We start from the raw sequence: 143,224 nt of genomic DNA on the forward strand, positions 1-143,224 counted from the left end.
AATATATAATAATTGGAACACTAAAAGTGTTTGATTCGTAATAGGAAATTACTTTCTACACATCACCTATTTTTTTAGCAATTTTTTTTGTATTTGATCAAATATATAAGAATTGAAAATACACTCAAACTTTCTAAATACAAGAATTAGAAATACACTCAAACTGTCTAAAGAGATTCAATGTAGGTGGGATTATAGGTTATTAGAAAATATTATCTTTCATACTAAAGTGCCACATAGGATAGAGAAAAAGCTAACTCTCATATTAGAGTGCCACATAGGAGAGTGAAAATCCTCTTTTAAAGGTCTCTGCTTTAGTATATAGTTTGATGCATTTGCATCCAGTTTTGAGTTCCCCATTAATTGTTTTTTTTACATTAGTTTCAATCAATATTATATATATTTTAAAATATTTGTCATTATTGTTTTGCCGTTTTTTTTTTTTTCATTTTCTATTATATATTTTGTGATGTTATTTTTTGTATAATTGTTTTTAACTATGTTAAGGATATAGTTGAAATAAGTCGGTGTTTTATCATAGACACTAAAATTGTATGATTTGTAATAGGGAATTAGTTTTTATAAATCACCTATTTTTTTGCAATTTTTTTATTTGATCAAATATATAATAATTGGAACACTAAAAGTGTTTGATTCGTAATAGGAAATTACTTTCTACACATCACCTATTTTTTTAGCAATTTTTTTTTTATTTGATCAAATATATAAGAATTGGAAATACACTCAAACTTTCTAAATACAAGAATTAGAAATACACTCAAACCTGCCTAAAAGATTTCAATGTAGGTGGGATTATAGGCTATTAGAAAATATTATCTTTCATACTAAAGTGCCACATAGGATAGAGAAAAAAGCTAACTCTCATATTAGAGTGCCACATAGGAGAGAGAAAATCCTCTTTAAAAGTCTCTTTTTAAGTATATAGTTCGATGCATTTGCATCCAGTTTTGAGTTCCCATTAATTGTTTTTTTTACATTAGTTTCAATCAATATTATATATATTTTAAAATATTTGTCATTATTGTTTTGCCATTTTTTTTTTCATTTTCTATTATATATTTTGTGATGTTATTTTTTGTATAATTGTTTTTAACTATGTTAAGGATATAGTTGAAATAAGTTAGGTGTTTTATCATAGACACTAAAATTGTATGATTTGTAATAGGGAATTAGTTTTTATAAATCACCTATTTTTTTTGCAATTTTTTATTTGATCAAATATATAATAATTGGAACACTAAAAGTGTTTGATTAAGTAATAGGAAATTACTTTCTACACATCACCTATTTTTTTTAGCAATTTTTTTTTTTTGATCAAATATATAAGAATTGGAAATACACTCAAACTTTCTAAATACAAGAATTAGAAATACACTCAAACTGTCTAAAAGAGATTCAATGTAGGTGGGATTATAGGCTATTAGAAAATATTATCTTTCATACTAAAGTGCCACATAGGATAGAGAAAAAGCTAACTCTCATATTAGAGTGCCACATAGGAGAGAGAAAATCCTCTTTTAAAGGTCTATTTTTTAGTATATAGTTCGATGCATTTGCATCCAGGTTTTGAAGTTCCCATTAATTGTTTTTTACATTAGTTTCAATCAATATTATATATATTTTAAAATATTTGTCATTATTGTTTTGCCATTTTTTTTTTCATTTTCTATTATATATTTTGTGATGTTATTTTTTGTATAATTGTTTTTAACTATGTTAAGGATATAGTTGAAATAAGTTGGTGTTTTATCATAGACACTAAAATTGTATGATTTGTAATAGGGAATTAGTTTTTATAAATCACCTATTTTTTTTTTTCTTTTTTTTTTTATTTGATCAAATATATAATAATTGGAACACTAAAAGTGTTTGATTAAGTAATAGGAAATTACTTTCTACACATCACCTATTTTTTTTTAGCAATTTTTTTTTATTTGATCAAATATATATAAGAATTGGAAATACACTCAAACTTTTAAATACAAGAATTAGAAATACACTCAAACCTGCCTAAAAGAGATTCAATGTAGGTGGGATTATAGGTATTTTATTTAGAAAATATTATCTTTTTTTGTATATACTTAAAGTCTATAGTTGAAATAAGCATAGGATAGAGAAAAAGCTAACTCTCATATTAGAGTGCCACATAGGAGAGAGAAAATCCTCTTTTAAAGGTCTCTGCTTTAGTATATAGATAGTAGATGTGTTACCGAGTTATCATTGGATTTTACGTGTTAACATTGTTTTCAGTTCACTTTCTGAGTTCAAAGACTTGTGGATATTATAAAAACAACAAAGGGATTAAAGGAATCAGGTAGTGAAGCTTCAGAATATACTTCCTGGCCCAGCTTCTTCCTGTAAATAGTTCAGCAGCACGCCTGCTGGAACCATGTTATGTGTTGTGGGGTAGCATTGTCTACAACTATTACAGAAGGAATTTGTAGGTTTTCTACTTCGCCTGGTATATATACCATTAAAGAGTCATGAGGTACTTATGACTCACTGGTCAAGCCTTGAGGGTTGGCCCCAAAGGTCTCGGGACTGCTGATTACCACCTCCACCCGGGAGAAGAGGGGTTCCTGTTGATCGTTTATCATCTCGCTTACTTGAACATTGTTATGTGTTTTAGGGCAGCCTTGTCTAGAACTATCACAGAAGGAACTTGTAAGTTTTTTTCTACTTCCCCTGATACCATTAAAGAGTTGTAAATTATTTTAACGGTGAGACAATTCACTGGTCAAGCCTATAGCTTGAGGGTTGGCCCTGAAGGTCGCGGGACTGACTTCCACCTCCACCAGGGTGAAGGAGGGGGAGGGCCTAGGTGCTAATAGAAATGAAGTTGTAAATACCAAATAAAGGAAAGTGAAACAGCAATAGCTCTAAATGTTGGGCACTCTGCCAATGAGTTTTGTTGGTCAATTATGCAGTCAATATAATTGGTAGACACTAGAGAGTCATGGTGGGTTATGTATGTATAATCTGTTTGGCACCTATATTGCTATTCTGAACTCCCAGTAATTTCACATTATAGTTTGTTGTAATAGTAGTTATTTGAGATGCCATTTCTGTCATCGGAATACTTGGGATTAATTCTGTTCAAGGGTAGTCCAACGTCGTTAAAAACTATTGCAGAAGGCACAGGTCTAAGATTTCAGAATAAAGCAAGAAAGTTCGTTGGTTGAGTGAATATAACAAACAAGATGAATAGGAACCATTTCTGTACCTTGAAAATCAGCAATGATTCCTCATTGTCATGGAGAATATTTTTTTTCAGAAAAAGAGATTGCGGATAAGAAAGTTCGCTACTGGGGGTCGACTGAAATTGCACCTCTATTCTGACATAATAGATATGGCTTAGTGATGCTACATGATAAAATAGCTAAAATAGGTTGTGAAAGGAGGCCTTAACTAAGTACTCACTCAAGGATCATGTAACATCTCAAATATGAACTTGCGTGAGAACTGGAAACAGAAAATACAGGATAATGAATTACATGTGGTCAATAAGATTGTGTTAAGAGCAGTGCAACAGGGAAATACACTGTCCAGGTCAGAGATTACAAGGCTTTTGTGGCATAGCAAGTTTGTTCTCTGGGGCCTGCAGCTTGTTGACATCAATTTGTTATAACAAACTCTAGTTGTATCTTGTCCAATAACTCCACAGAAAACACAAACCATCTACTGTTTAACTGTCAATTCTTCAAGAAGGTTTGGGTAGAGATTCTGCAACAGATGGATTTCACCTTCTATTTAGTAGAGAATGGTAGGAAGCGAATGAGAAACTTAATGGAAGTTGACCACGATCAGTGCTCAAAACGTTGTTCATATGCATTGCTTCTCATGCCAGTGCGGCAGTGCCTGTGGAAGTGTGGATACACGTCGACCGCCTAACATTCAAAAATTCCGATCCATAACCACTTTCTAATTACTTGGAAAATGTATAGCAATACTCGAAATTCCAGAAAAAGCAGTGGTAGGATGGAGGAAACTTTGGGTTAAATCTGACTCTGGCCTGTGCAGTAGTCCAAGCACTGAATTCAAACACATTACCCTGGCACATTAAACAGAAATGAAGACAGTCCAGCCAGAAAATACAAGAACTGGAGATTGTACTACGTGGACAAATAGTGAAAACTTCAGCAGGCCCTCTGCACAGTAGCGAACTTTGCTTCTTCTGTGCCTCGTAATAGCCTATTCTTTTGTTTGAAGGGAGGCCCAACTGATCACCAGAAGAGAAGCACACCTAATGATTTAAATATCTCAGGCAATGTTATAGATTTGTAAAATAATTTTGGGGCATTGTGCACGTGATTGGTAAAAGTATATAGTAGTGCCTACGTAGTAGGAGCATATCCTATACGATGATGGTAGTCCTTCCCTTGTACACATAATGTGTAAAAATGGGTATAGTACATTGTATACTTTTCCAGCATTTCAGACTCTCAGTAGAATTTGCTCGCTTGGCAGCCAAAAACGAAAACTAGTTAGGAATAAGGGCACCCTGAAATCTAATACTCCACGGCAATTATAATCTACCATAAGCTGCTCTAAGATATGTCTAATGACTCCAAATGCCTGTGAAATACTAATTCTACGGCGTATTCAAATCTATGTGAGTTTTTTTATTTTTTTATTTTTTTTAACTTCAAAATAATCAAGGTGGATGCTCCACACCTGAAAATTTTCCTGTCCACTGGGTTACAAGATGAGCCTCATCATTTTCATTCCTATTAATCCACTTACAAGTAAAGGGGTAATTAAAACCAGAAAGATGTTAGATTTGAGACTGTACCGGCACTAGACAACTTGGTCAGTAAAGTTTCAATGTTGGGCGGGAAACTTCTCTCCTAAGCCCACTGTTCTAAAAATCGGTCTAGGCGGCCGCCTAGGCGGTGCCCAACCGACTCGCCTAGGCCCTAGTCGTTTAAAAAATCGGTGAACCGACTAGGCGGGTCTAGGCGGCCTCTAGGCGGTCCAGTCAAGTTTTTTTTTTTTTTTTTTTTTTTTTGAATGATTAAATGTCGAAAAATAAAGGCTCGTGTAGGCTTAAGATTTAAATGAGTTTAAAATACTTAAGTCTAATGTAAATTATGTCATTGTAACAAAGAGTATGTTTTTATATGAAGTTAATATTCTTAAACTATTATACATTTTTGTAATAAGTATTTTTGTTTGTGTTTATTTTTTGAATTATGGTAAATGATTTTCTTTATTTCTTGTAGTATGTGTATATTACTATATATATTGGGGAAAAAAAACCGCCTAGCGCCTAGCCCGTCTAGGCACTGCCTAGAAGGCCTAGGCACTAGGCGCTCTCCCACTGCCCGACTACCGCCTAGCGTTTTTTAGAACACTGCCTAAGCCTTGTGAGCAATCGCCATCCTATACACCTATCCAGCACACGAACTCTCTTAGAAATTTGAGAAATTTGGATAGTTTACTATTTATGTGGTACAAAAGATGATTTCAGAAACAACGCTAAGTTCTATGTCTTGCTGGGTGAACCATTGGTTTGGAACAATTTTATTAATGAGATGAGTGACTGAGATGGTGTTTTCACTGTAGAAGACCCAAGTATGTAAACTTGGAACTGAAAATATTTAAAGTAGGGGAAGAAATAGGAATAGATGTCAAAATATTTAAAGTAGGGGAAGAAATAGAAATAGAAATATGCCAACTTGGCCATGCTTTTGGATACGGTGGAGATAACTGATCAGGAAGACAGGTGTTTGTGGCACTCAACGAAGGATGGTATCTTCTCGGTGAGCACTTTCTATGGTATTCTAACTGCTAAAGGTAGAGACCAAGAGAGTACCAACCCCCCCCTCTTTTCCCACTAAACTGGTGTGGCAGGTTCCCATCTCTTTGAAGGTGAAAATTTTATTTTGGTAGGCCGTTTCGGGTTGCATTCTCACTGTTGATGTACTCAGACACAGGGGAACTATGGTGTCTCAAGTATGTACAATGTGTGACACATTTGATAAGAATATTTGTCATCTTTCCTTACACTGTTCTTTTTCTTTAGAGGTGTGGGCAGAGCTGACACAACCAAGGGTAATAGCTTTCCCACTACTTGCTCAAGCTGAGTCTTTACAAAATTTTCTATAACTATGGCCAAGGAGAAGATACGGACAAGATATGCCGTCTATTACAGTATGCAACTATTTGGATGCCGTGGAAAACAAGAAACAACCATATCTTCAGGGGCAAAGGGTTATCAGTTCAGATGGGCTGTTGTGGCATTGGATGTCCACTACATATCAAAGAAGGAATTATAGATTCAAAGACCTTGTTTTCGATTGGTCGAATGTCTTAGCAGGAGAGTGATGCTGGTGGTCTTTGTTGGGTAGTTTGTTTGTCTATTTTAGTTTTTTCTATGTAACCAAGTGAGGTCCTCACTCACTATTTTACGCTTTAATTTTTACTGTAATTTTGTATTGTGCACTACCCTCTTAATAAAAATCACTTATAAAAAAAATATGCATTTAAAAAGGTAAAACAACTAGAGCAGAAACACAGATAATAAGAAGGAACCAAATTTCACTTTTTGAAACGTAATATACAAATACATACATATAGAAACTTCAAGTTCAATTATCTAAGAGAACTCGAAACTTGACTCGGGTTTTGATACTATGCCATCTGTCATAGCCTATTCCTATCTTACTATGCATTAATTTGATGGCCAAGTTAATATTACCTGATTTTCTCAAGGCATTGATGAAAACCGTGCGAACTCTTCCAGGTATCTCACGCCCCCTATCGACAATTCGATCAGCCAACTTGCAAGCCTGCTCTATGCGACCTGCTTTGCACAAGACATGGATCATATCTTCATATGCCGCCTCCGGAATTACAAGCCCTTGCAACTTTGCCTGAAAGGCAAAGCCCAGTGGAAAGAGCTCTGAAAGAAGCAGGTGTAGGTGTGATACCTTTATCAATCATCATCTCCCAAAACTTCAATGCTTCTTCATTTCTGTGTTCTTTGAACAATCCACTAATGAGTATGGTGTATGTGTAAACAGTCTGATCACAACCCTCCTCCTCCATTCTCTTAAACAGCATTAATGCTTCATCCATCTTTCCACACTTAGCAAAAGTGTCGATAAGTGCATTGTAGCAATAAGAATCTCGTGTGCATCCTTTGTCAACCATCTCATCAAAAAGCTTCTCCGCTTCATCCACTCTCCCAGCTTTACCAAGACCATCAATTAAACTAGAATAAAACATGGCATTAATCGGCACACTGCTCTCTTTACAGAAATTTAGATACTCCTCTTAATCTCCTCAACTAGTCCTCTAATCCTGTCTACATCCTTTTCCAACACTAATATCTGAATTAAAACAACATAAGTATCAAGTCTATGTAAATAATCTCTTTGTCTACCACACCAACTAAAGAATGTATAAGCTAGTTGAGGCTTGTGCTTAATACTATCTAACTTGAGTACATAAGGGCATCTCCAATGAGGGGTGTAAAATTACACCTCCACCTAGGCTCCACGTAGGTGCCATTAGGATTTTACACTTCTAATTGTATAGTATTGTATAGCTCATAAATATCCACACTCTATACTCTCCAATGGAAGAGTGTAAAAAAAATAGATTTTAAACTCGGACTTCACTCCAAAAATAAAGCTTCAAACGTGTGTTGAAGTGACGTCCGAGTTTTTAAGTTAAACAGACGTTATTTTAAGTGACGTCCGGGCTTTTTATTAACTAATAGCGAGAGGGGGAATTCCCCACCCTCTCTATTAGCTAATACACTATTACCTACGGTTTAACACCCCCATTGGAGAGTTTTTTGATATTTGGAGTGTAAAATTTTCACTCTATACGGTTTACACCCCCCATTGGAGATGCCCTAAGTAACAAAAGTAGGAGATAACTTAATAAAAAACTTACTAGAATATTCATCGAGATTTGATTCAATGGTATTCGTTGTAGAGTTGAGTAGTATAGTGACTATACGTATTACCCAAGGTGAAGGTTTAAGGTCTTTAGTGTTTATTATTATAAGGTCTGATATGTGGTTCTATCCATTCTGGTGCTGGAACTGGGGATGTACAAAAGGAGATGGCGTGTTTTGAGAGTTGGGAGAAAGGATTTTGAGGATGCCCATTGGTGGAGAGGTTTTTCAGGAGGTATTTTTCTGCACTTTTTCTCATTTTCTTTTTTCAGAGAGTGATATTGAGGTTTGGGCTATTTTTACCAAGGGCCACGTCAGCGTTTTGGAGGGCAATAAAGAGGAGCTAAAATTCTATATCGATGGGTTGATATTAGTGAAATGGTGATGACCTGATAAGTGATAAAAAGCTAATTAGTGCAACTTTGCAAGTAGTTAATTAGAATGCATTATGCTAACAACCAAAAGTCTGTCTAGAGATGCAGAAAACAAAACAAAACCCAAGTACAGTTTTTAAGGTTTTGGAAGAGAACAAGTGAAATGAAAATGAGCATCAAACTTTATGAAGGACATATTTCTCTAGTTGTATAATCAGGTATTAACTAATTCAATCAGTATTTTTCATATATATGCTAAACTAAGACCCTGTACATCATATTGTTGCCATCTCTCATGCTTTCTATGATTCTATATATATGTATACAAATATGAGGACTGTGTTACGCATCGGTTTTTTTCAAATCTTTAAATCTGTCGCTCTAACATCTTTAAAAGACAATATAAAAACATTAAAAAGGATTGATTATAATTTCAGTGACGTGAAGGAGGTTTTCTAAATTATTTTAAATAATATGAAAACTAATTCTAATTTCAGTGAGGTCAGAGAGTGTTTTTTTATAAATTACTTAAAACGGATGGAGCTGATTAGAATAATTGAGGGATGTGTTTTTAAATTGAAATGCATAAGAGATTAGAAATAGCCTATTCTGTTGAGAAGTGTGGTTTTTGATAACCAGACTATCATATAGTGTAGAGATACAGCCAATAGCCAATAGCCATGGCCACAATGTCTGTGATTGACTAAGGTGCGCCTAGCGCAGCTAGATGTAGTTTTCAGAACGCGGAAAATGCAAACAATCTCAACAACCACGAGTGTATGTTGAGGATATACACATATATAGCTACACAAGGATCCACAATACTCAAGAACCTGCTTCAGCATATGTCAAATCTTAAAGGACCGCTTAAACAGTGTAGATCCTCACAACCTTCTGTATCTTGGCACGACAAATTGGGCAACCCCAGGAGTTAACTTCAATATTGCTCAAACAAGACATGCATCCAGGCATATCCAGGCATATGACCACAAGGGATGCAAGCCCCCTCTTTTGGAGCATCTAAACATATCGCACATGATGAAAGTCTGCCCTGCTGAGTTGCACTGTTACTCGGCCCAGCTTCAGGCACACCCTCTTTATTCTGCTGAATGACCACAGTGCCTGCTTGAGCTTATCAACAATCAACAAAATGACAGCAAATCAAATAAAGTAAAACTTGACCAATTCACAAATTCAACTCTTCGATGAGAATATATTCATCGTTTTTGGCAATAGGCAGACTGCCACAAGTATTAGTTAACAAAACAAATGTGCATTGTCTCTATCATATCATTATACAACCATAGAGTGTATCTTTTACAATAAGCATTAATTTCAGACTACAACTACTTTGCAGCCTGTAATAGCTATTGAAAAAACGGCGGCAGTACTAAATTAACAATTTATTCTAACAAATATTCATTCACCAATTACATAATTATAGAAGGGTAAATATACCCGTACAGAGTTTTTTGGAAGAAAGAGATGAAGAGCAGGGGGAAAATTTCAAACCGTTTTGCACAGTGTATTTACTGTATACTTGATTAACCACTGACAAATTGAACTGGGCATTTCTACTCCAACCACAAGGCAAATCAGGTGCATGTGCTACTTCTAAGTACATTGACAAATAATCTACATTGCTCCCCTTAGGATAAATCAACAGTCGCCTATCAAAAACACACAATGGTCAGAGACTAAAAAGAGCTGATTATATCAAATAGCTCTAGGATTGCAAAAGAAATCAAACAAAGGAGAGCAGTTAGTATACCATTTATAACCGCCGACTTGAAAAGACCCAGAATAATGCTTCTTCATGTTCAACCTAGAGAAGTTTCTAATAGTCCAAGTGAATTTCGATGATGGAAGATCAACAGCAGGATGATTCTGCATAGTACCACAGCACTCTTGACCTATCAGTAATCAACAATCAACAATCAACAGCAAATCAAAACATTGAAAATGCATCTAGCTTCATACAAACTGAAGTCTTCCCAAAAGAATCAGATTTGAATTACAATGGCAATGAGAGATGCATATATGAATCAACATAAACTTACCTTCCCCAACCTTAGGGACGGTGACCTCTGCCTGAATAGCTAAAGTATCATTCATTGGAAATCTTTACCAATTTCACAACTTCAGTATTTTGGTTGGAATCAAAGTTCGATACGAATCAAGAAAAGCCTACCATCAGAAAAAGAAGCCTATGTCTCGACAATTAACGTGTCATTCAAAAGAAACCCTTTCCCAGGGTCCCTTGGCTCCCCGAGACACACAAATGACTTGTATCCCCAATCATATTTTTGTGCATTAAATTTGTTGATTTTGTATATTCTCGAACAAAATTTTCATCGCATTTCAATAATTTAATCACAGGATTAACATTCAACAGCAAAGACTAGAGCAATTGCAACTTGAGTCTATGAATACAACAAAATCGAACTTGATAATGGGGTGATATGATATGAAGTGCTTTCATCAGGGAACAATGCTCTCTACAAAGGGTTGAATGACGTACCAATTTTTTTCGGTTAATCTCCAAAGATCTTAGTTGCTGCAGCTGGACATCGTCAACATGGTACCCATTTCCAACCTTTAAGATCAAGATTCTGCCATTTTCAAGAGTTGCAGAGTTGCTACAACATAAATTTCTTACTGGAAAAATACCTGCAGGCAATACCAGTAGAATTAATGAATGTGATTCCAGTTGACAGAGTATATAAACCTTGACTCCTTTTCGTACGAGGCAGTTGGAGGCTTGGAGCAGCTGACCAATGACAGGATTACAAACGCACATTTTCCTCCATTTGGCAGAGGTCTAGTAGTACTAAACCATTACAACTAGTAATCACAAACTTTATGGTGTTATGATCAATACATAAATCCTTCACAGTAACCTCTTCATTCTTAATTTGTTTAATCTTAGGATCATAGATTCTTCGGAAATGCGATCAAACTAAGATTAGATTGACAGTGAAAATGAGCTGCTAATTAACTTGTACGGTTGTACTACAGTTTGCATTCATACCTCAAAGGCTCGAACTGATTAAGTTCACGCCCATGAAGTCTTGTAAATATGTTAAAGAAGAAATCTTCCCCATGATATGGCACAACCAACCAAATTGTTATAACCAACCAAATTGTTATTCTTGCCGCAGGTAGACAAATCTTCCCACTTATCTGGCACAACCAAATCACTTTTCTTCTCGTTCAAGATGTTCAAATCTTTTCTATTTAGTTTTGTAGGTTTGTGGGAGGCATTGTAGTTTTGGATTTGATACAACAAGCGAAAGTGGAATGAAACTTGAATGGAAGTGGAATGAAACTTGAATGGAAGAACATCAATTAATCTAGCCAGTTCCAAAATTTACAATCTAATCTCTACAAAAGCTAAAATCTATTGTCTCCAAAAGAAAACAATCAAACTCAACTACCACGGAAAAAAGAGGGTGCTAATTGTAAGGCCCTTAGCGTTTACATAAATAAATATAAGAGGATTGCTAATTCTAATTGGAATTCGAAAAGGAAACAACCAGGGAAGAGCACACTGCCACCTTGGCCCTCGTTCAAGCATTAGGGGACAAACACCCTTATCCTTGCTGAAATAGTGAAATCCCCAACTACACCCTCAACCTCGACAAGGAGCTCTGAATCTGCTTCCGCCATAGTTGGGAACTCCGTCTTATACTCTTATCCAATGATTTTCCATTACTCAAAACTTGCACCTTAAACTTTTTATGGATTGCATTCCCCACACCAGGTTCGTTTACCAACAAGTCTTACACTTTTCTGCTTCTTGTTCCATGGATCCAAGCTGTTGCAGTCTGACACTATCAACTTTGATGTCCTCCTCCAATCCTCCAGAGTCTTTGTGAGACAAGGCTCTTCATTTCTACAACCGCGCGCATTCCCAGCACCAGTGCAGAAATGGTGTTTTTTTGTCCTACCATATACCACCACCTTTAATTGTCTGAGATGATAATAACCGTGCAGCCATTTGATGCATATTCGTCCTTCCATCGCCTTTTGAATCTGCGTCAGTAAATGTCTGTAGCAAGACAGCAATGAGAATATATAACAAACAGATGTAAGGTAAGTGTACAATTCCAGAGAGAGCAGATGACCTTATCCACGATTGTTTCGACAACATCCTCAGTGAGGGCCAGATCAGACTCGATCAAAAGAGCCAACACCATCTCCTTTAACTGAAACATACAACAAAAGTTACATACAAACTGGTTTAAGAATCAGATTCTTACACATTGAAATGTTGTATGCCTTGTATAATTTGGTCTGAACGTCTGATGTCTTCTTATATTCAGTCATGTGGTATGCCCTTTGTGACTCATTATGAATGACCCTTTGTTGCACATACAAAATTGAAAAGTATTGGTCGAAGACTTCTCATCATTTCATTATAAGTTGAGACATTTGTTTAATCACGGACTTTTCTAAGCATATAAATTTGGTCTTGAACACCCGAAATGAAATGCATAAAATTTTCAATTGATTATTTACCAATCAGTCAGAATTATACTGTATGGCTCCCCAAAGTCAGTGGGATCAAAACTGTGTTAAACATAGTCGATAACATGATATGATATTTACTAGATTTTAAGATCACATATTCCCATCTCTAAATCCATATCTGATATCTCTAGTTCAATATTCTGCATGATAACATGTGTCTTGTGTACTATAACATGCTTCTTGATAAGTCAAGCACATACATACGGAATAAATGGAGAGAACCTGAATGATATATATACTAAATCACCTCCTCACGTTCAATTAAGCCAGTCTGCGTTAGATCATATAGTAGAAATGCAACTACACAAAGAATTTACCAAAGTGTGATCAGCAAATTAAAGGATACAGTGGAAAGGTGGGCAGTTTTTTGAGTAACTGATTACCAGTAGAATCTAATGCGTTAATATGAGATCATGAATATAAGTGTAAGTAATGAGAATCAATTCTTACATGCAACTTTCTCCTCCAGTGGAGCGTTGGGATGAAAAGATGCCCAATGACCTAATAAATTCCCAGATTCAATAACACCATTAAGCTTCACATCAAACAAATCCAAAACCTGTAATTTAAAACTTAAAACAACGACAGATATACAAAAAGGGGATCGAAAGTTAAAGACCTGATTCACGGTGTACATGGAAAATATAGGTCAAACACTTGTTCATTGAACCGCTCGGGTATAATAAATTTTCATAATTACAAAATGTGAGAAAGGAATTATTTACCCTATGGTTTGTGAATCAGTGGTGGAATCTCACCTGAAGTAGTTCACTTCTTGTCAGTGGTAATCTATCTCTAAGAGTTAAAAGGGAACTAGCAAAGCCCATCAATTAAACATGGCAAAGAACTTCACCATTAGTAAACCTATAGCCATTGATTCATTAGTTGAACAACAAATTATTTAAAAATCTTTAAAAACGCCATACTAGTGAGGAACATAAGATGCATTAGTTGTATAATGAGTACTAGAATATATAGATGTCCTTCCTACCCGGTTTCTTGTATTGATCTTCTGTCTAATAAAATGAATCTGCTTATTACGAAATGGCGAACTTCATGTTTTCTTTTCCCCTTTTTGGTAAGTGAACAACAAAAACACATGTATACAGGACTTGCTACTGATCAAACCACAAAAATATATCTAATCTATCTCCAACTAAGATGTAAATGACTCAGAGTTATATCACCATAAAAAAAAGTTGTAATGGTCACATGCAAAGAAGGGAACAAGTAAAAAGACATGATACCCCCACACACACACACACACACACAACCACAAACAAATCGAAAAAAACAAAAAGTAAAGATAAAAATAAAAAGCAATTTCAGTTGCAACTACAATATTTGGAAGTAACAAAAAAACTATGAAAGAAAGAAAGAAGAAGCCAATACAAACATGAGGGTATTTGAGCATACCAATACTGACGTCCATCTTCATCAAGTTTAATCCTTCTGATTCTAATGTTCATTTCCGCACGCTCAACCCTGTGATTTGGCTTTCACTTCTATCTCAGAATCTTGCTCCGAAACAACTTGTCGGAGGAGAGGAAACACTCCGTGTAGCAAGTAGAGGAGCTGCTGAAGTTTGTCATTTGGATTGGGTTCCTCGCAGACTGTACACAAATATTATGTTGGTATTCTACAAAAAAAAAATACAAGAAAGTAAAAAGTAACAGATCGAAACAAAAAAGCAAATGCCCATACCACCTGTTATATTCCATACAGAAACCAGAATTTACAAATAAACTCATTATATAGTTGTACACAAAATTATATTTAGCAATAAAATTCGGAAAAAGTGACAATCTTTATATACACTTTTGAACTGTGGAAATTCCCATTTCGAAACTCTTGATCTTCTAGGTCCTAACAAATTACATTTAGGGAGTTACAACTGAAACTGAAAAGAGTAACGATCGAGAACACAATTGTTATCAATTCATCAAAACAACACATCACGCAATTACGAAAATTTCAACTACTGTATATTAAAAATAGATTTCTAGTTAATAGATATCATTAATTATTTACAAGGATGGCAGTAACGTTTTGTGCAATTGGAACAAAAGATGACAGCACCGGGTGTTGTTGGTTACGCTGACATTGTTGACACATTAGACTCCCATCGCTGAGTTTTACCCTTACCAAAAGAAGTTCCAATACTATTTGTGACAATCCCTGCAAAAAACCAAAACAAACAAATTTAATATTTCAATCAATTGAAACCAAAACAAGACTAGAATTTCTGATTCTCCACTAAATCAATTTGAATTTATCGGTTGATAAATTAAACAACATCATCATGACCTATTATCTATCAAATTATTTGAAAATCTTTAAAAACGGCAACAAATCAAAGAAAATCCTAAAAAGAAAAAAAGTTTCTGATGAAAAGCTTGAAACTACGGATGAACATGACACATACCTTGATCGAAAGGGTTTTCAGTGTAGAATCAGGTTATCAAAGCAGAAAGGAAAACCGATTGAAGCCAAAAAGCGAAGATTTTCGAGAAAAATATCATTTCAATCCCTCCTTCGAAAGAGATGTTCAGGACGTGGATAATCTCCCCACTCCAGTGAATCCCACCATTTTCTGCTTCCAAGGATTGATTTGAGAGAAGGTGGGGCTGACTGATGTTCTCGGTTGAACAGAGGGAGCCTTTTCAATTCAGGACAATCCTTTACTCTAACTGATTCAAGAGAGTCACAAACCATCACGCCCTTCCAAATATTCTTCAGTTTCGGTAGATAGTAGAATTCCAATTCCTTCAAGCTTTGGAGTGCGACAGTTTCACATGCTTCTTCTTCTTCTACAATTAGTTCCTCCAATTCCGTACAATTCCACACTCTGATCTTTTCCAGGTATCGAAAGTGTTGTAATAACCTAGTTGAAAACAGGCGGTCCAGTTTGACTTCCCTAATATAAACATCCTGCCAAGAGTTGCTGTACATGAATAGCTGACTCCAATTGCTCTTCAGTTTTGGTAATCCTTGTAAATACAGATTATGTAACCTCGGGAGTACTGGAATGGCACCACTCTCATCTCCATCCGCTACCACTAGCTCCTCCAATTGTGAGCAATTCCACACCTTGATCTCTTCAAGGTTAAGAAGCTGTTGAAGCAACCCAGACGAAAATAAAACTTTGATATTGCCACACATGATGATCTCTAACCTCTTCAAACAAGGAAAAGCTCCGTGTGCGATACCCATGTTCTCGACCCGTTGTAGGAAGGGCAACTCTGATAACCTTGCGAAATGTTGAACTCTAAGAAATTGAATGCTTTTCGGAAGTCGGAGGGCATTGCAAGGAATACCCTTTCTGTTGGACAAACATAGAATTCTCTCGTCCTGACTTTCGAAATATATGTCTGATTCTGTTTCAATAACACCCTTTTTTAACTTTTCAAAGTTTGTAAATTCAGCATAGGAAATAAAGTCCGACAGGTCGTGAAATCTGATTGTAAGATTCTCCAAGTGTGTCAAGCTTGAGAGTTCCTGCACGAAATCTCCCCCTCTTTCTCGCGCATACACATATTCCACTTTTATTCCTCCCAATAGTAACTCTTCAAGTAAGGAAAACTTGGATATCAATCCTGAAGGGATCATTTCTTTCAATTTAGAATTGCCGCTGAGATCAAGGCATCTTAGGTGGACCAACATTTCCATCCCATGAGGCAGTTCTTCTATGGCCGAATATGTGAGCTTCAACACTCTCAGTGACTGAAGCTTGGATAGAGAAGGCACTCTAACTAATTTCTCACAATGAATTAAGAGTAAACCACGAAGATTCACCAAATCAGAAAGTGAATCTGGTAATGACTCAATACTAGTCCGAAATAAATCGAGAACCGTCAGACTTTTCATGTGCATAAAAAAACCAGGTGCAACGTGTTTCAGTGCAGTCTGAGCAAGGATCAATGTCAAGAGTTTTGGGCAGTTCGGAATAATTGGAATATCTCCTATACGACTTCCCATAAACGAAACCCTCTCAAGATCTTCCGACCAATCATCTTCATGCGGTACTTTTGTTGATGAAAGCCCAGTTCTGACCATGAATTTAGGATTTGATTCCGTGACGTAAAGCGCCATATCTCTGATCAAATCATGCATTTTCACATAACCCTTAGCTGATCCGTCTTCAAGCATGCAACAACCTTTTAGAGAATCCAATATGGCATCGCCTCGGAGAAACTCTTCTTCCTTGCTCCTTCCTTTGACCAACCCTTCCAAAACCCAATACTCAATCAACTCACTAGGGTTGATTTCAGAACCTTCCGGATATAATGCACAATATAAGAAACACTTCTGGTCATTTTCCTTCAATTGATCGTAACTGAACCTTAGAATCGGAATGACCTCTTCCCCCACGGCCATGTTCAAACTCCTCTCCTGCAAATCTATAAGTGCAAGTTGCCACTCTTTAACATTAGTCTTTCTTCTCATAGCTTTACCAACTGTGATGATTGCAAGGGGCAAACTACCACATTTTGCAACAATTGCTTTTGCAATCTCTTCCACTTCAGGACCAACCTCCTCAACATTTTTCTCGAACAATTCCCATGCTTCGTCCTCTAAAAGAAGTCCAACTTTGAACTCTTTCTGGCACATCCTTCTGCACACATCCAGTGACCTAGTAGTCAATACTATCTTGCACCCATTGTGTTTTGAAGGTTTGGGAACTCCAAGTTCCTGTAGATCAAATGCCTTCCATATGTCGTCTAGGATAAGCACAAACTTTCCCTTTCTATGTAATGCACTTAGCAATATTGATGACCGTCCAACTTCATCTTGTTTAGCAAAAGTTTCCGAAGTTTCCTGATTCAAATTATTGACTACTTCCGCAATCTGGTCTTGAAGTTTTCGAGCATTAACATCTTTGGATACAGTGACCCACAAAACACTTTCGAAGCTGCGGAGTTGTTGCAAGCGTAGTCGTTCATTAATGTTCTTCATTAAAGAGGTTTTGCCCGCGCCACCCATCCCATAGACACCAATATTCTGAAATTGATCACCCATTAACCATTCCCAAACCGTCTCAGAGTTCTTCTCAGCAGTTTTACCAATCAGTCTTGTTGTTGGGATCTCCCTTACCGTCTCTGGAACAGAAATCGCTAACTCCTCTTCTGGGACTTGACCAACATTTAAGAGATTAGTCATAAAATCAATCAACTTCAGCATTTGTTTTCCCAATTTCGCTCTTGAACAACAATTAGGCAACACTCCACATAGGCAACGCTTTGGTACTTCGGCTTTGGTTTGCACCACATCCACCTCGGATTTCACTCTATTGGCTCTAATCAACCAAGTTTCCACAGTTTTGCTGGGTGTCTTTCCTTCCCGCTCGGCAATCAACAGTTTTGCATTGACATCTTCTACTCGGGCAATCAAGTCTGTTCTTTTGTCTTTCAACGTCTGCAATTCTTCTTTCGAACTTTTCATATACTTATACTTCTCTTCCAGTGATGCGTTCATCTTTTTACACCCACAACTCAATAAGGTTCTAATAGCTGCTACGACATACTCCATTCCTGTCATTACATCACATTAATTAGTTGTTAAAGAGTGACCAAATAATACCTGAATAAATCATGGGAAAAGCAGAACTAGTAAACGATAAACAAAATATGCGTTTTTCCAACTCTCATGCCAATTTGCATATAGCAAGTATACCCAAGAACCACATAAACTATGGAGCTGGTTTTGACAGCATTACATTATAAGACGATGACCATCCATGGATGTTAATTATATATGAAGTGAAGAAGAGCACTAGTACTTGGATCTATAATAAGGTACGTAGAAGAGAATTTATATAGTATATGTAGAGCTGATGACCTTATAGTTGGTAGGAACTGATGTTATAGACTGGATGGAATAATAAGCTGATCTGATCAGGAACAAACACCGTACCAAGCAGAAAGCTTATACAAGCACACTCTTATTAGGCTCCACTCACTCTCGTTGAACAATGAAATTCAGGAAAGCACACTCGTGGATCTCTCTGTATTACAAAATGAATTGAAGAAGCCAACTCTGTTTCTTGACGAAAGTGTGAAGAAAGTCACTATGATTTTCTTGATAGTGTGAAGAAAGTCACCATGCTAAGCTTGCACACACTATGATTTTCGTCCAAGTCAAAAAAAGTATCTGGATTTACCGATAGGCGTGGGAAGGAATCTATTGTTATCCACGAGGAGCATAAAGTTGGGTGTACAGTGGAGATGCTAACGGTGTAGAAATTTTAACATGGTAACTTTCAGAATTATTGAAGATTTTATGAATTGAGGTTTGAGGGTGAACAATTGCTTTTATGGCATATTTTAAGCTCAAGGCCAGAAATGCAGGTTACTCATTGAAATGTGTATAATTACATTGGTGTTTCAGAGGGAGCCTTTCAGTTTCAACTACTGCTCCAGCAACTTCCATACTTGTCATTACAACAGATTGGTTGTTAATTAAAGTGACGAGACATGATAGAGTTACTCCAGTAGGATATATGTAAAATACATAACATCAAGTAAATAGAGAATGTGAATGAGTTAAAGAATCTCACTTGCTTGAGCAGTTGGTTGTTCTCTGAACCTCTAATAACAAGACCCAAAGGAAAATGTTCAAGTACGAATTGGATATCTGCAAATTTAAAATCATGTAAAGGTGGAGAATTAGTAGATAAAAACACAAATCAGTTTTAAGAGATAGTCATCATTGGACTTTATCAGTAGAATTGGTTAGCTCAAATTTCAAATAAGTGATGGATCAAGAGTTCAAGTTTGCAAAACATGGTTATGTTGTGAACATTTAACAATGAATGACGATTAAAAAAAAAAGAGAGTAATAATCAAGTGTATAATAACAACAGTAAACAAGGAAGAATAAATTTGTAATAACCTTTAACAATGAAAATTTGATGGAGTGATGTTAAGCTGAGTACTAGTCCAAGATCGACCAAGCTAAGCAGACCAGTACAAAGAAGTTATGGAAAACTCTCTCTGCTGTTTGTGATGAAATGAAAAAAACCAACAACTCTGTTTCTTCCTACAGTCAATAAAGAGAGAATGTGTGAACCACAAATATATTATCAGGTCTCCACTTTTCTTTCTAGTCTTCTTCCTTTGCGCGTGGTGGTGGGACTGGTGGGTCTTCCATTATTGAATGCTATGTTTGATATTTTGGTAAGACCACTTCTGTTGTTGACTTGCTTCCTACGTAACTTCATTTGAATTTTTGATCATCCGATTTTCTGTTTTTGCCGACATAAAAAATGCAAATTTCATTACACTTCCCTTTCAGCTACTTCTTTATCAGGAGAATATAAGCTACCCCGGCCCCAAGGTTGATTAGTTTTTCGGTTTCTTCCATTTTGCAAAATATTTGACTTAGCTGTGATTGTTATTTGCATTTTGTTAGTTAAAATAGTTAAGAGAACTTTGTTTTCTGATCATGTTGAACAATGAATGACAATTAAAAAACAATGAATGACAATTAAAAAACAAGAGTAATAATCAAGTGTATAATAGCAACTAACAATGAAGAAGAAAATTTGTAAGAAACTGACCTTATATATAATATAATTGATCGAGTGATGTTAAGCTGAATACTAGTCCAAGATCGACAAAGAAGTTATGGAAAACTCTCCCTGCTGTTTGTGATGAAATGAAAAAAACCAACAACTCTGTTTCTTCCTACAGTCAATAAAGAGAGAATGTGTGAACCACAAATATATTATCAGGTCTCTACTTTTCTTTCAAGTCTTCTTCCTTTGCGCGTGGTGGTGGGACTGGTGGGTCTTCCATTATTGAATGCTATGTTTGATATTTTGGTAAGAGCACTTCTGTTGTTGACTTGCTTCCTACGTAACTTCATTTGAATTTTTGATCATCCGATTTTCTGTTTTTGCCAACATAAAAAATGCAAATTTCATTACAAATGTGATCAGGGTGTAAATATTGTACAAAGTCTGGTCCGGAATTAACATCGGTTTAATTGTAAACTAAGTAGTAAAAAAATAAATGAATGAGTTAAACCAAACAAGAGCATTAGATTGGGAGACCTTTTCAGTAGAAAAGTTATGCTTCCACTTAAAAAGTCTGAGTACCTCATTGTTAGTATACTCAAGCGCCACAGGACACGCCATGGCGGCCATGGTCCCTTGCTCGACCTGGCAACTGTAACTAGATGTACTAATAGTCGTTGGTCCGCTTTGGTTATCATGTATTTTAGGTGTCTGACTAGATCTTGTGTAATACCAATTTAAAAGACCTCCAATATCTCGCTCCGGTATGTGCTGGGATGGAGTCATCATCTACTTCTTGAGTTTTACAATCATATCTACAACTCTTGGATGGAACCAGCTAAGTTTTCGACTTTTCGGGGTGCAAAGTTATGAAAAAATGTTTGGGGTGCAAACCCTTGTAGTTATTTACATTCTTCAAAAAATCATAACAAACAACTAGTATACTAGTGGAACTTATACACACATATAGACTTTTCAATCTGAGAAAAAGATAATGGCGAACTCATAACAAACATTTTCGCAGTGTCTCGACCATTCATTTGATTAACCACTGACAAATCGAACTCTGCTGCAAATCTACTCCAACCATAAGGTAGATTAGCTGAATCTGCACCATCTAGGTACACTGACAAAAATTTTACGTTGTTCCCCTTGGGGAAAATCAGCAGCCGCCTACCCAAAAACAACGATCAATAATCAGTGATAGTTTATACCAAAGGGTACTCAACAACAAACAAATATTAATAAGAGGATATTAACTGCAACAAATATCAAAAGAAGAAATTTAGAGAATTTAGTAGCATGATACCATTTATAACCACCAGCTGTAAAAACATCGGAGAAATGTTTAACAGTGTTCAAAGTAGAGAAGTTTTTTATAGTCCATGTGAATTTCGACGAAGTTTCTGATAATTGATCTGTCAAAACAAAATCAATAAATTGACAGAAAATGTCTAAATAAACTCGTTAAATTGATCAATTTTGTAAATTGAATTATTGAGGTTACCTTCCATAGTTTGATAAGTAAGTAAAAACCTAGATTATCATATGAACACTACAACTTCAAACAACTGCGCAATTTATAGAGTTTATGAGACAACAGTGTCGTGTGGGTACATGCATTTTGCATGCCATGGATATTTGGATATGGGTCCATTTAGGTAGTATCTAATTATCTTCTTTCTGCAGTTTTCGTGTGGCAATACAATACTGAAGTATATGAGTCGGGCACTTGTTTGAAGGAGCAACAAACAACTGGAACCAATTTCTGTGAAACGAAGCCATTTCCATACCGGCAAAACATCGTCCAATAGAACTTTACAAGTGGCAATACTATCGTAGAAAGAAGATAAATATGGCCACACGTAGCAGTAGTCTTTTAAACTTCATCTGGGAGAATGTTAACAATCACGAATGTATTTTGAGGACATGACAAACAATTACACAAGGCCATAAACGCAATAGAGCACCTTTCACTGACAGCATAGATCTTTACAACCTGCTTTATCTTGGCACGGCATACGGGGCACCCCCACTTTTTACCTTGGATCTCATTCAAGCATGACATGCAACCAGACAAATGACCACAAGGGATGCAAGCCCCCTCTATTGGAGCATCCAAACATATCACACATGTTGAAGGTATGCTCTGCTGAGTTTCACTGTTACTAGGCACATCCCATCCATTGTACCCAACTTGGGCTGGCTTGTACGACCACCTGCTGCTACTACCCTCTAGAGGAGATGCAGGTCCTCTCGTAGGGCCCCGATTGTTGGGAGTGGAGCTATTTTCTGACGAGTTGATCCAATCAACTGGTTTGCTGACTAGAACGCTCTTGTGTGCATTGGTATGCAGTGGTCTCTCGTCCATGGTAGAGGAATGGATAGAGGCAGCGATTGCCATGGATAATTCTAAATCTTCGTTTGTAGTCGGTGATGCAGTTGCCGGAATAAGTGGTGCCATTAAGGAGGTATTCATCACCTGCGGGGCAGAACGTCAGAGTTTTAGTACAGCAACATTTTGTTACCAGCAGAGTGAAACATTTGTACCACTTATTTTTATATTGCAGACTGATCACCGATATCAACCGCCAAAGCTTGTCAATGCGAAATTCATGTACATTAGTGACAGAAAACTACATGTGGCATTCACATCATCACACACTCAAACAATAAAATTGGGAATTACTCAATCACAGTACCCAAATTTGATCGTAAAATTTATTAAATCTGAACCATGTTCACAGTCAAGTGCTGTTAAGTTTACCAAGTGTGACCAAATAGAAACCTTCTAACGTAGCATCCCGAGCATATATGCAGAATAGAAAAGAAGCTATAGGGAAGATGTACAATACGGCGTTAGTCAAGAAGCATGCAATCATAAAAATGGACTTTTCCTGTTACATATACACATGAGACACCCTACGTTCTTGAATCTGTTGGGAAAAGGGGAAGTAGTAGGAACTCAAGATTTGTAGACTACAAGGAGTTATTAATCAAGCAACTGACCAACACATCCCTGACAAAAAATCTTCTAGTAGCAAACTCTTCGGACGAAGTCAAGTTGAAACAACTTAAGACCCACTTGTCAATGTTCGTCTTGTTCGACTGACAAAGAGAAACCTTTGCTGGGTATTTTGACTATTTTCTATACCCTTTTAGCAATATGGGATTTGGCAAAATTCCACGACGGGAAAAAACTCTTATCATATTTGGCAATTAAAAAAAATAAATCGTTTATATGATAAAAGGCACTAAACGGCAAATATCCGCATAATGGATCAAATTGGGTCTTAATCATCACACAAGAATAATGCGCTATGTACAAAGTCACAAAGCAAGATTCTCTGCTAAAACCTAATAGTTTAAAGTTTGAACCTGATTAGCTGCATGAAGCCTGTTTGGAGCAATATCAGAGTGCTCCAACCCAGATACTGCTCCCATGGAGCAAAAAGTTCTCTTCTCTGGGTGAAACAATGCAAACAGAAGCATTTGTCATTACATTCCAAAAAAATGTCAATTTATATGGAAAGAAAAGTAAAAATATTAAGTTCAGGTAGAGAGACCTGAAAACGGGTAGACACAATGTCTGTGTCCTGGAGGTACTCGGCCCGACCCAATGAGATATATACAAACTTCCACTGACCAAAAGAATTTGTTTTAAATTCAGAATAAATTGCATATACTCGTACACTGTAGAAGTTCATACCAATACCAATACCAATACCAATACCAATGCCAATATAAAAAAAGGGCAATAGAAAGCTGTGAATGTGCACGCATGTATGTTTAGTTTGTATTCATCAGAGTAGAACTTAGACTGAAATAAGGTCTCTAACTGTTTATAAATAGTATGCAGGAGAAAAATACCTTGCACAAGTCTGGAACTGGGACTTGCAATTTCTTTTGAATACGCACTTTAACATCAGCTAAAGTCTCGCCATCATGAATGACCAACAAAAATGGTTTGCCAAAATTCTGAACCAGCTGGTTGACACATTACAAGATTTCAAAACAAGAGCATCTAAAAGGTAGAAATTTTAAGTGTACAAGTACCTATCCGAACTCAAGTTGTGCTTGATATTTAAACTTACCATCTGATTCTGAGAGGTGTCTTTGGTGAAATGGTAAACATGAATTATGTGATCATGAGCACCACAGTTTTTCTCTTCCTCTGGAATCTGTGGCATGACATAAACGGGCAATCAAACAATTTCACTGGCAGAGCAATTCGTAAGCCCACTCCTTGTGACATTAATCGTATATCTCAATATGGGTTTGAAGACTCATATTGACTACTAACAAATATTGGTGTTCGACAGAGAAAATATAACTTACCTCCTCTGCACGTAATGTCCAGTTCTGGTCATTTATATTCTCAATCGATTCACTAGTTTGAAAAATCTGCAAGAATTCATTCAAGAAAATTGTGCTCTCAGATGACATGGGCAGTGTGCACATTACCAACAATAATTGAAATAAAAAAGTTTCCAAACCTTATAGATTTTATGATAGAAAACTTGAGCAATCTAAGCTCCACATTAGGATGAGACAACTCAACCTGTTACAAAATACCAACCAGGATACCTGACTTGTAATTCAACCAAGATGTTTCTAGGTAGCTCAGGAAATAAGGAGGGGAAATGATGAACAAACAGAAATTAAGCATAGTGTGTTTAACCATGGAACTTTCAAGTAAGAATCTAGTAGGATGAGAAGATAGCATAAAACATGCATTCAGGAAATCTCTCATCCCTACCACCTACAAGGACGAGAACATAGCATATATGATCCGACATAGGGAACTTTAAGCTTCAAGGAGAATACATATGAATATATGCTCCTCAGGCAGCTCCACTCATTGCCAATTGTTTTTGAGTTGGATGATCAAAAGTTAACAGTAGCAATAATTACCTTTCTTTTTAGGTCACTTATCAGGTCTGCCACAGTGCTATGTTCTGGAAGTGTAATACAGTGTTTCACAACCTGAAAATGTGCCAGGATCAGGCATCCTAAATGAACAATAAACGTAAACGAGCCAGATTCTGCCAATTGTGCGTTACACTTACTTCTTCTTTTTCGTCATGGTGAAAGGACACCTTCAGCGTTTTTAAGCATTCCAGTTCTGGTAGAGGAATGTCCAATACTTCATAGTACAATATATGAGCAGTCTGTGTGGATGGAGTGCATCAAGATTTGTTCAGTCGTGCACAACATAATTGTTCAAACAAAACAGTTATCCAGACAGCCTCAGAAATCCAGACTAATAGATGTATCACCTGGTTGTTCTGGACCAGCATATCAGACAAATGATCCAAGACCCTGTACCTAATAGGAATTGGTTCAGGTTGCTGAGAGTAACAATTGTGAGGTGTAAGCCTGATTTTTGATGAAACATCAACAAGAAGTTGGCGAGCAACACTTTCCACCACCTCATCATAATTGAAAATATTCGATCTGGAAAAGGACAATGGGTTTGAACACATTGAATAAAATATGTAACCAAAAACATTACATTTTCAGACCATAATAATGACAACAGTAGGAATGTAAGTTGCTTACAGCTGTAAACAAAAAGCATCCTCCTTTGGTTTCGCAAGTGATCGGAAATGGACAACCTAGGAAAGAAACATCAAGTGTATTATGCTTAAAATATGTATGGACAGCCTAAGAACACTTCTTTGAAAATAAATGAATGTGTTACGCTTATAAGTGACATTAAGTGCTTAACCAACATTGTGGAAGCTCAGAATCAACTCGTCATTGTGCCACTAATTATCATTTATGTAGTACAAAACAATATCTCATCAACGCACTAATCCTCTGCTTAATCAAACTTTAGGTCAACAGAACAAATCCTGCACTCTGAAACCCCAGTTACCAATTTCTTCAAAATCTCCTCAACAAAGACTAGAGAGTTACTTAATGTAACTTCAATAATGAAACGTCAAGAGAATACTGAATGAAACTTCAATAACAAAATCACAGTTCAGAACTACTGAGGGAAATTCAGCAAGCCGTTTCTTTTTCAATGACGTGTCACTGTTGCCCATGCCTATATTTCACAACCCATATATGATATATTCTACGAAAAATGTGAATATCATGTTTTTAGTAGTTATGTAAATAACCAGCATCGAGCACTACATAAAACAAAATTCACGAGGGAAGCCATGCAAATTTAATAGCTAACACCTATACCTTATCAACTTAAAAAACAAGTGATGCACTTATGTGCAATAAAGATATGAACGTGATGCCGAAGAATCACGAACTAATTACTTGTGAGCCACTACGGTTGTTGTGCGCGACAACCAGACTTGAAACCCACAAAATTGAGAAGGGAATCACAAAAGAAGCCCTGCAATTTATTAAACGAATACACACAGGAAGAGAGAAAACCTTTCTCACACAAACACAAAGTTTATTATCAATCAACCAAGTATGGCCAAAGGTATACAACTCAATATATATAGCTAAGGAACCAACGAATTTAGAAGCTAGGCTTCTAATTCAATTTTAGAAACTAAAATACGTAATTTTCGGAACTAAAAATAAACCTAAAAATAACCTATGCTAAAAACATCAAAATAGAAATCAAGAAATATTTAGGAAATCTCTAGTAATACATAAACCAATTAGGACTCAAAATAAGGGTTTGTAACAGTATTCACTAAAAACCACCACACAGTACATTGCCTTAATGAGAGAAGAGCATGATGCACCATATTTATATACTAATCTTAAAAATGAAATCTCAAAACAAACTCAACCATACCAGGCGATTATGCACATATTCAAAAAATGAAGGGACGTCTGGATAGCGGCACTGTTGCAGACACTGAACTGGAGGGGATTTCTGAAAACATAAAATGTCCCCATCTCCAAGCTGTAAAAAACAACCAGAAAGTAAAGGATAGCAAAAAAATTAACAATGACGGCAGATACCACCTGACTTTTTATGCAGCTCATACTTTTCCAACAAAATGCACATGCATACTACATACCTGGTTAGCTCGAAAAGTTAGCTTCTTGTGGATAGGTTCGCACATGACACTTGGCTCAAACTTTAATTCCTAAAAAACATATAAAGAAAGTTGGTTCAGAGAATTTCACATCTACTAAAAAAAAGAAAACTTTTACAATAGCAATAAAATGCACATTAACCCAAGTACCAAGATGGAAACTGACCTCGTAAAGTTCTATTTGTTGAGTAGACGAAAAACCAGCCATTTTATTGAGCTTTGTCAAGATTTCATATGGACTACCACTAACCTCTTCACGAAAAGCCTCCCAACGTAGCTGAGACAGATGGAAATCAATAGCTTTTTCTCTCTTTTTTTCCATCCAATCAGTCATAGGAAAAGTAGTCTAATAATATAATGTTGATACCGGGTGACAATGGGGAAAAGGGGTAAGTAAAAATAACTTACATCAGTTCTTCTTTTATAGGGTCATAAAGTTTAAAAAATATTAGAATATCTTCTTTGGTCGTTTCAGGGAGTTGAATAGGATGCAAATCCTGCAAGGCCATGAAGAAAATCAGTAAGGCAGGGCATGTAAAACAAGTTTAAGATCCACATAGTCCTAGAAAATGCATGAGGCGCAGACAATTAAATCCTTGATTACAACTTATAAACCCTGGGGCACTCCACTCATAACCAACTGGCTTTGAGTTGGATACTCAAAAATTAAGAATCGACTCCGTAACTGGTAATAACCATTACCGGTCCAACTTCTACTTCTAGGAACAGCTTTAAGTCCCCATTGTGAGCCTTATTTGATACTTCCTTCAATTGTCCAACCTGCAATGCAAGAAAATAAAATTACAATACTTGAGCTATAAAAGTCTTACCATATCTGAATCTAAGCATTAAAATGAAGGGAAGTTACAGATTGTGTCTCTTCCTCAGGCGTCAACTGCCGATGTGGATGATATGTAAGATTTTGGCGTTTTGTCCACAGCCAAAACCTCTGAAACTTTACTGGTATACCAAATTCCTTCGCCACGTTTCCCTACAAACCACTAGAAAATTAGTTACTCAGTCTAATATTATTATTCTTTTTCTTTTGTTTCAATATATTGTTATTACAACTAAATCTCTAATTAAAACCTAAAAGAAATAGATCCACAAAAGAAAAATCAGTGATTATATGGAGTGAACGGAACATCATCCTAAGTGTATCGGTTCCCCCTCTCTCGTGAATACCCACCAAACTACTCTATGTTACAAAAACTCTACTGTTCTTCATGTGTACTATTGCTGGGCACAGTGATTCCCCTGCACTCCACATATCTCTAACAGTAAGTTGATTTAGTCCCAGTTTAATTACCCTAGTGGGGACATGCACATGCATATCAGGTTCTTAAGAAGGTTATGGACTCAAAGTTGCACGCTGTGAGAGTGGTTGAATGTGGCAATTGGCCATTGAAAAACTAAACTGGTAGAAAATGTACGTTTTAACTAGGGAAATGTATGGTTTTATCAACACTGCACTATAATTGTTGTGAGCAACGATCAGACTTGATATTCACAATCTTGAAGAAGGGGATGACAAGGTCTTCTATGTAACTGGTAATCACACGGTTAATAATCTACACTCACAAAAGGAGAAACTCTTCCTTCTCACAAACACACAGTTTAATAAACCAACCAACAATTTGGCGAATGCCTACAAGTTTATTTATAGTCTTTAGTGGCCTGAAAAGCAAGGAAAACTTCAACTTCTTTTTAGAATCAAAACTTCTACTTGCAGTAAAGTCCTCCCTAGATTGCATCTCTAAAAATAAAAATAAAAAACAAAATAAAAAAACTTACTACAAACTGTGAAATAGTTAAGCACCATAGATTAAAAAATGTCAAACTCTCGAAAACAAATGCAGTACTTTGAAATTACTGAAAGGTGTCTGGTTCGGCATATGGAAACAATGGACTTTATCATGATCCACGAGATCAAAATAAATATCTCTTCCAACCTGTTCGACAAAGTCCTCATTCCGTGCAACCTGCAATAAAGTATCACGCCTAGTAATTGTCAAAATATTAACAAGTAATTCATTTCATATACACAATTCTTTTTCTACAAACTACAATTACTCCTGAAACCAAGGCAAGTCTAAACCTTTATAATAGTATGCATCTGAGCCTCCTTTTTCTTGTGTTCATTCTCTTCGTGTTCTTTCTTCAACCTTAACTGTAAGATGGCAATGCATGTACTCAGTTCAGCCTTCTAAAAGAAAATATAAATTTGAGATTTCAGTCAATGGTATGCAATATGAATCTTACCCGCACGGGTTTAACAATGTCTTGTACATCTGCATTACAGATTACTTTTTCTATGTCACTTTTGCGTATATAGACAAGCATGTATGCATTCGAGTATTTTGTAAGTTTAAATGGAGTGCTGTTGAACCCATTCGTCTGAGGTAGCTGTTGGACATAAAAAGAACGTATTTAGCTAGGGAAGAGTACAAAAAGTAATCGATGAACACAAGCATTAACAGTAGAAACCGATTAAAAAATATCAAATTTATTAGAAATACCTCCTCCTCCCCACCATATCGTTCCTCTAATGCTCTTATCATATCTTCTTTTGTTACCAATTCATCATCAAATTTTAACCTATAGCAGTGAATTCTCACTTAAGAGATCGTGAAAATACAAAAAAGAAACTGTACACATGCACTGGTATGTGATTGCATAAAAAGACAAGAAATCTATAAGATCAAAATAAAATGCAACAACATTTAAAAGTGAAGGAAAAATTTATTTAAACATGAACATAAATACACAACACAGAGAAGCAAAATGAGAATAATATTACTTATTATACCAAAAACATGAACATTCTAAGCCGCTGCCTATTTCATATAAGTAGTTGTACATCACCTCAAAGCTGGAAAGAATCTGCAAAGATGATTGAATAAGGTATCAGAAATATGCTACATACCACTGGTGAGAGAGATTTGGCCTGATAAAAGCATAATAGCGTCCACCATGCTCCCCGCCGTTGTGAACCAAAACACTGCGCCAACAAGAAGAAGAAAGTGCATAAAGAAAAATTGTGCACTCTACACGGAAGCGATATTAAGATATAGTTCGAGTCCCAACAGGAGAATCACCGCATATCTGTATCATTTAATATAACGAAAGCCATCTTAAAGGAATAACTACATTCTAAGCTTCACCGCTTCACATTCATTCATTCAAAGCCTCTAATATGTAAAGCTAATATAACGATAGTTTTTTATCTGTAAAATTGAATATCATGTAAGAAGCACCAAGACAGTACCACACTCGTTTCGCGGACCTATCACAAGGACGAGCTCTTCCTGATCCAGGGATAATGATGCAGCATCCTACTGCTCATGTGGTAGCCATATGACATGGACGTCAAACACCTACACTGGGCATCCCACCAATATATTTTATGCTAAGTGCTTTATTATTGTTTTGCCCTTCATGTACAAACTATTGCTGTTGTGATGATTTATTAGTGATGTTGCTCGAAGAGATGACATAACTTATAATAAACATAATAGTTAAGGAAATGACAACGAGCACAGACAATTTAGTAAACGATCACATATGTAACGTTACCTGTGCAGCGTATAAAAATTGCGGACTCTCCTATCACAATCTGGCGATAAATACTTGCCATTCTCTCTGTCAAGGTCAAGTTCTAAAGGGAACTCATATCCATCATTTATCTGCAACATGAATACCGGTCCGAGAACTCAATCATCATCATTTCAGATCGAATGCATTTGCACACATAGCAATCTTGGATATTTAGTTTCGCGCTCAATACACAAAGCAATACAGTTTGTCTGTGATATGGAACCACGCACAGGAGTTTGTGATATGGAATTACACACAGGAGTTATGACTTCATATCATGATAATATTAAGAAAAACACTGGAATGCAAATTGAGGCTGCAAACTCATTCTATGAACTAAAATATGCATGCATATATATAAGCACATGCACGCCGAAGGCAAAAGATCAACTTGTCAAAGTTCGGTTACTTCGGTATCAATTAACAACAGCCATCAATTTGATGAATCAAATACTGACCTTTACCACAGTATTCTGAGCGTAATCATATTCAAATCGTTTTAGCTGAAGTTGAAGGACAGGTGGGAAATCAAGGAAAAGGATACCCTTCATAGCATCCTGAAATGACCATATAACATATCATTGCAACGTCCCATTACTCTGGAAAAGAAAATTGTGTTGGCTATGACTTTAAGTGGTTAAGTAGAAGTGAAGTATCAAGAGGTGCTTATCAGTATCCTGTAATCCCCCTGAAAGTACAGAATAGTAAAAGGTCGCATTTGCTTCTCATAAACTTTAACACCCTAATAATCACTCAAGATAATTATTGGGACCAATCAAAGCTATTCTAGAATTTGGTTAACTTTGAAGTCGTGCGACGTCACAGGATACAGCTGGGACACGGCGTATTCAGTTAATCGTCTTGATACATGATGTACACAGCATATATATGCTCCACGTAGAGGGTAAGATAGCAGCCAACATATCCATACTTCACATAATAAGTAAATTCCAAGAGTATTATAATTTCATGTGGCAGCGAACCTGTAGACCATTTTGTCCAGTACGATACTTATTATCACCTTCAAGACATTCAACTTTGATATACTTGTCGAAAGAAGCATACACATCCTGACAATCTTTAACATCTAGCTGAAGGTCTGTCACACACACAAATATATATGGATATATTTCAGAATTATGTAACAACTAGAAAATACCATGCATTCTTAACTCAGAAAAGATCATCTTTAGCATAAATATATACCATAAAATGACTCCTTCCTCTGCGATTTGTTATTCACGTTAAAGCATTCGATAGAAGTCATGTGATGCCCCTCAAACAATTATTGTATGGTACCCTCTACAATAGTTCCCTGCATCAATAAAGGAATGCAAGAATAAAAAATCTTCACAACCCCCCCCCCCCAAAGCACACACACACACACGTCAAAGAAGTACCTTCATTTTGTCTTCAATCTTTTTACAAAGAACCCTATTGAGTTCTTGCACGTCGTGCTGCATGGAAGAATCATATATTTCACGTCCAAAAGATTGGATCAGCTCTTTAGTTGCAACACTCTCATCGCTGTACTGGAGCTTAAAGAACAAGTTCTGCAAAGCTAGAATGATGCTTCTTGATTGCATATCTTTCTCTTTCATTGGCATACGGTAAACAGCCTGTACTCAAGTTAATAAGAACATTAGCAACAAAATTTCTTGAAACAAATAGAAAAAACTAAAAAAGGAGAGGAAGAGAGGCGCAATAAAAAAAGGTACCGGCACCAACCTTCCTGAAGTAAGGTATATGATACAGAGTCTGAAGCAAAGAGTTTATGTAAGAGGTTGCTCCTTGGTTCTTTACTCCAACATAACCTGTTTTCATCTTCGAATCGTAGTCCACAACCATACCATCGGCAACCTCTGCCTCGATAATTAATGTACCATTCACGAGAAACCCTTCTTTAGGGTCATGAAGTTTACAGAGAGGAATGAATGATGTGAATCCCCAATCACTCTCTCGTCTATTAAACTTATGTTGCGCATCTGCAAGAAGACTAAGGACTCCATTTACTAAGTATAATTAACCATATACATGCATATATAAGCTTAGACTATTTACGTAGCATCATGGTGAGCCCCACTCTACTAAGAATGGTCTAATGTTAGGGATGGGTTGTTTTAGTTCCTCTCAGTTGCCATATATTTTCTTTATTGGTGTCTCAAATTCATTTACATCCACATCACGGGCTTCATCAATGAAATTTCGGACTACTTTTACCTCTGTTTCCGAAAACTATAATAAGATGCATAGAATCATCTGTTTCCCAAAAACCAATGAAATCCATTTAACAGAGTACCTTTTGGTATAGAATGTGATCTGTTATCAATTTAACACAAACAATAATCTCCAAACTTCCCAAACTCTTTGAGATTGTGTAAACAGCATTAAAAGCTGAAGCACCATTGGATAAACATCACTGTTATTAGTGTTATCCCGCTAATTCTCTAACTAATGACAAAAGAAGTACAAAATATATATATTTAACACAGAGTTTTCTCTGACAAAGAATTGTAGAACTAATAGAGTTCAAACCTTTTCGCAGAGTGGATTGTTGGTACATTTGATTAACGACTGAAAGACTGAACTCAGCATATCTACTCCAAATATGAGGCAAGTACTCTGGACTTGCAACAACTAGGTACACTGACAAATGATCTCCATTGCACACTCCATTGCACCCCTTAGGATAAATCAGCACCTGCCTACCCACGCAAATGATAAAAATAAGTGAGTACAACACATTTTTTGCAGTTTCATTTTAAAAAAAATCAATAAAGTGAGAGTAATCAATATACCATTTACAACCGGAAGTTTCAAACACATCGGAATAATGCTTCCTGGTGTACACCTTTGAGAAGTTTTTTATAGTCCAAGTAAATGTCTTCGTTGGATATCTCCATGCTGGACGCTTTGCTCGAGCTATTAATAAAAACCAACAAATAATGCTTCTGTTTTTCTACAAACTATACACACAAACAGACAGACACTAAAACATTCACATATAACAAGAGATTCAATGCTACTCACATTTCACATTACTATCTACGTCGAAAAAGAAAAAGTAATGGTTACCTTCCATAGTTCCATAGGTTGAAGAGTAGCTAAAACTCTAGCTAGTGAATGAACAAGTGTTAATGGAACTTGAGTTGTATATAGTATCACGTAAATATATACACACACTGAAAAAACAGGTTACACCCAAGCTTCTTCTTGGGAAAGTTTACAAAAAAAAGTCTTCTGTTGACTTTCACATATTGGGTTAGTGGTTGACTTTTATAATTTAAGGATTTAGAAATCTCTACTAGTAGTATATCTATAAAGATCGTGGCCTCTTAAATTCATCCGGGACTTTTTCTGACGCATAATACCCTTGAATAATAAATACCTGGCTATTTATTAATGAGGACTATTTTGTCTTTTTATGTATTTATAAATTTTCAGTACCGATATTGTCCTTAAATAAAATAATTGCTTAACACTTTTAAATAGGGCCAATCAGTCGGCAATATATTAAAAAACCAAATCCACGCAATTCTCAATTGTACACACTATAAATGCCATTTAATTAACAATAATTAATTGGGTTATTTAATAAGAGGTTAAGAAAAGGAAAAGTCTAATTAGAGAATAGGAACCGATTCTTTTCCCTTCTCTCCCATCTCTTCTGTTTGGCATAAATTTGTTTTCAACTACTACTCTCATTCTATTGCAAACTATATTTTTGTCTTCCAAAGTGTGTGTTCCCATTCACTTAAAATGGCGACGTCGAAGCAATAACCGTGAGCAAGAAGATTTTTTTCCACATCGTTATTTGGGCTTGAGCTCTTATAGTTTTAAAAGTTGAAGTCTGAAGGGGAGAAGTCAGTCAGTAAAGAATGGACAGCAGTGGTGGTGAGGTAAGAATAAGCGCGGAGGAGTTTCTTGCAAAACTTAAAGATGACGGGGATTTCGATAAACCACGTCTCAAAATCATTCAAAAGCTCAAAGAAAACGTATCTTCTTTACCCCACCCCTTTCTTATGGTTTAATTCAATTATTATTAATTTTATGTGATGGAATTTCGTTACATTGGTAAAGTTGGTTGATGTTATGTATTTTAGCCGAACTACGGAATAATATTGTCTTGAAAGTGAGGCAATTGGCAGCACTTAATCGTGAAAGAGCTGAGAATTTGAAACCTAGACAACTTTCGATGCCATTCACAAAGAGATTGGGTAGGCTCACAATGGGAATATAGGCATATAGCCTTTGTTTCCTGGTATTTACTACATCCAGAAGTACATAATAAGTTCTTGGTGTTTGCTAAGCCAGTTGTTTGTTATAGGACTTCATGTTTCTCTTATATGATTGGACATAATGATGTTTAGGATTTAACCATTCTGTGATGTTATTTACAGAAACACAGTGACAGTTACAGGTCAAATATCTGATGCGTTGTGGGGAGTGATTAGATCAACTGATGGGATGAAAAGTGAAATCAACAACATAGTAGAATCTGTATATAATAGGTTATTGAATGAAAATTTGTAATTAGAATTAGGTATTGATAAATCTGGTTTTAAATAGGTTGATTCTGCTGTGTTGTTGATTTCTTTGTAAGAATCAGCTAATTTTGGTGGGGAGTAGTTTCCCAATCCCACTAAAACTCGTATGTTGTAGGGAGCCATAATGCATTGTCATGATTCATGAATGAGCCAGTTAGGATGACTTTAGTTAGGATGACTTTAAACTCATTTTTTCCACCCGAATTAGACAAGTGATTAGTATTGACAGACCATGAATACTGTTACAAGGGAGGAGGCCAGAAAGTTGAGATTTCTTTGCAAAAGTATCCTTAGGCAAAGATACAACAAGAGGAAGATTGAGTGTCTCCGTAATCAGTTTTTAAATAAAAGATCGAGACCGACTTTTTATTGTTTTATGCCTACAGTTTGTTTACATTCACGTATTGGTACAAGTGCAACAACCACAAGTCAGATGCATAGTTGCACCTTTGCAAATGAGGAAGTTAATGTGTCTTTACGAGATGAACAATTTCATGGATATTCACAAAATAGTTAAAGGGACTCAGGTATGAAGAATGGGTTTTGTACTTTTTGCACAATGAATTTTAATAATGGCATTATATAGCTAACATAGAAATAACTATAATATTTATTTTCATTATAGGCCATCTGTTGGGGACGCACTATTTGGGAAATCAAATTTGTTGTCATTGTGGAGCACTTGCTTGGTATGAAGAAAGGAACCAAAAGGCAAAACAGCCAAGTCGTCCATCTTTTTCGATCTGTTGCCAAGCAGGTAAACTCCAGTTACCTTTACTAAGAGGCGCACCTTACTTTTTGGGTCAGTTTTTAGATTATGGTGGGGGAAGAAGGACGAAGGAATTCAGGAGAAATTTTCATGCTTACAATATGATATTTGCCTTCACATCAATTGGCGGTGGGGCTGATAGGAAGATAAATAAAGGCTGGGGACCCTATACCTTTCAACTAAAAGGGCATAAGTATCATAGACTTGCTACTTTACTACCAAGTGAAGGCTATAAACTCAAGCTCTCACAGTTATACATACATGGGACACATAAGGAGGTACAAAACAAGCTCAATTCACTTAAAAAAGATTATAGGGAGGGCAACTAGGATCCTAAAAGTGTTGAAGGTCTTATAAAGGTATTCGATGACAATAATCATCTTGCACAAACTTTTAGAATGGCGTGTTGCCTCAAATTTGTATGTTCTTCGTTAGTCTCCACTTGAACTCCTGAACTCCCAAAGAGCATCTTTCTAGCAATTGTTTGTCAAAGTAGGGTGTTTCTTTCCTACGCTAGGTATGTCCATTTCTTAAGTTTCTTATTCTAGAAGAAATGCATCTTACTTTTTTCTTTTTCTTTTTCTGTTTTTTTTCTTCAGTTGCCCACATTTCTATGTAATTCGTTTGCTAATGGGTGGGGAGGTACTTAAGTTTTTTGCTCATGACTTGCCTTCGAATTATCAAATAAGGTCTAAACCTCCCAATTTCTTTGCAAAACTTGGAATTTCCAGAAAATATTGTTTAGATGCCTTATCACATGTTATAGGCAAACATGATCTAATGTTTCTAATTTAATCTTAATGAGCATTCAATCTTACATGGTTCATTCTTTGAATTTAAATATCACTGCTTAGATCCCTACAACACCATTTATTTTAAAATACTATCCTAGCATATATGGGTTTCTTTGATTGCTGATAAAAGAGGTATGTCAAGCAAATGTTGCTCGACTCCTTTTGCTGTCATACCGACATATTCATGTGGTAGTGTGCAATTAACATTAGATATATGCTCATTATTGATGATCTTTTCTATGCAATACGTAATTTTGTTTTCGAACTTAGAACATATTTTGTCATAGTTCTATACGAGACTCATCAAATTTACTCGAGGTCATCTGAGAATGAAAGCTAAAATGTCAAATGAGGGCGGGGGGTGGTTGTAGAACACTCAACACTCCCTTCCTATATTTCAGGAATGGTTTTAACACGATTTCTTTGGGCATCTTGCTTTGAATATTGTCTGCTGATCCAACCATTATATTGACACCTCCATTATGTTGTGTTTCCTTCTTTAGGCTTGCGGCTTTTGATTGTTTTGAATTGTCAGTGTGATTTTGGAGCCTGCGTAGAGGATAGCTATTAATTGTGTTGGGTATTGAGTAATGTTGTTGTATCAGATTCTTTGGGTCCAAATGTATTTCACTAAAGCAATGAGCTTATAGATCATTTCAACCACGTGTTTTTGTTTTTGTCTTTCTAACCTATACCTAAATGAATTTTTGTTTAGCTAGCCATACTACTATTTTCTTCATTTTCAGTTTAACTAATATATTTGTCAGTGTACTTCTTTCACATGGTGTTGCACCAAACACAAAGTCACTTCTTAGTATTTTGCCTTCACCCAATTCCTGTTAACTCTTTTTTTGGTTGATAACCCATGTATTCCTATAGCTTGGTTTCTTACTGTACTGATTATGCTTTGGTCTTTGTGGTCTTGGCAGGTGACTCTGTATAATTTGTACTCTGCCTTGATAGATAAGTTTTATGCTTGCTGTGTATCTGACATTAGAAACTATCCAGTTTTTTTTTTGTAAGCAACTCATTTCTAAAATGCTCCTTCCAATCATATCTATCTACGCATATTCTACCACAGTTAAATTTCATTACTATATTGGGAAATAGCTAAGTGGTATTATGTAATCCGATGAGTGTCAAACTTATGCAAAGAAATTTGTCGAATTCAATTCACTTTTCTTTTTAACCCAATTCAACTTTCTCTATGCAGCAAACTCCATTTGGACTAAGTGCAAGATTGGCACAAAGTATCGAAATTTGTGTCCTTCCGGCGATGTGTACTTTATTGAGTGAATGGATACTTTTGTGCAACAATATTAAGTGGTTTGAGATTGATTCACTGAGTTGAAATGTTTGCCAGTTCATTGATGTGTATTTCATTGAGTTGAGCAATTAATATTTATTTCTTCATCAAATTGCATAGCTATTGGGGCTACCGTTTGTGGCACATTCGTGCATGCGGATGCTAGAAACTTCAGCCAATCATGTAGAAGGCAGTTTTTTTTAATTGTTTACATGCCTATTACAATTGAAATGGTATCACATAATCTTTGCCATTTTGGGTTGTGCGCGCGTTTGTTCTAATTGGTTATTTTATATATATGGTTCTCAAAACTCCACCTTATCACTTTTTCCTCTCTTCTACCGCCGCATTCTTTTGCTATCTTCCATACCAATTAGTTTACCAATTAATTCTCCAAGTTGTAGCTAAGGAGAGAATTATCAACAATCAAGCCTGTCCTTGGAAAGTTTTGCGCCGAAACTGGTTTTGCAAAGCCACAAGTTATAAGAATGTCTGGATATGTGCATTGCGTTTACTAAGGATTGCTTCTAGAAATGCTTTGAAAGCCTCCATAAGGTTGTGAGCACCACATGAATATTCCAAGATCATTGTTCGTCATTAAAATGAAACAACTCTCATGGAAGTTTTTTTTATGACTGGCTCGATATAAGATTAGTCGTCTTTCTTTTTCTTTCTTGCAATTGTTTGTCAGGGTTCGGGGTGTTCCTACGTTGGATGTGTCTATACTTTATTTTGGACCTGAAGCTGCTTTGGCTTGATAAGCTAGGATGTACCATCCTAATCCACCAAAAAATAGTGGTCAGAATTCCAAGTACTGGTTCCTGGTTATTAAGTACATCTCTATTCTCTACTACCTTTAATTTTATTGTTGTGCCTATTTTTTCTTCCATTTGTACCTTTTTTAAACGTGAAACATGCACATTTATGAAGAAATTCGTTTGTCTATCTAATCTTGAAGCCGGAAAAAAAAATGTGGTGACCAACCACCTCCATGGCATCACGACTTTATGTGGTTTTGCATCCTCACGACACTGTGCAAATATGGATATACCACAACGGGTGAACGCGTTGCTCTACCTCCTATGTGTTTGGTCCAATTAGGTCCAATCAAACAGACTCAACCACTTTATCGAAACTATTCACAAGGGCCAAAAAAATAAAAAGTGGGAAATAATGATAGAGAGTTAGCAATAATAAGAGATATACGTATCAGACATGGTTATTTTAGCACCAGTTCCATCAAACAATTTTTAGTGTAATTGCTTTTAAATTCCAATTTTGGGATTTTATAGAATTTCTATTGTAGAATTTTAGCACCAATTCCATCAAACATCTTTACCACGTATAATAAATAAAGAGGCTTTGCCGAGCCAGCCGGATAAGCTGTCATGGTGTCCGCACTTTTTGTCTCTTTCTGCTTTGCATTTTTGTTACTGTTTTTGTCTTTGGCCAACGTGTGTAACACGTACTCAATGCTAGTTATAATAATAATAAGTAGAACAAACAAAAAAGACTAAATCTCTATTAGTAAAATACACCATAATTAATCTGGCCTTTTAAATTAGACCAACCTTTTTTCTACCACCTAATACCCCTAATTAAATACAAAAAAAATATTATTCAATGTCTTTAAAAAGGACTATTTAGTCATTTAATTTTTTATTTCTATTTATACCCTTTAATTACAACACACAGACAAAGGAGTTTTATGTAAATTCAGGGCAAAAACCAAATCCACGCCTATATTGACATGTCGGTGTTGCCTTGCCATTAATACCCACTTAAATACCATTAATACCCACTTAACTACCATTAATACTGAGTTCTTTCAACTTCCCCTCCTTTCTTCATGAACTCTTTCCAGTACTGGTTTTTGCTTTATGCTTCCAATTCAGGTTAGATCGAACAGAACTAAAGAAGGACTTCAGACAAATTTCAATTGTTATGCGTGGTGGTTTCTAGCGTGGTCGTCGAGGAAGGAGCCCATCAAAAGCCTACGGTCAAGACAATTCAGGTAGGCCTTTTTGTTTCCAAACACAAATCCGGATATCCTTGACACTCTGTTCCTCTGGTTGGGTTTTTTTTGGCAATCAGAGATAGTACATTTATCTGATAATACCAAATATTCATTTTTTAAGTTGTCGATTTATTCTTAGTATCCTTCCAATCTCCTCTGTCTTAGTTGTAGTATTTATCAAGTAGTTTCTAACAGTGGATGATGCTACCATGTTAGTTAGGTTGATGTTATTATTTACCTGTGTAACACAACTGGTTAGGTTCAATTGTTTTCAGTGATTCAACACTCCCTTCCTTAAGTGATAGTGTCGAACCCATTACCTAAGGACTTGAAGAGACCTCCACCAATTTGATTTTAGGGGTTTTGATTTAACTTCTACGAGTTTTATTAACGAGGCACATTATAACGATTTACCGCGATACACTCACAATGATATCGTCCCTACAACGCCAAAACTTCCGAGGTCACACATTTTATTACCGGGTCCCGGCTCTAAGCATGCGTAACTCCTGAATTCTTATGAGATCTGGTGTTAAGTGCTTTGGAAAGGCCTTGCCACCGGTATTTTGATGATAAGTTACTTCGTCCCCCAACCTCTAATGTTGTTGGTCGATGTGAGACTAAGACATACCGGTGGCGGTCGTAAACCGTTGGCCTTCACTAGGCCAACATTTCCCTCCCACTTGGGTGCAAACGGATAGGTTTCGGATCGGATGTGCCTGCATCAGATCTAAATCTGAAAATTGGCATCGACATCTACATCCGGCGGATGTTAAAGAATGGTATTTGAATGCAATATGCTTATCCGAAATGTAGATATCGGATAAAATCCGATCCGAATAATAGTGTTAATAATTTTTAGGATTTTTTAGTATTACCCCCCTACTAGATGAGCCAATTAGGATATATATGTTACATGCTTTCTCAGGTTTCTCAATTAGGCTGAAAATAATTCTCACATTCTGTCTTCACTGCTTGAATCTATATGTCAAAACTATTATGTTTTTACTTTGTGAGGCTTTGTAACTGAATTTCAGAAGATTGGTGCTAATTTAGGTGAAGTAATTTAATTACAGTTTGGCGTAGTTGTTTAATACATTGTCTACCCCATATGTTTTCGTTTGCTAGATAATGAAAGAAGACCTAGGCAGGGCTCTGTGAAGCATGTCGATTGCGCACATTGAAGGTACAAAGACATTTTTTGCACTACTTCTCCTTTTTAGATCAGACGCGTTGTCTCAACAAGTCCAAAGGTTTTTCTTGATGACAACACTCATCTGCTGATCTGTGTAACCAAGGTTGCATAAGAACTCAACATAATCTTTAAATCCAATATCATTGATGAGCCCAGGGTTCATAGCTTATATGGGGGTTTACATGGCCAGCCCCGAAGTTTAGAGTTGTAGCAGACAATCCAGTCCATGAATCTCTTATTGTTCAGTGTGTGTTATCAGTAGCATATGCGGTGGTCATGATTGCTAAACGGATTGCTACAGGGCTCCAATCCCCTCAGAACGGATTTTAGAAGTCGCGCTACTCCAGCCACATGAGGTTCCGCCATAGATGTACCTAAGTATAGTACATAATCTGTCACCAAAGAATAGATGCCAACTTCCATGCACGGCTTATTTGGGGCTCTACAGAGCCGAAGACACTCGGCCCCGGAGCTAAGATATCCGGTTTTAACACCCGAAAGCTAATACAAAGGAAAGAGTATAGCATCTATCTAAAGTTTGTCGGCCTACTTCCGCTTTTTTTTGCTAAGGACACTTCTTATTCCGATTATATCATGTCCTCGTATTAATCGCCCCCTGTTTTTTGGACCAAACAGTTGGATTCCCACATTGATAGAGTACATCATCTGTTTAAACTTTGTTAGCTACTTTCAATTCTTTTTGCTAAACACACTTTGTGTTCTTTGCAAGTCTTATTCCTATTATATCGCGGCCCTTTTAACTGTATTTTAATAATTATGATGACTATTCTTAGATCGAGTAAACTACAATCAAAGAACTCAAATACACTTCAACACCAACATACTCCAATCGATAAGTGCCCCGCTTTATTTGGAAAGACGAGATAACCGGGTTTGTTAAATGCTATTTTTACGTTGTTTGAGTAGTGAGTAGTATTTGTGTTTATTATAATGTTGTTTTGGTTTTTTTGGGTTTGAGCAGCTTTGAGGCACTTGGGCACTTACCAATATTGCTTCGAACGCCCGAGAACACGTGGTTGTAATTGATCATGGGGTTGTTCCCATCTTTGTGCAACTTCTTGGTTCTCCGAAAGTGATGATGTGAGAGAGCAGGTTTCCTATTCAGTTGTGTGTTTGATAACTGAAAAACGTGAGGTTGTGCATTTTGTAGAAACTTAGCATGCCGGGACTATTTTGTTTTGGCAAATGTAGGCATTTGGGGCATTTGGTAATGTTGCCGGTGATTCTCCCAAATGTTGGGACCTTATCGTTGGACATGGGGCATTAATTCCTCTGTTAGCATGCAGTTGAATGAGCATGCCAAATTCTCTCTCGTTGAGAAATGCAACATGGAATTTATCCAATTCTGCAGAGGCAAACCACAACCTCCATTTGAACAAAGTTAGTGATGAGTTGCATTTTATTTATTTGTGGGGTTATTAAGAGGTTGGGATTACTAACGATGTTATGTTCCTTTTTCGAAACAATTTGGCAGACAAAACCTCGCACTTCCAAATAGCTTGAGCGCCTGATTCATTCAAATGATGAAGAAGTCTTAACCGATCGCGGGAATGCATTATCTTACCTTTTCGATGGTACAAATGATAAAATCCAAGCTGTTATTGAAGCGGAGTTTGCCCTAGACTTGTGGAGCTGTTCGTCGAGAGTCTTGAATTTGATTCAATTAAGTAATTTTCAATTAAGTTCGGTTTCCTACCATGCTTTATACTTTCGAGACCTAATTTTGAATAATAAGTTACTTCATTTTAGTTGCATAGAGTTCCGTGCTTGCATATTGATTTTATTCAAAGGCATTTTCATAAGTTTAAACTAAAAAATAAATTCTAAAGTTTCTTAGCATGTCTAGAATTGGTGTCCCATCTCTACATGCAGCTGTCCACGACAATGGGGCTATAACTTGATAAAATTGGGCCTAGAACTTGAAGTCTTGAACTAAATAAATTCACCCTATTTGTCTAATATTTTTTAAAGTTAAAAATAGCTTAATAAAACAGAATAATATTTAAATATTTGTCGTGACGTAACCCATCTAGATTGTTTAGCATACTTAGCAAAGAGCATTTAAAGATGAGAAACCGGTGTCGCGATGTCGCTTTTATATATATTTGGTGCTTTACTGAATTAAAGAAGTCAAAAATAAACTTTATGGCCTCCCTTTATACTAAAGCCACTATTATGAATTATTTTTTTCCTGTTTGAGGAATAGGTAGCATGGGTTGATTCCTTCTATTACCTTTTGATTTCCTACTGAGGGCAGAGCGATTGGGCAAGGCCGGACAGAGTGATATTTCTTTGAGATAATATAATCTCAATCAATGACGAATTCTGGCATAGATATAAGTCTTGGGGTAAGCCTTTCAGCTTCATCTCAACATGCAGCCAACTCTTCAAATTCAAAGTGCATGCAAGCTACTCATCAACGCAATGATATCGTTTTCATTGTTTCTTTTCATTAGCGTAGAACTGATGGTACAAAATACTCAAAGTGGATTGATTTCTCGATGAGATTGGTGGATGTTAAAGGAATGAAGTAAATAAGGTCTTTTGGCATACATTATTAGTTACATCATTCTGTTAACATCCACCGAAGATACTTGAATTTTCTCGCAGGCAACAATTGCTATTCACCATCCGTTGAAGTAAACAAAAGCATTAGCATTGCTCATTGCAACCGGGTCAGGCGAGTGTATGAAAGAGAAAAAGGGATTGCTTTTCTATTAAATTAGCCATTTACATTACCACATTACTCCTTGCAGACTTTCAAGTTCAAGTTTCTCCTTAGTTTAGAACCTCTAATTTACTATTAAACATGAGGTGTCGCGAAGATTGGAACAGATAACTATTTATCTTTCAGGAATAGAGCTTGTGTGTCATCTATTTTCAGTACCTTTCCACCCAAAAAAAAATCAGTACCCACTTTAGTTTAGACAGTTGAGATCAATGATGTCTTTTGGTGAGAAAAGGGTATCATATCTGTATCAACTTTTTTTGCTTTCAGTACAATGACCAATTCCAACAGAAGTGCTTGGCGAGAATCTTCTGACTTGGACGACTCTGCATTGTTTTGTTCAGATTGAATTTCTCTACCTATTTCTAATTTTATTTGATATATCAAGAACAACCTGGTAAATTATAAGAGTGAAGGGAAAAGGTACACTGTTTCTCTCCTGGGGTCGTCTATGTTGTCATGATTTTTATTTTTCTATATTTTCCTTTCTTTTTTCGCTTAAATGAATGTCAAGTTTCTAAAGAGCCTGCTAAACATGAAGTTTCCAAGAACTTGCTAAACAAGTTGTGTGCTGGTTGTTACTGTCTTACAAGTATCTAGATGAGAAGTGATTTTGTTAGGTTATGTGGTGTACCTACTAAAGCGCACATGGGGAGTTACAACCCATGCTACTTACGGTAGTAAGAAACACAGATATTTGTATAAAGAACGATTTTGAATGAGTATAGTTAGCAAGTTTAAGAGCCTTATTGGTTTATGGTTGATGCTAATTGATTCTTTAGTTTTTGAATTCGCCAAAAGGATAGGATTCATGTACTAATTGGTCTTTATTTTTCAATCGTAGGGATGAAGAAGTAGATTACGCCCACCAAGAATATCTCAACCTACTTTCTTTGTCAAGGCCTACATGGAAGGAAATCAAATTGGCAGGAAAGTTGATATGCTCGCGCACCATAACTACGATGAATATGGCAGAGATGGAAGTGTAAAGTCAGAGAACTTTATCAGGTTACAAACTATTGCATTTTGAAAAAAAAAAATTCTTTATACATAGTAATTCACAATCAAATGTTTACAAGTATATTACTGTGTTTGTCATTTGATATTTAGTTTTAAATTGCAAGGATTTCTAATCAGATGCCAACTTGGTGAACGTGAATTGGACTAGATGTCGAGGCAAGTATGTTGTTCACCAAAGCTATTATCAAAAATGAGATTGTTTAGGAGGTCCTGGCGACAATAGTTCAATCTTTAGGAGGGCGTTTGTCCACTCATCGAATCAATACTGCAACTTAATTAAGTATTTTTGTTAATATTAGTGTCATAATTAAATAATTATAATATGAAGGCCTCTAATTAAATATTGATAAGGTCCAAAAATGATCTACAAAAGCTACTATATGAGATGAGAATTTGGTTGTCTCATCTCACAAGTAGTGCTTCTACGGCTAACCTTGTGCATTGAAATTTATAAATTTCTTTTTGTATGGTAGCATGAGTACAGGACACTGTTAGAAATGACATACCCAAATATTCACTTTGTATTTACTTCCCTTACTACTTGCTAATTGATTTGTATTAGAAACTGTTTTTGTTTCAAACAGGCCAGGACTAATTAGGGGTGTCAGATCTTATGGGATACATTTTATCTGAATGTTGTGAAGTTCTGATATCCTTTCCATCTATAAACTTTCTACGTATCTATTGTATATATATGTTGTAGTAAAATCAAGAACTGACATGAAATGCCCCTGTTCATATTTGTGAGGGAGATATTATGCTTATGCAGAAAGTTTTCCTTGATTAACTTCTTCACTAACAGTTTTGCAGGTTGACACAACACTTTTTTTTAATCTGACATTGATATATGAATTTGTATATGCACTTAAATGTTAATAGTATTATTTGACTGTTTGTTTTCTGGTTGATTTAAGCGCATGCACATGTTGACAAGTCAAAATGTGTATTTTTGTGTACATTCAGATACCAATAGAAGATTGACCAAATGTAATTTTAATTTACACATTTCCTATGGAGCACAATTAAGAAATTCTTCAGTGATGAAGATGGGAAGACCTTTACCTTGCTACATATCTTGACTGACCCTTATAGTATACTATTGTATAAACCAAATAAGATGGTAAAAGATGGGAAGACCTTTACCACTCACATATAATTAGCAAGTCTCCTAATTAGACCCTTATAGTATACGATTAACTATTCACTTGGTCCTCTTTCTGGGTAAAGTTGGGACTTTATTGGTTTTGGATATATGTTTTCTATTCTACTTTTTTATTTTATTCAACGTTCTGATTTTTTTTTTAAAAAAAATGGATTTCATTCCATTCTAGATGTTGATTTAGTGAGGAGTCTCGGACTTCGTTCACCGTCTTTCTGATAAATTTACTATTTTGGGGTTCGTTCATATAATCCTACCTAGATGTGTGATTCACGTTTTTTGCCCCAAATTTGACATCTAACAATCCTCATTAGTACATGCAATTAACTGACTTTTTAAACTATTGAAACAGGTTTTGGCTCACACTGTGTTGCAGTTACTTGCACTTCGGAGTTCGGATAAGTTCCTACTAACCTCTCTTTACAAAGTTCACTAGAAAATTTTATCATTGAAAATTGCTTCTAAATTAACGTAGTTGTATGTTTTCGTGATTGTGTTTTCAAAGAGCACCACAAGTTGTTGCCCTCAATATAGGATAATATTATTTCCTGATATTATTTCAATATAGGATATGGTACATGTCCTCTTGGTCATCTGAATATGCTTAATCATAACACTACATTTGAACTAATTATCAGTTTCTAATTGAGTAGTTGAAGGAAAACAAGTAATGAAACACAACTAGGTTTACTGCAGCTCACGTGAGGCTAAAAACTAACACTAACAATACTTAACAATGCACTCTGGCGATGGCTCTTATGTATTTAATGTTTCTTATGACACCAGACAACGAGATATGATATGTTAATTATTGCAACTTCATATTCTGATAGTCTACGGACGATTTATGCTTCATCGCTATACCAGATTTAGAAGATCTACATAGATCAAGAGCCTTAATCCTAATTTGTGTTTACCATCTTTGGCAAAAGCTCTTTTATATAACATTTGGCTATCATCTGAATGTACAATTGATTCATTATAGAATATGTATAAGACCATTTATTATACGGAAAAACTATACTCTTAATTAGTTATTTCAGACATACATTGTATGTGGTCCAAATAGGCTATATATAGGGAAGCCACAATAAACATATCATGCCTTTGGAACCACTATCATGTCTTTCATTTAACTATAAATATTGCATCAGAGTATGCTTTCAAGCAAACTACCACAACAATAGGTGTATTTTATCACCTACAAATGATTGCGTACTTTTTTTAGAAAATTTTAAAGGGGGATCCTGTAATTACTTCAGTTCTAACTCAATTAGTCTATTTTTCAGGAACTAGAAAAATTTATGCCAACACTGCCATGTATCGAGGTTCGATTCATTTAAGTGAATTAAGGAGATAGACTCTGACAAACACAAATAACCATACCAACAACATAAGGATTTATGATGGGTTTATGCTCGATCGGGCCTATGTCATTCGATTCGTGTGTGTTACTTCGCTATCGACGGATGATCTATGTACTAATTTTCTATCCCCGGAAGTTCATGCTAAAAAATTTCAAATGTAACAAGGTGAGTATATTACTTTTACCTCACTGATTGTGATGCATCTACACACACACCCCAAAAAAAAAATCACATACCATTCTAGGAACTATAGTATTGTATGTCGTTTCTCCCCTTAGAGACTGATTGTTCTTAAGCACCGGTGTAGCAGACATTGGAAAGTCTTCAACTCCAGCAGAGATTCTGATTCAAGTTCAGTAGACAAGTTAGTGACCTTGGTTTTCGTGTTATTTTTAATAGTTTAATGACCAATTTATTAGATTCTTCCCGTTTGGTTTTTTTCGCTTTTTAGTCTCAACAATGATACCTTTTTTCAGCAACTTTGGAACATGCTCTCTCATGGCATTAAGGCATTAAGGCTACATAGAAAATATTTCAGATGAATGGTTGTCAATACCTCATTGGTCCCAAAATAAGAAATCAATAATGCACTTATTTTTTCATAATGAATAGAAGCATTGCTGGGATGAATTGATGAGGTACAAATTGGATGTTTGAACAGATTATTTACAATTATTATTATACTAAAGATTATTATACTAAATCTTCGGCCTACCTGTTGATCTATGTTAAAGCATGTGGAACGTGATTGTAGCGGTTGATTTGCATAGGCTTTGGAGTACAGAAAATGGTTTTTAGCATGCTGTCACTGCAAGCCTGGAATTTTCAATTGTGACTTTGGTGACACAAACGAATGGTGGGATGGCTCGCCATGTTGGTTTTAATTTCTTTTCAGTCCCAGAGTGTGAAAGAACTATTGTAAATTTTGAAATTTATCTACATGTGACTTTTAATTGTGTCTGCCAAGATGTTCAACTATTGAATGTTTTTATGTGTTATATTTGTTTAGCTGTTGTATGTTTGTATTAAATCGTAGTGTGTCTGTTATGGTATTTCTTCAAAACATAGACAAATTGAAATATTATTGTTGTGTCATCTACAAACGAGTTTTAGTTCTAATGACTATACTCATTGCTTTGTTGAAAGTTGAAATGTAGTTATTGTTTTGGTAGTTAACAATACGGTAGACACCAAGAACTATGTTGGGCTACGTGAGGCAATCTGTCTCACTTTTAATTTTCAATATGTGACGTCTTCACTCTTCACTATTTTCTTTGGTAAAGTTTAGTTTTACCAATTTCACTCATATACGTTATGACCACCGCGACCCGATTGATCCATGACTATGAACAAGTTGGTAATTGCTCTAAGTTGTCTGACAAAAAAAAATAATAAAACCATATAACGTAAAAAAGAATCCATTTTTTTTGTAAGAACTCAAGTAGGTGAACACAACTATAGAACTACTTTGCTCATATTTTGTCCATAAGACTTTAGAGTAGTTTGCTCATACTTGGCCATAAAGAAAAACTGATTAAAAGGACCAACTGTATAACGTATATGTAGTCAATTTTCAGAACTCCAGACTCCAGTTGTAAATTATAGGATGTGATCAATGTGTTTGTTATTTATCAAGTCGGTATTCAGCACTCCTCTATTCTCAAGTGGCCATCTAATAAGATGGACCAGTTCTTGCTATTGTTGATAGCACTTCGTCTAATAACCGTTTTATTGAAGTATGGGCTTTGCTAGAAAGCCAATGGAGTAGAAAATTTCTACCATAGTTTTTCCAAACATCTTATTTTAATTTACATTATGAAGCCTTAATGAGACTTATTAAGGTTCAAAAGTAATGTACAAAGAGAGCGGATGAAACTGATGGTAGCATAATTTAACATTTTGTATTAGTGTAAACTGTGTAAAGGAGCTTAAGAACGGGAGATTAGCTATGTTCTCTGTGTTTGAATTTTTTGTTCAAGCAATTGTAACTGGGAAGGGACCTTTGGAGAACTTGGCTGACCACTTGGCTGACCCAGTTAACAATAATGCTTGGACATATGCCACAAACTTTGTCCCCGGCAAGTGATCTGACATTCTGACCTATAAATTTGAGCCAGAGCATTTGGATTCTTATGTATGATGTAAATTCTTATGTATGGATATTTATTTGTTACATGTTGTGTGCCTTCTCTTAGTGTTGTAGAAGTCTTGCCTTATCCTAAGATTTATTTATTTTTTTTTTAAACAATAATACTCTTCGTGGGTTGGCTTGCACATGCAATCCATCTGCCAAAGTTCTCGTGAAATGGCTATGCATCACCTTAAGTTGTTTCATTCATATATATTTTTTGTGTAGAATCTTTTGATGATGCCCAATTGTTTGGCTATTGGAACTTATTTTCTCATTGCACCTCATATCCATATGTACAACATGGAATGGAACATGAACATGTTCTGTTAAATACATATATGTTAGTATTAACAAAGGATCTATCTTTCACTTGGTTTTCTTAACCATCCTCCACACCGATAGCTTGCACTTTGCAAATGGGGCGGACATTCTTCACTTGCACCATTTTTAATGCGATCTGCATGGTATTCATGCCCACAACCAAGAGTTCCAACCTTCTCTTGATTTCGATACTCAACCTATTCTGGTTTAAGACTACGAAATGCTTTAAAGAACAAGCTGCGTGAGTTTTGCAAACAACTTTGGACCATCATTGGCAATTAAGTTAAAAAAAAACTCAGATAAAAATATCAAACCTTGTATGAGGCTAACAAAGTAGTAGTATAAACAATTTCGTAATTTTGGACTGAACTTTATACATTATATATAGGCATGAAAGCCTAAATTTTGTAATCTAATATTGATGCATGTTGCTTTTATATTATTTTGACATATGTAAATACTCAAAATTCATCCTACACTTTTATTTTCCATCCACGTGCGAGCACGTGCATTTAAGTTAGTATTATTAAAACATGCTTTCTGAGGGAAACGAGAGGAATATAATCGGGGGTTTTGACTTTTGGGTGACAGGGTTTTAAGGGTAATTTAGTAAAACACCACTGACTGAGAGTAGCTACCTAGTGGGCTTTAATGGTGGGCACTGAGAAAGACCTATGGCCCATATACTCTATCCAACTCAGCAACTGCTAGGCTGCTAGTTCATTCTGCCATATCTAGTTCAATTTTTCAAGTTTAACAGTTTCTTTGTGAGTCTTGTTTTGCTTTATGTGTTTAAAATTGCTTATTGAAATACTTTGTAAGTTCACTTCAAGATCAGCGAGCAGGAAACTCCATCAAAGATCAAATGAGGTATTAATATCATCAATATGTTATCATACACTTATATGTACAGATATTATGCGACTAAGGGCCTGTAGCTCTGTACCTCATATTGTTGGCATCTTTCAGGCTACAACCATGGCGACACGCTAACATTGACTGATCAAGCAGCACCTAGCTGTAGTATTTTAAAATTCATCAAGGAAAATGCGAACCGGATCACGAATGTATTTTGAGGTTATAACATTACACAATGCCATAAAGCAATAGAGCATCTTTCACTGACACTCTAACAGCATAGATCCTTACAACCTGCTTTATCTTGGCATGGCAAACTGGACACCCCGACTTTTTACATTGGATATCATTCAAGCAAGACATGCAACCAGACAAATGACCGCAAGGGATGCAAGCCCCCTCTATTGGAGCGTCTAAACAAACCACACAAGTTGTAGGTATGCTATGCTGAGGCCCAGCTTCAGGCACATCCCAATCCCATCCACTGTATCCAGCTTGGGCTGATCTGTACGACCACCGGCTGCTACTACCATTTAGAGAAGATGCAGGTCCTCCTGAATGATCACGAATTGAGGCAGGCGATAGCCATAGGCAATTCTAAATCTTCAGTCATAGTTGGTGATGCAGTTGCCCGAATAAGTGGTGCAGTCAAGGAGGGATTCATCACCTGCGTGGCTGGACTAATTCAGAATTCTAGTACAACAGCATTTTCATACCAACAGATTGAAGCATTTGACCAATGTCCAAAAGCTTGTCAATGCAAAATTCATATACATTATTGACGAAAACTACATGTGGCATTCACATCGTCAGGCACTCATACAATCAAATTAATAATTAGCTAGTCAGCCTTGGTAGTCGGACACGGTACCCATGTTCATTGTTAAGTACTTTAAGTTTCTAACTTTTATGCGAAAACAGGAAGGAAAATATGAATTGTGGCCTACGCCGCCCTACGCTAGAAACCTTCTAACGCACCAACACGAGCATATATACAGAAAAAAATAAAATAAAAAAATAGAATCACAGTGTATTTAGGCAAGAAGCATACAATGCCCTTGTGATATATATACTCATGAGACTACCCTACGTTCTTGAACAACTCAACTCCATTAGGAACTTGGGGTTCTGCCCCATTTCTAGCTAGGAAAAAAGGATGTATGTACTAGGAAGTAGGAAGTCAAGCCTGTTTGGAGCAATATCGGAGTACTGCTCCCATGATGCAAAATGTTCTCTTCTCTGTGGGCGACGCGAAAAGATGGAAACAGAAACATTAATCAAGTACCTAGCATAAAAGGTTAATTTTTGTGGCAATAAAAATAGGCAGACAGACCTGAAAAAACGGGTAGACACTATATCTGTGTCCTGGAGGTGCTCGGGCGGACCCAATGAGATATATACAAACTTCCACATTGAGGCCCCGACACATTTGATTAAATTTGAGAGTCTCGGCTTGTTTTTGTGTACCTTAATGGAGAACCATGGCTTGATTTGAGATTTGATATGGGAGCTGGCTGCTTATGATTTGACTTTCCATACGCTATTAGGAATAGTGTTTGACTTTTCAGACTACACCATAGTCATTAAAATCTTCCGATTTAAAAAAAAAATGTAAAAAGTCTCCGAATTGATTGGTTACCAAATTTCTAAACAAATAAACAGTAAAAACGGTGAAAGTCTCCTAATTCTTAATGTTTACCGATTTTTAGCAATTTTTTCCAATTGCTTTTTATGATGGATAGCTTTCGATTATTTTATTTTAATATTTTATTTTATGAATTGCAAATATTTGTAGGATATGGTAGGATATAATAAGACTTTACATATATATTTGCAAAATTTGAATTTGATATATGCTCAAAGTAATCCTGGCATGTTGCACAATCACTCACTGCCCCTACTATTTTATGTTTTAATCAAGTGAGCGAAGTGACGTTCTGGCCGGGGGTATGTGGCCAAAATGTCATTTGGTTGGTTTCTGTCCGTCTCTACTTATTTTTCTCGACTCTTTCTTCTCTTCAGTCACTAACTCCTTTCTCTTCCTCTCCACTTTCCACTCTCCACTCCCTCTCCACTCTCCATGCCCTTTCAATCTCTGTCTCCAATTCTCCATCTCCTGAAATCCCATCTCCAACCCTTCGTCTCCAATTATCTGATTCTCCATTCACGCCTCCACTGCTTCAGTATACTAGATAAGGTTTTCCCATTTTTTTCCATTTTTTTTAAACGAATTTATATTTAACGATTTCATGATTGCCGAATTAACCACGAACTCCGAATTTGTGACTATGTCTATGTGAACTTAGAGGCCCACAGGTTTGAAGTCCGACCCATAAATGTATTGGCCCGGCTCGGCCCATCAGCTTCCGTGCGTAGTTGGTTGTTTTAATCCTCATCATTTCTCTCTTTCTTTTCTTTCAATAAATTCCATTCCCGCCACCAAAACGAGGACAACTACGAATCTAATAAGATTCTCACTTTGAACTTCTGCTTTATTTTCTGGTACGTTCAGTTTTTATAAATGATGATTGAAAACTATGTTAGCTAGCTCTTCATATTTTACATCAGTTTTCACACAACACATTTCAACTGTTGTACACCATTTGTGTCATGTAATAATTGTGATTTGGTATTCATCTACTTAAAACATGTTCGAGAGCTGAAAAAACATTGACCGTTGGGCACTACTTGGGCAACTCAATTAGGTTTAGTCGATACCCTTTTAAGCTCAATCTTCGAGTTACACATTGTTTATGAATATCCTTTTTCAGTGAATTTAACTTCATGTGCTCATATAATTGTTTTGTTAACATTTCATCATTTCTTAGATGGATGGTTCGACTAAGTGTTCTTGATCAAGCAAGGGGCTCCCATGTGTCGCGCCTGAGACAAAAATCTTTCTATTGTTATTAATTGTCAGTTAAGTACAAACAAATGTTCGACTTGTTGCTTGATAGAGTATAAGCTATTTCAATCATATTTAGTATAAAAAATGACAATCTCGTGGCTGTCTCATGCTTCTCGGAAGCTGAAGAGAACTCCATTTTCTTATTTACTCACCCAAACCATCTCTGATCCTTTAGCTTTGGTATCTCCAGCAAACCCTAGACTCTCATAATCATTTCATAAACTTCCTCTGCATCACAAAATATGTGGACCCCAGTTGCTTTAAGATCCATCTCAATATCTGCGTTTGGTTGGGAGATTGATTTACTTGACTAACACCAGGCCTGATGTAGCCGTTGCGGTTAGTGTTGTTAGTCAATTTATACATGCTGCTCGTACATCTCACATGGATATTGTTTATCATATCCTGAGGTATCTCAAATCATACCCAGGACTTGGTTTGTTTTATGCATCAGGTAGACAGTCAGGACTGTCTTGTTATACAGATGTAGACTATGTTGGTTCCAAGACAGATAGACGGTCGACATCTGGTTTATGTACTTAGTCGACAAATTGGGTCACACCTGATTGATTTGATCTTTACACAAAACTAGTCGACAAGGGTAACTAGACAACAAAATGATGACAAATGATCAAGAGAAGAACTTGTTCTCTTAAATGCAAACTAACAAATAATAATTACTAATGGTGAAAGAAAGAATTGTTTAATTCATTCGATGATTAGAAATGTGATTACATTCCCTATTTATATGTTGCTTATTGCAACATTCCCATTAATGTTTAAATCCTACATTAATGCAACTTATTACATCTCATGAAACATATGGTCTTTAACCACGTTACCATGCACAAATGAACCGCATCATCCTGAAAGAATCTGGCTTATAACAAATCCTCTCTTTCACTGACAATTGAATTTGTCGTGCTTGAGTAGGTGGCTGCACCGATTGTGATCAAGGGTTATTACAAATACTTATTAAATACATTTAACTTACGATGAAAATGAAACTAGATAAATCCCAAGGAAAAATTAAAAATAAGGAGCTGAAAGCAAGTACCATCGGTAGGAGGTACATTGGCACAAAGATTATCAGGCCTCCGGAGAAAACGACGGAGCAGTCCACCGTTTTCTCAGGATCCACTAGCAACAACTCCGAGAGAAATTTAGCGACAAGCCCAGCAAATTCATTAGCGACAGCAACCTTGCACTGACGAAGTTACCTATATCATTTTTTTTGCAAGCTATGGGTTTTTCCTTTCTTTCTATATTTGTTTTATTTGGTGTTGAATTATTCTTCGTTCTCTCTCTCTATTTGCAATTCTTTGTTAAATAAATCTATTGAAGTTTCAAGTTTGTACAAAGACTATTAAGAAAGAATAAAGAAAAAGTTGGGATCATATGAAATAACGTAAACAAATCAACAAGATATTGTGAGAAAAAAATAAAAAAAAGATATAAAATTTTTTATTAGTATATATTAATGGTAAAAGGTTCCCTATTCGAACTTTGCTTAGGGCCCTCGATTATCTTGAGCCACCCCTGCTTACCTATATCATTTTTTTGTCTTCTATGGTTTTTTCCTATAATTTCTCTTTTATTCTATATTTGTTTTATTTGGTGTTGAATTATTCTTCATTCTCTCTCTATTTGCAATTACTTGTTAAATAAATCTATTGAAGTTTCAAGTTTGTATAAAGACTATTCAAGAAAGAAAAAAAAAAAGTTGGGATCATATGAAATAACGTAAACAGATCAATAAGATGTGAGAAAAAAATAAAAAAGATGTAACAATTTTTATATTAATCGAAGAAGGTCACCTATTCGAACTTTGCTTAGGCCCCCGATTATCTTGAGCCGCCACTGGTTACCTATATAATTTTTTTTGCCTTCTATGGTTTTTTTCTATAATCTTTTTTTCTTTCTATATTTGTTTTATTTGGTGTAGAATTATTCAGCACTCTCTCTCTTTACAATTCTTTGTTAAATAAATCTATTGAAGTTTCAAGTTTGTACGGAGAATATTCAAGAAATAAAAAAGAAAAAGTTATGATCATATGAAATAACGTAAACAAATCAACAAGATATTGTGAGAAAAAAATAAAAAAAGATTTAACAATTTTTATTAGTATATATTAATCATAGAAGAACATTCGAACTTTGCTTAGGCCCCCAATTATCTTGAGCCACCCCTGCTTACCTATACCATTTTTTTTTTTATTTCTATGGGTTTTTCCCTATAATCTCTGTCTCTTTCTATATTTGTTTTATTTGGTGTAGAAGTATTTTTCATTCTCTCTCTCTCTATTTGCAATTTTTTGTTAAATAAATTTATTAAAGTTTCAAGTTTGTACGAAGACTATTCAAGAAAGAAAAAAGAAAAAGTTGGGCTCATAAGAAATAACGTAAACAAATCAACAAGATGTTGTGAGAAAAAAAAAAGATTTAACAATTTTTATTAGTATATATTAATCATAGAAGGTCCCATATTCGAACTTTGCTTAGCCCCCGATTATCTTGAGCCACCCTGTTTACCTATATCATTTTTTCCTATAATCTCTACTTCTTTCTATATTTGTTTTATTTGGTGTATAATTATTCTTCATTCTCTCTCTCTATTTGCAATTATTTGTTAAATAAATCTATTGAAGTTTCAAGTTTGTACAAAGACTATTTAAGAAATAAAAAAAAAAATTGGGATCATATGAAATAACATAAACAAATCAATAAGATGTTGTGAGAAAAAAAATAAAAAATATATAATAATTTTTATTAGTATATATTAATCGTAGAAGGTCCGCTATTCGAACTTTGCTTAGGCCCCCGATTATCTTGAGCCGCCCTTGTTGACGATATCAATTTGGTAAAACACCTCTACATTCAATATTGTCGTACAATATTTGTGTACAATGACCTTGGGGTTGCTGAAAATATCTCTATAGTTATACGCGAGACAAATCCCGTTTGTTGATGTTGAACAACCCAATTTTTTTGATAATTCCTGAACGGTCCGGAAAGATTAATCTGTCACCAACAGCTACAGCTCGGCTCAACTTGGTGCGTGAATATTCATTAACGTCAACGACCAGTTTCGAGATTGGTCGAGTCAGCGCATTCCACGAAAAGACAGTGGCTAAGACACCACCAACTTTCACCTAGATGTCGAAGTCATCACCTGGCTCAGTCAGTTTCTGACGTAGCGGAAGCAATATAAATTGTTCATTGGAGCATAAAAGAGAGAAATTAAAATATAAGTTTATTAAAAATATTGAATAGTTGATTAAAATTTTCGTCCATGAAATTCTTTATATAGATAATTTCATCAAATCATCTTAGAAACCTACTCAAACACTAAGAAACACTTTCCTAATCTATCTATATGATAATAGTAACCTTCTAAGGCTACTATAACTCACAAACTAGACTTCTAGACACTTCTAAATTAGGCTAAAAGAATAAAAACGAAAATAATTTGTTTTTAGTATTATTAAAAACAGTTAGACAATAACCATAGGCTCTATATTCTACCCTTCTTTAAAATAAAAAAGGTGTCCTCTGGAGTTACTTTTCCCTGGAAAATTATGTTGGAAAGAGGCCAGAGGATGATTCCGAAGCTACAACAGAAAGCAATGGTATTTTGTTATGAAATTGTACTCATTTCTTTCTAGTCTTTCAAGTTCCATTTTACACAAATTATTAAGAGTTTAAGACCATGAAGTTGCGGGCACAAGCCACAACTGAAGCTAATATGTGGTTTCACAGATGTTCAACAAGCGGGAGACAATGACACAAGTAGGTCAGCTGATGATTCGAAGCTAATGTCGAAGAAGCTATACCAAAAAGCAAGAGTATTTCCTTTTCTCGACTATCATCCTTGACCACTTCTTATGATAACGAAAAGTTATCAAAATGTTCAGATGTAGCTAAGAGTAGAGAATGGGAATATATCAAGCCATTAAGTAGACCATAACACACTATCTAATCGTTCCTTTATACTGTTTGCACCCCACCTATTATTAGACCAGGTGAACTTGGTCCTTCAAAACCCAAGTCTAAAAGTTCAAGGATGTAGCATTGGGTTCTCTTAGGTTAAGGTCTTTCTTAGATGCTATTGATTCCATTAAGAAGATTATGTCAAGCTTATTTTCCTAATGAGTCCCATTAGAATTAGAATTGCAGAAAGGGAAGCCTATACCTCTGCAACTCCGGGCCAGCATTGTGGAGCATCAGTAGCTGATTTTGGCTCAGCCACGAAATCCTTTCAGTATGCGTATTGTATTCCGTGTTCCTCTTCAGTAGGATACAGAGACAGAAAGTTTTGTGCTCTGTATATGTGAAAGATCAATATTATCTTGGTCAAACTGGGTTGGACTTTTTTTGGTGCATTTGTTTATATGAAGTTGAAAAGTTTTGGTGCAACTGAACTAGGCTTAGCATTAGGGGCCTTAGTTTTGGAATGGAATTAATGGTTAAGGACTACTTTTAGGCTCGACCTAAAGCTGCATGTATTGGAGATGCATATAATTTTTAGTTTATTTTTAATTTTATTTTAGGGGGTGTGTGTGTTTAACTCTGTAGTTGGAAGAAGAGGAGCTTCACTGAATCATGCTCTCATGGTTATGGTCCCATAGACTAGTTTTTACCTGCAAACTGGCGCTAATTGTATTGTTGGAAAAATGGAGATAATTGAGGGAAAGTTCATACATATGTGTAGAGAAATGGTGCACGATTGGTCAAAATGCCATGTTGGTCCTAATGGAGCAAGGGGTGAACTCGTGCTCCCATGGGACTCCCAGTACTTGTCTGTTAGCATTCACTTCAAAAATGAACAAATTATAAGAGGACATTCATGATGTAGAACTTGTCAAGACTCAAGGGCTATACATTGCTGCAGAGGTTATGCATGCCAGAAATTAAAAGAACCAAAATTTTTGGACCCATATAAAAGCCATTACTACCAATCGAAACTTACCTATGGCTGTATTAGGAGGCTTCAAGTACTTTATTACACTTGGTCTAGCAGCAGAAATTGGTATTAACAGAATAATTTTCAAGGTTGGTGGATCATTTTTGAAATGTTGCATGTCTAAATCAGTTTGAAAGTTATAGAAAGCATATCCAAGGAATCAGGTTTTGACTTTGTATCAGTATGGATCGGTGGCTCCCAGAGAGTGTTATAGACCCTTGTTTGGTAACCTTGTAGGAAACCTACGCGAGGAGATTTGGTCAGCTCTTTCTCTCTTGGAAAGAGAATAGATACCCTGGACCTGACCGGTTTTTGCTCATTACTTAACAAAAAAAGTTGCCAAAGAATTAATTGTCAAGATGTCGTAGATGCTGTGAGCGGCTTTCTGAGATCTGGCTGAGTAATAAGAGTTGTCGACGTTATTTCATCCCCAAATGGTAGAAAAACATTTCTTCGTTGGGAAACTTCGGTTTATTTCACGCTACATTAGTTTTTTTAAGGCATTTATGAGGTATTGATGAATTAGAGTTGAAAATTCATTGTGGAATCATTAATCCCTCTGTATGAGTATATCTGAGAGTTGGAAGCATAGCTGATCCTGTATTCTCTACATCAACGGTTACGGAAATTTATGAGAAAAGATTAAATTTTTTTGTATTGATATCAACCTTACAGAAGTCCACGACTTAGTGAGATAGATGGGAGGTTATCTTAGATGTTCCGAAGAATATTGATTTAGTAGCAATCTTTGTGCTCCTTCTTGGACGGTCAGAGCAGAGAGAACGATTTTCTGGGTTTTCAATGCAAATCCAATGGTAGCCTACGCATTTGCTCACCCAAGTATACTTTTTTTGGTAGAACTTTATTCACTAATATCTTAAATTTCATTTTTGGAGTTGAGAACCCAAGCCTCCCGAATCTTGACCACTAGGCCACTGGATACTTTTTTCCAAGTATACTGAACAAAAACAGTTTCTCTTTGGGCAATTGTGAACCTCGATGATGCTAATGAGTTGCATGCTACTTACTATGCACAAATTAGATCTCACCGTCTCACTCACGAATATCTGTTTGGTCTGGCACTCAAGCATGTCAATTATATCCCCCCTCCGCATCGTTGGAGATGACCTTCAGTTTGACTATTATGAATCGTCATTCGTCAGGCCCTACCCATTTACTTGGGGTTTCCTTTGTAGCCCAGAGCCCATATGACCACCTATCATCATTGGCGGTTGAACACTCAAGCATAATAACTTTGCTTGCATGGTTTTCTCTTATTTTTTTAGAATCCAGTTTACCTTCTATGTGCTTCATAGGAATGGTTATATGAACTCCACCTTATATATAGACCCCAAATGAACTCCACCACCGAAAATAAACTTACTCGATGAACTGAGGACTATTTTTGGTGACGAAGTCTTCCCATAATGGAGAACCTCCTCAGAAAGTATCAGCTCAAGTAGATATATTTAACCTTGTCAAGAGTAGATAAATTATATCATTGTAAACAACAGCATTGTGGAGCACCAGTAGCTGATTTTGGCTCAGCCACGATAGCCTTTGAGTATGCATATTGTATATCGTTTTGCTCTTCAGTAGAATACACTATACAGAGACTGAATCTTGTCATTGTGCCCGACTTTAACAAGCTTCTCCCCGTGACTACTGCCCAAAAGTTACGTGAACTTTGTATCATTGTAGTCACATTTCTTTCTATTTCATTTGGGTTTCTTCCAAATAAACCGAGTTTTCATTCTAATTCAAAAGGAAATTTCAATGAGTTCTACCTTTCTATTTTCTGTTCACAAATACTGGATGTCTTCCCGCAGTTTACACCTTCAAAGTTTATTTCTTTGGGGACTGTTTTAGTTCAAATTCAAAGGTATGATCTTTTCCCCTCCCTTTTTTTTTACCATGAAAGATTCGTACTGCATAGTAGCATAGAATTATAGATATTCAATTTCACATGGCAAATGCAAGTTGAACTCATCATTTAGTGGTTCCTTTGCAACCAATTATTTTTTGGTTGTAACTAACTGGCTATTATTTTCTACCTGTAATTCGTTTTCGTTTTTGTGGATTCCAGTTTTTTTGTAACTACTACTGGTGAATAGTTGTTCGATCCTAATGCATTAATCATTACATCTACTGAATGCTTGGTTCAATTCTATTAATTTTGTGACTAATTTTTCCAGTTCAAATCTAATGCGATTGATATCTAAATGATAACTGGGGATCTAAAATGACACGAGAAACTGCAGGCTTTCGAAAGCAGGTCTTCTTTCTTGCTCTACCTTCTTTTTTAATTGTGTTTTCAGCCTATCCTGGTAGTTGATTTTGTTTTCTTTGTGATGTTCAGTCGTTGGAATTGAGTGAGAAGAACTTTACGCGTTAGCCAAATATCGCAACAAATAGGTTTTACATCTTTTGGAATTATTCTATGAATATGATCTAACTGTGCTAAAGGCAGGTTCTGTTACATTGTTGAACAAATTGTGGGAAACTGTTATAGTGTCAAATGAAGAAAAGCTTGTAGTTAGGCATGTATTTTTTGTTAGAAATTTGAAAGTAATAAAACTATCACGTTTCACCTTTAGACATTTACAATTTTTATATTATTCCAGATTGGTAGTGAGGTCCCTGAATGCATATGCTAATAGGTGTTGGCATTTGTTACAAATTGTTTAATATGATCTATGAAGATGTAGACTGAGTACTGCCTTTTTTGTGCCCACCTTTTTTATCATATGAATACATTGATCTATATACCCTCCAAAATGCGTATGTAAGTGTTGTATTTTGTTGCAAACAGTATGGTTTGGGCACTGAGGTGAAGGTGGCTATCTATTTTCTAATGTCATTGTATCTACATAGATAATCCTTGCATAGTGCTCGATGTTTATTCAGATTCAAGGTCATGTCTGTGGTGGTGGGGATATTTTTGGTTTCTTTGTGATCTCTAACCACTAGATCGATTGAGTAATAACTTATGGCAGTAGCCAATATTCGGCTCTTAATTTCTTAGAACTACTATAAAGTTCCTCTTATATTCCTCTTATGTTTGCAAGTTTGTTTGAACTCTACATTGATTGAGAATTGCACAGTTCCGTTCGATTTATTACATCGTCTGTGTAGATCACATAAGAAGAAATGTATGATAAGCATTAACTTAAACTATGGTCTACCTATTGTATTAATGCTCAGTAAGGAACCAATCATTTGGAGATATTTTGAGAGGCTTACTTTTATTTATTTATTGGGTTTGCGAACATCAGTGTTATAATGTGCTCTTCACAGTTTTGGTTGAAATTTATTTTGCTTTTTCTATGTGTATACTTATGTTTGAAAAGAAATGTGTCCATATACAAATAAAAACAGCCGAGGGAAGAAAATTTGTTTTGATTTGATTTATTATTTTTTGCAACGAGTCCTCGGATGCGAAGAATAGTTGCTTCATTATCGGGACTCCCAAGCATTGGAATTGTTGGACCTTCAGACAATTTGAATTTATCTGCCCATGGAGAGATCTGTTCACATCTTTCCAATACGGGATAGAGTCCCACACATATATGCGAACATCTTCTGTCTTAACAATAAGGTTGTCTTCTTCCATGTCCTCATCTGTCATCTCTAAGTACGCATCAGCAATATTTCAAGGCAAGTTCAAAAGCTTCAGGTTCGTTGGGGAAGTCATCCAAGCATATCCCATTCATGGCTGCTTAACGTGACTCTATATACCCTCCAAAAAATTGTTAGTGTATTGTGTTTTGTGTTTTGTGTTTTGTGTTACCTTAGATTTTTATTGGACTGAATCTTTAAAAATAAAATTAGTTCTCTTGATTGAAACAGTGGTATATCTTGATAAATATGTTGTTATATTTGATTATTGTTTTATTGATCTACTGCCTTTTTCACTAATTTAGTTAGTTTGACAAATTTGACTCTTATTATTAGAACTTGATGGACGATTCCCAGTAATCAAAATATGGCTAGCATTTTGTGTGACACAGTGCATTTAGAAATAGAAATTTAGCTTCATTTTCATTTACACATTTACAGATTGAATGGCTTTATGCACTTATTATACAGGCGCAACGTGTGTGCCAATTTGCTATTGAAAGAAAGAAAACCAACTTGATTTAAAACGAGAAAAAGAAGATCACACAACAGAAATATGTGGAGGCGAGTTTCTTCTCTTACTGGATTACTTTCTCATTCCAAACCCTCTCTTCTTAACCAGGTAATAATTTTCATCTGATCCTTTTTTTTTCAAGTCAAATATTTGAGCTTACTTTTATTCAATTGTATTTGCAGGCACCACACAGATTTAACCTTTTGGAAGCCTTTACCACTCAAGTTTTGACACGGGTAACTTTTTTTCTTCTTCTTCTATATGGTCTATAAGTTATGTAGTAGAATTTAAATTACGTACAATATTTGTCATTCTATATATAATTGTGAATCTATAATGTTAAGCTTTCTACTTGTATAATCAAGTCGGTCTAAAAACGCGCCATGACAGAATGATAGAATCCTCCGTTTCATGTAGGCTAAAGATGGAGCATCACCAGCTGTAAGAACCCTGTTCGTAACATTTGTCCTGGGTATGTTCTCATCCTTTAAGTAGTTTGTTTGGATTGGAGGAATACTCTATGATTCCATATGCTTAATAAGTTCATGCCATACAATGCCGTCAGGTGGCCCTGGGAGTGGAAAAGGTACACAATGTGAAAAGATTGTAGAAACTTTTGGATTCACACATCTCAGTGCTGGTGATCTGCTAAGGCAGGCTATCTCTTCTAATTATGAGGATAGGTATTTACAGAAAATGAATAATCTCTGTTATGCTGTTCTTCAAATTATATAGCATTTCTAACTACAAAAAACGCAGTTTAAGAGATTTTGTAATGTTTTTTTCAGTCGATGATTTTTAACACGATTAAGGAAGGAAAGATTGTGCCATCAGAAGTAACAGTCAAACTGATTCAAAGAGCAATTGAGTCAAGTAACAACTATAAGTTTCTCATTGATGGTTTCCCAAAGAAGTGAAGAGAACCGTGTTGCTTTTGAAAAAATAGTAAGTCTCTTCCTATCTCTCCTCGAGTTCTTTATGAAGAGCCTAGCATAAGAAAACCTTAGTCGAAGAGTTCATTGAAATCTGTGTATTCACTCTATTTTTCGAATATACCTGCACTATCTGAAACTTATCGTTGGAGATGGAGAAGGTCTTCCACATCATGTATATATATATTATATTCGAGTGAGGGGAGTGAACGATTTTGGTAGAAGGGGTGGTTATGCAGACAAAAACCAAGTTGGTTGGTTTCTGTCTGTCCTCAACTTCTCTCTCATTCTTTCTTCTCCCCAATACCCTTTCTCCTTCACCCAACTCTCTCTCCCAGCGGCTCAGCTCACTCCCCACTGCCATGCAGTATACTAGTCTCATTCAGGCAAAGCACAGTTGGGTTGCTTCTGGAAGATTTTACCAAGGCATTTTCAGATGTATTTGGATCTATATATAGGAATTCATTGTTCCTTTCGCTGGCATGATTTTTTTTTTTTTTTTTTTCTGGCAAAGCAAAAAGCCAAAAGGACAATTTGAGTACAATAACAACAACACAAGAGTAAACAGGGTGGGGAGGGTGGAAGTAAATTGTGTGAGGAAAAGTATGACTAAATTAACATGATTTTTTTGGTAACCAGAATTAACACAACTTGATACTTGAAGAATCCAAACAAACAACACTTAACTGATGTTTTATTAATGGGAATCTCATCCTTAAATCTCAAGATAATTATCCTCATGATGATGGCATCTAAGTGCAACCTTGAAGGAAACTGCCTGCAAAGAATTGAAACTGATATAGAGTTTCTTGTTTAAGGACACCCCCATGTAAAAGGTAATGGTAGGAGACGGATGTATACACCCTTTAAATTCCCCGTGTACTACTTAGTTTGTCAATTTCAGTTTCACAATCCATCCAAACTTGCCAACCATCTTACTTGAGACATTAACTGCCTTAACACAAGATGCTCTTAGACTGTAAGTGCATATAGACTTCAATTCTTAACATTTTAACTCCAATGTAGATTGGAGCTGAACCAGATGTTGTGCTTTTCTTTGACCTTCCTGAAGAAGAGATGGTCAATGGTGCTAAGTCGGAATCAGGTTGTAGCGTATTATCAAATTTTCCTTTTTCCATCCGTGAATAGGTTTCATGAATCTAATAACCACTTTTGTTTCTCTCGTCACTGCAGGGAAGAATTGATGATGATATAGATATAGTAAAGAAACGCAGTTTTTTCTGCACTAAATCTTCCTGTTATCAAGCAATTCTGAATTGGGAAAAGTTCAAAAGGTAACATTGACCCATTACTGAAATTTTATATGGGAACTGTTGGATATAGAATGGATGTTATGTGGGTCTGTATTAGTATACAGATGCTTTTAGGCTGAATATTGTTTAATTCAGCAAACATATGTATCCTTTTAATTTATCAGCAATTCAAAATGTTGTCTTTATTTTGTGCATTTAGTTTGGTCAGTTACAACTTACAAGTCTAACTATTTGTGCTTTAATTGTTCAGATAATGTAGATCCTTCTTCTGGTCATTTTATATATGGTACTATAGGAGAGTAGTGACAGATGGTAATGTGTGCAGATCAATGCGGTTGGAACAACTGATGACATATTTGATCAAGTTCACCTTTTTGCTGCATATGAGGTATGAATAATGCTTAATTTTATGTTTAACTAATGCAACTCTACAGCAGTTGAGAGTGAGATATAGTTCAATTGAATAAATGGCAAGTTAGTGTCTTATCTTCCTGTTTGGGCGCAATCTATACTTTAGTTTTGGTAGTATTCAGAACCACAACTCTCATTTAATATAACGATTATCTTGGGGAACTGGTATGTGCCTTAACCTTTATGGTTACTGTACTTTTGAGGAGTATATGCTGAAATTTCATGGAGAATTAAGACGGCTAAACTGATGTCTGAGGTTACATAATAACAAGTTTGTCCTGATTGTCAAACTTATCATGCATGGCAAAGTAAGAATTATTACTTGCAAGTTGATATGGCTTACCTACCATTCAAATCACTTGTCCCTCAGAACAAATCTCTAGAGGCATTTCCTGTTGAGACTGAAAAGTTCTAACTGTAGACGCTGCCAAAATTTTCAGCTGGTAGACATGCTCTTTGGGTAGAAACTGTATTTTTATTATTAGATTAACATATTCGCTTCTTAAGGCAAAGTTTGATGACTGTCCATATTGTTGTGCAGAAGGCCATCATATGAAACACGAGATGTGCGAACGACAAGCAGCAAGAGAACACAACTGCTTCTATTATCCTTTTGAAGTTTTCGGACATCATCATTTAAAGATGAGGTGCACAGTGCACTAATGGCTATCCTGAACTCGCAAAATTTTGTTCTCTGACACTAATACTACACCTCAAATTTTGGATAAAGCTGGGTTATGCAGGTTTAAACCTGCAACATCTGTTCTTTCAAGACATGCCCCCCCCTTTCAACTTATAATGTAATGTCTCCAGTTCATATAAAATCAACTTTTGGTTGATGAACAAGTGTAAATGTAATAATCCTTACTAGTGCATGTGGGGAGTTTTGGGATCGAGCTATTATTATATCATCTTTCATTACATTCTTCATTGTTTACCTGAGGAGTCCAACTTTCTCTCTAAGCAGCTGTTACTTGTTAGGTTAGTAGAGAAGTGTACTTTTTGCTATTCCATGGGTTTTAGTTGGCCGGAAAACTGCGTGATCAAACGGTCACTAAGAATGCAGTGGAACTCACTGCATTAAGGGAATGCACACAACTCCACTGGTTAATTGGAATCAACAGGTATCATCAAAACTTTTGCTTTGCTATATATTAGTTTTAGACTGAAGAGGGTCGGGGTTGCTATCATTTTCGCCAAAAGCGACTTTCGGTGTTGTAATCATGATGTTGGACATGCTATTGGTGCTGCTGAACTTGGGTGGGATGTTAAGGTACTTGATGGTTTGGGTTATTCTGATTTAGAAAAGTTACTGGGATTAGACTGTTTTCCTACTTTACAAATTGCCCGAGATCGAGTTTGAACATCCAGATTGTGTTTATTGATGTTTTCCCTAATGATAGTAAGGAATTTTCTGTGGATTATAAGAGTTTAAGTTCTTTGATAACGGAGTCGTTATCCGAATTGGAATGGATAGGTAGACCAAATTTACTTAGTAAAGAACATATTTGTTGGGATATAATATATAGGAGGCTGTAAAGAAGCCATTCACACATGGGGATTGTTTGGAAATCGAGCCATTTCAAAGTAGTGGATTGATTTCATTTGATAAGGGGTTTACAGCAAGGGAAGTTGTTAGGGAAGGAGTGGTTTGGATGGAGTTCATGTAATGCCATTTTATCAAATTCTGTTACATTGTGGGTTCTCCAGGTGGTGGAGAGAAGCAAGAAACAGATTTGGGTATATTCAGGGCTGTCGTTTTGTTCACAGGGTGGGGGATTGCCTGAGTTGTCCTAGATCTCCCATTTTATATGCTTACTAAGGTTACAGAGCTTAGAGGTGATTGTCAGCAGATTGGATTTCTTGTTCAAGTAACCGGCAATGCGAATGCCCGACTTCGGAAGTGAGGCCCGTAGGACAAAAGCCCATGCGTTAACGGTTGCAAATGATCATGCACCTCTCTGCCCAGAATAGATGGGACATTCAAATAGTTAGGAAATTTCACACTGTTAATGCTTTGCCCTGAAGCCTGACAGTATTCTTCCAAAAGAGTGTTGATTTCATAAGCTTGTGGTAGCTTCATCTTCCCAAAAATTAGTACATCATCAGCCGTACATTAAGTGTGTGAGCCCCGCGTCATTATTCTGAGAAATCTTTAGACCTGAGAGACTTCCATGTTGCTGGAGCTTAATAAGATTGAGAGACAAAACTTCAGTACAAAGAATAAATAAGTAGGGTGACAGTGGTTCACCCTGGAAAAATCCAAATGGTGTATTGCTGTCAAACCATGAACTATTCAAACTGAACAGGATGTTTAGTGAAGTTCTTTCTACAAAGAGAACGACTAATTCAGGTAAAACTTCAAAGCATATTACTGTTTTCAGAGTAGAAAGTTTGAATTATGAAACTGTTACTCATTCTGTTTATATCCTTTGTTACATGTAGTGATTCACTATTAGCTTTCTACCGAGAGAACATCATAGGGAAGTAAAATGTCTGATTTGAACTCCAATACAGGATGAGAGAGCTTCCATTGCCCTACAGCATCAGAATTTTTTTTTATGGGAAGTGTAAGAAGGATCCCCTTAAAATATTAGAAAGGGTAAGAGACACGAAATATCACACTGACTGGATGTGTCCTCTGTATATAGTGCATTACTTGTATTGATCTTATTTTAATTAAGCAGATAACTCCCCAATATATGAATAAGATCTGCAAAGTAGACGCTTGAATAACCCATTTTTTTTTTAGTAATATGTATTTCCGACTTGAAAGTACATGATAGTGTGACACAATAAGCTCTATGAAAATGAGCATCATTCATCATCTAAGTAGATTTCAAGCGGATAGGTGCCTTAAGCAGTTAAGCATCAAAAATAAATAAGGTGCCTCAAAGTATGGGAGTCAATTGAGATGTCTAATCACATTTATGGAGGCATCAGAATCACCAATGGAAACATATACATATAAAAGGTAAAATGAAATAGGAATGTAAAAACACACCCATCCACCTGCTTCTCTGATTCTCCTGATCTCTTGAAGAGAAACCTTGTTGTTTCCATAAGGGCGATGAGGGTTGGTCAGTACTTCTGCTTTGCCAGAACCGGAGAGAACCTACATTATCGAGCCAATTAAGCATGAAGGAATTTATTGAAGGTACTTTTTAAACTTCATCAGTTTTTAAGGAAGTCATATATGTCTGTTAAGTATTGAGAAAGCAAGATTTGTACCACACTTGAGTCACCAACATGAGAAACAATTAGCATATCATTTCTAAGAAATATAGCTGTTGCTGTAGAACCAGATTCAGTTTTCTTCCTTGTCTCTTCAAGCCTTAGCAAAAAAGAGAGACCAAATAACAATAAATTTAACACAATAACATATATTTTGCAAATAAGTGTGCGTACCCTGGTGTGATTAAGGCCGTGCTTGGAAAAAAAATGGCAATGCTCGAAATTGGTCTTTTAAAAAACATTGGCAACTATCGAGAACTAATGCTCATACCAGTTCAATAACTTTGTATCGGCATTTATAAAAGCCTCCTCCAATGCCTTCTTTACTACACTTGAATCTTTGCTACTTAGCAGCATCCTATCTTGTAATGTTGCAACACATTCTTTATACAGCTCCTCCCTAATGCATATATAGAATCAGAAGATGCAAATAAAATCCAAATCAGCTGAAAAAACAAAACAACCAAATTCAAAATTTCAATCAATTCATCAAAACAACACATCACGCAATTACGAAAATTTCAACTACTGTATATTAAAAATAGATTTCTAGTTAATAGATATCATTAATTATTTACAGTTCTAAATACCAGTTCTTGGTGCAAGGATAGCAGTAACGTTTTGTGCAATTGGAACAAAAGACGACAGCACCGGGTGTTGTCGGTTACGCTGACATTGTTGACACATTAGACTCCCATCGCTAAGTTTTACCCTTACCAAAAGAAGTTCCAATACTATTTGTGACAATCCCTGCAAAAAACCAAAACAAACAAATTCAATATTTCAATCAATTGAAACCAAAACAAGACTAGAATTTCTGATTCTCCACTAAATCAATTTGAATTTATCGGTTGATAAATTAAACAACAACATCAGCATGACCTATTATCTATCAAATTATTTAAAAAATCTTTAAAAACGGCAACAAATGAAAGAAAATCCTAAAAAGAAAAAAAGTTTCTGATGAAATGCTTGAAACTACGGATGAACATGACACATACCTTGATTGAAAGGGTTTTCAGTGTAGAAGCAGATTATCGAAGCAGAAAGGAACCGATTGAAGCCAAAAAACGAAGATTTTCGAGAAAAAGATCATTTCAATCCCACGTTTGAATCCTTGGAAAGAATACAAGCCTTTACTTACTGATCATCTTCTTCTTCTTTTTCAACTTCTTCTTTGTCATCATCACGATCATCATCATCTTCATCACCACCATCTTCATCATCGTCATCATCTTCATCACGATCATCATCATCGTCATCATCTTCATCATCTTCATCATCGTCATCATATTTGAGAAAGAGATGTTCAGGACATGGATAATCTCCCCACTCGAGTGAATCCCACCACTCTCTGCTTCCTTGGATTCGTTTGAGAGAAGGTGGGGCTGACTGATGTTCTCGGTTGAACAGAGGGAGCCTTTTCAATTCAGGACAATTGCATACTTCAACTGTTTCAAGAGAGTCACAAACCATCACGCCCTTCCAAATGCTCTTCAGTTTCCATAGATTGTTGAGTGACAATTCCTTCAACCTTGGGAGTGCTACAGTATAATCAATTTCACATGCTTCTTCTTCTACAATTAGTTCCTCCAATTCCTCACAATACCCCACGTTGATCTTTTCAAGGTATTGAAAGTGTTGTAATAACCTAGTTGAAAACAGGCGGTCCAGTATGACAAAGTGAATTTTAACTTTCTCCAAGGTTGCTGTATTGAAAATGTTGTTCAATCCCAAACATAGATCATGTAACTTCAATGGCACCACTTAATCCGAACCACTGTTGAAATCCCAAACATAGATCCTTCAAGGTTAAGAAGCTGTTGAAGAATAAAACTTTGAAATTTGATATTATAACAATAGATCTCTAACATCTTCAAACAAGGAAAAGCTCCGTGTGCCATACCCATGTTCTCGACCCGTTGTAGGAAGGGCAACTCTGATAATCTTGAGATTTCATTGAAATCTTTAACTTGAAGAAATTGAATGCTTTTCGGAAGTCGGAGGGCATTGCAAGGAATACCCTTTGAGTTGGACAAACATAGATTTCTCTCACCATGAATTCTATAATATAAGTCGTTGCTTTCCATGCCAATAGAATACTTTTTTAACTTTTCAAAGTTTGTAAATTCACCGTAGGAAATAAAGTCCGACAGCTCGTGAAATACGATTGTAAGATTCTCCAAGTGTGTCAAGCTTGAGAGTTCCTGCACGAAATCTCCCCCTCTTTCTCGCGCATACACATATTCCGCTTTTATTCCATCCAATAGTAACTCTTCAAGTAAGGAAAACTTGGATATCAATCCTGAAGGGATCATTTCTTTCAATCCAGAATTCTTAGTGAGATCAAGGCTTCTGAGGTTGACCAACATTTCCATCCCATGAGGCAGTTCTTCTATGGCCGAACGTGTGAGCTTCAACACTCTCAGTGACTGAAGCTTGGATAGAGAAGGCACTCTAACTAATTTATAACAATGAATTAAGAGTAAACCACGGAGATTCACCAAATCAGAAAGTGAATCTGGTAATGACTCAATACTAGTCTCAGATAAATCGAGAACCGTCAGACTTTTCATGTGCGTAAAAAAACCACGATCAATGTGTTTCAGTGTACCACTATACTTCGAAGCAAGGATCAATGTCAAGAGTTTTGGGCATTTGGGAGTAATTGAAATATCTTCTATACGACTTCCCATAAACGAAACCCTCTCAAGATCTTCCGACCAATCATCTTCATGCGGTATTTCTGCTGATGAAAGCCCAGTTCTGACCATGAATTTAGGTTTTGATTTCGTGATGTAAAGAGCCATATCCCTAATCAAATCATGCATTTTAACACAGTCCATATCCTCATCTTCAAAAGAAACTTCTTCTAACATGCAACAACGCTTTAATATATTCAGAATAACACGGCCACGAAGCATTTCATCTTTGCTGGATCCCTCCACTAACCCTTCCATAACCCAATACTCAATCAACTTACTAGTGTCGATTTCATCATCTTCAGGATACAATGCACAATATAAGAAACACTTCTGGTGGTTTTCCTTTAGTTGATCATAACTGAATTTCAGACGCAGAATGACTTTCTCCTCCATGGCCATGTTCAAACCTATAGATTCTCGCAGATCTGATAATGCAACTCGCCACTCATCAACATCACCAACATCTTTGCTTCTCATAGCTCGCCCAATTGTGATGATTGCAAGCGGCAAACCACAACACTCCGCAACAACTTCTTCTGCAATCTCTTTCACGTCGGGAACAAGCTCTTTACCGACATTTACCAAGAACAGTTCCCATGCTTCGTCCTTAGAGAGCGGTTCAACTTTGACATCTTTCTGGCACAACATCCCTCTGCACACTTCCAATGATCTAGTAGTTAATACTATCTTGCACCCATTGTCTTTTGAAGGTTCGGGAACTCCTAGCTCATGTAGATCAAATGCCTCCCATATGTCGTCCAAGAAAAGTACAAATTTTCCCTTTCTTTGCAATGCACTCAACAGTGATGACGATCTACTAGCTTCATCTTGTCTAGCAGAAAGATCCAAATCGACTACGTTCGCAATCTGCTGTTGAAGTTTTTGAGCATCAACATCTCTGGATACAGTAACCCACAAAACATTTTCAAAACGTCTACATTCTTGCACGAGCTGGTTACTTATTTTCTTCATAATGGTGGTTTTTCCCACGCCACCCATGCCGTAGACACCAATTTTCTCAAACTCATCACCTACTATATATTCCCAAACCATCTTGAAGTTCTTATCAGCAGTACTACCAATCAGTCTTGTAGTTGGCATCTCCATTCCCAAAAACGTCAAAGACTCTTCTGAGAATCGACTAGCCTCATCTAATAGACCAACCATCACTTCAGTGAACTCCAAAATTTGTTTTAGCAATTTCAGTCGTGAACAACAACTAGGCGAACAACAATTCGGTAAAACTCCACTTAGGCATCTCCTTCCCACATTGGCTTCCTTGTCCACATCATCCGCCTTCTTTATAACATTGTCGGCATTAGTCAACCAATTATGTGCTTCAATTTTGCGCGTCTTTCCTTTTTGTACCTTTGCAATTTGCAATATTCCATTCACCTCCTTTACTCTGGCAATCAGTTCTCTTTTTTTGTCTCTCAATCTCTGAATTTGGTCACTCAGACTTATGACACCCAACTGATTAAGCGCACAAGTCAGTACGCTTCCAACAGCTGCTCCAGCAAGTTCCATACCTGTCATTACAACACATTGGGTGTTAATTAAAGTGATGAGACACGATAGAGCTACTCCAGTAGGATATATATAAAATACATAACATTAAGTAAATAGAGAATATGTATAATCTCACTTGTTTGTTTGGGCAGTTGGTTGTTCTCTGAACCTCTAATAACAAGAACCAAAGGAAAACGTAACTGGATATCTGCACATTTAAAATCATGTAAAGGTAGAGAATTAGCAGCTAAAAATACAAATCAGTTTTAAGAGATATTCATCATTGGACTTTATTAGTAGCATTGTTTAGCTCAGATTTCAAAAAACAAGAGTAATAATCAAGTGTATAATAGCAACTAACAAGGAAGAAGAAAATTTGTAATAAACTGACCTTATATATAATATAATTGATCGAGTGATGTTAAGCTGAGTACTAGTCCAAGATCGACAAAGAAGTTATGGAAAACTCTCTCTGGTGTTTGTGATGAAATGAAAAAAACCAACAACTCTGTTTCTTCCTACAGTCAATAAAGAGAGAATGTGTGAACCACAAATATATTATCAGGTCTCCACTTTTCTTTCAAGTCTTCTTCCTTTGCGTGTGGTGGTGGGACTGGGACTGGTGGGTCTTCCATTATTTGAATGCTATGCTTGATACTTTGGTAAGATGCATGTACCACTGATGTTCTTCCAAGGCAAAAAAGGTTTACTACCAAAGCTTTGTCCCATATTCCCTTACCACTAACTAAAGCTAAACACACTTCCCTTTCAGCTACTTCTTTATCAGGAGAATATAAGCTACCCCAAAGGTTGATTAGTTTTTCGGTTTCTTCCATTTTGCAAAATATTTGACTTAGCTGTGATTGTTATTTGCATTTTGTTAGTTAAAATAGTTAAGAGAACTTTGTTTTCTGATCATGTTGAACAATTTATTCCCAGGGGATGCCAAATCTTGTGGAAGGGAGTGTAATTAATAGCGAGGGTAGGATTCAAGGTGGGATAGCGATAGCTAGAACCAATTTATACACTCTTTGATTCCTTTTGCCTCACAACTTTGCCCAGAAAATCGAGTTTTTTGTGCTTCTGTTGTTCTGTTAGCCATTAGGTATCAAGCGCATAGGTATAATAACCGTATAAGAGAGAACAAATTGAAAAGGCAACATCACTCGTACCCTTGTGCTAATACAGAGTTTATCACCAGAGAAAAGGATTGATAATCTTCTACTACTAGGCTCTCTGTAACGGCGCAGGCACCTTTCAAAAGCGGCTAGATCCCTAGGCTTATATTGAACACTGAATTTTGTGTATATAATTTGCATGTTATTAACATACATGCTCCACTTTTTGAAACTTTAAGCTAACGTATCAGTGGTTCTTAATCCTTTCATCAACAAAATGATTTAACAATTAGCATAAAGAACAAGGTGTAACGAAGAGTTTGAGAAACATAGTTGATGAACAACCATTTGTGGTCTCACAAGAATATGAGAAAAAGATGTATAACTAATCGTTGAGTTTATTTTTGGCGTATCATCATCTCAATGACAATAAGTTTTGACGCACATGTATTTACAAGTTACGAATGTGATACTCATATATATACACAGATTGCTGACAACTGTTGAAACTTATAAAGAAAGAAAATATGTCACCCATATTCCTAGTGAAACAATAGAAATAGTTGCAAAAGCTTGGCTTAGTTCCCATACAAAATTTTGTTGCTGAGGTGCCAAATTCTCCCAGTCTGTCCTCCTATATGCACCAGTACGTATTTGCAGATTTAAGGAAGCAAAAGAGCATATCAAACACAATGACAGAAAGGATAACAAAAGTGCTAGACAAACAAATAAAACATAGCATATATGTATCACATGTTGATTCCAAATCTTATAGGTCAAATTTGATATGATATGTCTAGAAGGACACATGCCTTACTATTAAAGCAGCAGAAAACAGAATTAACCTATGGCTTGTAAGGAAACAGCATTATTTTGCCCAACTTAAGTTCAAGTTCAAGGTTAAAGTGGCATGCCACCTACTTGTCGACAGTGATTGGTTTGTGAATCAGTGGTGGAATCTCACCTGAAGTAGCTCACTTCTTGTCAGTCCTAATCTATCTCTAAGAGTTAAAAGGGAACTAGCAAAGCCCCTCAAGTAAACATGGCAAAGAACTTCACCATTAGTAAACCTATAGCCATTGATACCGATTACAACAAATACGGGTATCCTTTACTTTCTTTATTGGCTCCAGCCTAGCATTGCATTAGATCTCATTAAAAGTTGACCCTGCATGAGTGCATGGGCACCGCTGAACTCAAACCAGTAGGTGAAGATGTTCAAGGATACTTCTGCAAACCGGGAAATATTTTGCCATGTCCCGTGTTGCAGTTGCAAGCAGCTAGGTTTACAAACCTGAGAGGGTTATTTACCTCTTAAGCTATCACAGTTGAATATGTTCCACAAGAACAATAATTGAGTTGTAGTGACCTCGGTTTAATTACTCAGTAAAATAATGTAAATCCTGTCCTTCTCTATTACTTCTCCATTTCAGAAAAGGATGCCTTAATTCGTTGTAAAACGAATTATAAATAAGGTGACCAGCCATAACAAGCGAGTGAAATTCTATAAATGCAATTGAGAAATGAGGACATACCCCAAATCAGCTATGATGATGCTAACATTATCTTGTGACCGTTGATCCTGCAGAGTTTTATGAAGTTGGAGTGAAACCGTCTAATTAAGTAGCAATATCACTTGATACGTACAAAAGACAACTAATCATCATTGAATCGAATCATTTCTATTTTGATCAAGAATGTGTTGCACTGTTGCTTTAGTTGAATATATTGTTCATTCCGCCAAGGTTTTCAAGGTACAGGGATTCCTCTTTTTAGCGGAAAAAAAAGTGTATTACATACATAGGTTCCAACTCAAATTCAAAAATCGTATATCTACTTAATCAATTGTCAGAGTATTGGAAAGCTTGGTTGTTGGTGATGAGAAGTTTGGAAACCCGTTTTTGTGCAGACAATGACGTAGTAGTGGAACCGTATTCAGAGGGAAAAAAACACAAAGCAGGACATAAAAGAGGAAAGGTTGACAAGAAGGTTTTAAGAGATTCCTTCTTTCCTTGCTTCAGTCGGAACAAAACCGACACTTGCTTTGGTTTTACTCACTGATGACTATAATTGGTCAAAAACTTTTTCTCAATCTCCCTAAAACATGATATTGATCCCTCTTGCAACGAACAGAACCACTTCAACGCCTTCCCCTTCAGACTTAAAGAGAAGGACTTGCATAATAATGAATCTAGATAGGCTATTCCTTTATATATCGAAAATTGGTGTCGATATCCAAATAGATGATCCATCGACGTCCCATCGTATTAAGTATACTTAGGAATCTTGAACTTAGGTGGAATGGGCATCATCTCAACACTTTGATGTATCGGATTTCTGCTGACATCATCTGCCAATCTTCTTATCAATGCTGAAGTTTTCTCGAGAAACTGGTTACCCAACTGCTTCCGCATCATTTCTTGTATCATCTCTTTGGTGATGGGCTGTGGTATCGGAATTATAGGTATCGGCGATACTTCTCCCATTCTTTCGTTTCTTGCCGATGCCTTTTCTGTATAATGATCGTTTCTTGCCGATGCCTTTTCTGTATAATGACTAACCGACTTTGAACTACAAGCCTCATTCTCTTCCATATGAAGATCTTTTACAACCTGACTCAGACTTCCGTTCTTCATCTCTTGATTCTCTTTAAGTAATATAGCATTCTGTTTTTCTACTTCCCTCAACCTCTTCAAGACTTCTTGAAGTGAAACTTCTATTTCAATGTTTTCCTCCTGGTATCCCCTACTTACCGAAGCTCTTGTATTCCTTGTTTGCTTATCATTATCCACTCGCCTGCTGTTGGCTCTCTTCTTTGGAGCCAATGAGCCATTATGATTCAATTCTCACTTCACTACTAACTCTTTTGTCACTCTTCTTTCACCCAGTACTCAGAACTTACCTTCCCCAACCTTAGGGACGGTGACCTCTGCCTGAATATCATTCATAGGAAATCTTTACCAATTTCACAACTTCAGTATTTTGGTTCGAATCAAAGTTCGATACGAATCAAGAAAAGCTTACCATCATAAAAAGAAACCTATGTCTCGACAATTAACGTGTCATTCAAAAGAAACCCTTTCCCAGGGTCCCTTGGCTCCCCGAGACACACAAATGACTTGCATCCCCAATCATATTTTTGTGCATTAAATTTGTGTTCTGAGACTGCAAGAAGAGTAAGGATCGGATTCAACTTATTACAAATAAATATGCATAAAGTTGTATGGTCACATGCAAAGAAGGGAACAAGTAAAAAGACATATCCCCCCCCCCACCCCCACCCCACAACACAAACAAATCGAAAAAAACAAAAAGTAAAGATAAAAATAAAAAGCAATTTTAGTTGCAACTATGGATGAACATTACACATACCTTGATCGAAAGGGTTTTCAGTGTAGAAGCCGATTATCTAAGCAAAAAGGAAAACCGATTGACGCCAAAAAGCCAAGATTTTCGAGAAAAAGATCATTTCAAATAAATACTTCATGAAAGAGATGTTCAGGACGTGGGTAATCCCACTCGAGTGAATCCCACCACTCACTGCTTCCTTCGATATATTTGAGAGAAGGTGGGGCTGACTGATGTTCTCGGTTGAACAGAGGGAGCATTTTCAATTCAGGACAATGGTATACTTTAACTGTTTGAAGAGAGTCACAAACCATCACGCCCTTCCAAATGCTCTTCAGTTTCGGTAGATTGGCGAAGTACCATTCCTTCAACCTTGGGAGTGCGAGAGTATAATCAATTTCACATGGTTCTTCTTCTTCTACAATTAGTTCCTCCAATTCCGCACAATCCCCCACGCTGATCACTTCCAGGTATTGAAAGTGTTGTAATAACCTAGTTGAAAACAGGCGGTCCACTTTGACAGTCTCAATTAAAACTTCCTGCCAAGAGTTGCTGTACATGAATAGCTGACTCCAATTGCTCTTCGGTTTTGGCAAATATCCCAATCCCAGATTATGTAACCTCGGGAGTACTGGAATGGCACCACTCTCATCTCCATCCGCTACCACTAGCTCCTCCAATTGTGAACAATTCCACACGTTGATCTCTTCAAGGTTAAGAAGCTGTTGAAGCAACCTAGACGAGAATAAAACTTTGATATTATCACAACGATAGATCTCTAACCTCTTCAAACAAGGAAAAGCTCCGTGTGCGATACCCATGTTCTCGACCCGTTGTAGGAAGGGCAACTCTGATAATCTTGCGAAATGTTGAACTTGAAGAAATTGAATGCTTTTCGGAAGTCGGAGGGCATTGCAAGGAATACCCTTTGAGTTGGACAAACATAGAATTCTCTCGTGACTATCGAAATTATATGTTTCTCTTTCCATTTGAATAAAATACTTTTTTAACTTTTCAAAGTTTGTAAATTCACCATAGGAAATAAAGTCCGACAGCTCGTGAAATTGGATTATAAGATTCTCCAAGTGTGTCAAGCTTGAGAGTTCCCCGCATCGAAATCTCCCCTCTTTCTCGCATACATCGCTTCTATTCTCACCAATTGTAACTCTTGAAGTAAAGAAAACTTGGATATCAATCCTGAAGGGATCATTTCTTTCAATTTTACGATTGAAACGGAGATCAAGGCATCGGAGGTGGACCAACATTTCCATCCCATGAGGCGTTCTTCTATGGCCGAATATGTGAGCTTCAACACTCTCGATCAAGCTTGATAGAGAAGGCACTCTAACTAATTTCTCACAATTAATTAAGAGTAAACCACGAAGATTTACCAAATCAGAAAGTGAATCTGGTAATGACTCAATACGAGTCATAGATAAATCGAGAACCGTCAGACTATTCATGTGCATAAAAACCAAAGCAACCTCGCTTTGATCCAAAGAATATAATACTTCTGAGCAAAGATCAATGTCAAGAGTTTTGGGCATTTAGGAGTAATTGAAATATCTTCTATACCACTTTCCATAAACGAAACCCTTTCAAGATCTTCCGACCAATCATCTTCATGCGGTATTTTGGTTGATGACAGCCCAGTTCTGACCATGAATTTAGGTTTTGATTTTGTGATGTAAAGAGCCATATCCCTAATCAAATCATGCATTATAACAAGGTCCCTATCATCTTTATAACCACGACCTTCTGAAGAAACTTCTTCTAGCATGCAACACCGCTTTAGTATATTCAGTATAACACGGCCATGACACATTTCATCTTCTTTGCTGGATCCCTTGACTAACCCTTCCATAACCCAATACTCAATCAACTCACGAGTGTCGATTTCATCATCTTCAGGATACAATGCACAATATAAGAAACATTTTTGGTGGTTTTCCTTTAGTTGATCGTAACTGAATTTCAGACGCTGAATGACTTTCGACTCCATGGCCATGTTCAAACCTGTAGATTCTCGCAGATCTGATAATGCAACTCGCCACTCATCAACATCTTTTCTTCTCAGAGATCGACCAATTGTGTTGATTGCAAGGGGCAAACCACAACATTCTGCAACAATTGCTTTTGCAATCTCTTTCACTTCCAGAACAAGCTCCTCACCAACATTTGCCAAGAACAGTTCCCATGCTTCGTCCTCATAAAGCTGATCAACTTTCACATCTTTCTGGCACAACATCCCTTCGCACACTTCCTTTGACCTGCTAGTCAATACTATCTTGCACCCATTATCTTTTGTAGGTTCGGGAACTCCAAGATCTTGTAAATCAAATGCCTCCCACATGTCGTCTAGGATAAGCACAAATTTTCCCTTTCTACGCAATGCACTTAGCAACATTGATGACCGTATAGCTTCATCTTGTTCAGCAGAAAGATCCAATGCGACTCTCTTTGCAATCTGATTTTGAAGTTTTTGAACATCAATATCTTTGGATACAGTGACCCACAAAACATTTTCAAAACGAATACATTGTTGCACGAGTTGGTTACTGATTGTCTTCATAATGGTGGTTTTTCCCACGCCACCCATGCCGTAGACACCAATTTTCTCAAACTCATCACCTACTATACATTCACAAACCATCTTGAGGATCTTATGAGCAGTACTACCAATCACCGTGTAGTCGGGCATCTCCATTCCCCAAAACGTTAAAGACTCTTTTGAGAAATGACTAGCCTTATTTAAGAGATCATCCATCACTTCAACGATTTCAAAATTTTTTTTGCAACTTCATCGTGAACAACAATTAGGGCGCAAAAAAAATCCAGTTGGACATATTTTTTGCGACGTTGGCTTCTCTGTCCACGCCATCTGCCATATATATAATAGTGTCGGCATTATCCCACCAATTTTGTGCGTCCTGTGTGCGCATCTTTCCATGTCTCTTTGCGATTTGCATAATTTCTTTCACCTTGTTTACTCTGGCAATCAGTTCTCCTTTTTTGTTTCTCAGTGTCTGAGTTTGTTCACTCAGACTTTTAACACCCAACGACTGATTAAACGCACGAGTCAGTATGCTTTGAACATCTGCTCCAACTACTGCTGTAGGAAATTCCATACCTGTCATTACAACACATTGGTTGTTAATTAAAGTGATGAGACATGATAGAGGTACTCCAGTAGGATATATGTAAAATACATAACATTAAGTAAATAGAGAATATGTATAATCTCACTTGTTTGTTTGGGCAGTTGGTTGTTCTCTGAACCTCTAATAACAAGAACCAAAGGAAAACGTTCAAGTACGAATTGGATATCTGCACATTTAAAATCATGTAAAGGTGGAGAATTAACAACTAAAAATACAAATCAGTTTTAAGAGATAGTCATCATTGGACTTTATCAGTAGAATTGGTTAGCTCAGATTTCAAATAAGTGATGGATCAAGAGTTTAAGTTTGCAGAACATGATTATGTTGTTAACCTTTAACAATGAATGACGATTAAAAAACAAGAGTGATAATCAAGTGTATAATAGCAACTAACAAGGAAGAAAAAAATTGTAATGAACTCACCTTGTAATATAATAATTGATCGAGTGATGTTAAGCTGAGTACTAGTCCAAGATCGACCAAGCTAAGCAGACCACCACAAAGAAGTTATGGAAAACTCTCTCCGCTGTTTGTATATGACAATGGTGATAAGAAAGAGAGAATGTGGGAGCCACAAATATCATATTTTACAGTGTATTATTACTAGGTCTCTTCTCTTTCCTTCATGTCTTCTTCCTTTGTGCATGGTGGTGGGTCATCATTTGAATGTTATGCTTGGTACTTTGCTAAGATCGTAAGATGCTTCCTGGACTGTTGTTTGACTTGCTTCCTACGTAACTTCATTTGAATTTTTGATCATCCGATTTTCTGTTTTTGCCCACATAAAAAATGCAAATTTCATTACAAATGTGATCAGTGTGAATTCTTTATGAATGGTGTAAATATTGTACAAAGTCTGGTCCGGAATTAACATCGGTTTAATTGTAAACTAAGTAGTACAAAAATAAATGAATGAGAACATAACTAGTTAAAATCAAAATTTTGAAGCTTGAATAGGTAATAGGTAACCGACTAATCTGTACAGTACTCATGATTTAGTGTATTACAAAAAAATTGTTTATCTTTTATCAAATTCAAAACAACCCAAAACAATGGCCACCTACACACACGTGCAGGCAAGAAATGGGGCTCAGCCCCTTGGTTTTAATCCGGATGAGTGTAAACCCCTTCATATCGGCCCATACCACATAACCTCCCTATTTATCAGCTCATATCACAAAAACTCCCTGTTTTCCAATATCAAATGAAATTTCAACCGATTTCTATTTCCTATTTTATTTTATTACCTTTTTTACCTTTCTTCCATATTTGGATCAGATCTCATTGCTTGAAGCTTCTCATCCAAATTAAAAACCTCCTTCTCCATTTCACTGACCTCTTTAGCCTCAACATCATTTTTCGCCTTCCAACTTCTCAACAAATTTCGCATCCAACTTCACAAATGTAATCGTCATCACCACTTATGATCACCATCATTCTTGCGATTTGAACAAGCCAATTATAACACCAAGAAGAGAAGGCCAAGCATGAGGAGTAAGGAAATGATGGAATGCTTAGGTGGAGTGATGTACGTAAGATGAAGTATACATGGAGAGTGGCCCAGAGCTCATGAGAGTGACTCCTCCAAAGATTTGGGAATTTTAAGAAAACTACTAAAGATACCACCAACTTTGGTGGTTTTGAGATGTGTTGTGTTGAAGATGTGGTGTCTTTGGAATGCTATGATTGATGGGTATGTGAAATATAGTGAAATGGAGGTAGCTAAGTTGGTTTTGAGAGAATGGTGTGTAGAGATGTTGTGTCTTGGAATACTATGATTAATGGATATGCATTGGTTGGGAGTATTAAGGAAGCAAAGAGGTTGTTTGATGAGATGCCCGAAAGAAATGTGGTTTATTGGAATTCTATGTTGGCGTGGTATGTTAAATGTGGTGATGTTGAGGGAGCTCATGGGATTTTTATAAGATGCCTAGGCGAGAGGCGGTGTCATCATGGAATGCAATGTTAGCGTGTTACGCCGAGTGGTAAATCGAATGAGGCTATGGAATTGTTTAATGAGATCGCGGATTTGGGTGTCAAACCGACTGAGGCTACTGTCGTTACCCTGTCATCGGCTTGTGGGCATTTAGGTGCACTAGATCAAGGAGCTAGTTTACATGCTTATATTAGTGAGCATAAGATTGGATTAACTACTACTATTGTGGGTACGGCACTGGTAGATATGTATGCTAGATGTGGAAGCATTTCTCTAGCTACTGAAGTCTTTTACTCTATAGAACTTAAGGATGTTCTTACTTGGAACACCATCATAACTTAAGACAACCCAATTTGCGAACACTCGTATTGACTGGAAAGAAACTCCAGAAGCACATATATTCAAAGCAGATCTTCCTGGATTCAAGAAAGAAGAAGTGAAAGTGGAAGTAGAAGAAGGAAGGGTGTTACAGATAAGTGGAGAGAGAAATAAAGAGAAAGAAGAAAAAAATGACACTTGGCATCGCGTCGAAAGGAAAAGTGGAAGTTTCTTGAGGAGGTTTAGGTTGCCTGAAAATGCTAAGGTTGATGAAGTGAAAGCTAGTATGGAAAATGGAGTTTTAACTGTTACTGTTCCCAAGGAAGAAGTCAAGAAGTCTGAAGTGAAATCAGTTGAAATTTCTGGCTGAGAATGTTAATGTGTGAATATATTTCTTGCAGTACTGGTTATGACTTGTAGTTGTGTTTGTATCAATGTGTCGTGTGTTATGTCTTTTGATGGGCGGGTATGGACTATGAATGGAGTCTAGTGTGAGTTTTGGTGGGGTGCGAATGTGTGATGCCTAAGGTTTTAATTGAACTGTAGTTTTACATACAAATATATATAAAAAAACTATATTTGCATAGTCACTAAAGCTATGAAAACTTAAATTTACATAGTAACTTTTGGAAATTAAATTAAGCGTCGTGACACTGACAGAATATATATAAAAATGTATGTTTACATAGTCATTATATATGTAAATCTATTTTACATAGTAACTTGACCTATGAAAACTTAAATTTACATAGTAATTTTTTTAACTTTCTGGATTACTCCCATTGCGAAACTATGTAAATGTATTTTTACATAGTCAATATATATAAATCAAACACTAGTTAAATTTACGTAGCATCAACTAGTAGATGTTTAAGCTAGCTTTGCTATCCAATTTAGCGATAGAGGATGAAATGGTGATCGGTTGTTTGGAGATTATGTGTTTGCGACGACAATAAGTAGCTTCTTAATAACTACTATAATGAAGTATGTTATTATGACAAAAAGTGATTTTTCAAGTAATCTTGGATTCACAAATATAGATAATTATATTGGTGCTTAACCTGATAGAGAAAGGGACTCTGTACACATAATATTTCCAGAAAAGTTATAAACATTTCATCCATCATAATAAAATATTTTGGCAAAGTAATTATACAAAAAAGTATAATCCAGCAAAGACTGAATATGCATAACATGAATACTAAACAACTCCAACACATTAACAGTAATAGTACATCATAATCGAACACTCCCAAGTTAGAATGGTTCCAATATTTTACCACAAATAAACACAACGTAATCAACTAGAAATACGGAAAATCAGCTCTTCATTTCTTGCATTCTTCTTTTGGATCCCATTTTTCTTGTTGGCTTGATACAATCTCATATGTCAGGTCAACCCTCAATTGTCTCGCGTCTTCTACCGTTATATCTTGCATAGCTTTTCTACATATTATAGCATTCCACACTTAACATAATGATGAATAATCCACAATCTTAACTGAAAATGCCAAAAAGAAGTTTCAAATAAGAGATAAGAGATTAAAAAGACATTTAAGTTCGAAGTGAAGTTCTTACGATGCTCCTTATTGTGGGCATGCTCCAACTTTGATATCTTTCATCAAATCCACATCTAGCAACCTTAGCTCCCTCGCCCTACATCTAATAGATTCCACCACCCTCTTGTCGCATTCAATTGAACAAAAAATACCAAAACTATGTAAATGTATAAGAATGCAGAGTAACCACATACTACATCTTGAGATTTTGTAAATTTAGTCTGCGCAAATATAAGAATCTTGCACTAAACCACGCACTACACATTCAACTTCAAGACTAAAACTACTATGCAAATATAAGAATGCAGAGTAAACCACAGACACACATCCAACTTCAAGACTAAAACTACTACGCAAATATAAGAATGCAGAGTAACCACAGACTACATCTTCAGAGATTTTGTGAATTTAAGAATGCATAGTAAAACTACTACGCAAATTTAAAAATACAGAGTAAAACTACAACACAAACATGAAAAATGCATATAAAGCTACTATGTAAATTTAAGAATGCATAGTAAAACTACTACACTAAATTTAAAAATGCAGAGTAAAACTATCACCACACATTACACAAACATGAAAAAACAAACACAGTAAAAATTAAGAATGCAGAGTAAAAACTATTACGAAAATATAAAAATGTATAGTATAACTACTACACAAACATAAAAATGCATAATGAAATTGCAAAACTATGAAAACTAGAAAATACATAGTAAAATCACTAAACAAACGTAAATTCGTATTTACAAGCATATGAAAATTTATTTTTTTCATACAAATTTATAGAAATATGATTAAAGGTTGAAGATTCTCACCGGATTTGGTTTGTTCGCCGAAGTTTTTGGAGCAGTCATCCTCTCAATTTCACCTCCATCTCTTCTAGAACTTGAAAGTTTGATTTTTTTTTTTTTTTTTTTTTTTCAGCTTTTTTCGAGATTGTAGAGTTCTTCATTTTCTCTTTTGTTGCTTTCATAGTTTTTGTTGGTGATTCAACCATTTTTTTCTTTTGTTTTGCCATCTTAACTATGTGAATTTAGATTTGTAGGAGAAGAAATTTTAGATCTAAAAAGCTAAAGAGAAGGAAGAGAGAAAATAGAATGATTCACAGGTTCACGGGTCTGTTAAGTAGGGGGGTATTTTTGTCAGCTTATTATTTTAAAAAAAACAGGGAGGTTTTGTGAGTGGTTAGGATTTGAAAGGGTTTTAATGTACCGGTTTTTTAAGCAAGGAGATTAAACGCAATCTCTGCACGTGCAGGTACTTCGAGGTTCCTACCGATAAAAATTCTAATTACTAATTGTTTTTGAAAAGGTTATTATGGGCTTGAGGGTGGGGCACATAGGCAGACCCCTAGTGTTCTGAATTGAACCAATTTATACACTCTTTGATTCATTTTGCCTCACAACTTTGCCCAGAAAATCGAGTTTTTTGTGCTTCCGTTGTTCTGTTAGCCATTAGGTATCAAGCGCATAGGTATAACCGTATAAGAGAGAACAAATTGAAAAGGCAACATCACTCATACTCTTGTTCTAATACAGAGTTTATCACCACAGAAAAGGATTGATAATCTTCTACTACTAGGCTCTCTGGACCTTTCAAAAGCGTCTAGATCCGTAGGCTTATATTGAACATTGAATTTTGTGTATATAATTTGCATGTTATTAACATACATGCTCCACTTTTTGAAACGTTTAGCTAACGTATCAGTGGTTCTTAATCCTTTCATCAACAAAATGATTTAACAATTAGCATAAAGAATAAAGAACAAGGTGTAATGAAGAGTTTGAGAAACATAGTTGATGAACAACCGTTTGTGGTCTCACAAGAATATGAGAAAGAGATGTATAACTAATCGTTGAGTTTATTTTTGGCGTATCATCTTCAACGACAATAAGTTTTGAGGCACATGTATTTACAAGTTATGAATGTGATACTCATATATATACATACACAGATTGCTGACAACTGTTGAAACTTATAAAGAAATAAAATATGTCACCCATATTCCTAGTGAAACAATAGAAATAGTGGCAAAAGCTTGGCTTAGTTCCCATACAAAATTTTGTTGCTGAGGTGCCAAATTCTCCCAGTCTGTCCTCCTATATGCACCAGTATTTGCAGATTTAAGGAAGCAAAAGAGCATATCAAACACAATGACAGAAAGGATAATAAAAGTGCTCGACAAACAAATAAAACATAGCATATATGTATCTCATGTTGATTCCAAATCTTATAGGTCAAATTTGATATGATATGTCAAGAAGGACACATGCCTTACTATTAAAGCAGCAGAAAACAGAATTAACCTATGGCTTGTAAGGAAACAGCATTATTTTGCCCAACTTAAGTTCAAGGTTAAAGTAGCATGCCACCTACTTGTCGACAGTGATTGGTTTGTGAATCAGTGGTGGAATCTCACCTGAAGTAGCCCCTTCTTGTCAGTCGTAATCTATCTCTAAGAGTTAAAAAGGAACTAGCAAAGCCCCTCAAGTAAACATGGCAAAGAACTTCACCATTAGTAAACCTATAGCCATTGATACCGATTACAACAAATACGGGTATCCTTTACTTTCTTTACTGGCTCCAGCCTAGCATTGCATTAGATCTCATTAAAAGTTGACCCTGTATGAGTGCATGGGTACTGCTGAACTCAAACCAGTACGAGGGGGAGGATACTTCTGCAAACCGGGAAACATTTTGCCATGTCCCGTGTTGCAGTTGCAGGCAGCTAGGTTTACAAACCTGAGAGGGTTATTTACCTCTTAAGCTATCACAGTTGAATATGTTCCACAAGAACAACAATTGAGTTGTAGTGACCTCGGTTTAATTACTCAGTAAAATAATGTAAATCCTGTCCTTCTCTATTACTTCTTCATTTCAGAAAAGGATGCCTTAATTCGTTGTAAAAAGAATTATAAATAAGGTGACCATAACAAGCGAGTGAAATTCTATAAATGCAATTGAGAAATGAGGACATACCCCAAATCGGCTATGATGATGCTAACATTATCTTGTGACCGTTGATCCTGCAGAGTTTTATGAAGTTGTAGTGAAACCGTCTAAGTAGCAATATCACTTGATATGTACAAAAGACAACTAATCATCAGGGATAAAAAGTACCAGAGCTGCATGTGCCAGAGCTTCACAAGCACGCTGAAAACAGAAGAAAGGAAAATAACCAGAAGGATGGAAATTGAGTATGATTCAGCAGGATCTTGAATCTGATATACGAATTTGAGATTTGGAGCATGTAGTATTATGCATATCTGGATTCAATTGGACCACTATTTTAGAATGTATCTGAACATTTCCATGTTCTCGAAGTTGATTCCTGACAAATGTTACTGCATCCAAGCTGAAACATCAAAACAGGAAAGAAAAAGTTGGTTAGTATTTGTTAGTTGGAGCTTCGAACCATTAACAAATGATAGACGAGGAATCCATTATGTTTTAGGTTGGGTTACTATGCCGAAAAGATATAATAAGAATGAAGCCACCCAGCTAACCTGTTCACATATTCCCATAGACCATCAGATGCTAACAATAAAAATTCAGTATCAGATGCAAGAGCTAATTGATAAATGTCTGGAGATGCTGTAACAAGGTCTCGTTTGAACTGAACTCTATTACAGAAGCAGGTATCTAATTATCCATGGTGTTGAAAGGACTGTCTCCAATCAAATTGAAATTGGAAACCATGTTTAGAATTAAAAATGGCAGTTTCAACATCCAATCATGTGGCATACAGTTTACATATGCAGTCATTGACATAATGTTTAAAATTGTTTGGTGCCATCTGATCAAAGTCATCAAACATCAGAGGGTAATTGCATACAAGGTAATTTATGCGGTTGAAATTATGGAAAATCATGGTTAAGTCTTGTACATGCACTGTCACTAAAAATGATGCCTAATTGTACATTTTACTACATATAGAAGGCGTTACGATATCATAAGTTGCAACAGACTCCTTTAGTCTCTTACAACCCTTCCTCATTTACTGGAGGGGACTTGTTGCATGAGTAGCTAATACTGTCATGAAGATTGTACCATTCTGCTGCGCAACCAAGATCCTTGAAGGATTTTAGAGTATGTGCCAACATCACTCCAGGGGCTGGACTTCCAACTTTGAACAAAGTTACGCTTATCCCAGAAGATCTACCTGTCACTGCATACTTCCTCAATCCTCATCTGGTAGTCATCGAGAAAATTTGGGATTTGGCGATTTGCCCTCTAATCCCATATGCAACTCTTGAATCCGACCGTAGAAGAAAGTTTCTTTCCATGAAATTGTGCAGGTAGAGAAAAGTGAGAATAGTTGAACTCACATATAAAGAAGCTCCAATAGGATTCAGTCCCAGCTGCCGTCGTCCAAAAAGAAGTCATAAGAGATATGAGCCAACATCCCTAATAGTGAACCTTCTTTTTGTACTTGGTTCTGAGCATAGACAATCTCCTTTGTAGAAGCAATTTCTCCTCCTTCTTTCCCATCTTTTCCAAGTAGAACACAATTTTTTTCAGCATAGTCACCACCTCTTCGCTCTCGTAACCCAACTCTTTCTCTTGAATGCTCAAAACCCTCTTCAGCAAGGCCATTACGTCAGCATCATCATTCCCTATTCTTGCTTGAATGGAAATCAAACAGTCGAGAGCTTCCGCTGCACAATCAACACATCATTCACAATTTCACATTAGTAAACAAAAAGGTGGAGGGGAGGGGGTACTTAATGGCCAAGGATACCCATCAGCATTGGTCAAGAAACTGATTTAAGCACCATTATAAGTTTATAACCATAGCTTGCATTCAATCTCAACACTAGATAATATTGTTGTCAGGTTCTGCTATACAGTGTATAATACACCTCATATTGAGCACTTGCGCTATTGGTAGTCTCAACTACTTGGACTCTTTACCTGAAAGGTCTTCGTTACTGTGTCATTCAAATGTTTTCCTCTGAAACCCATGACGTCCATGTGTTAGAGAACACTTAAATTTGTACACAGGCTTCCATGTTTTAACTTCAGGAAGTTCAAATTGACAAGTGGAATCATTGACATTTGGGCCATGGTACAGATATCATACCCGCCCCCAGCAAGAAAAATACAAAAAACAGAGTCACACACCGACCCAAACAAAAAAAGGAGTGGCATTACCAAGATTAGCTAAGAGCGTATACACTAAAATTCCCAAAAATGTTAGAAAATAGATTCAAACTGCAAAGGTAAACTAAAATCAGCTAGTCATTAGCCTAAAAGTAACTCAAACAAATCTTGTGTATACTCTTTTACATTTCATCTCGCGTACATATAAAATGGTTAGAATGACTTTACAGATTAAAATCCTCTGTGAAGGAACAAGAATAATAAACTAAGTAACTACTTAACTTGTGTCATGGTTAAGACTAAGTTCTGTCATGGACTAAGTTGGAAAGCCCTTACCATATATCAGAGATTTATTCCCGAATGCCCTTTCATGGATGCGCACGGCCTCCAAGGCAAATTGCTCCGCCTCTACGTCCCGTTTCAAATGGTAAAGTGTGACGGCAAGGCTTAACATTGGGACAGTGATTGATGGATCCTCAGATCCCATAGCCGTCTCCATGATCTGGAGACCTTCCCTTTGTAAGCGTTCAGCCTCCACAAAATTCTTTGAGCGTGAATATGAGGTAGCAAGGTTTAACAGGTGAGTCACTGAACTGGGGTGCTCATTTCCATTATACTTCTCAGTTGTTAGCAAACACTCCTTTAACAGCTCTCGGCCTTCGTGTTCTCTAAGACAGTTGAGGATACAACAATTTGGTTAGACACATCTCAGACATTCCTTTTTTCCTTTCATAACGGGCGATTCACTTGTCCCTAACAAAGTGTTTTTGTTGTTGAGGAAGCAATGAGATAATAGGAAAATGGAAAATATAATGGATTTTAACTTCAAAGTACAAATACTCTTTACAAAAAGGTGAAAAAGTCCATGGCATATCGGAAGCGAGTCACTACCTTCCTGCAATGCGATATAAATCTGCCAACTCTATCCTAATCTTCTCCATGACTTCATCATCCATAGCTATGTATTTTGAATCCTTTATAACTTGAAGGCCCTTCCTATATAATTCAACAGCTTCACCCAAGCTACCTGAAAGACAAGAATACGATAACCAAAACTGTTACGTAACTATAACTAACACTATTCAGTTAATACCTGATACGAGCTTCACATGACACACATGGTGCAGAAAGTGAAGGATATCACCCTTTGTTAACTAGTGACAGGTCACATCAAAACAAAACCTAAACTCAGATGGATCCACTTTATCATTCAAGGTGTTTGAAGCACCAAATATTATATACAATCCAGTAGAAAGGGAACATTCCACTCATTGAAAAGTAACTTTATAACAACATAGAGTCCAAGGTTTAACCTACGACACATTATTTTACAGAAGATTTTCAGCATCAAACGTTTTTTGTGGGATTCCTCACTTCTCGGAAAACGTACATTTTTGTGAATACGCTCTTTATCGACTTGTATGCTGTATTATGTTGTATTAACTTTTTATTCGGACCAAACACTATACTAAAACGTCTCTATTTCCAAGGGATAGGGTATGCTAACCCCCTGCACCAGACACAGCCTTCGGAAGTCAGAACATGCTTAATCCCAAAGGTTGGCCACTTTTGCTATTTGAAATATATTTTGGCCACCATAGCACAACTGGTAGATTTGCCAATGGGGCTGTCTTAACATCAGAAAACAGCGAAATATGGTACAATAGCTGTTTTGAGTATAAATCAGTTTCAGCCTAACTGAATATGATACATATATATGAATTGGTGTCCGACACAGGTACAAAACGTCCGACACGGCATCTTGAAAGAGCTTGGATACTGAGACGTGTTTTTATAAATTTCAGTGGTCAGACCACCTGGTCCCAACTCCTTTTGATATTCATTTTAATATGTGATTTATTTTGTTCAGAAATGCTGGCGACAAGCTCAATGGAAATAACAAGTACAACTAAAGGTTTATGAATAGCAGTACAATGCTTACCTTTTGCACACTTAGCATTAGCAAGGGAACACATAGCTATTCCAACTCTTCCATCATGGTCTCCATATAACTTTGCATGTCCTTAAAATTCTAGAATGCAAAACACACATAGGTATATCAGAATATGTGATATAATGCCTAGACCCAAACAAAAGAACATGCAAGAATATAAAAATTACCTGTAAAAACAGTTTTCTGCATCAGCAGCCTTACCTTCCCGGATAAAAAGATTTCCAAGACCTATTTAAGGCACCACAACATCCAGGCTTTCAGCACCTCTGCTCTTTTCTAGAATATCGACTGTGCGGCAGTAGATTTCTACAGATTTTGAGGCCCTTCCAATAGAAGTATAGACTTTTGCCATTCCCAGAAGTGATGGTACTAGAAAAGGATCACTCTTTCCTACACAAGGATACGCTTTAAACTAAGGTTGTCTTCAGAGAATCACAGAAAATAAAAAAAATACCACTTTTCAAATTACTATAACTGCATTGCGTGGAACATGAATCATAGACCAGCTCGAAACTTACCAAATAAACCTTCTAATATTTCAAGGCTTCTCTCATACATCGCCATGGCCTCCTCATACTTCCTGAAATTAGTGTACATAGTTCCCATATGCAGCAACACTGAATCCAAGAATGGCTCATTGTTCTTTACACTCCCAACAATCTCTTCCAACTGTGCATCATCGAAATAATGTATTTTCAAGAAGATGCACATGACAAAAACAAACCAGATAGACTCTATTTTCTATGACACATTTTCATGAACAACTCTCGAATATATGAATATGGAATTACCTTTCCAAACACAACAACACATCACACAGCCACAGACACAAAAGGAGGAAAAGTGTCGACAATCTCATGCAACAACACATCGATGGATGTTTCATAGAAGAAAGGAATTAACAGTTTTCTATGAAAAACCCCACACAAACCCCACACATTTCCATCAGTGTAGTGGGAAAAAAATGACCACTAATTAGCTGGTGTTTTTCCTCATAAAGAGAGTACTATAAAGCTTGTTCTTTACTTATTGATTATTTCCATTCTCCTCATCTTTGTTGTGGCTCCTAATTCCAATTTTTATTAGGGAGTGGTTTTGTGTCTCCTTATCTACCTATACCTCCAAGAATTCTAGTGTCCACCTGCTCGGTCATTCAACTAAGATGCCACATGCAAAGTAATTAGGCTAGCTTGCATTTTCCACTTTCATCAGTAACCAGAACAAGTGAAAACAGTTTATATGCATAGTTGTGAACTCCCGAATCGTATCGCAAATCGTTTTTAATTTTCAGTGAATCGAGAATCGAATCGTAAGATTCACAAATTAATAAATCGTTTTATAAATATGTATATTTTCTTTTATATTTTATATTATTATTATTATTATTAAGTATCCAATTACAGAAATTTTAAGGTCCAAGGATGGAGAATGTTTAAATGAGCCATTTGCAATTGTCGGATTGAGAATTTAAGTTAGGGTCCAAGTGAAAGAAAAGCCCAAATAAGTTTACTTTTAAGATAATATCCCAATTTAAAGACCACCCATTTCTTTAAAAATAGTCAAACTTTCTAACTAGACCTAATATCTTAATCCAAAACAAAAGGCCCGCAACTCCTCTCTTTTACTTCTCTTTCTCTCTCTCTCTCGATTAGGGCAAAAAAAAAAAAAAGGTACAAGAAGAAGAAAAGATCTCAAATCTAAAGAAGAAAAGATTTTTTCACTGAATCGTTGGTCGTTGAATCGTGCGATTTTTACGATTTTGTCGGTTCGAATAGCAATTTTAGAGCGATTCCACCATCATCCGATTCATACCTGCGATTCCAAACTATTGTACTTGTTGATACTTGAATCGACGATTCACTCATGAATCATTCCCCAGGACAACATACTCATATGTAATTAAGTCGTGTAAACGGTTTAAAAATGTTTCTAAAAGGTGGCTTACAATCCTAGGAATGTTGCTTTAGATCTTCATTACCTACCTACTATTACACGAAATGCAGTTTGTCCTATGTACCAAGATGTAGGGCGTTTCTGAAGAACCTGAATTGAAAACTGAGTACTTGATTCTTACTGCTACATATTGATATGAGATAGATATCGACTGTTAAGAGGACTGTTCAGGATGGAGAGTAAGGAGAAAAGAAAACTTCAGACAAAAACAGTTGAAACCTGACTGACATAGTCAGGTCCATTTTTATGCTGACTCATTCATCAGATTTCAACTCCTTTCATGGTGATTTTCTCTCCTAAACTCTTTGTTTTGAACGATCTTCCAACTAGTGGAATTTATCTCCAATCAATCTACAGTAGTTAGAATCAGGCTCTGCATTAGATTCTCCCGAAAGAAACCAATATCCCCTTATGGTTTGCCATTGTATGAAAAGATTATAAGGATCTACACTAGACCTTTTTGGGCAACTTGGATATGAAGACACGGATTTCAGTAAATGACCTTAATCGACTCAGAATCCTTTTCTTCTCTTCTGCTGATGATACACATGATTTGTTTTTCAGTCGGCTCGAAAGCGAAAGACCTTTAACTCTGGATGGCCAAGTACTCAAATGGACCATCAGTTAAATCTTTGGTCAATGCTGATACTTTTGTTAGGAGGTTTCCTAATTGCTTTGCAATTCCTTCAAATACAACTAGGTGTAGAGGGTCAACTGCATTACTTAAGTTGGAATATATCAATTAATGTATTATGCAAGAATCGGGTATTTGTTTTCAGTTCACACAATTGAAGGCTAAAACTTATTGGAAATCACCTGATGGGATTCAAAGGTGAATTGATATATTTTAATAATTTATTGTTGTCCGCTAACCAAAACAACCGGTGCTTTGTTGACAGTTACTAAATTTAAATGAAGTTACCGGCTATCACACACACAAAGTCACAAACCACACAGGGAAAGAAATGTGTAAAATCTGAATGCACACAATGCATGGAGAAAGTGTTCTTTGCAATCCAGGAAGTTTAGACAGCTGAAACGCATGGTAGAGGTTATGTGAAGGGTCTGTAAACAGTTCATATCAGTTCCTAAGATCCAAAAAAAACTGATAACAAATTAGAATTTGGTAGCATAGCTCAAGGCGTCCTAAGAACATCAGTACGCTTCCTCTTTACCAAACAAAATCAGAAACACACAAAACTAAACATATTGCACGACTAACACTCCAAATCATCATTCAATCCAGCACAAATATAGATGCTTCTATAACAAAGAATAATTTAAAAAGACACAAAGCTTGCAAGATCTTTACAGGAAAATAAGATTATCGAACACAAATTACATTGAAACACTCGAAACCAAACATTGGAACCCTAGAAGCTCCTGAGGCTCATGATCAGTACTTAAGTTGTGTGTAAAGAGTTTAAATATTTCTAAAGTAGAACTATATTCTCCCAAAATATCTGATTGTGTCATTGTGATCAGGCAAACTTTTATCTGTGTGAAAATAGAAATCTCGAGTATGAATTCATATCCAGCTCCCCTTAACACTCCTGACTGTGAGGACTTCTATCTTCTATCATATTCTATTTTTTAATCAAAATCTGGCTCTGAATGTTTAAGAAAATGCTGAGGGTTCAGAATAGGCAGAAGCTCTCACCTTGTTGAAAGGATTAACTATAGCTAAAGAACTAGGCGTACAGAGACCTTATGTAGGTTCTGAGTTCCTACAGCAAAAGCTTGGTGGATGCTATGAGGTTTCTTACTCCACTTTCGGACGCTCAAAATCTCTGGGTAAACAGTTTAGATATTTGTAGAGTGACCTATATTGCTAGGAATGTTGATATATACTCTATAATCTGTAGCTTAGTCTGAATCAAGTTACTGGTTTTCTGAAAACTAAAAAAGTGAAAAGCTAAATGCTTACAAATGGTTGCATGAAGTGATCAAGGATACTAAGTTATCAACAATTGTATACAACTATCTGTGTGGCAAGATGCTCCAATACAGGTGAAACACATAATAAAGGTTTAATTCAAATATCCAACTTTTTTCAGTTATTTGAAGTGAATAGCATGTAAACAGTTGATATCAAATGTTCGAAACACTTAATTTATATCTTTCAAACCCCTTTGGTACTTTTCAACACTTTCAACACTCTGACTATAAACAAAGGCAATAAGAGAAACACACGAGAGAAATAGCTTTTTAATTGCAACAATTGAGGTACACTAATAACAAAGCCGACTGCAACAAACAACAAACTAATTAATTACGTGTCAAATTCAAACAAACAAGCAAAACATGATCTCAGTTCGAACAAAAGAAAATAAATTACCATTTTCTTTCTTGGTTATTTTTTCTCCTCAATTCTTTTCTCGATTTTTCTTTTTATTGGGTTTGCAAAATATCGCGACATTTCGTGATTTTGGAGTGTTGTATGTGTTTGGCTGGGCCTTGCTATTCTAAATAGGAAAACCAATAGTGGTAAGAGGAATATATAGGTGGTTATCATGTCGAGTATATATCTCATGTAGAAGGTCCTCATAGCATTCCCAGTCCTCATAGCATTCCCAATCCAGGTGAAAATGGGGGGTTTGTGAAAATAGTCACCTCTATTTTGTGGAAACCCAATGCTGCAAAAGTGAATAACTGGTGACTATTTTTTCAAGTTGAAACCAAGGTGAAACCTTCAACCGAGATAGTGGCTGACTTGATATCTTCGGATGGGATTTTGGATTCCGTCTCGTGTGTTTTTTTTTTTTTTAAATCAGTTCTTTTTCCGGACGTAATGCGTGTATTTTCGATTTCTTTCGGGTTTTTTTTTAACTTCAGACAAAATACCAGACGGGATGTTACATTCTGTCTCAATCAAAAAACCTCTAGACATAATCCAACATCCCGTCTGAGATTTTTTTTTCACCTTTGCATTGCACAGCCTACGTGGAGGTGATAAGAGGAGGGGGGGGAGGGGGGGAATCCACTTGCATTGGGAATGCTCTCAATATGATAAGATAAAACCAACTAAAGATGTGAAGGTGGCATGTAGTCCTCAAAAAATTTGTATTCCATGAAAATAAAAAGGCCTATGAGCAGGTCCAATGGGGAATGTTGTAATCTACAATGGTGGTACTAGGTACACACCATAATGCATCACCTGAAAAGTGCTATATTTATTGTTGTGCGAAAAGGCTATTACTACAATATTGTATATATATATATAAGAGAATGCACTGACTAGTGGTTTTTTTTTCACTAACTCCCACATTCTTCTTCTTCCACCATTTGTTAAAAGAAGAAATACACTTTTAGACTCTTCTCATGAAGTTCGGTGGTTTTATTGATATTAGTAGAGTAAAAGGGATAAACAAAGCAGTTTGAGTCGGGATTGATGTTTGATTTATTTTTTATTAGCATACCTGTTTTAAATGAGATCAGTAGCTCTTTGATGTTGGCAGCAAAAAAATAAAAAACAAACAAACAAACAAATTGTTGTTTGATGTTTGGTGCACAAAAAAAAATGTTTTTTTTTTCTTGGTAATTTTTTCACGAGTGATCCTTCAACCATATTTGCCATTCCATAAATCTAGGTCATTTAAACTAAACAGAGACCAAATATTCTTAACACCAAACTCTTCCAATTTTTTTATTTGTGCAACATGGGTTCTTTGCAATTGTCTATTTTGTTTTTCGCAAAATTGTTCTATGTAATTGCAATTAATGTGACATGGGGTTTTGACAGTGTGAGAGTTGTTTGTTTGAATTTTTGCAAAATGGGTTTTGCTTGTTATAAGGTTTATCTTTGGTTTGTTACAACATATTCAAGCAAATTTTTGTATCCGGGGATTTCCAAGAAACGCATTTTTGTTTGGTTTGGTTTTCACCATGATGGATTTTACTTATTTTGAGGTAATGTGGGGTAGTGTGTGTAGGATTTTTGATAACATGGATTTTGCAGCTTGTTATTTTATTTTATTTTTTTTCTAATAGTTTGTTATTTGATTGGTTGTCTATGAGTTAAACTAGTAATAACAGTGATTTTGTGGTCGGTCACTTAATCTTTTGCAATTTTTCTTGTAGCACCCATAATGGGCATCTGATATGGGTATGATTCTCGATCTTTGCGTACCAGATAAAAAGCGGTATTGTGTGCGCTACTGATTCGCAAATCACGTACACTAAAGACTAAACCATATTTACCTAAATCAGGACATCGTCTAGTTGTCCACCCTCACTTGTTCATACATGAAGAGCGGATCGGATATAACCTGGTATAGAAGTTGTTTCGAACAAATAACACAACTTTTTTCCTTTTGTCCATAAATAAATGCTCGGGATTTGAAATTTTGTCACGATTTAGAAGTTTTATATGTACGAAAACTTTAAGTTTTAAGGCAATGTACAATGAAAAATTATAGTGATAATTACCTAAAACACGAGCATCATGTTGTTTTTTCGACACATACTTGTTTTATAGTATTTTTATTATAAGTTACTATCGTTCCAACTAGAAAAATTCTTTTTGACTGATTATTGATTTGGGGATTGTTGTACTTCAAATCTCTAGTGAAATCTCCTATTTTGTTTTTTGTTTTAAGAAAATGTATAGTATTATTTGATTGATTAATCGCAATGTGAGAAAATGTCGTGGTCACATGCCAGACACACGATCAGACTTAACTAGATGGGTTTCTTACTTCAAACCATGCGGTCAAAATTTGTAACCACACAAGAGATATATACTAATATATATATTCACACACTTCAATTATGATCTCTAAAGCAAGCATTCGGAGTCTTCAATTAAAAAAAAAATACTTCAATTTAACTTTACTAATATATTCACACACTTCAATTCTAATATCTAAAGTAAACATTTGGAGTCTTCAATAAAAAAAAAAAGTTGTTCGACCATATAATTACATAAAGGGAAAACAACGCACGATAAATAAATTTTCCACTAAAAAGAACCGTATATGCCATAGGCTTCAAGGAGCAGGGAAAATCAGCAGTTTGAAAAAAAAAAATTAAAAAGCAACCCAATAGTAACGGTACTTGTTGAGAGTTGAGTAGCTACAGTATTTTGCACCGCATCCTTCAACATTTTTACTGATGCATCATTGATCAAATTTGTTTCCAGCAATCTCTTATTGGCAGCAGTGAGAGACTCTTCACCAGCCACCTCTTGGTGGTAGTTACTACCAGCACCAGGCACATTTGCATTAGAAGACGAAGACGAAGACAAAGACATTAAATATGAGAGGAAGGGTGAGGGAGAGGGGGAAAATATTGACTTGGGAATGCTCTTATAGAAAAAGTTGTGGGGGGTGGTGAGGTAGGGAGAAGAGGCGTGGCCTGTGCCAGCAGACCTGACATACCTTTTATTTTTGATTTTGATACTTTGTCCCAAGGACCAAAATATCGATATTGGTGAATATATCGGTGTATCCAAAAACCGATATATATCGGATATACCCTTTTTTTGTGACCAGTCCAAACTATTTAAAATATCAAAAATATCATATATATCGAAAATATAATATCAGAAATATATCGGAAATATCAGATTTATATTAAAAAATAGTCAAAAAGTCAAATGATATATATCGTATATATTGATTATATCGGTGATATAAAGTTTTATATTGGAAATTCCGATATATATCGGAAAAAAAAGTTCAATATTCAGTAGATATATGTCAGAAATATCGATGTCGGTGTACCAAAAAAACGATATATATCGGCGATATTTTGGTCCTTGCTTCGTCCTATACTCCTATAGACAAATAGTTGAAGGAACAGTTTGAACTTCGAACGACTCCAACAACTAGGAAATGAGTGGTCATTCAATGCTTCATTATGAAAAAACTAGAAAGATATGTCATTGGTTAGTGAAAATGGATGGGTATCACTCACTAATATGATATCACAATTTCGAAAAAGTCAATTTGTATTTTCTATTTTATATATGAAATAAACAGGTAACATTGTTTTTTACTAATGCAAATTTGGTATCTCTGATGATGATGTGTCTGAGAGGAGTGGATGGTGTGATCTCTGATACCAATGCACACCTACAACACGACATTTAACCCTGTGCCACAATTTTTAACCTCTCCAGAAGACTACCACACGATTACATCTTTCACGGAGGAGATGCTGCTAAAACCAGCAATAGGAGATCTATTATTTTATATTAGCATGAGAACACGAGCACGTTAAGGAGAGTCAAGCGTATTTTAAGGTTGGCCAGACTCTTTCCCGTGATATCTCATCTGAGTTGGCCAGGCATACTTCCTAGTGAAAAGGGGTGATGTTGACCCTAGTGAAAAGGGGTGATGAAAAGGCGAGGACACGACTATGTAAGCAGTTATTGATTTCAATACAAGTGAGGGTCTGCCTAACCCTAGTTTTTTTTTGTTTTTTTTTTAAATCCCCTTAAAAAGCTTCCTGAAATAAATGGTCACAAATCCAATTGTTTGTTGATCTATTCATAAACTAACAATGGATTTTTCTTATGCATTTCTATTATAAATGTTTCTTGCATCTTCAAACATTTTTTATAATAAATTCTAAACTTCTTAAATTATGAACAGTACGTAGGCAATGTATAGTTTGAAGTTTCATATAAATCATTTTCTTCCAATAAAATTAGTAGAGGTTGTACAAACTCCAAAACCTTTATGGCTCTACATAAATCTCTCACAATAAGAGCTCGTTTTTCTTTGTGTACATTATTTATCTCTGTGGGCATTCTTTAGTCATAAACTAATAATGGAGTATAAGGGATAATAAGAAGAACAATCTCTTAATGAATACCCCAAATACCTATGAGGCTATGAGCTTGTAAACCCATGATTACTTTGATAAGACAAATCTTCTAATGAAAAATCACTTGTTACCGGTAGTAGCCGTTTTCATAGATGGATCATAGTATGTATTGGGCCCAGAGAATAGGCTCAAGACCATACTATGTCCCATGAGTTAAATCTAAGGAGAGAGATATAAAAGGGAAGAGTGCAGGATAGAAAGGGGAGGAGAAAAAGAGGAGGCAACTCAAGAGAAAAGAGATAGAGGTAAAAAGAAAGAGTGGAGGTGAACTACGGCGACTTGATCCCGAAATGGGTACGTAGACAACCTAATTGGTGCAGCCGATAAAAAATAGAGCTTGAAATTAAGTAAAGTTAGAAGTCGCGGTATTTAGGTGCAACAAATGGCGCCGTCTGTGGGAATCGAAAAGAGTGGACTGTTGGATCTAGTTATCTTTCCACGACCAGAGTCCATCGCTTCACTGTCAAAAGACCACCTGTCTCTCTGAGAAGATGCCACAAGCTCAGAGAAAGTGCGCATTTTCTAGGGCTCGAACTCTGCCAGCAAAGTCGGTAAAACCTTTGGGTGATGATACTAGAGGTATGGGGATCGAACCCCGCCAACATCAAAGAGTTATTGACCTCATTTAAAATAGGCTTACCAATTAAAAAAAAATGTGCATCGACCATCCATTAGAAGATCCACACTGGGAGCCTAATGTCATGTTATTGATGTAGGTTGAAAGTACAAACGACTGTCTTCCTTTTGGCACTGAGTTGTTGTTTGGTGACTTTAATCCTAGGATTCTACTATCAGAGATCCCTCTAAAGAGCTGGTGGCTTGGTGAACGCCGAGCCCACCTTGACGGTGTTGAAGGGTCTACATCTCTATGCATCGACATATTAGAAGTTGAAGGTACTGAAAATGGAAATTTCGGTACCGATGGTTCTACTGCTACTGCTGACGGCTCTACAATTGGTGACAACTCTATTGAATCCTTCACCTCAGTAGAGAAACTGTTGTCCGTGGATAGATCTGTTACAAGGAAATGTAAAACTATCAGATGCAACATTCTTTTAATCGGTGTTAGATGCAACATATGATATGGTTCAAGTTCACATGGGCAGAACAAGAATTTAAGTATAGGATAAAGAAGTAGAAGATGTGCTGTGGAGGTTGTTGGAAGTCGAAAATGCTGCTGAAATTCTGATGGGAATCTCAAAAGAAAAGAGGAAGGTGGTGGTACTTCAGCTGAGATGAGGATTCTATTTGTTGTTGATGGTGGTGAATTGGTCAGATCTGGTGGACTGGTGGTGAGTGGAGAAGATGGGGAAATGGGTTGGTTTGGACCCATTTCAGATCTTGGCAAAATGGGCTTATTTGGATGTTGTTGGGCCTTTTAGCTATTTGGGCTGTAGAGTAGTGTGCGGGCTTATAGAATGTGGTTGATGGCGTAGTGTGGGAACTGGGAGTATAGGGTGGGCAGTGGGGGACTAGTAGGGTGTGGACGGTGGTAGCAAGATAGGTGTACCACCTCGGGTTTGTGCGGGGATGGTAAAAGACAATCAAGTCGAGTATTTCCATAATGGTGATGGGTCTAATAAGGGGCAGCACAGTCCCCTTGTTTGTGTTATTAGTGATTTTAGTTTTTGTAGAGTATTCAACGTAACAACATCGGCGGCGAGGAAGTTGGAGACAGAGGAACAATGAGATCAATAGATTGTGGTTGAGATCAATGTCTTGGAGCGTCTGAACACGGATGGTAAGATCGATGATTACAAAAAACGTAGAGAGGCGTACACCGTGGCAGGTAACTTGTTTCTTTTACCATCGTGTACATAATAGACGGACGAGTAGCGACTCGACCATCAGCCATAGTTACACTGGGGGCAAACAAGCCTTGTCCCCGTCTTAGGCAGAGATGTATGTGGGGACAGATTAGGATTGTCCCCAGACCTCGTGGCATTCCGTGAACCTATTCAGGAGGTCGCAGACCATGAATGAGAAACGTGGTTGTACACCTCAGGGTAAGATAGATGGTACACTATTTGGAGCACATGATCGCCATTATATTTGTATGCAAATACTTATGCTGAATTAATGTTCCTCGTTAAAACTCACGTGCTATTTGTTCAAAACTCAAATATAAAAGTTTCAGATTACAAAGAAAGAGAAAGATCTGCAGTACCGCAGAACAGAGTGGAGATTGAGTTGGTATTGAGAGATGGATCCATCTCACCTCCTAAGCTAGAGAACGGGGGGGATGCTCCCTTCGTGGACCGCAGTGTCTGAATCAAGCTTGGGGCAGAATAAGATGCCTCTAAGCCAGAGAATGGGGGGAATGAGCCCTTCGTGGACCACAGTGTCCGAATCAAACTTAGTCTGCGAGAATGAAATGCCTCTAAGCCCGCTGAGGAATGGGGATGAGCCCTTTGTGGACCACAGTGTCCGAATCAAGCTTGGGGCAAAATGAGCTGCCTCTAAGCCAGAGAACGGGGGGGATGAGCCCTTCGTGGACCACGGTGTCCGAATCAAGCTTGGAGCAAAATGAGCTGCATCTAAGCCAGAGAATAGGGGGATGAGCCCTTCATGGACCGCAGTGTCCGAATCAATCTTGGAGCAGAATGAGCTGCCTCTAAGCCAGAGAACGGGGGGATGAGCCCTTCGTGGACCACAGTGTCCAAATTAAGCTTGGAGCAAAATGAGCTGCCTCTAAGCTAGAGAACGGGGGGATGAGCCATTCGTGGACCGCAGTGTCCGAATCAAGCTTGGGGCAAAATGAGTTGACTCGAAGCCAGAGAACGGGGGAATGAGCCCTTCGTGGACCGCAGTGTCCGAATCAAGCTTGGGGCAAAATGAGCTGCCTCTAAGCCAGAGAGCGGGGGAGATAAAGCCCTTCGCGAACATGATGTAGAGTTTCATAGAGCGTCAATCGAGGAGGATGGGATGAGGCCCTTTGAGGACGGGATATCGAGTGCCATGAGTAAGTGCAAAGGGGATGAGCCCTTCGCAGATGATGAGATCCGAATCAAACTTGGGGGCAAACTGAGCTGCCCCCAACATCTCCAAGGCAGCGGAAGGGATGAGCCCTCCGCAGACATGAGATCCGAATCAAGCTTGGGGACAAAATGAGTTGCCCCTCATCAGACTCCACTTCAGAGCATAAAAAATGGGGGGGGGGGGGATGAGCCCTCTGCGGACATGAGATCCGAATCAAGCTTGGGGGCAAACTGAGTTGCCCCTCATCAGACTCCACTCCAGAGCATAGACAACGGGGGGATGAGCCCTCCGTGGACATGAGATCCGAATAAAGCTTGGGGCCAAACTGGTTGCCCCTCAACAGACTCCACTCCTGAGTAGAGACAGTGGGGGATGAGCCCTCCGCGAGCCGGAGTTCCAAATTGCAATTGGGAGCAAGCTACATATTCATAAGGAACAATACTATTGAGTTCTACAAAAAGGAAATTGGGGGGATGAGACCCTTGGCGGATACAATGTTGAGTTCTATGAAAGGGAAATGAAAGGGTGAGAAACTTTGTTAGGACCTGGGCATACCCGCCAGGCCTGGGCCTCCGCGCCCATGGGATAACTAGTACAGATATTGTCCCCCACTTAACCACCCATTGGGCTTGGGCCACATCTTGGTCATGGGTGTGGGGTTTTATATTAAAAGGCCTCAGCTGCTAGTTAGTGAACTTTCCACTTTATCAACCCACGATGAACTCCTTTCTTGTTAAATGTGGGACTATTTCTCTTTTCGTTCCACACACTCTAACAAACTTTGTATCATTGTAGTCACATTTCTTTCTATTTCATCTGGGTTTCTTCCAAATAAACCGAGTTTTCATTCTAATTCAAACAGTGCGTATATTTCCATCTCTGTCTAACCGTGAAAAAGGAAATTTCAATGAGTTCTACCTTTCTATTTTCTGTTCACAAATACTGGATGTCTTCCCGCAGTTTACACCTTCAAAGTTGATTTATTTGGGGACTGTTTTAGTTCAAATTCAAAGGTATGATCTTTTCCCCTCCCTTTTTTTTTCCCATGAAAGATTCGTACTGCATAGTAGCATAGAATTATAGATATTCAATTTCACATGGCAAATGCAAGTTGAACTCATCATTTAGTGGTTCCTTTGCAACCAATTATTTTTTGGTTGTAACTAACTGGCTATTATTTTCTTCCTGTACTTCGTTTTCGTTTTTGTGGATTCCAGTTTTTTTTGTAACTACTACTGGTGAATAGTTGTTCGATCCTAATGCATTAATCATTACATCTACTGAATGCTTGGTTCAATTCTATTAATTTTGTGACTAATTTTTCCAGTTCAAATCTAATGCGATTGATATCTAAATGATAACTGGGGATCTAAAATGACACGAGAAACTGCAGGCTTTCGAAAGCAGGTCTTCTTTCTTGCTCTACCTTCTTTTTTAATTGTGTTTTCAGCCTATCCTGGTAGTTGATTTTGTTTTCTTTGTGATGTTCAGTCGTTGGAATTGAGTGAGAAGAACTTTACGCGTTAGCCAAATATCGCAACAAATAGGTTTTACATCTTTTGGAATTATTCTATGAATATGATCGAACTGTGCTAAAGGCAGGTTTTGTTACATTGTTGAACAAATTGTGGGAAACTGTTATAGTGTCAAATGAAGAAAAGTTTGTAGTTAGGCATGGATTTTTTGTTAGAAATTTGAAAGTAATAAACTATCACGTTTCACCTTTAGACATTTACAATTTTTATATTATTCCAGATTGGTAGTGAGGTCCCTGAATGCATATACTAATAGGTGTTGGCATTTGTTACAAATTGTTTAATATGATCTATGAAGATGTAGACTGAGCACTGCCTTTTTTGTGCCCACCTTTTTTATCATATGAATACATTGATCTATATACCCTCCAAAATGCGTATGTAAGTGTTGTATTTTGTTGCAAACAGTATGGTCTGGGCACTGAGGTGAAGGTGGCTATCTATTTTCTAATGTCATTGTATCTACATAGATAATCCTTGCATAGTGCTCGATGTTTTTTCAGATTCAAGGTCATGTCTGTGGTGGTGGGGATATTTTTGGTTTCTTTGTGATCTCTAACCACTAGATCGATTGAGTAATAACTTATTGCAATAGCCAAATATTTGGCTCTTAATTTCTTAGAACTACTATAAAGTTCCTCTTATATTCCTCTTATGTTTGCAAGTTTGAACTCTACATTGATTGAAGAATTGCACAGTTCCGTTCGATTTATTACATCGTCTGTGTAGATCACATAAGAAGAGGTCTATGAAGATGTATGATAAGCATTAACTTATGTATCAACTTCTCCATCGACAACATACATCTCAAACTCTCTGAATAGCATATATATGTAAGATTCGGAATATTTTGTATGTCAATATATATGTTACTTCTTGCTCTTTCTTTCTTCCGGTTTTTATTTTTTTCTCTTTCATGTTATGAATATTGTTAAAGGAAATATGAACTATGGTCTACCTATTGTATTGATGCTCAGTAAGGATCCAATCATTTGGAGATATTTTGAGAGGCTTACTTTTATTTATTTATTGGGTTTGCGAACATCAGTGTTATAATGTGCTCTTCACAGTTTTGGTTGAAATTTATTTTGCTTTTTCTATGTGTATACTTATGTTTGAAAAGAAATGTGTCCATATACAAATAAAACAGCCGAGGGAAGAAAATTTGTTTTGATTTGATTTATTATTTTTTTTTTTGAGTCCTCGGATCACGAAGATAGTTGCTTCATTATCGGGACTCCCAAGCATTGGAATTGTTGGACCTTCAGACAATTTGAATTTATCTGCCCATGGAGAGATTTTCTGGATAGAGTCCCACACATATCTGCGAACATCTTCTGTCTTACAATAAGGTTGTCTTCTTCCATGTCCTCATCTGTCATCTCTAAGTACGCATCAGCAATATTTCAAGGCAAGTTCAAAAGCTTCAGGTTCGTTGGGGAAGTCATCCAAGCATATCCCATTCATGGCTGCTTAACGTGACTCTATATACCCTCCAAAAAATTGTTAGTGTATTGTGTTTTGTGTTTTGTGTTTTGTGTTTTGTGTTTTGTGTTTTGTGTTTTGTGTTACCTTAGATTTTTATTGGACTGAATCTTTAAAAATAAAATTAGTTCTCTTGATTGAAACAGTGGTATATCTTGATAAATATGTTGTTATATTTGATTATTGTTTTATTGATCTACTGCCTTTTTCACTAATTTAGTTAGTTTGACAAATTTGACTCTTATTATTAGAACTTGATGGACAATTCCCAGTAATCAAAATATGGCTAGCATTTTGTGTGACACAGTGCATTTAGAAATAGAAATTTATCTTCATTTTCATTTACACATTTACAGATTGAATGGCTTTATGCACTTATTATACAGGTGCAACGTGTGTGCCAATTTGCTATTGAAAGAAAGAAAACCAACTTGATTTAAAAACGAAAAAAGAAGATCACACAACAGAAATATGTGGAGGCGAAGTTTCTTCTCTTACTGGATTACTTTCTCATTCCAAACCCTCTCTTCTTAACCAGGTAATAATTTTCATCTGATCCTTTTTTTTTTTTCAAGTCAAATATTTGAGCTTACTTTTTTATTCAATTGTATTTGCAGGCACCACACAGATTTAACCTTTTGGAAGCCTTTACCACTCAAGTTTTGACACGGGTAACTTTTTTTCTTCTTCTTCTATATGGTCTATAAGTTAAATTACGCATACAATATTTGTCATTCTATATATAATTGTGAATCTATAATGTTAAGCTTTCTACTTGTATAATCAAGTTCGGTCTAAAACGCAATGACAGAATGATAGAATCCTCTGTTTCATGTAGGCTAAAGATGGAGCATCACCAGCTGTAAGAACCCTGTTCGTAACATTTGTCCTGGGTATGTTCTCATCCTTTAAGTAGTTTGTTTGGATTGGAGGAATACTCTATGATTCCATATGCTTAATAAGTTCATGCCATACAATGCCGTCAGGTGGCCCTGGGAGTGGAAAAGGTACACAATGTGAAAAGATTGTAGAAACTTTTGGATTCACACATCTCAGTGCTGGTGATCTGCTAAGGCAGGCTATCTCTTCTAATTATGAGGATAGGTATTTACAGAAAATGAATAATCTCTGTTATGCTGTTCTTCAAATTATATAGCATTTCTAACTACAAAAACGCAGTTTAAGAGATTTTGTAATGTTTTCAGTGCGATGATTTTTAACACGATTAAGGAAGGAAAGATTGTGCCATCAGAAGTAACAGTCAAACTGATTCAAAGAGCAATTGAGTCAAGTAACAACTATAAGTTTCTCATTGATGGTTTCCCAAGAAGTGAAGAGAACCGTGTTGCTTTTGAAAAAATAGTAAGTCTCTTCCTATCTCTCTGAGTTCTTTATGAAGAGCCTAGCATCAGAAAACCTTAGTCGAAGAGTTCATTGAAATCTGTGTATTCACTCTATTTTTCGAATATACCTGCACTATCTGAAACTTATCGTTGGAGATGGAGAAGGTCTTCCACATCATGTATATATATATTATATTCGAGTGAGTGGAGCGAACGATTTTGGTAGAAGGGGTGGTTATCCAGACAAAAACCAAGTTGGTTGGTTTCTATCTGTCCTCAACTTCTCTCTCATTCTTTCTTCGCCCCCAATACCCTTTCTCCTTCACCCAACTCTCTCTCCCCCGGCTGCTCACACTCCCCCCACTGCCATGCAGTATACTAGTCGCATTCAGGCAAAAGCACAGTTGGGTTGCTTCTGGAAGATTTTACCAAGGCATTTTCAGATGTATTTGGATCTATATATAGGAATTCATTGTTCCTTTCGCTGGCATGATTTTTTTTTTTTCTGGCGTAAAAAAGCAAAAGGACAATTTGAGTACAATAACAACAACACAAGAGTAAACAGGGTGGGGGAGGGTGGAAGTAAATTGTGTGAGGAAAAGTATGACTAAATTAACATGATTTTTTTTTTTTTTTGGTAACCAGAATTAACACAACTTGATACTTGAAGAATCCAAACAAACAACACTTAACTGATGTTTTATTAATGGGAATCTCATCCTTAAATCTCAAGATAATTATCCTCATGATGATGGCATCTAAGTGCAACCTTGAAGGAAACTGCCTGCAAAGAATTGAAACTGATATAGAGTTTCTTGTTTAAGGACACCCCCCCCCCCATGTAAAAGGTAATGGTAGGAGACGGATGTATACACCCTTTAAATTCCCCCGTGTACTACTCTAGTTTGTCACGTTGTTCATTTCAGTTTCACAATCCATCCAAACTTGCCAACCATCTTACTTGAGACATTAACGTGCACGTTAACACAAGATGCTCTTAGACTGTAAGTGCATATAGACTTCAATTCTTAACATTTTAACTCCAATGTAGATTGGAGCTGAACCAGATGTTGTGCTTTTCTTTGACCTTCCTGAAGAAGATATGGTCAAGCGGGTGCTAAGTCGTAATCAGGTTGTAGCGTATTATCAAATTTTCCTTTTTCCATCCGTCGAATAGGTTTCATGAATCTAATAACCACTTTTTGTTTCTCTCGTCACTGCAGGGAAGAATTGATGATAATATAGATATAGTAAAGAAACGCCTAGAAGTTTTTTCTGCACTAAATCTTCCTGTTATCAAGCACTATTCTGAATTGGGAAAAGTTCAAAAGGTAACATTGACCCATTACTGAAATCTTATATGGGAACTGTTGGATATAGAATGGATGTTATGTGGGTCTGTATTAGTATACGGCTATACGCTTTAGGGCTGAATATTGTTTAATTCAGCAAACATATGTATCCTTTTAATTTATCAGCAATTCAAAATGTATGTCTTTATTTTGTGCATTTAGTTTGGTCAGTTACAACTTACAAGTCTAACTATCTGTGCGGCTATTAATTGTTCAGATAATGTAGATCCGTAAAGACTCGTGGTCATTTTTATATATGGTACTATAGGAGAGTAGTGACAGATGGTAATGTGTGCAGATCAATGCGGTTGGAACAACTGATGAGATATTTGATCAAGTTCACGCAGTTTTTGCTGCATATGAGGTATGAATAATGCTTAATTTTATGTTTAACTAATGCAACTCTACAGCAGTTGAGAGTGAGATATAGTTCAATTGAATAAATGGCAAGTTAGTGTCTTATCTTCCTGTTTGGGCGCAATCTATACTTTAGTTTTGGTAGTATTCAGAACCACAACTCTCATTTAATATAACGATTATCTTAGGGCACTGGTATGTGCCTTTACCTTTATGGTTACTGTACTTTTGAGGAGTATATGCTGAAATTTCATGGAGAATTAAGACGGCTAAACTGATGTCTGAGGTTACATAATAACAAGTTTGTCCTGATTGTCAAACTTATCATGCATGGCAAAGTAAGAATTATTACTTGCAAGTTGATATGGCTTACCTACCATTCAAATCACTTGTCCCTCAGAACAAATCTCTAGAGGCATTTCCTGTTGAGACTGAAAAGTTCTTGCCTGTAGACGCTGCCAAAATTTTCAGCTGGTAGACATGCTCTTTGGGTAGAAACTGTATTTTTATTATTAGATTAACATATTCGCTTCTTAAGGCAAAGTTTGATGACTGTCCATATTGTTGTGCAGAAGGCCATCATATGAAACACGAGATGTGCGAACGACAAGCAGCAAGAGAACACAACTGCTTCTATTATCCTTTTGAAGTTTTCGGACATCATCATTTAAAGATGAGGTGCACAGTGCGCTAATGGCTATCCTGAACTCGCAAAATTTTGTTCTCTGACACTAATACTACACCTCAAATTTTGGATAAAGCTGGGTTATGCAGGTTTAAACCTGCAACATCTGTTCTTTCAAGACATGCAGCAACCCCTTTCAACTTATAATGTAATGTCTCCAGTTCATATAAAATCAACTTTTGGTTGATGAACAAGTGTAAATGTAATAATCCTTACTAGTGCATGTGGGGAGTTTTGGGATCGAGCTATTATTATATCATCTTTCATTACATTCTTCATTGTTTACCTGAGGAGTTTGCTATACCGTAAACTTTCTCTCTAAGCAGCTGTTACTTGTTAGGTTAGTAGAGAAGTGTACTTTTTGCTATTCCATGGGTTTTAGTTGGCCGGAAAACTGCCGGAATGCAGTGGAACTCACTGCATTAAGGGAATGCACACAACTCCACTGGTTAATTGGAATCAACAGGTATCATCAAAACTTTTGCTATATATTAGTTTTATGATGTTGGACATGCTATTGGTGCTGCTGAACTTGGGTGGGATGTTAAGGTACTTGATGGTTTGGGTTATTCTGATTTAGAAAAGTTAATGGGATTAGACTGTTTTCCTACTTTACAAATTCCGTCTCGCCCCGTTAAGGGGAAGTTGCCCGAGATCGAATTTGAACATCCAGATTGTGTTTATTGTTGTTTTTCCCTAATGATAGTAAGGAATTTTCTGTGCGTGGATTATAAGAGTTTAAGTTCTTTGATAACGGAGTCCTTATCCGAATTGGAATGGATAGGCAGACCAAATTTACTTAGCAAAGTACATATTTGTTGGGATATAATATATAGGAGAGCTGAAGCTGTAAAGAAGCCATTGACACATGGGGATGGTTTGGAAATCGAGCCATTTCAAAGTAGTGGATTGTATAAGGGGTTTACAGCGAGGGAAGTTGTTAGAAAGAGAAGGAGTGCAGTAGATATGGATGGAGTTCATGTAATGAAGAGAGAAACTTTTTATCAAATTCTGTTACATTGTTTCAATGCAAAATACTTTTTCTTCCGGTTATCTCGACTTCTAATTGCATGTAAAGCTTCATGGGCCTGAGCACATTATCATGCAGGGGAGAGATCAATTTTTGCAGCAAGGGTCCCATACGAGAAACAATGATCTTGTAACTTACATTGGTCAAGCTAATTGGACGGAAATGTTCTGGGAGAGTTGGGTTGTCAACTTTTGGGATGAGGATAATATTTGAATGATTTAACTCTGGTTAAGTGCCGTATTGAAAGAAATTTCCACCAATTCAATAGTTTTTTGCCCGACTTCAGCCCAAAAGGTTTTGTAGAAAATAGCCTATGTCTTTCAATGCTTTGAAAATCTCATCGTCTGAAACTGGATGCATGAGTTGATCATTATCAATTTATCATATATTACATTGATGAAAATGTATTCTTCCTCTCTTTGTAATCTCGAAGTGTTAACACCTATTCAAAGTTTACTACGACTCTGATATATCACATGTTTCTTTGAATGTAGTTCTGATTAACATATTAACTTGTAGGCAGCTATCTGTTTGGATGGAAATGGATGCAAGTTACGTAATGGAGCGGCAACAAGTGGGGACGATTCAATTCTTGATACATCAATTGCTTGTGATACATGTGATATATGGTTAGCACACTTCTTTAGATAAGCATTGCAGTACATGTCTATGTAGTGTGTCTGTCACACCCATAGTAGTGAAAATTATGTAGTTTTTGCATTAGAATTTTTTCTTATTGTGCAAGTTTTGTTATTTTTTGCATTTTATGAGTTAAACTAGATACCCGGCCCAAAAAAAGAAAAGAAAAGTTGGAAAACATATTTTTGATCCTGTTATCGCAAGGCGGAGGTTGGGATTTCAACTTTGTAGGTCTCCGTTTGAACCTTGAAGCCAGGGGCGGATCCAGGGGGGCGGGGGTGTGCTGCAGCGCACCAACTTTTCCGACGAAAAAAAAATTACTAGTTATAATAGTTTAAAATTCAGACCAAAAAAAATATTTGTAGGGTATGTTAGTTGTAAGCAGTCCCCTTGAGTAGCAATCCTATATCCGCCCCTGCTTGAAGCTATCTTTTTGAGTTTGATGATTTTAGGATTTATTTGCATCCTTCATGTATCAGTGTATGCACTTCTTTTAAGTTGGCAGATTTCAGCATTTATTGGCATATTACATGGATGCATTCTCAAAGCCTTACATGTTGATCAGGTCCTAATCAGGTTGAAATATTAGTAACAGTAGCTAGTGATCCCTACCAAAGTTTTGTTGGAAATTTTAGGAAACTTGAAATAACAGGTCTACTATTAAATTATTCTAATTTGAGCTCGTCCAGAATGGAGATTGAATTTCCAAAAATTTAAGGTTATCACATATCAGAAATGTTAATTCCATTTTCTGAGAGTTGCGCATTCAGGAAAAACTTAATGTCCTATATAATATTGTTTACCACTTTACCAATTATCATCTATTTTAAATGTGTTTGCTTCCAAGTTTCTTGACCAGAGACTGTATCCATTTTAATTGGTTTTTATTGTAATCGGTTTCTGTAGGGAGACAGCTACCATGTTTTTTTAAAATATTAAAACACTATGGCGGTATATATATATATATCTATTAGTAAAGTACACTATAATTAACCTCACCTTTTAAATTAAACCAACCTTTTATCTACCACTAAATACCCTTGATTAGATATTAAAATAAAATATTCAATGCCTTTAAAAAAGACTATTCCGTCATTTCGACTTTTATTTCCATTTATACCCTTAAGTTATAACACACTCACAAAGGAGTTTCGTGTAAATTCAGGTTGAAAACCAAATGCACGCACTATATGACTATGGCTGTGTTTGTTTAGTGGCAAACCTCTAGTGGGAAAATATGGGATTTGCCAGCATTTTCCCACTAGAGTTTTGCCAGGCTAATTTGTAGTGGGAAAATTTCAATTTGCCAGTGTTTGTTTGCAAAAATTTATAGTGTGAAAATATGGGATTTGCCAGTGTTTGTTTACTAGTTTTTTTGCTATGACAAATAATATTTCAACTTTTTGGAAATATATTTTTGTTGTTTTCAAACTCAATGGAATCTAAAAAAAAGCTAAAAATAAAATACAAAATAAAGAAAATACAACTCAACATTAATAGTAACAGTTAATGGAGTCACTTCTTGCATAGACGCCGATGATATCTTTGTTCGGTATTTCACAAAAAGCAACATGGGCTCCTTCAGTGCTCTCACACATTGAGTACATCAACAACAATGATGACTACACATATCTAGAACACCCATTTCCTGTTTTTAAAGAATAACCATGTAAACATCTCCCGTTTAAGATATCGTTTAAGATATCAGCTAAATTACCACAAGCTTGCAAGCCAACTTCAATAGTCCTAAAGTTTGGTTTTTCACCAGTGTTATGCATTCCATGAAGACAACTCAAACCCTTTAGAACCATCACTCACATTACCACATTTCGAATACATATAAACAAAAGAAAACCCCACTGCAGAATTGCCCACAGACAGACCAAGCTTCAATCTCAAACTATAAACCATTTGACCACTTCACTACACAAAAGCTCAACACAACAAGCGACAACAGAAGGCAGCATCAGCACAACAACAACATCAGCAGCAGCAGCAACAGCAACATCATCATCAGCATTAGCGCAGCAGCACACAGCACGCAACACAGCAGCACACAACACACAACACACATCAACCAGCAGCAACACCCAGCACACAGCACACAGCACATAGCACACAGCAACCAGTAGCAGCACACAGCACGCAATAGCACCCCCCAGCACGCAGCAGCACCCCAGCACCTTGCAGCAGCAGTAACGACACCCAGCACCTTGCAGCAGCAACAACACCCACCCAACCACCTAAACCAACCTGCACACAAACATCCAATAACGTGCAAGCTGAAATACCACCCACCAATGTGACCTCATCAGTACTAACACCCACATCCCGCATACTCTCAAACAACTTCAAAGCCTCATCAGCACTTGAACAGCCATCTGCACAGGTAACCTTTCATTTTGAGCTGCATGGCTGCAGGCCTCCTGTGATAGCTTCTGACAGTCAATAGTTTTGCATAATCGGTAGCGTTCAGAATCCTTGATATTTGGATGAACCTACATTGTATACACTTGCATATTAATACTTAAAGCCAAAACTACTGTTTTCCTTGAAAGTTAGATTTTACCTTCAGGAAAATATCTACTGCTCTGTATAACCCATCACTTATGATGCGTGCATGGTCTGGAAGTAGTTCTGCTAGAGCAATGAACTTGGATGGTATTAAATTTGAATCTAGAGCAATTTCTGCTAGATAGTTGTCCAGTAGCTTTGAAACTTTAAGAATGGAGCTTTGCTTAGGAGAACCAGGGCTGTCAAAATCATAACTCAATTCAACTTCGTCTTTCAAGTTGTTCTCTTCATTGTCATCCTCATCCACATTTAAGAATATGGAGAAGGTCTTAACTATGGTATCAGTTTCATACAGCGGCTGGTGATTTTTACTCTGTGAGTTTGTGGGGATGAGGATGTCTTCCAGAATCGCCTGGTCCAATTGCAGGCCCATCCTCCTCTCTAAGTCAGACCTGCAAGTGGCTGATGCTGAACTGATTATTGCTGTCTTCAGCAAACTTGATAGAAATGCCATTGGTACTGTACTCTTTCTAGATTGAGTTGGAAGGAGACTGACAATTACTTCAACAGTTACTTTCTGTTTCTTCTGCGATTCCACATCCAAGATGTTTTCTTTGACTAGTTGAGGGTCTCTGACAAGAAGACCTTGAAGGGAGTTTTATGCGTAATTTATCAAGATCCTGCTGATCATAGCCGTCCAAGCCACCATGTCCTTTTCAGACAACCCATTAAATAACTCAGCTGCTGCTTCCATATCACCACTTTTCGCATAAGCAACAATCAAGGAAGTCCAAGAAATCACATCTCGTTCTGGCATTTCATCAAACACACATCTCCCAGATTCGAAAAACCCACACTTGACATACATATCAATCAAAGTATTCCCAACATAAAGATCACACTCATACCCACCAATCAGAAAAGTCTGGGCATGAATCTGTCTCCCCAGTTCAACATTACCCAAACCAGCACAAGCCTTAACAAGTGCCGAAAAGATAAAAGAAACCGGTCTAATACCTTCCCTTCTCATTCTATTATACAAAACAATCACCTCATGAAATGGCCCGAAAAGCGAATACCCTCTAATGAGTGAAGTATATAGAAAAGGGTTCGGGTATCGAACTTGATAAAAAATAAGACGCAGGTATGAATCAATATCAACATTAAGTTTAGTAAGCATTCGAATAAGCTTTGCGAGGACGAAAGAACATTGGTCGAGACCTTTTCATGACACAGTGATGCGAGCGAGAGAAGAAGATGAGTGCTAGATTGATGGTGGCAAATGTTTTGGTCATAGTGGGAAAATTTCAGTGATTTTCATGCGGGCAAAAGAGTTTAGGGGGGGAGGTGGATTCTATTTTCCCACTATAAGTGGGAAAATTTCTTTTGCCGGCAAATAGGGAATAGTGTTTGCCAGTGTCCTTAAATACCACCCAAACACTGGCAAAGGTACATCTAGTGGGAAAATAAAATTTGCCACCCCCATTTGCCACTAAACAAACACAGCCTATATGAATTGTACGCCTATATTTATTAGTCATAAATTAAGACTTAAATTACCATAAATATACTAATCCTTTCCCTTTTCGTCTCCCTCTCAATCTCTATGTATCCCCCCTTTTATTCTTGCAGATATGTAACATGTTGAAAAAGAAACACGAGGACGCCAAGGATCTACTGGTTCGTGCTATTGTTAGACCAACCATCTCTTTTCTTCTTCTCTTCTCTCTCTCCCAAATCACCTCTAATTTGCTCTCTCTTAAAAAACTAAAACAAAAGCCAAAAAAAAAAAAAAAAAATATAACAACAAACATATATCTCGATTGTCTTTCTAAATAAATTATTATTAGAAATAAAGCAAAAAAAAACCTGGTTTCAAAAGGTATTATATTTCTCCTCAGATTTGATTACTTGATTTCGCATCTCTTTCGTCCTCTTCGTTAATGTTTTTTTTCATCAAGACTGGGTGTGAATAAAATGATTCTCCCGAGAAAAGGTTAGTTTTATGCTCAATTTGATGCTTGAGAGGTTTTGAGTTTTGTGAGATTTCATTGTTGGGGTTTGGTTTTGTCATGTTTTGGTCGATGGGTTTTGTGGAACTTGCTTTCACAATGCTACATCAAAGATCCTGTTACACTTTTATTTATAAGGTTGGTTCGTTGGTTCATTGATTTATTTTTATATGTTGTTTGTTGATCGGTTTCTTATTGTTGTATGTGGAAATTACAGTCATTTTTATCTCTATTTTTTGGTAGTTGATTTGGATTTTGTACTAGGAAAAAAAAAAAAGAGTGATCAGCTAGCTTCACCTTCAAAGACATATTTCTATACTAAAGAGTAGTTTTAAATCCATATTGGTTTGGATAATATTATCTTGAGTATAAAGACGAGAGGTGTAAACAGAGCAGAACATAACAGTAGTTTTTGTGCCCTTGGCTGGAGTCATGGCTACATCGTTACATCCCTAATCGAGGCGTATGTATTCATGGTGGTGGGACAGTCATATTAGCCCAAAGAACTCAAAATGGCTTCAGGAAAATCTTACTAGTATTCCCTCTGTTTCCTATTCTATCTTTGTTAGTTTGGTTGTAGTATGGAAATGCTAATGCCCTGTTACACATTAGTAAGGAAATAGTATGATGCACTGATCAGATGGTTAATGTTATTGATTAAGGTTAGGGAACATAAAATCCAGGAGTTGTCCATTGCTGTGATATAGTAGTCAAATGACAATCACCAAGTGTACTGTGTTATAAAAAAATAGGGTAGTCATAACCACAATGTCATAAAAAAGCTTATCCGTCTCTTCATATACTTATCTAAGAGAATCACAATTGAGACAACAAGAAGGCGAAATCTGAAGGAGCAAACATGTAAGATTCTAAATACTCATACATGTGTATATTATACGTTGAAGGACCTGGATCGAAGCTATGCTATATGATAATGAGGACCATCCTACACTTTTTATAAAGACATCGATCTGCTAACTTCAATATGCTTCAGCATTGTAGGGGTTTCATAGCCCCTAGCCTTGCCTTTAGAAAAATGTCATTTGCTTCGACATAGCCACCATTTTATATGAACCAGTGATCCCAGTTACTGTAGCATTAACTAGAATATTTCAAATATAAATGTGTGCATGACCACTCATTTAGTTATATGAAATTTAAATTCCATTTTTTATGCTGTCAAGCCAAGTAGTATGAGTTGGAATATCTGTAAGGAGAAAAGATTACTCAATAAATTCTCATTAATTTCTTTCAATGCATATTTGTTTCCTTTCATCTTCCAACGATGGTGCCATGCTATGACTTCTTTTGCCAAATCCATTTTTACATTGTTTATGTTAGAGCAAAAGGTTCAGGAATGGTCATCTTTGGAAATTCCTGGGCTGATATAGGAAATAATAATCAACTAGACACAACGACCTTTTCGTTGGTGGTAAGTCACCTAATCTATTCATAAATAACAAGATTTCTGATGATTTCATTGTATTTTTTAAAACTTTTTGTAGGTCAGAAGGTTTTTGGATGGGATCAAGTGAGTGCTTCCTCTTTCAAAACAAGGTTCGGTCAGATCAAGGAGATTGAATCCTACATATTGCAGTACAAGTATGCCTACGACTATGTTCTTTGGTTTTTATCATTTCTGGGGAAAACTTAGTTAGTTTAGTTTCATATTGTCAGAGATGATATGTCTTGATATAAGATTGTGGTTTTGAATCAATTGTACCTAATTGATTGAGAATTGATATAGATGATAGTAGAGATAACAATGCAATATTGCAACCACTTGTGTACTTTGGCATAAGATTGTTTTTCATTAGTTTCGAGTGCAAACAAATTCTTTGTTAGTTTTTCCATTTTTTCCCCTTTTTAAATTTGTGGCCTTCTTTCTTAACTTGCGTTGAACAAATTGCCAAATACTTTAGCCAGAATAATGTTCTATTATGATCTTTGGATGTCTACTTTGACTGCCTTGCTAAGCAACATAACAAGTGCTCCTTTCACACCTATTTGCCATTTTCACATCCATTCATTTTTATTTTTATTTTTTATTTGTATTATTTGTATTTTTTATTTTTTTATATCATAATGTGCTTAACTATTTGTCTCAATTCTTACATGTTATAGGGATTAGCAAAAATGGGAAAAGCATCATAGTTGATTGATTGGCTACCATGCTTTATACAACAACTTCGCAATAGCACTCTTTCAAGCCCAGGTATTTTTTCTATGCCCCTTCAATAAATTAAGGCGATGTGGTATTAGGTTACCTTAGTTTCTGGCTTCAAAATACCATTTTTAAGGGATGCTATGAGCTCAAGTTAAAGTTCTTGGTTATTCTTTCTTTGTTTTCTTTTTCCTGCCGTTATACATTTGAGTAAATGTGCTAACATTGGGTTTCTAAAAGATCATTGCATAAGAAACGAAATAAATAAATAATAGTAATGGACAATTTGCTTGGGTTGTGCATCTTCCCAAAGGGTTGTTTTCATTTAATGCCTCTTTACAATGAAATTTCTTCAACGTTGCCTCTACTTCCAGTGCCCTCAAATATCCTTTTCCCTCTGTTCGAAAAGACACGAAAAGACACTGCAACCGTCAAGAGGTAGTTTATCCATGTTTCAATACCTACCACTAACACCATCCAAATACTAAAACAAGTGGTTCAGGATGGATTTTGGGGATTCAAAAGTGAGCTTGCCATTTTAAAGTGTTTGTGTGTGCATCATTCCCATTTTTTGAAACATTTTCAAAATGCACCTGTTAGATTTGCAGTTTAGCCTTCAACACAAATACATATATTTTCTTTTAGGATGATGGGTTATCTCAATTTCACTTGAGCCTATTATGTTTATATTTAATGCAATGGTTTTTCCGTTTGGCCGATTCTATAATTTGCCTAAAATTACATATAGTTTGTTACTTTGTTCTTTATGCACTTCCAGCAGTGGCACGTATATCTTGATGATTGCAGAATAGTAGGAGGAGGAATGCTTTGCTTCTGACAGGTTATTATATAAATAGGATTAGTGGAGGTTTTATCCTATATGAGTTGGTGGATGCAAGACCAATTCATGGACAGATTAGGTATATCTATTAGTTTGATCATGGGGCAGAATCCTATACTCCAGGGTACAATCTATTGGTTAATCTCTCAGCCACCACCCTCCATAACCATAACGTGGAAGCACTATCACAAGGTCCTTTGTTGTTTTTATCTATCAATTGATCCATAGGTAGATAAAAGTAGTTGATCTCTTTTCGCTAATTACATCAAGATTGCATCCACGTCGGATAACTTATTCACCATGTACGTTGTATGTAGTATTATTTTTTCAGGTAGCTTTGAAAGTTATTCGATCCAAGATACCAAAACGGGTAACATAAAATATACATTTAGTCATCCATACCTTCCTTGTGGTCAAATTAGTTCCATGTTTTGGGCTTCGTTCTGATGTAGTGCTCTGTTTTCCATAGTATCTTCTTTGGAACTACTCCTGGTCCTTTAATCAGTACCAAAAATGACCATGAGCTATCTTAGCAGTTACGAGTCTACAGATTTTAAATGACAATTGATGCCATTAAGATTCTTTGCTTTTGTTAGATTTGAAATGGAAGAACATTTTTTTTTTGTCTTTATGTTCTTCTTGTGGTTAATAACACACTGTATTTTTTGACTCAAAAGTAGTTTCCTCATCGTATTATTTTTGGCTTCAATATGTTGGTTTCTTACTGTAGCAAAAATACTGAAAATTTGCTGGTAGCAAAAAGTTTTCATTGCTTGAAGGCTTTTTTCAAGTTTTACATATAGCGACCGACTCACTTTTTGTAAGACTTCATCTCTACGGTGCTTGGTGAGTACCTACTTGATATAGACAACTCAATCCTTCTTTCATGAAATTTTCAGGGAGGATCTTAATGTTTTATTATTGTTTGTTGGTTAAAGGATGTGTTGAACAAGGGAAATGATTGCATGTCGACCTTATGGTGTATTCTATTAGGGTGCAACTCCGAAAGGAATTGAACAAACACAATATGAGGTATGTAAAATTGAATTCTATATGGATTGTTTAGAAACTGTTTAATACGATGAAAATTTGATTGCAATACATGGTATCACCTCTAATTAAAACTGTTCAAATTTGAAGTTTTGATTTTTGACGTTTTTAGTGACTGGATTGTTCTTTTTGAATGATGAATTATGTCCAAATTCCAACTGTTTTTGTTTCTCCAACTATTCCAAGTTCAGCATATATATAGTTTACCTTAATGTTCACTAACAGTATAGGCATTGCATGATGAATATAGTTAGCACTAGGCAGGGCTACATAATTTTATTTCACACCTTTAATTCCTTTCAGAAACAAATTATGGTTCATTTTCTTTCTTCTTTCTTTTTCTGGGAACCAACTCAGCGTTGATTCCGAACAATGACCACAAACGAGGAGGGAAGGGGGCTGCTAACAGAGGACAATGACTGAGCTTCCCCCATGTAGCTCAAGTACACTAATAGACCAAGGGGGTGGTCTACTTTAAAGACATCAACCATATGGAGAGGCATCACTTTGCTGATAAAATGTCGCATATATTGTTACAGACTTCTATTTTGTCATTTTAAGTGTAACGAGAGAAGGATAGACTTCAGGACTTATAGTCTATTGTGTTCCTAATTCGTTTTGGTGCTTGGTTTAGAGTATCTACTACGCCCTTTTTCGTAGCGTACCTCTTAGTTGATGATAAATAATAGTTCAAGATAGGGATATGAATCATTTCAAACTTTATTATATTTATGAATCTTTTTTATTCACTCTAAGGGCAGAGGGAGTATTAACAATTGGTTTAGGGAAGTCAAAACATTGTTAGTGCATTCCCTGTTAGATGTTGTCTTATGATGATTCTCTCATAAGTGTTGGATCTATAAACCAAATGTTTTATTCAGACGCTTGCTGCCATTAGAGAATAACCAACTCATATTTTTTAAGCTGTTATGTGAGGAAGAGCTCACTAACTTGGCTACAGATTTGCAAACGAAGTAGCAAACGTTCCTTATTGGTAAATATGAATAAAGAGAGCTTCCTCCATCTGGCATGTGATCTTCTCAGACCCTCATCGTATTCACTTTATACCATTTCAGAGCCTGCATGGATATGGTAAGTTTTCATTCCATAAAATTAAATTTTGACTTAGTTTGATACCCTATATAGTTACAACATTATTCCATTAATAAAGTTCCTTTTCCCGTTGAAGGTGGGATTTGATCTTACGGATCTTAGTTCTCGGTCATTAGAGTTTACCCAAAAAACACACTTTTACTTGCATCTCATAGCAGTAGGACTTAATCTATTCGGTTTTTGATTATTCATGAGGATCTTTTGTTGAAACAGTACGTTCTTTTTGTTGAGTTTTTTTTTTTAACTTTTATAGTTTTAAAAACTCAGCATTGATGTTAACTTTTTCATAATTCTCGGTAGATTAGTGGCTATTTAGGTCAATATACAAATAAATGAGTTTCTTGCACACTTAAGGCTGATAGAAGAGGGAGGCCTTTGGAGATAAATGTGCAGACATTAGATATAAATGGTTTATCTACAAAACAAGAAAGAGCTTCTAGCAAGTTTCTACCACCCTGTGTGTTATGTGCAAATTAAAATTTGGTTTAAGCAATGGATCTTTTTTTAGGGAGTATCAAAGAAATAATGCATTTTAATATCTCAATGATCTCAATTACTCTTACTAAAGGAATATCTCACAATTTTATTATCCACATTTATATTTCTGTTTTGCATTATTCAGGAGCCATTGAAAACTGCGAAAGGGCGTCAACTTCTTCTGATTTTGATCTGTGTTCCGGTTAGCACTGGTAACATCAAATCAAAATTGGACGGGGTTGGATTGGTCGATTAATTCCACAACGGATGGATCATATCGGATGAAACTTAAGTCTAGACTTAGATCTATATCTTCTTCACTTGGAGGTAATATCTGCCTCATTATTGTTTAAGAATTATATGAATAAATGAATAATACTCCCAGTTAACATTTCGTCTTATTGTGCTTCTTATAGGAGTATAAGATTGTAGATGCCGACCCTTCCAATTGGCAAAAGGCTTCGAGTTATCAAGTGATATGATCGGATCTGTAACACCACCCGAAAGTTTTCAGAACACTTTCCAAATTCACAGGGTATTTTCGTTGGAGTAAAAATGTCTGAATCTGGCATTTACCAACAGGTATCATCTATCTTCTTCATCAATTAGTTTTTATTATTGATTTGTAGATTGTTCTTAATTTCTCTTAGAAGATGGTGGATTTTATTGCTGGAAATTGGAACTCCACATCCTTAATTATGTTTTTCTATTCTATAGGCCGGTGACGTACAACATCAATCAATAGAGTTAGAGTGTTTGTTTACAATAATCATTTTGGTTTTGGAACATCAGTTTGTGTTATCTTCTCAAATGGAACAATTTCGCAAAAGGTATATTCACATTATCAAAATGCTATCCCTTTTGTTGTAGCTTTGCAACTTATATAACTTCATCATTTGACCCATCTCTCTCTAGCATGATGGTGTCTTTCGGCCTATTGGGTTTTATCACTGAAAGTTGGAAGCTTCATATTAATATTGAATTTTCCAATTGATGAAAACTGATTTGGAATTAGTTTGAACATAAAAAACCAAGTTCCAAGGGTGTGGCTTTGGGGCCGCCTCCCATTTTCAATTGACGCACCAAAGGTTTTCCTTTAAGAGAAAATCATTATAAGAGCCTTCATTATTGAGCTCTACAAAGTGTAAAATTATGTTAAGACTTTATAGGTGCATTGTTTAGTTTCAACGCGCTTCAGTGACTTTAATCGAACTGAATCCCAACCCTTTTCTTATGCCTTTGGTTCTGAACTTTTTGAAAATTTTACTGCTATTGGCGTTCTTCATGTGGGCGGTTGCATCCGATTGACATATCTCTGCAACTTCCCTTGGAAAAGGTATTCAACCCCAAACTTTTTTCTGCTTTGGAAATAATTTGTAGATTATTAAGTGACATTTGTTTCCTGTTTTGCATCACATATATGTAGATTAGTAAAATATAGGTTGCTTTCCTTCATAAGTGTTTTTCATCCTTTACTTTTTATGAAGTTATGGGAGCTTTCTTCTTTCTACTCAATTGTAATATGATTTGGAAATGTCTTCTTCTTATTGGAAATGCATTATGTATTTACAGGGTTTTTTTTAATAAGTATTTTTCATTCTTTTCTTTTTATGAAGTTAGTGGAGCTTTCTTCTAGCTATCTACTCAATTGTAATAAGATTTGGAAGCTTCTGTCTTATAGGATCATAGTATTCTGATGTTCTTTTTTCTAAATGACACTAACTGCAGCATCTATGGAGTATTAATAATGGCCTGGTGGTTAATGGTTATGTGATAGCTACTTCATTGTGTATGATGCATGCGTGCCGAATTGATTTATAAGAGGTAAGTGAACCTATGACACTTATGGAAGAAAGAAGAGTTGCAGATTTCATAGCTACAACGTTTTGATTGATGGTTTCTACTAGATGGGAAATGTCGTTAAATGTAGTAGAAGTTCAATTGTAACTTGTAAGAGTAGGCTATAGGCTAATGGGAAATGTGTTCAAAGGAATTGACACTTTTGGCCGGCCATAAGCACCAGTCTTCTTACAACAAGTATCTTCGCTACTGTTATTTCAAGCTTGGTGATTTGGAAGTGGTTTGTATAAAGTTAATAAAGAGATGATTATGAATTCGACACTTTCTTAAATGAGTCCTGTTCTTATAATACGGTTTATGTCTGTTACAAATAGAGTTTTAGGTGATGTGGATAACAATTGTTGTTCTATGTATGATGTTTTTATGAATAGTTGATATGGCTCAACACCTACGTAATTATGTTCTGAAACCTGTGAATGCATTGACAAGAAAACACAAACTTCATTATGAGGTATTTCTTATTTCTTATTTATTTATTTTATTAAGTCTTTGGCTCTAGACAACAACACATTTCTATATTTTCACTTCTTATTTTTTTTTATAGACCAACCATGGCTCCACCTCCAGAACAACATGACAGCTTTTGTAATATTTTTCCAGTCATCACTCTGTAAACAAGAATCATATCCTATCTTACAAATTTGGTATATATTTGTTATCATTTCATATAAGTTCATATAGTTTTAGCTTGATCAATTTCAACGTTTACTCTTTAGTATGTTTTTCACCCACGTGTGGAACACGTGCATTATTGCTAGTATATACATATATATATATATATATATATATATATATATATATATATATATATATATATATATATATATATACAGCCCGCTCCTAAAAGGACCTTAAATAAGTACCAAGTCTAAAAACACCCACAACTTCACCTACAAAATGATTTAAACCCTAATCTTTTGTGCATATGATCTACTAACCATAAAGAACATCTCTACAAAAATTCAACTCGTTTGATATCCTCTAACTTAGATAAAATTGTTTTCCACTTTTGAATATATATATAAAGGTCCAGAAATGTCTAGTTTTTGCATTCATCTTTTGCCAGTGTTAAAAATTGTCAAACGAGTTGAATTTTTATAGAGATGTTCTTTATAGTTAGCAGATCATATGCACAAAAGATTAGGGTTTAAATCATTTTGTAGGTGAAGTTGTGGGTGTTTTAGACTTGGTACTTATTTAAGGTCCTTATTTAAGGTCCTTTTAGGAGCCGGGCTGTATATATATATATATATAACTTAATGATGCATGTTTCAACATGTTCTCTAATTACTAACAATTTTGGCATAAAATTACATAACCCCAATTCATAATTCACTAATTACAAATGATTCAGCATAACATATAAACACCTCAATTCATGATTAATTAAAAATCAGATAATACTTCTCGAAAAGTTTAAACCTTCAATTCCGTCGGCTACCGATGAAACTTGTCCGAGTGGGTTGATTGCTAAAACAAGATAACAAATCAACCTATTAGGAACACCAATCAACTCAGTATATACACAACTCTCTTTCTCTATCTCTTTTATTTATTTATTTTTTCCAATCGTTTAAACCAGCACTACAAATCTGAAGTAAAACATTGAAAAACCAAATTCACAAATAATCATCAGGCGACTAAGTTGGAGTTTGACTTCGTACAAGAAAATACAATTTTAGAATCAAATATGAAAAGAGGAATGAATTTGATGAGCTTGAGATGTTCACGTTGTCTGGCTAAATATATATTACTGAACTCCCAGTACACAAAAAAGAAAGAAAAAAACAATTGAAGTAAAATTGAAATAAAGATGAAATAACTGTGACTGAAATGAAAGTTAAAAAATACTTACAAAGTATGCCTTCACTTCAAAAACTTTTTGTTAAAAAAAATAACAAAATAATTCAAAAGACATAATTTTTTTTGTTAAAAATAAAGATGAAATGAGAAGACGAGGTTTTTTAAGAAGGAAAAGATGAATACGTGCGATAAAACCTTTTGGCTTGTATTTAGATAAAAGGAAGTAAAACAAATTTGATTGGGTCGGTGGTGTAAATGTGGTGCGTGGCAGGGTGATTGGAGGTAGTGGCGGTTTGGAGGTGGTAGTGGGTGGCGGTTTGGAGGTGGTAGTGGGTGATTGGAGGTGGTGGAAAGAGGGTTTGGATTAGAGAGAACGGTGGGCGGTGGTTGTGTTTTCTCTTTGGTTCTTAATTTGGAAAGAGGGGAAATGAGAAAAAATAAAAGGCGCCACTGAAAATTGAGATTTTTCGTTTTGAGCGGGATTAGAATTGGGCCTGCCCGGGAAAAAAAGATAGCAGTTGGTCCAAAACACAATCTATTATATAGTGATATTTGTCCAAACGCAATTGATGTTGGTCCAGTTAAAAAAATACATAGCACTAAATCAACAAACGCTATGCTCAAAACATTCATAGCGTTTTTTTATAAGTGCTATTGAATGGATTTGATACTATCTTTATGCATTTTTGTAGTAGTGCTCCTTCAATCTCTTCCACATTTATCTAATTCTTTTGAGTTAGGACTTAGGATGTGATGTTACACGTACTATATTTTATTATTATTATTTAGAGTAGAGATGTGCTACATTCACATCACATGTGGTGTTATTTGGTGAATGAGGCTGACCAAGCCAAGGAGTGCTAATGTGCTATCATGCATGGAAAGTTAGAGACCTCTTATTAAAAATTAACTAATCTATATTAAAAAACCTTGATTAACTTATTATTAGGACACAGAAAAAACACTCTCACACTCTGTCTCTCACCATCCAATCATGTCATGAATCATATGCCGCAACTTCTGTTTATGACCAAAAGTTAGTGCTAATGGAAAAGAAATTTAATGGAGCTAATGGAAAAGCAGCAAGTGGTGATGGAGCTGCTAATGGAAAAGCATTGGCAACCCCGTCAAAGCATTCGTTTTCAATGTCAACCATTACTGTCGAACTAAACTTAGCAAGTTGGTTGAGGTAGGAGTCAGACTTATTTTTCCTAACCGAGAAGGTGTGGTTAAAAAACTTGGCTTGTTCAATATTCATGTCATGGACCAAGCTACTAGACATTTGAATTATTTCAAATATTCAGAGGTATTTAATAATCATAATTAATGGAGCTAATGGAAAAACAACCACCAAGTGATGGAGCTAATGCATGGAAAACGTGGTGATGTACCATATCCGCTCCTCGCCTCCTCCTTGTCTAGGTAAATATGGTTCAGTGTATGCAAGGGCGGCCTTGAGTTTTAGGAGGCCCTAGGCGAATTCTTACCGTGGGGGCCTTACCGGGCTTGTGCCTAACTCAAACCAGTGTTAGTGTATAGTAGTATTGGTTTGAGCATAGGCCCCCCTAATTTTGGACCAAAGTCAGGGGGGCCAGCCACCCGCTTGCCTCGTTTGTGCTCAGGCCGACACTAAGTAGCTATATAGTCCCATCATTTATTTTTGGTGGAATATATAGTCCGATCATTGTGAGCTATATATATTACCTTTGCCAATTAATATTACCTTTAGCAGAATAAAGAAAGTGAAAAGGAAAAAAAAAAAAAAAAAATTGTGACACTAACTACTTGTGTGGAACTATGGATGGATTGGGGTTAGACACTGACCTATAGCATTTGGAAATTCTACATTGCCTAGACAGAGGCCTTAGTACCAGACGTAGAAAATAATAGAGGAGATCACAATATGAAGATTCTAGAAGACTCCACATCAGCATGATTAGTTAGAAGTTAGTTTGTTTGTTATTTTCTGTAACTAATTGTTCCACGTCAGCATTGTTAGTTATAACAAATTTCAGTTTAGTATAAATACAAGTTGTAATCAGAAAACAAAGTTAAGTCATTGTAATATAATTTTTCATTCTTTTTCAATTGTTCTTCATTGTATCAGATCGAGCAAATGCTCGAAGGAGAAAAATAGATCAATCCTCAAATCTTAATTTTTTTTTCCATCAAAATATTCAATCATTCCGCTGCTAACCAATAACTTCGTTTCTTTGGTGTAAATCATCAAAACTCAACATTTCTTGAATCTATGTTCTTGAATTTTGGTGTAAATCATCAAAACTCAACATTTCTTGAATCTGTGTTCATGAATCTTCAACAATGGCAAGAAGTAATCAGAATCAACTACCTTCGATTCAAAACAACAATCATGCTCAGAATCAGAATCAACTACCTTCGATTCAAAATGAAAATCATGCTCAGAATCAAAATCAACTACCTTCGATGCAAAGCAATCATCATAATCATGCTTTCACAAGCAATCAATTTAATACTTTACCTACAATGGTGTCAAATGATTCTTCTTATGCTCAATATCAAAATCCATCTGTAAGCTCGTTTCAAAACCTTTCTTTTCAGAATATATGCAATTTAGTTTCAATCAAACTAGATAGAACAAACTATATATTGTGGAAATCAATATTCAAGCCTATTCTTAGAAATTTTAATCTTCTAGAGCTAGTTAGTGGAAGAGAGTTATGTCCAGATCAGTGTTTGATTGATGCTAGAGGTGTTATCACAAATCAAGTTAATCCAGCTTATTTTGATTGGATTCGACGAGATCAAACTTTGTTGATTTGGTTAAATGATACGTTGTCTATAAAAGTATTGTCGTATGTAGTTGGAGTAGCTTCTTCATATGAATTATGGAATACTCAAGAAAAACGTTTTGCAACAATATCTACTGCTCATGTGATGCAACTCAAAGCAAGGTTACAAGCTTAGAAGAAGGGAAATTTAAGCATTACTGCTTATTTGCAAAATCTTAAGCAAGTAGCAGATGCCTTGGCTGCTGCTGGATCCCCTGTTACTGATGAGGATTTAGTTTTCACATGTTAAGAGGATTGAATACTGAGTATAAACCATTTGTTACTTCAATTAGAGTCAGACAACAACCAATTACTTCTGATGAATGATATTCACCTTTGGCTACGTTAGAGATTGAATCTCTTCCTTGGCGAAAGTGCGAATTCAAAGATTTTCCTTACTCACGATCTTCGTGTTCATATAGTTTGGAATAAGGATTCGAACCAACCTAAATTCTAGGACCAACTACAACTTGGTTTTTACTTTTTAGGGAACTAGTGAGTAAGTTTAAATATGATTATATTAATACTAAATATTTGGTTTCTTTACTACACAAAAATTAAAAACATTAAGTTACATAATCATGCAACTAAGACACAATACAATTTTACTAAACAAAAGTGGAGAGTTAATTCTCCTCATGCGAAGATTACTTTTGTTATTTGATTTTAGTAAGTGCATTAAAATCTTTCTATAACTCATAGACAAGTCCTACTAAAAGAAAACTTGATCCCTAACAACTATGGCTCATCTTTAAGCTCATACATGCTAGCATGTGGAACCAAGCAATGACTTATCTCTAAGCTCATCACTTGATCCCTAACTAGACTCTACACCAACTATCATTTTGGGATAGGATGTAGGCCTAGTTGTTCTTCCTAAACACTTACTAAACCAAATAACAAGACTTTTCCCTCACATGAGTATTATTAACTCCCCACAAAGGGAAAGTTAGCTCATGATCCTTGGGAGAAAACTAAAACAAGTGTGAAATGTAAAAATAGAGAGAGAGAGAGAGAGAGAGAGAGAGAGAGAGAGAGAGAGCAAAAAGAAGAAAACTATTTATTTATAAACTCACTTGCATGAAGAAGTGAGAATTTTTTCAAGAGGAACACATGGTTTCCTCCATTAAAACTATTACAAGCTATTTCTTTCAAAACTAAAAACTAAATAATATCTAAGACTAAGGAACTAAAATAATACATGGTAAAGGAAAATAAGTCAAGGGAGTAAATGGAGTGTCCCCCTTGTTTTGTTTTCTTCCATTTTGAGAAAATCTCATTTCCTCCCACGAAAACATCAAACCATATTTACTTCCTTTTTATCCACCACATTAAAACAAAGTGACACCTTGTCTTTTTTTCACTATTAACACCTAATCTAATTAATTACATGCAAGGTGTCAACTTTGCACCAATAATTTGGCATTTTTGTCTTGACATGCTCCATGACTGATGACTCATCAAATCTTATGGCCAAGATAATGGGTCCACGTCAAGTCCAAATGGCGATTCGGTCTTTTGGCAATTTTACAACTTCCCGCCTATGCGTAGAGTTTATCGCCTTGATTGTCTGAGCAGCTTACTTGTCGCATTTGGAGTCATGGTTCAAGAGGTAGGAGCTTCGGAAGTTTGATGCTTCTGTGTGGATTTGAAAGAATTCATATATACGTCGTTCCCCGTGCTTTACTGCAGGTTTAACCAATGTTTTCATGTTTACTGCGAATACCTGTAAAAGTACGAAAATATACTTATTTTATGATTATTAAACACATATTTAACCAAATTTATATGTCTCAATGGGGTTTAATATTACAGTTTTGGGTGCTTATCAATGAACTACATGGTTTGCTACTCAGTGAAGATTTATCAGTTGAAGAAGCCCACAGTGCTCAAGTAGTTGATGTTAGTTCACATGCTTTCTCAAGCACAAGGGATTATCAATGTCAATTTCAGTTTAATAGAGGTTCATTCAAGGGAAATAATTCAGGGAATAGAGGTCATTACAGTGGACACTCAAGCTCAAATCAATATACAAATCATGGATTGAATAACACTTATAGTGCTAGAGGAAATTATGGATATTCCGGAGGAAATTATATGCCGGCAAGGTCTACAACCTTTAGAGGAAATCATATCACGAGGTACTTTTTCAAATCAATCACAAAGACACGTGTGTCAAGTTTGTGGGAAAACAGTCACCGGTATATAGATTGTCATCATAGAATGAGTCATGCTTATGCAGGCAAGATTCCACCTGCAAAACTTGCCATGCTAGCCAATATTCATGATTCTGCAACTACATATTTCAATCCTACTTCTGATTCAAATGGTGGTTTTGACCAGCATAACTATACTAGAGATCAAAATGAAGTTGGTTTTGATCAATCTAATGTTGGAAGTTATGATCAGAATAGCTTTGCACAAGATTATGGGCAGAATGCATATGATCAGAATTATAACAGTACTGATATGTTTGGCTATGATCATTATCCTTATATAGACTCATCTTATGCTTCCTCTAGTCATCGAATAAAGGCTATCCAACTTGCTAATTTTGCTTCTTCAAGCTATCGGACTTCACTCCAAATGCTTTATCTAGTCATCGAATCACGTGTTATCCAATTGCTAATTTTGCTACTTCAAGCTATCGAAGATTCACTCCAAATGCTTCAACAAGTTATTCTGCATCTATGCTTCCAATGGCCAACTATGCTTCTCGAGTTCTCCGCTCCAAGATGGTATGTCGATATTGGTGCTTCCCATCATATCACACCCTCGACCGAATAATATTAGATCTCATGCTTCCTACAAAGGAAAGGATAAAGTGCTTGTTGGCAATGGTCAAGGTTTGACAATTCTAAACATTGGAAATTCTTTATTCCATCCTAATAATGCCTCATCATGTTTTAATATGAAAAACATTTTGCATGTCCCTCAAATGACACACAATCTCTTGTCTGTGCACAAGTTTGTCACTGATAATCACTGCTCACTAACTTTTAATTCTTATTGCTTCATTGTTAAGGACAATGCAACCCAGAAGATTCTTTTTCAAGGGAAATGTGAGAAAGGGCCCTATCCCTTCACATTCAGTCATACCTCATCTCCATCTCCATCACCTTCACCATCAACTCTTCTCAGCAACAAAACTTCCTTTTCTATCTGGCATCAAAGAATATGACATCCTTCTTCTTCTACTATGCATCATGTTCTATTGTGCTAGATGCTTTTATCAAAGATTCTACTCTCAAATCCTATTGAGATATAGTGGAGTAGATGATTCGTTCCACTCCTAGTTCTTTAGCATGCGATGTTTTCGTGCCTAATCAATCTCACTAAGTCTAATGAGAGTTTTACGAAGGGTGTTATACTACGATGCAATATGAAAAGCAATATGTTGAATGTCACTACGAAATATACGGAAATACAATTGTTCTTGAATCTAGATAAAGAATTAGAGGGGAATTGAATCCACCTCGAATCCAACTTAATCACCTAGCATAGACTGTTGTAATCCAATTCTTACGTTCTTACGGTAAGAATTGCTCGTTCTAATCCCTAATTAAACATGACATTTCTACCAATTATAACTAGCATGTGAGGTCATCCACCCATTCTCATGGCGAAACACGACCTTCTAGAATAGAATAGACTCTGCATCGCTTCTACATTATACAACTAAGTTTTCATCAAGGCTTCATCAACCCTTCTAATGGAGGTTTTAGCCTTGATTCATCAAACCATCATTTCCCATTGAAATTGAATACGACATAGTATAAAGATTCTAACTTTATGAAATTTAACTAAACAATAATTGAAATCTAATTAATAACTAAGAATTGAATGATAACAAGAATTGAAATTAGATCTAATAAATTTAATTGACAAAAATCGAAATGACAAGAATATCTATTTTATTTATCTAACTATATGAAGAACACTGATTCAAGAACTTAATCTAAAACAAGAAATGAAACTAATTACTTTAACTAATTGAATTGAAAAACTAGATCTAGAATTATCTATAGTTTTAGGTCTAATTAGCTACCCTCAACAAAGAGCTAAGCTTTTGTTTTTATATGCTTCAGATCCAAAAATCGTGCATGGGCTTGGAGCCATGTTTTGGGCCAGAGAATCAGGCCTAAAACCCAATTCCTTCAGTCCACAGACCCCTTTTTAGTTAGATTCGGTTTCAACAGACTTTTTGTCAACTTCGGCTCCTCTGATTGGGCCAAGGCTTGGACCATTGGAAAGCTCTTTCCGAGCCGGTCGTTTTGACATAAGGTAGGCCTAATTCCGAGGTCTGAGTCCAAAGATATGGTCTTGGAAGTTCTCACGACTTGTAATCAAGCTTACGCCGTGTTGACTTTTCAGCTTTTGACCGGGCTTTACAAAGGCTTTGTCTCCTTGAATCTTGGCCTTTATTCACGAACTCCTTAGCAACCGACCTTTGCTCCTTTATCTCGCTAAAAGTGGCACATTTCGCACATAATGGACTTTGAAGCCCGAAAATGCATAAAAACACGTAATCAGTATTAACTCTTACTTATTATTCACATAATTGGTCTAAAAGTACGATTGTTAAGGGGTTAAAACTACAGTTTTGGGCTCTTATCATTGTACAACATAGTACTCAATCTACTACTTTTGTAATGACTGTCATTTAGCCAAAAGTCATAGACTACCATTATCTCCTTCTGTTTCAAAGAGTTGTACTTCTCTTCAACTTGTACATATTGATTTGTGGGGACTTTCATCAGTATATTCCACAACTGGATGTAGATATTTTGTTACTATTGTTGATGACTTCACCCGATACTGGTGTATTTTTCCCATTTCTTTAAAATATGATTTCTTTGCTATCTTTGTTCAATTCAAATCTTACATTGAAAATATTCTTGATTGTAAAATAAAACATATAAGAACTGATTATGGAGGAGAGTTTACTAGTTCCAAGTTTCAATTATTCTTATCTTTTTCTGGCATTGGTCATTAGTTTAGCTGTGCTCACACTCCTCAACAAAATGGCATAGTTGAGAGAAAACATAGACATCTTCTAGAGATGACCAGAACACTTTTATCCCAATCTCATCTTCCTTCTCAATATTGGTTAGAAGTTGTTCATACTGCAGCCTTTTTAATCAATAGACTTCGTTCAAAACTCTTATCCTTATGAAAAGTTGTTTAAACAACCTCCAAACTACTATTTCTTAAAAGTCTATGGCTGTAGTTGTTTTCCTTGGTTAAGACCCTATTCTGAAAGTAAATTAGACATGAGAAGCAAACATTGTGTCTTTATAGGTTACAGTTTTAGTCACAAGGGTTATAACTGTTTGGATCCTACAACTGGAAAAATTTATATATCCAGACATGTTATCTTTAATGAATATGAATTTCCTTACAAGTCCAAAGTGTTTTCTCAAGATGCTTCTCTAGTTTCTGACACTTTAACTTCATTTATCAAACTTCTTGTTCATCATTATCATGATTCTCTACAAACTTCTCCTTTTGCATCTGTTCTTAATGAGTCTCTTCAACATTCCACTTCTGCATCTACTGATTCTGTCATTCTAGTCTCTACTGCACAACAATTGCGGACTTCGATCCAAAAATGGCATTTCAAAACCTAAAGCTTATACTACCACTAAACATCCTCTCCTACTGACTCTATCGGTTTCATTCTGGAACTTACCTAAAACCCCAACCACTTACACCGGGAAGCATGTAAAGATTCAAACGGAGAGCGACCATGGCTACAGAGTATAATGCTTTACTTCATAACAAAACTTGGATTCTAGTTCCTCCCGACAAGAGACAAAATGTGGTTAAAAACAAGTGAGTTTTAGATTGAAGCAAAAAGGCTAATGGAAGCATTGAAAATTTAAAGCTAAACTTGTAGCTAAGGGATTTAATCGAAGTTTGGAGTTGATTTCAATCGACACATTCAAATTCTCAGAGCAAAACCTTCAACCATTAGAATGATTCTATCTATAGCAGTTCAAAAAGATTGGGACATTAAGCAACTTAATGTCTCAAATGCATTTCTGCATGGTCATTGAAAAGAGGATGTATATATGGCTCAGCCACATGGATTTGTTGATTTGGAGAAACCTCATTATGTTTGCAAGTTGCAGAAATCACTTTATGGATTGAAACAAGCACCACGTGCTTGGTATGAAGAATTGGTCAAGGCATTGCTTTCTTTGGGCTTTATTCTATCCAAGGCTGATCCATCTCTTTTTATTAGAATAATGGATCATACAACTACTTATGTCCTTGTCTATGTTGATGATATATTAGTTACTGGTGATTCTAGAGGTTTCTATACTTCACTTATTCAACAGTTGAGTGCTACTTTTGCAATAAAGGATCTTGGCTCTGTTCATTTTTTTTTTCTAGGCATGGAAGTTAAAAGAAATAATCAAGGATTATTTCTATCATAGACAAAATATACTTATGATTTGCTTGACAAATCAAAGATGTTGGATGCTAAACCATGTTCAACTCCTTGCTCTACATCCTTAAACTTGATCCTCACAGCAGAAAACTCTAACTCATCCCCGTGAATATCGATCGCTGGTTGGTGCTCTTCAAGATTTAACCCGGTCCGCACTGACATTTCCTTTTCAATCAATCAGCTTGGACAATTTATGCATGCTCCTACTTCACTTCATATGATTCTTTGTCAAAAGAGTTCTCGATATACTTAAAAGGTACACTTACCAAAGGAATTCTTTTTACTAAAGGAACATTTGATATTACCGCTTATTCCGATCTTTGATTAAGCGTGTTGTCCTTCTGATAGAAGATCAACTATAGAATTCTCGCATATATTATGGCAACAATCTTATTTCTTGGTGTGCTAAGAAACAAACCACTGTTGCAAGGTCCAATACAGAATCAGAGTATAGAAGTCTTGCTTACACTGCAGCTAAACTTTACTGGCTTTGTATTTGTTGGGTTGGTGGAACCGTCGAGCTTTGCTCCGGTTGTCCGTATACCACACTCACCCTGGTACTGATGAAGAGGAACCACCGCTTCGTCCATGGCCATTCCTTCGGGCAACGGCCAACAAATGCCGATGCCTTAAAGAAGAATTTAATTACACACCTACCTGCGCTCGCTCGGCTTTTTGAAGAGGGGCGCTCACCTAGCACCTAAGCCAAGACTCGCTGGCCAGCTTTTATGAAGAAGCGCCGCCACTCCATCCTATGCGCCAGCCAAGCTCCGAATTCATGCCCAAGCCCATTTACTTCCCTTTGTCTATGTACACCTATATAAAGGAAATAGATTAGGGTTTTGATGTACAACTTTGAGAGATTCATTTCTAGGGTATTGTGGAGCCTCATTGAGCTAGGGTTTGAGTGAGGCCTCTTCTTATTGATTCTTGATCTCTTGTAAACTCTCCAATCTTTGTTATAAAGGAAACTTCGGCTCTTGTGTGTGGATGTAGGTAACATTTACCAACCACCTAAATCTCTCGGTCTCTTTGCATTGTTACTTCCATTATTATTGTTGCTATGGATTGTGATGATATTGTAGTGGTTTTGCTTTGTTGAGGTTGTTGTGATAACTACCAAAGTCTTGGGTGGGTGATTTCCTTGGTGTGAGCTCCAAGTTGAAATCATTTGGGATAGAAAGTAGCTAGATTGAGGTGTGACCTTCTAGTGAAATCTCCCAACAAGTGGTATCAGAGCACGGTTTTGAATCATTAGAACAAGGTGTGTGAGGAAAGACTCCACCTTTAGCACAGAGAGAGCTAGGTGTTTGAAGAAATTCCTCTGAGAAGTTCTCCACCGTTGTTTTTTGTTTCAGTGGGAATCATGACGACCGAAAAGGAAAGCTACAAGATAGAGAAGTTTGACTGAACAAACTTCGGCTATTGGAAGATGCAAATCGAGGATGTTCTCTATCAAAAGGATTTGATGGAAACATTGATATGTGAGAAGTTCCGATGAGATTCCGCAAGATAAATGGGATTTGCAAGATAGAAAGGCCCTTGGCCACAACCGATTGAGTCTTTCGAGTCGGTAGCCTTCAATATTAAAACCGGAAGACGGCGAAGTCTCATGGAGGCACTTACTACGATGTATGAACAACCCTCGCCGCAAAACAAAGTCTATTTGATCACCAAGTCGCTTTTAGTATGAAAATGTTAGAGGGGACCTCCTTCAGGATCACCTAAATGAATTCAACCAAACTAAGGACCAATTGAGTCGGTTGAGATTACATTTAGTGATGAGGTGCTAGCTTTGGCGATACTTGGACAATTGCCTCCAAGTTGGAGTGCGACTATGGCGGCTATTAGTGGCTCAAGGGAATGACCAAGTTGAAGTTTGAGCACGTTGTTAGTATGGTAATCGACCGAGGAAATCCGGAGACGAGATTGTCCGGTCATCTTCGGATCAACTTCGTGGTCGGCATCGAAAGCAATCGAAAAGTAGGGAAGAAAGTCAAACAGAGTCGAGTAAGAAAAAGTGGAGGGGAGATCGAAATCTCAAGCCTCTCAATTGCAAAGCGTTGAACACAAACCTCGAGACATAAGTGAAGTGGTGTGCTATAATTGTGGTAGGCCCGCCACTATAGCCCCAATTGCCCCTAACCAAGAAACAACAACAACATTAATAAGAACAAGAAAAAGAATCAAGAAGCTAATGTTGTTGAGATGGTAGATGACGCTTTGATATGTTCGATGGAGCACAAGAAGGAGTCTTGGGTACTTGATTCCGGCCAAGATCTTTCCATGCTACCTCACATCGAGTTCCTTGAGAACTACACCGAAGGTGACCTTGAACGGTCTTTCTGGGTGATGACCAACCTTGTGACATTGTCGGCAAGGGTGATGTGCATATCAAGATGAATGGCTCGTCATGGTTATTGAGGGACGCCGACATGTTCCGGATTGAGGAAGAATTTGATTTCTGGGGGCAATTGGCAAGTGAAGGATTTGTTACGCCTTTTCTTGTGATACTTGGAAGGTCTCGGCGGTTCATTGATTGTTGCAAATGGTAAGAAAGATGGTACTCTACATGACCGCATATGGTTGTGAGTCGATTGTCGTGGGCACATGGCAAAGAGGATCCGAATGTTTGGCACCGCAGAACTTGGTCACATGAGTGAAAAGGAATGAAAATCCTTCACTCTTTCCGGTAAACTCCCAAAGTTACGGACCGACCAAATTGACTTCCGTGGAGAACCGTGGTATTTGGAAAGCGTAAGCGGGTGAGTTTTCGAGAATGGGTCGACTCAAAAGCTAGAAGGCTTGAGTTGATACATACGATGTCCAGGGGGCCACTAATGTCTCTTCACTTGGCGGAAAGTCATATTTTGTGACTTTCATTGATGACCATACTAGGAAGGTGTGGTCTATTTCTTGAGACACAAGTCGGAAGTATTTGAAGTGTTCAAGACTTGGAAGGCCATGGTTGAGAATGAGACAAGCTTGAAAGTAAAGAAGCCGAGATCCGACAACGTGGAGAGTATGAGGATTCGGGTTTAAGAAAATCGTGTCGACAATGGCATCAAGATGGAAAAGACTTTGCCGGGACACCTCGCCAGAATGGGGTTGCAGAGCGGATGAATAGAACACCGACAGAGAGAGCTAGGTGTATCGCATTACACTAGCGTGCTTGCCTGCCAGCCTCAAGGCAGAAAGTGTTAGCACAAAGACAGCTTACGATCAATAGAGGACCATCGGTGCCTTTGGATTTTAAGATTCCGGGAAGTGTGGAGCGGGAAGGATGTGAACCTTTCCCATTTGAAGGTGTTTGGTTGTGTGTCCTATGTCCACATTAGTGACCAAGCTAGAAGCAAGCTTGATGCTAAGTCACTAAAGTGCACCTTCATCGGCTATGGCGGTGATGATTTTGGGTATCGCTTTTGGGATGATCAAAATCGGAAAATCATTCGTAGTAGAGATGTTGTGTTTAATGAGAAGGTGATGTACAAGGACAGAGATGAAGCACAAACCAAGGAATCGGGTACAGAGACGGCACACAGTATGTTGAGTTGGAAGACTTCGATGTAAGTCGTGGTATAGTGGGAGCCCACAAATGGGATGACAAAGAGTAGTGACTCGAGAATAATGAGGATACTACACCACAGAGTCCATCTCCACCTCGTGCCCCAAGGAAGACATCCAGGCCACATGTACCGAGTTCTAGATATCCGCCCTCCACCTATGTGAATTACTTGCTACTTACTGATGGTGGCGAGCCTCAATGCTATGATGAAGCATTGGAGGTGAGTGATGCAAGCAAGTGGGAGCTTGCTATGCAAGATGAGATGAAGTCCCTCATCTCCCTCGCGGGCACGCGGGAGTTAGCCAAACTACCCATGGGCAAGAAGGCTCTACTGAAACAAATGGGTGTATAGAGTCAAAGAGGAACATGATGGTTCCCAGAGATACAAGGCAAGGCTAGTAGTCAAGGGTTTTCGCCAGTAAAGGGCATTGACTTCACGAGATATTCTCCCCAGCCGGTGAAACCGAATACTATTCGGTCGGTGTTGAGTATTGTTGCAGTGAAGATTTGTATCTTGGCGGTTGGATGTTAAAACCGCCTTCCTCCATGGTGACCTAGTTGAGGAAATTTATATGCGAAGAACCGGAGGTTTCATCAAGAAGGGTAAAGAGAATATGGTATGCGGGCTCGAAAGAGCTTGTATGGTTTGAAACAAGCCCCCTAGGGTAAGGGTACGAAAGTTTGATAACTTCATGCAAGGAAATGGCTACTATAAGTGCTGTAACGCGACCATTGTTGCTACTTCAAGAGGTTCGACTCGGCTACATCATCCCGTTGCTATATGTTGATGATATGTTAGTAGCGAAGTTCCGATATGTCGAATTGGGAGATTGAAAGAGAAGTTAGCAAGTGAGTTCTCTATGAAGGATTTGGGTGCAAATAAACGCATTCTAGGGATGAGGATCGGAAGAGATAAGCGAAAAGGTATTCGGAGTTGTCTCAGCCGAGTATATTGAGAAGGTATTGAGGTTCGAGATGGGTAGTCTAAACCGGTTTGCACACCTTTGGCGATCCACTTCAAGTTGTCCAAGGAACACTCTCCCAAGATCGTTGAGGAAAGAAACTTCATGGCTAAGGTACCATCGCCTCTGCCATTGGAAGTCTTATGTATGCCATGGTTTGCACACGTCCGATATAGCCCAAGCGGTGGGGAGTCGGTGATTTATGTCTAATCCCCGCAAGCAACATTGGGAAGCCGTGAAGTGGATATTGAGATATCCGGAGGTACTCTGAGAAATGCCTATGTTATGGAAGGGTGTTGTGAACCCGCAAGGGTATGTGGATGCCGACTTTGCGGTGTGAGGTAGATCGCAGAAGAAGCACTACCGGGTTATGTCTTTACGAGGGTGCTACCGCAGAGTGAGTTGGATTTCTCGATTCTGAAGATTGTTGCTTTGTCTACCACGTATGCGAGTAGTATGGCCGCTGAGGAGGCAAGCAAAGAGATGATCTGGTTACAGGGATTGATGGAAGAGCTTGGGATGAAGCAAGAGAGAAGTGTGTTACACAGTGATAGTCAGAGTGCTATACATCTTGCCAAGAATTCCGCTTTTCATTCTAGGACCAAGCACATTGGTCTCCGTATCATTTTATCCGATCTCTGTTGGAGGATGAGGTTTTGGCACTTGAGAAGATCCAAGGGAGTGAGAATCCGGCGGATATGTTGACCAAGGCCGTGCCTACTGAGAAGTTGAAGTTGTGTTCAACTTCGGTGGGTCTTCTTGCTTGAAGACCATGATGAATGAGCCGAGTGTTTCTTTAGTTTTTTGGATTTGGATTGAGTTGTTACAATTGAGATGTGATGTGCATGAAGAATCTCGAAGGTTCCAAGTGGGAGATTGTTGGGTTGGTGGAACCGCCGAAGCTTTGCTCCGGTGTCCGTGATACCACACTCACCCCCCGGTATCGATGAAGAGGGCGACCGCGCTTCGTCATGAAGCCATGGCTTCAACAAATACGGGCAATGCCTAATGCCTAGCAAGAAACACCTGGCGCTCACCTAAAGCGCCCAGCCTTTATTGAAGAGGGCGCCAAGCTCACCCTAAGCCCGCACTTTCGCCGCAACTTTTATGAAGCGGCCACCACTATGGCGCCAGCCTCCAAGCTCCGAATTGCGCCCAAGCCCATTTACTTCCCTTTGTCTATGTACACCTATATAAAGGAAATAGATTAGGGTTTTGATGTACAACTTTGAGAGATTCATTTCTAGGGTATTGTGGGAGCTCTGTTGAGCTAGGGTTTTGAGTGAGGCCTCTTCTTATTGATTCTTGATCTCTTGTAAACTCTCCAATCTTTGTTATAAAGGAAACTTCGGCTCTTGTGTGTGTGGATGTAGGTAACATTTACCGAACCACCTAAATCTCTGTGTCTCTTTGCATTGTTACTTCCATTATTATTGTTGCTATGGATTGTGATGATATTGTAGTGGTTTTGCTTTGTTGAGGTTGTTGTGATAACTACCAAAGTCTTGGGTGGGTGATTTCCTTGGTGTGAGCTCCAAGTTGAAATCATTTGGGATAGAAAGTAGCTAGATTGAGGTGTGACCTTCTAGTGAAATCTCCCAACAGTATTCTTCTTAAAGATTTGCAGATTCCAATGAAGACTCCACCTATTCTATGGTGTGATAACATCAGTGTCATCTCTCTTTCTAATAATCCTATTTTTCATGCTCGAACAAAACATCTGGAAGTGGATTATCATTACGTTCGTGAACTAGTTACTAGTAAGATACTTCGAATTCAGTATGTATGCACTGCTGATCAAATAGTTGATGTCTTCACAAAAGGGCTTGCTACTCATCGATTTTAGGAGTTAATATACAAGCTCAAAGTGAGAGATTCTCCCTTCAGCTTGAGGGAGGGTAATAGAGAAGATCATAATATGAAGATTCTAGAAGACTCCACATCAACATGATTAGTTAGAAGTTAGTTAGTTTGTTATTTTCTGTAATTGATTATTCCATGTCAGCATTTTTAGTTATAACAAATTTCAGTTTAGTATAAATACAAGTTGTAATAAGGAAACAAAGTTAAGTCATTGTAATATAATTTTTCATTCTTTTTCAATTGTTCTTCAGACAATTGGTGTTGCTAATGGATCGAGGAGTTGTGCATCTCACATGGCAACAATAACTAAAGACAGTACCAGTAATTTTAGTATGCGCTTGTGAATTAATAATTATATTTTGAAATTTTGTCCGAATATACTAGATTTCGCCCAGAATTATATTTTTTGGAAAAAATAATAAAATTTAGACAAATGTAAAATATTCAACTCTAGTTCTACCGTTGTGTTTATTCACAATGTGGTATATTTTCTTGGGTGAACCTACACCATCTTAATCGATATCCAACAAGTATTATTCACCTTGAGAAAAAAAATATTTTATGAGATTTATTTCTTAGAGTAGGTTTACTCACTATCGGTTGGTAGGGTTGTTGACTATTTAGCTAGTTTGGTCACGAACTCATGGGATCAAGTCGTGGTTGAATTTTGTTGGGGTTTTGGGCTTCTTGGGTTGTGTTGGGGTTTTGGGCTTCCACTTTTAATGAGAAAAAGAGAGTGAAAATTAGGTTGGGTTTCATTTTTTCTGGTCGACCACTCAACTGTTGCTTCTTCTGCTAAAGAGGCGATGTTAAAGAGGGTTTCTTCTTCTGCTACTCTCTCTCCTATCTTGCATTCTCTTTCCTTCTTTCGTTTCAAAACTTCTACTACTACTTATTACCCACGTCAATCATCAACCACTTCTGCCGATAAAGACCACCTTCATTTTGATTTATTAGTAAATTTAGTAAGAAAAAGGTGTAAATCTGGAACACTTGAGCTTGACGAGGCATTGGGTTTCTTTAACGAGTTGATTCGGTATCGACCCTTGCCTTCCATTCACTCTTTCAATCAACTGCTAGGAGCCCTTGTCAAGAGCAAACACTATTCTACTGTTTTGTCCATGTACAATGCAATGGCTTCTGCTGGAGTCCAACCTGACATTGTGACGCTTACCACCTTGATCAATTGCTACTCTTGTATGGGTTGGGTGGATTTTGGGTTTGCTGTGTTGGGGAATATTCTTAAACGTGGGTTTCAGCCGGATGCTTTTACTTTCAACGCTCTACTTAAGGGGATGTTTTTGGATGGAAAACCGACACCTGCTTTGGAATTGTTCAACAAAATGGTGGCAAATCGATACCCATGCGATGAAAGCACTTACGGGGTTGTCATCAATTGGTTTTGCAAGTCACTAAATTCTGATACTGCCCTTCAATTGATGAGCTCAATGGAAAAGGAAAAACTTAAGCCTAATGTCTACATATACAATATGATCATTGACTGTCTTTGCAAGCAATATCGGATGAATGACGCCATCAATCTCTTTAAGGATATGATTGCTCGAGGAGTTGTCCCAAATGCCATTACTTTCACCTCTTTGATTCATGGACTATGCAGCATTCGTCAATTAAAAGGAGCCGTAAGTTTGTTTGAAGATATGTTGAAAAGAAGCATCTCACCAGATGTAGTAACATTCAACATTCTCGTTGATGCCCTTGGTAAAGAGGGTAGGACCAGTGAAGCACTTCAAGTGTTTGAATTGAT

At 36.5% G+C, this 143,224-nt stretch overlaps 9 protein-coding genes, 4 long non-coding RNA genes and 3 pseudogenes across 43 annotated transcripts in view; 8 read left to right on the forward strand and 8 right to left on the reverse strand.

The window, feature by feature from the left end:
- The first annotated feature begins 2,429 nt into the window (after positions 1-2,429).
- LOC147495855 (uncharacterized) lies at positions 2,430-6,465 on the forward strand. The gene is made up of 2 exons (XR_015197810.1): positions 2,430-2,685; positions 6,047-6,465. It is a non-coding gene; the product is annotated as an uncharacterized LOC147495855 (long non-coding RNA).
- LOC147495856 (uncharacterized) lies at positions 3,334-8,561 on the reverse strand. 3 transcript variants are annotated; one of them, XM_086564615.1, is made up of 4 exons: positions 7,927-8,561; positions 6,954-7,355; positions 6,722-6,826; positions 3,334-4,240 (listed from the first exon to the last, which is right to left on the reverse strand). In XM_086564615.1, the coding sequence occupies exons 2-4, from the start codon at positions 7,249-7,251 to the stop codon at positions 4,158-4,160; spliced, it is 486 nt and encodes a 161-aa protein (XP_086420741.1). In that variant the 5' UTR covers positions 7,252-7,355; positions 7,927-8,561; the 3' UTR covers positions 3,334-4,157. The 3 variants fall into 3 exon arrangements, with proteins under 3 accessions (XP_086420741.1, XP_086420743.1, XP_086420742.1); XM_086564617.1 differs by having other exon boundaries at positions 3,334-4,072; positions 7,927-8,310; XM_086564616.1 differs by having other exon boundaries at positions 3,334-4,264; positions 7,927-8,310.
- A 1,000-nt stretch (positions 8,562-9,561) lies between these two features.
- Positions 9,562-33,974, reverse strand: LOC147495857 (ubiquitin C-terminal hydrolase 12-like; annotated as a pseudogene). Its single transcript, XR_015197801.1, has 29 exons — positions 33,511-33,974; positions 32,704-32,960; positions 32,376-32,594; positions 32,182-32,290; positions 31,959-32,074; positions 31,434-31,532; positions 30,955-31,064; positions 30,305-30,379; positions 29,898-29,976; positions 29,641-29,784; positions 29,477-29,548; positions 29,241-29,360; positions 28,247-28,369; positions 28,081-28,158; positions 27,787-27,875; positions 27,545-27,655; positions 27,361-27,429; positions 27,132-27,242; positions 25,916-25,971; positions 25,633-25,810; positions 25,423-25,524; positions 25,268-25,339; positions 24,850-24,914; positions 24,692-24,757; positions 24,448-24,534; positions 24,224-24,340; positions 23,920-23,994; positions 23,732-23,817; positions 9,562-10,217 (listed from the first exon to the last, which is right to left on the reverse strand). The product of XR_015197801.1 is annotated as a ubiquitin C-terminal hydrolase 12-like (transcript).
- On the reverse strand, positions 11,628-20,793 carry LOC147495858 (putative disease resistance protein At4g27220). Of its 12 annotated transcripts, none has more exons than XM_086564595.1 (10): positions 20,396-20,793; positions 19,729-20,080; positions 19,394-19,470; positions 15,263-18,368; positions 14,983-15,015; positions 14,254-14,450; positions 13,288-13,396; positions 13,060-13,137; positions 12,432-12,512; positions 11,628-12,355 (listed from the first exon to the last, which is right to left on the reverse strand). In XM_086564595.1, exon 4 carries the CDS (start codon positions 18,364-18,366, stop codon positions 15,361-15,363), a length of 3,006 nt encoding a protein of 1,001 aa, XP_086420721.1. In that variant the 5' UTR covers positions 18,367-18,368; positions 19,394-19,470; positions 19,729-20,080; positions 20,396-20,793; the 3' UTR covers positions 11,628-12,355; positions 12,432-12,512; positions 13,060-13,137; positions 13,288-13,396; positions 14,254-14,450; positions 14,983-15,015; positions 15,263-15,360. The 12 variants fall into 12 exon arrangements, with proteins under 12 accessions (XP_086420721.1, XP_086420720.1, XP_086420719.1 ...); XM_086564594.1 differs by having other exon boundaries at positions 14,254-14,476; XM_086564593.1 differs by having other exon boundaries at positions 13,085-13,137; positions 14,254-15,015.
- An 879-nt stretch (positions 33,975-34,853) lies between the features above and the next one.
- Positions 34,854-43,295, forward strand: LOC147495859 (importin subunit alpha-1a-like; annotated as a pseudogene).
- A 5,199-nt stretch (positions 43,296-48,494) lies between these two features.
- LOC147495860 (uncharacterized) lies at positions 48,495-48,906 on the forward strand. The gene is made up of 2 exons (XR_015200194.1): positions 48,495-48,536; positions 48,633-48,906. It is a non-coding gene; the product is annotated as an uncharacterized LOC147495860 (long non-coding RNA).
- An 11,224-nt stretch (positions 48,907-60,130) lies between these two features.
- On the forward strand, positions 60,131-66,765 carry LOC147495861 (UMP-CMP kinase-like). Of its 8 annotated transcripts, XM_086564635.1 has the most exons (11): positions 60,149-60,961; positions 61,275-61,354; positions 63,169-63,319; positions 63,394-63,447; positions 63,629-63,683; positions 63,777-63,894; positions 64,000-64,156; positions 65,170-65,248; positions 65,338-65,438; positions 65,743-65,805; positions 66,370-66,765. In XM_086564635.1, exons 3-7 carry the CDS (start codon positions 63,254-63,256, stop codon positions 64,004-64,006), a joined length of 300 nt encoding a protein of 99 aa, XP_086420761.1. In that variant the 5' UTR covers positions 60,149-60,961; positions 61,275-61,354; positions 63,169-63,253; the 3' UTR covers positions 64,007-64,156; positions 65,170-65,248; positions 65,338-65,438; positions 65,743-65,805; positions 66,370-66,765. The 8 variants fall into 8 exon arrangements, with proteins under 8 accessions (XP_086420756.1, XP_086420755.1, XP_086420757.1 ...); XM_086564629.1 differs by lacking the exons at positions 65,170-65,248; positions 65,338-65,438; positions 65,743-65,805; positions 66,370-66,765 and adding an exon at positions 61,439-61,494 and having other exon boundaries at positions 60,132-60,961; positions 63,777-64,031; XM_086564630.1 differs by lacking the exons at positions 65,170-65,248; positions 65,338-65,438; positions 65,743-65,805; positions 66,370-66,765 and having other exon boundaries at positions 60,131-60,961; positions 63,139-63,319; positions 63,777-64,031.
- Positions 66,766-67,389: 624 nt separating this feature from the next.
- Positions 67,390-70,756, reverse strand: LOC147495862 (putative protein phosphatase 2C 5). 7 transcript variants are annotated; one of them, XM_086564626.1, is made up of 6 exons: positions 70,064-70,756; positions 69,653-69,812; positions 69,334-69,462; positions 69,060-69,162; positions 68,841-68,943; positions 67,390-68,014 (listed from the first exon to the last, which is right to left on the reverse strand). In XM_086564626.1, the coding sequence occupies exons 3-6, from the start codon at positions 69,417-69,419 to the stop codon at positions 67,968-67,970; spliced, it is 339 nt and encodes a 112-aa protein (XP_086420752.1). In that variant the 5' UTR covers positions 69,420-69,462; positions 69,653-69,812; positions 70,064-70,756; the 3' UTR covers positions 67,390-67,967. The 7 variants fall into 7 exon arrangements, with proteins under 7 accessions (XP_086420752.1, XP_086420749.1, XP_086420748.1 ...); XM_086564623.1 differs by having other exon boundaries at positions 67,390-68,008; positions 68,833-68,943; XM_086564622.1 differs by having other exon boundaries at positions 68,833-68,943.
- Positions 68,021-68,637, forward strand: LOC147495863 (uncharacterized). The gene is made up of 2 exons (XR_015197809.1): positions 68,021-68,181; positions 68,274-68,637. It is a non-coding gene; the product is annotated as an uncharacterized LOC147495863 (long non-coding RNA).
- Positions 70,203-80,509, reverse strand: LOC147495864 (disease resistance protein UNI-like). The gene is made up of 7 exons (XM_086568483.1): positions 79,227-80,509; positions 77,877-78,477; positions 77,297-77,327; positions 73,413-73,484; positions 70,827-73,296; positions 70,379-70,713; positions 70,203-70,297 (listed from the first exon to the last, which is right to left on the reverse strand). Exons 1-7 carry the CDS (start codon positions 80,507-80,509, stop codon positions 70,203-70,205), a joined length of 4,887 nt encoding a protein of 1,628 aa, XP_086424609.1.
- Positions 80,510-80,582: 73 nt separating this feature from the next.
- On the reverse strand, positions 80,583-81,620 carry LOC147495865 (uncharacterized). The gene is made up of 3 exons (XR_015197807.1): positions 81,327-81,620; positions 80,989-81,069; positions 80,583-80,872 (listed from the first exon to the last, which is right to left on the reverse strand). It is a non-coding gene; the product is annotated as an uncharacterized LOC147495865 (long non-coding RNA).
- A 1,285-nt stretch (positions 81,621-82,905) lies between these two features.
- Positions 82,906-83,776, forward strand: LOC147495866 (18.1 kDa class I heat shock protein-like). Its single transcript, XM_086568484.1, has 2 exons — positions 82,906-83,079; positions 83,177-83,776. Exons 1-2 carry the CDS (start codon positions 82,906-82,908, stop codon positions 83,525-83,527), a joined length of 525 nt encoding a protein of 174 aa, XP_086424610.1. The 3' UTR covers positions 83,528-83,776.
- Positions 83,777-86,565: 2,789 nt separating this feature from the next.
- LOC147495867 (uncharacterized) lies at positions 86,566-98,983 on the reverse strand (annotated as a pseudogene). Its single transcript, XR_015199576.1, has 10 exons — positions 98,810-98,983; positions 92,298-92,448; positions 91,947-92,169; positions 91,768-91,857; positions 90,717-90,852; positions 90,162-90,493; positions 88,229-89,380; positions 87,843-88,077; positions 87,702-87,748; positions 86,566-86,821 (listed from the first exon to the last, which is right to left on the reverse strand). The product of XR_015199576.1 is annotated as an uncharacterized LOC147495867 (transcript).
- Positions 98,984-104,236: 5,253 nt separating this feature from the next.
- LOC147495868 (UMP-CMP kinase-like) lies at positions 104,237-110,584 on the forward strand. 3 transcript variants are annotated; one of them, XM_086564618.1, is made up of 11 exons: positions 104,237-104,555; positions 104,870-104,949; positions 106,949-107,100; positions 107,180-107,233; positions 107,401-107,455; positions 107,549-107,666; positions 107,768-107,924; positions 108,957-109,037; positions 109,129-109,236; positions 109,556-109,621; positions 110,187-110,584. In XM_086564618.1, the coding sequence occupies exons 7-11, from the start codon at positions 107,772-107,774 to the stop codon at positions 110,199-110,201; spliced, it is 423 nt and encodes a 140-aa protein (XP_086420744.1). In that variant the 5' UTR covers positions 104,237-104,555; positions 104,870-104,949; positions 106,949-107,100; positions 107,180-107,233; positions 107,401-107,455; positions 107,549-107,666; positions 107,768-107,771; the 3' UTR covers positions 110,202-110,584. The 3 variants fall into 3 exon arrangements, with proteins under 3 accessions (XP_086420744.1, XP_086420746.1, XP_086420745.1); XM_086564620.1 differs by having other exon boundaries at positions 104,284-104,555; positions 110,190-110,584; XM_086564619.1 differs by lacking the exon at positions 104,870-104,949 and having other exon boundaries at positions 104,296-104,555.
- A 2,856-nt stretch (positions 110,585-113,440) lies between these two features.
- On the reverse strand, positions 113,441-115,990 carry LOC147495869 (BTB/POZ domain-containing protein At1g03010-like). The gene is made up of 2 exons (XM_086564614.1): positions 114,538-115,990; positions 113,441-114,466 (listed from the first exon to the last, which is right to left on the reverse strand). The coding sequence occupies exons 1-2, from the start codon at positions 114,994-114,996 to the stop codon at positions 114,320-114,322; spliced, it is 606 nt and encodes a 201-aa protein (XP_086420740.1). The 5' UTR covers positions 114,997-115,990; the 3' UTR covers positions 113,441-114,319.
- A 26,211-nt stretch (positions 115,991-142,201) lies between these two features.
- LOC147495870 (uncharacterized) overlaps positions 142,202-143,224 on the forward strand; it is a 7,473-nt gene continuing 6,450 nt past the window's right edge. The window contains 1 exon segment of the mRNA XM_086564606.1: positions 142,202-143,224. This exon segment is cut by the window's right edge and continues 604 nt beyond it. Coding sequence (XP_086420732.1) covers positions 142,266-143,224 — 959 coding nt within the window. The 5' untranslated portion in view covers positions 142,202-142,265.

The sequence above is a fragment of the Coptis chinensis genome, chromosome 6 (genome assembly GCF_015680905.1).
Source record: "Coptis chinensis isolate HL-2020 chromosome 6, ASM1568090v1, whole genome shotgun sequence".
NCBI lineage: Eukaryota > Viridiplantae > Streptophyta > Magnoliopsida > Ranunculales > Ranunculaceae > Coptis > Coptis chinensis.

Excerpts from the sequence above, each read along its gene's own strand:
- LOC147495869 (XM_086564614.1), bottom strand. The coding sequence starts at position 114,996 with ATGGCATTTCTATCAAGTTTGCTGAAGACAGCAATAATCAGTTCAGCA. Across the intron at positions 114,467-114,537 it reads CAGTAGATATTTTCCTGAAG|GTTCATCCAAATATCAAGGA; the intron begins GTAAAATCTAAC and ends TATACAATGTAG.
- LOC147495866 (XM_086568484.1), top strand. The coding sequence starts at position 82,906 with ATGGAATTGTTTAATGAGATCGCGGATTTGGGTGTCAAACCGACTGAG. Across the intron at positions 83,080-83,176 it reads CTATTGTGGGTACGGCACTG|CTTAAGACAACCCAATTTGC; the intron begins GTAGATATGTAT and ends ACACCATCATAA.
- LOC147495868 (XM_086564618.1), top strand. The coding sequence starts at position 107,772 with ATGATTTTTAACACGATTAAGGAAGGAAAGATTGTGCCATCAGAAGTA. Across the intron at positions 109,038-109,128 it reads GGGTGCTAAGTCGTAATCAG|GGAAGAATTGATGATAATAT; the intron begins GTTGTAGCGTAT and ends TCGTCACTGCAG. Across the intron at positions 109,237-109,555 it reads AATTGGGAAAAGTTCAAAAG|ATCAATGCGGTTGGAACAAC; the intron begins GTAACATTGACC and ends TAATGTGTGCAG.
- LOC147495864 (XM_086568483.1), bottom strand. The coding sequence starts at position 80,509 with ATGGATGATCTCTTAAATAAGGCTAGTCATTTCTCAAAAGAGTCTTTA. Across the intron at positions 77,328-77,876 it reads CTGAACATCTCTTTCATGAA|GCAGAGGTCACCGTCCCTAA; the intron begins GTATTTATTTGA and ends AATGATATTCAG. Across the intron at positions 73,297-73,412 it reads CCAACTGCCCAAACAAACAA|GTATGGAACTTGCTGGAGCA; the intron begins GTGAGATTATAC and ends TTGTAATGACAG.
- LOC147495856 (XM_086564615.1), bottom strand. The coding sequence starts at position 7,251 with ATGTTTTATTCTAGTTTAATTGATGGTCTTGGTAAAGCTGGGAGAGTG. Across the intron at positions 6,827-6,953 it reads GGAGATGATGATTGATAAAG|GTCGCATAGAGCAGGCTTGC; the intron begins GTATCACACCTA and ends TGTGCAAAGCAG. Across the intron at positions 4,241-6,721 it reads CAATGCCTTGAGAAAATCAG|TTGGGCCTCCCTTCAAACAA; the intron begins GTAATATTAACT and ends TCTGGTGATCAG.
- LOC147495861 (XM_086564630.1), top strand. The coding sequence starts at position 63,254 with ATGTGGAGGCGAGTTTCTTCTCTTACTGGATTACTTTCTCATTCCAAA. Across the intron at positions 63,320-63,393 it reads AACCCTCTCTTCTTAACCAG|GCACCACACAGATTTAACCT; the intron begins GTAATAATTTTC and ends TTGTATTTGCAG. Across the intron at positions 63,448-63,628 it reads CCACTCAAGTTTTGACACGG|GCTAAAGATGGAGCATCACC; the intron begins GTAACTTTTTTT and ends CGTTTCATGTAG.
- LOC147495858 (XM_086564588.1), bottom strand. The coding sequence starts at position 18,366 with ATGGAGTATGTCGTAGCAGCTATTAGAACCTTATTGAGTTGTGGGTGT.
- LOC147495862 (XM_086564621.1), bottom strand. The coding sequence starts at position 69,419 with ATGCTGCTAAGTAGCAAAGATTCAAGTGTAGTAAAGAAGGCATTGGAG. Across the intron at positions 69,163-69,333 it reads GATACAAAGTTATTGAACTG|GCTTGAAGAGACAAGGAAGA; the intron begins GTATGAGCATTA and ends TTTTTTGCTAAG. Across the intron at positions 68,944-69,059 it reads ATGTTGGTGACTCAAGTGTG|GTTCTCTCCGGTTCTGGCAA; the intron begins GTACAAATCTTG and ends TCGATAATGTAG.